Source organism: Hyperolius riggenbachi, chromosome 4, assembly GCF_040937935.1.
Source record: "Hyperolius riggenbachi isolate aHypRig1 chromosome 4, aHypRig1.pri, whole genome shotgun sequence".
NCBI classification, from domain to species: domain Eukaryota; kingdom Metazoa; phylum Chordata; class Amphibia; order Anura; family Hyperoliidae; genus Hyperolius; species Hyperolius riggenbachi.
The window spans coordinates 47636990-47781168 of NC_090649.1; the positions used below are offsets into that span (position 1 = coordinate 47636990).

The following is a 144179-nucleotide window of genomic DNA, read 5'->3' on the forward strand; positions in this document are numbered from 1 at the left end:
TGTCAACTAAAAGCTTTTGGTTTTGCTAGCAGATATGGTACAAGACATCATGAAGGAACAGGTGCTAATCATTTATTATATGCTAATAATTACTGCATATTGGTATTCTAATGTCCAAGCATCTGTTAGGGCTGGAACCCACTAGAGCGATTTTCTGAGCATTTAGGGAGCGATTCAAAACACTAGCGATTTCCCTAAAGGCTGGATAGTGTAATGGTTAACCTTTTCGGGACCGGCCGCCTACCCCCCTTTAAAGACCAGGCATTTTGCGCGGGAGGGGGGTGCGCGCGTTTGGGGGGGGGTCAGGCGGCCAGTTCCCGTCTGTGGCTGGCTGTATTTGTGTCCCCCCATGGTGGCCTGTGCCCCCCCTTCTGCCAGCAGCCTTCACTCACCTTCCAGGCTCCAGCGATGAGCCGCACGGGACCCTCTTCTCCGGTCGGCATCTCCGTTCTGTCTGACGATCAGTTCCAGGTCGCGGCTTGATGACGTCATCAAGTCGGGACCCAGGGCTGACATAAGACAGAGCGGAGATGCCGGCCAGAGCGGAGGGGGGTGCCGATCGTCGCGGGAACGGCAGGGAGGTAAGTGGATCCTCTTCTTTTCCCCCCTGCCGCCGCAGCTCTCAAACTGATCACTACGATCTGACGGCGATCGTAGTGATCATGTGATCAGCAGCCATACGCGATGGCTGCTGATCACTCGGGGGAGATGTCAGCTGTCATATGACAGCTTAATCTCCCTCTCCGGGGGCGCACAATCGCGTCGGGAGCGGAAACTGTGGGCCGGCCTAGATCCTACGCTGCATCAGGCTAGAACAGCCACAAGTGCGGTGTAGGATCTCATTCACGCGGTCCCCGAAAAGGTTAAGGGCTCTGCCTCTGACACAGGAGACCTGGGTTCAAATCTTGGCTCTGCCTGTTCAGTAAGCCAGCACCTATTCAGTAGGAGACCTTGGGCAAGTTTCCCTAACACTGCTGCTGCCTATAGAGCGCGTCCTAGTGTCTGCAGCTCTGGCGCTTTGAGTCCGCAAGGAGAAAAGCACGATGTGTATGTCTGTGTTTAAACGCTCAGCTAATGTTAATGGATGGGCCAAATTCCACTGGAGCGATTGCGATTACCAAATCGCAAAATGCAGGACGTGCAGCATTTTTGAGCATTAGCAATTAGTGTCAGTGTTAGCGTTTCTGCAATGTAAAGTATAAAAATTTGGCATAATCGCTCGACAAAACCTACACAGATCGATTTTACAAGCGTTATTACATTTACTGCACACTGTAACAAAATGAAAATTAATTGAAAGGACCAATCAGAATTAAAAACGCTAATCGTTAATTGCTACACAACCACTGGCAAATTAATTATACTTTTTAAAATCGCTCCCGAAAACGCTCATGAAATCGCTTACAAACCGCCCATACAAAACGCTAGCGATTGCGATTAGCGATAGCGTTTTGTAGTGGGTTCCAGGCCTAATTGTGTACATTCAAAAAAGGCATCCGTTATTTTAGGTGTTGGATCATGCTGATAGTCAGAATATTGGTTTATCAGTAATATATTACCATTATTCTGATATTACCGATATTTTACTATCACCTAAACTATACCTCAAATTAACTATCATCAACCTAATCCTAACCCTAAGCTCCCCTTCTTATGCCTAACGTTAGCCACACCACTTACTTCTAACACTAGTCTCCCTCTAATTATGCCTAACACTAACCACACCACACCAGTACTCCTAGCACTAACCTCTACTTAACTATGCCTAACACTAACCACACCACACCAGTACTCCCAGCACTAACCTCTACCTAACTATGCCTAACACTAGCCATACCACACCAGTACTTCTAGCACTAACCTCTACCTAACTATGCCTAACACTAGCCACACCACACCAGTACTCCTAGCACTAACCTCTACCTAACTATGCCTAACACTAACCACACCACACCAGTACTCCCAGCACTAACCTCTACCTAACTATGCCTAACACTAGACACACCACACCAGTACTCCTAGCACTAACCTCTACTTAACTATGCCTAACACTAACCACACCACACCAGTACTCCCAGCACTAACATCTACCTAACTATGCCTAACACTAGCCACACCACACCAGTACTCCTAGCACTAACCTCTACCTAACTATGCCTAACACTAGCCACACCACACCAGTACTCCTAGCACTAACCTCTACCTAACTATGCCTAACACTAACCACACCACACCAGTACTCCCAGCACTAACCTCTACCTAACTATGCCTAACACTAGACACACCACACCAGTACTCCTAGCACTAACCTCTACCTAACTATGCCTAACACTAGCCGCACCACACTAGTACTCCTAGCACTAACCTCTACCTAACTATGCCTAACACTAGCCACACCACACCAGTACTCCTAGCACTAACCTCTACCTAACTATGCCTAACACTAACCACACCACACCAGTACTCCCAGCACTAACCTCTACCTAACTATGCCTAACACTAGACACACCACACCAGTACTCCTAGCACTAACCTCTACCTAACCATGCCTAACACTAGCCGCACCACACTAGTACTCCTAGCACTAACCTCTACCTAACTATGCCTAACACTAGCCACACCACACCAGTACTCCTAGCACTAACCTCTACCTAACTATGCCTAACACTAACCACACCACACCAGTACTCCCAGCACTAACCTCTACCTAACTATGCCTAACACTAGACACACAATACACCAGTACTCCTAGCACTAACCTCTACCTAACTATGCCTAACACTAACCACACCACACCAGTACTCCCAGCACTAACCTCTACCTAACTATGCCTAACACTAGACACACCACACCAGTACTCCTAGCACTAACCTCTACCTAACTATGCCTAACACTAGCCGCACCACACTAGTACTCCTAGCACTAACCTCTACCTAACTATGCCAAACACTAGCCACACCACACCAGTACTCCTAGCACTAACCTCTACCTAACTATGCCTAACACTAGCCACACCACACCAGTACTCCTAGCACTAACCTCAACCTAACTATGCCTAACACTAGCCACACCACACCAGCACTCCTAGCACTAACCTCTACTTAACTATGCCTAACACTAACCACACCACACCAGTACTCCTAGCACTAGCCTCTACCTAACTATGCCTAACACTAACCACACCACACCAGTACTCCCAGCACTAACCTCTACCTAACTATGCCTAACACTAGACACACCACACCAGTACTCCTAGCACTAACCTCTACCTAACTATGCCTAACACTAGCCGCACCACACTAGTACTCCTAGCACTAACCTCTACTTAACTATGCCAAACACTAGCCACACCACACCAGTACTCCTAGCACTAACCTCTACCTAACTATGCCTAACACTAGCCACACCACACCAGTACTCCCAGCACTAACCTCTACCTAACTATGCCTAACACTAGCCACACCACTTACTCCTAGCACTAACCTCCCCCTACTTATGCTTAACACTAGCCGCACCACCTACTCCTAACACTAACTCCCCTCTACCTATGCCTAACACTAGCCACATAACCTACTCTTAACACTAACCTCCCCCTACCTATACCTTCTGCTCATCCCTGCGCTAGACGCTGAGCACCAGGCACTGAAATCTGCTGATTCATAAAAACAGTGTGTAGTGATTTATTATTTATCTGCTTGATTTAGTATTGCAAAATATATATTTTCTGTTTCACTGTTCTAATCAAGAAAATTGTAAATAAATGAATAATAATAATAATAATAATAATGTAAATATTGTTATTTTATCATCCTCATCAACATCATCTCTGAAGACTTGTTCCCACTGCAGCCGTTGTTGTTTTTTAAGTGTGGGTGATTTTTCAAAATCGCCCTTAAAGCAGTAGGATCAGCCATACTATGCCAGGGGAAAAAAACACATATATAAGTAGATATACATAACACATGTATTATACTGTCCACGTTTTGATTTCAGTGAATGTTATATAGTAAATGACGAGAATTCTGTTCCTGGTGGGGGCCATGGCTTTTGCCCACAGTAAAGGCTAACTCGTGACGTCATTTCTGCCCTTTACTTTTTTTCTTGTCTCCTCCAATCGCTGAGTCGCCTCAGCCTTGCTTGTAAACACAAGTGAGTAGGGGATTAGGTTTCAGATAAGCAGCTGGCAGGGAAATAAAGGGAAGAGAAGGAATAGATTATAATTAAAAAGAACCCCTAGCAGGCAATTCTTTGGCACGACTACTAAAGGGCCAGTGTTCCTTAAGTATGTGATAACTCCAAATCATAACAGCAGAAAAAGTTTTGAAAGTTTTGAATGCATGCTTAGCATCTTTATCACTTAATACACTCAGACCAGTTGCTGTTGAAATTAGATTTTTATGGTGACGATACCGCTTTAAAGCGCCTGCACAATGATTCTCTATGAGATAGTTCACATATGAGCAGCCCGTTTGCGTTCCACTTTATAAAACGGTGCTTTAGCCATTTTTGAGGCGATTCCGCCTCGATAGAAGGTATAGAAAAAACTCAAAACGCTCACAAAACCGCTTGGTTTTTAAGAATCAATACATTGTATTTATTCTTTTCCGGATCCGGATATATAAGTAGATATATATAAGCACAACAGAGAATGTACCATCTGCGGCAGCTGAAAAAGTTTGGCCTACCTCAAAAGCTAATGGTGCAGTTCTACACTGCAATCATCGAATCCACCATAACATCATCCATGACTGTATGGTTCAGCTCCTGCTCAGCATTAGAAAAGGGGAGGCTGCAGCGCATCATCCGATCAGCGGAAAGGATAATTGGCTGTAGCTTACCTTCCCTGCAGGATCTTTACACTAGCAGGTGCAGAAAGAGAGCGACCAAAATTGCCTCTGACTCCTCTCACCCAGCTCACTCCATCTTCCAGCGCATGCCTTCAGGAGTAAGATTCCGGTCAATCGCTACCAAAACCTCCAGACACAGGAACAGTTTTTTTCCTCAAGCGGTAGCCATACTTAATGCTGAACCACGTTAGAGCTGCTAGGACTGAAAGTAATAAGCACAGAACTAAACATGAACAATTCTCACATTGCTTACTGCCACTATACTTATAATGTCCTTAACTTGTAATATTCACACTGTCTGTCCTTGTATTGTTTTTTGTTTGTGTTTGTTAAGCAACTGCCAAGACAAATTCCTTGTAGGTGCAAACTTACTTGGCGAAAATAAATTGATTCTGATTCTGATTCTGATCAAAGAGTCCACTTCCTGACATGCGTCAGAGAGTGAATTCCCAAAACACTCAGGAAAAATGCGTCGGAAACCGCTAACCACAAAAACAAATCGTCCACCCAAGCACCGGGAATTGGAAATAAAAATGCCTCAAAAAAAGCCCACCGCGGACAGACACGCGAGCCGAATGCAAGGTGAACAAGGTCTAAGTAAACAAAGATCCAGCTTTACTGATGCACAGTAAAAAAAACAAAAAACAAAAAAAAACAGTAATTCCATCAGCTAAGTACAAAGTCTCAAAATTTGGTTACCTAATGTTAGAGAGTTTTTAACTACAACAGGAAGGCAAAGAAAATGATGTCTACTTGCATACTGTGACACTCAGACCAGTAGGTGGCACTGTAGACAGCTATAAAATATTTCTTTCTGATTTTTTTTTTTTGTTCCTAGTTACAAAAAATGAAATGAAAAGACTGCTTTTTTGTTAGTAAAAAAAAAATAGAATAATAAAAAATAAAGCAAGCAAAGTATAGATTTTATTTAAAGTAGGATTTAAGGTGGTAATTAAAATATAACTTTTTTTTAACACCAGGAAAAGGTTTATTGTGCAATAACGACAACTAAATATCTCTTTAAACAGTTAAATGAATACCACTATTCCCTTTCAGACATTAAAATACAAAGTTAAATAAATTAAAAAAAAAAAACACTTTTGCCAGCTGATTCCCGAGCAGACAAATTCAATTGCTGGTGAAGGCAGCACTCACACAGAGGGTGGCAAGACTGACTTCCTGAAATTTCAGGAATCTACAACCAAGAGGCATGTGACAAAAATTGCAAACAGAATGAATTTTGATAAGGAACAGGGCTGAGTGGGCGGAGCAGAAATCTGTTTCTTAAAGCTTCAGCATTCATCTCTGCCAGAGAAGGTGCATGAAAAATGGGCACATTGCCAGGACATTTTAATATTATTTTATGAAAAGACTTGAGGCTGGTACCCACTTTCAGTTTTGTTTGGCCAATGATTGGACCATTTTACCACTCCCATGTGATATCAGGGTCAACAGATTTTGAATATTATGGACATGGAGGTAGAAAAAATTGGTCAGTGGTTGCCAATAAAAATTGAAGGTGTGTGGCAAGCTTAACTTTTTTTTTTTGGGGGGGGGGGGGGGAATTACCTCTTCATCAAGTCCTACTCAACTGGTTCCTAAAACTCTACTGTAGATTTAAACCTAAGTTATTAGAAAAATCAATACATTTTTTTAACCTAATCCATATTTTTAGTTAATTAAAAATAAATTAAAAACATAGAATAAAAATAGCCCTCATTAATATTCCTGATGAGATATTCTACATACATGTATAGTACATACGTTCACTTGCACCTCGAGGATCTTAGATCCAGTTAACTTAACAACTGTTTAAGTCAAACACCGCAGATAATGCACATGATACATGTGTACACATGGCCATTCTGGAGGGCATTATTAAGGAGAAAACCAGGATGTGTTATATAACAATATTATATAAAAATATTATATTCATTTTTGCAGTTAAATAGCATTTCTCTGTAACCTATAACCTGCTTTCAGAAATTCCTAAAAACAGCATTCATTGTTATTCAAAAAGTTTTCTAACTTTAGCACAAACATCAGATTTTTTATTGAATCCCAACAAAGCATACAGACTTTATCAGCTCGCTCGTTGTGCTGGGATTCATCTATGTTTGTTTGTAAATATATTGGACAACAATGAGTTAAAATTGACTTTCTAACTGTGCTTTGCTCAACCCCCTACTGTGTTAGGTAGGATAGGAAACATCTTTCAAGCAGAACTCAGCCATTCCACTGCCTCATGATATAACCTTGTCATCACTGAGAGATCTCAAGGTCACTCCAACCTGAATTATCGCATATTCTTTCTGTTTTAGGAAAGCAAACTTTTGTTTTTCTTAACATCTTAGTAAGGGGGATTTTAGGACCATTGTAGTCCCTTACACACTCCAATGAGTTCTGGGTCACCATGAGCTTGCTGGTTAGTCTGTACCTCTCGGATTTACAAGCCCTACTCCATAGAGCCAAATTAATCCATGTCATGCACTGATGAGGATCAAACAATCAGAAACATGTATGCATGTTGGATTATTATGGCTCTGTACAAATTAACAAACTGACACATCATTGCATTCCAGCGGTTCTGGAGGTGTGTTTAGCTTCTAAGGGTAACATCTCAGAGCTCACTCCAACCTGAATTATCGCAAATTCTTTCTGTTTTAGGAAAGCAAACTTTTGTGTTTTTTTTAAACAGTTAATAAAAGAAAAATATACAAATAGTTTATTTATCTCCTGGTTTATTCTAATGGAGAGAGTGGGTAGTTGGTTAAAGAATATGATTGAAACTTCTGAAGCTCAGCTGATCTTTTTCAAAGAAAAAAAAATTGTGTATAAATGACCAAAATTACATTTTTATTCTATTTTTAACCTAAGTACAGTGCCACTTTTTATTATTATTATTGATTTATAATGCGCCAACATATTCCGTGGCGCTGTACAAAGTAAGAAACAAACATGGGGTACATAATACAGACAATGGTGTACACTAATATACAAGATACATAATTAGTGACAAAATACAAAAAAGGATACAGAATACAGAATTGGTAATGATGACAGTGATAAAAGTAACATGATAAACAAAATGTATAATAATCTTCAAGACACAAAAGGGGGAGAGAGCCCTGCCCTTGCGAGCTTACAATCTAAAGGGAATGGGGGGGGGGGGACAAGAGGAGGGGTAGTATGATACAAATATATAGGGGCAGTGTGTTTTATGCTGAATACACACCATGCGTTTCCGCGTCGAATGCGTCCGTCGATACACGTCGATTCGATTATTTCCGAGCATTTCCGAACGCATTTCGATGAATTTTAGGTTGATTGCCATGTAAAGTTTGGCAAATCGACCTAACGATCCATCAAAACGTGAATCGGACATGTCGGAAATAATCGAATCGATGCGTATCGATGGACGCAACGAACGCGGAAACGCATGGTGTGTATCCAGCATTAGGATACCTAGTACTTTGAAGAGTTCCCTTTAATGAATTTGCCCCTGAGGGTAAATTTATGGTATCTGTCAACCAGCATAGCTGGAGGCGTGTATTGTGGATTTACAATAGCAGAGAGACTAGCTCTTTGCTCTGCAGCTAGCTGCACAATAATAATAATAAGTCTATGGCCACAGGACTTGTTTCTGCCTAAATTTCTCTTGCAAAGTCATCGCTGAAGAAGGTTTTGCTGCAGGAGCCTCGAAGTTACAGACAAAAAAATAAATAAATCTGTTAATGTGTAGGGATCAATGTGATTTCACCCCAATCAGACAGACTGAACACAAGCACGATTTGTTACACATTGATTTTATATGCATGTAACAGAACATTATTTTAATTGAGTTGTATATAAAAAGTGTTGTATAAACATTGTAGATTTTACGAAACATGTGAAAACTGTGTTCAGACTCAGCTTTTATATGCATTTTGCAGAACATTACTTTAAATGAGTTATAGGTTTAGAAACATATTGTAAAAACATTATAGATTTTGCAGGAAAAAATAAAATATTTCCTTGCTACACCAGTTCTTTGCTTGTCATCTTTTCCTCAGAAAATGACAGCTGCCTGCTCTCTCCCCAGTCCATAAGAAACCCTCCCCTTCAATCACATTTAGGGACAGGAGGGTAGAGTGATTGCTTTGTCTGCTAAACCCACGCCTAGGTACAGACCAGTAGTAGCCTATCATGGATGTCAGTCTCTAATAGGGAGGTGGGGCTTCAGGGCTCTTTCACACTAGAGGCTGCGGTAGAAAAGGCTGAAAGTCAGCCTTTTGCTTAACGCCAATACATAGCGTTTTCAAAGCGTTTTCAAAGCCTTTTGAAAGAGTTTTACAGCCCATATGAAAACGTCCTTTTTTTCTTCTTCTATAAAAATAAGTGAACAAGATAGCTGTAAAACGCTTTGAAAAGGCTTTGAAAACGCTGAAGTTGGCGTTTTCCATTGACTATCATTGAAACGCCAACAGCCAACTTCGGCTGTTAACAGCCCTGAAAAAGCTCCTGGGAGCGTTGAAACGCAACGCTCCAAAACGCAGAGTTAGATGTGAAAGGTAAAATGAAAGTCTATGGACTTTCTTTTACCTAGCAAAACGCCAACTTCGGCCGTGGCGTTAAAAACGCCGAAAAAATCCCTCTGGTGTGAAAGGGCCCTCAGAGAGAGAAAGAAGGGTGATGAGTAGGCAGCAGGATGTTGCTAAGGATCTGTGCATTCATTTATTTATGTTTTTGTGAAAATTTTAAGTTTTATTTTTAAACAAATCTCTTAATGCACAATTTAAGGAAATTTTGTTGTTGATTGCGTGTACAAAAAATGCAAAAAAGTGCTTGAAATAAGACTGATCTGTCCAGAGTGAAAGAATGAATGTATGAAGAGGACAAGACATACTGGCATTATTATAGAAAAAGGAGAGGATTTTGAATATATTTTTCTGAGGCTGGGGGCACACTTGGCAGTGCAGGAACGTAGCATTTTTAATACATTTTCCATGTGTTTTCTGTGTGTTTTCGCTTTGCGTTTTTTCCCCCTGCACATGCATTTTTCTTGCGTTTTGCATGCGTTTTAATGCGTTTTTGATATGCGTTTTGTGTAAATCACTAGGAAGTCAATCGGAAGCGGAAATACATCTTCAAACATCTTCAAACTAAAAAAAAGCATATAAAAATGCATGCAAAGCGCACCAAAACGCAATACCTCTGCATAACCATTGACTTTCATTATGTGCATTTTGGATGCATTTTTGAAAAACATGCAACAAAATCAGCGTTTTTAAAAACGCACATTGCAAAACGCAAGTACATGCGTTTTTACATGCGGCCCATCGACTTGCCTCATGTGCGTTCTCACTGCGTTTTCCGCAACGCTAGCATTTCTGCTTAGTGTGTTCCCCGCCCTTCACATTGCTTTGCGCATCATGAAAAAAAAGAATCCCAATACAATGAAGGGGAAAATTTGCATTCCATGCGACGCCCTACAGTACATAAAAGTATGCTTTACTGCAGCTCATCATTGCAATGCAATCATATTGCAACAGATGCAGAGTGGAAGAATTCCAAGGCGGGATTCACACTTGTCTGTCACCTGCTCTTTGTGTTTTTTTCCGCATAGGTTTTCTGCACAACGTGTGTGTTTTTTTGTATGTGGAAAACCGTGACAGAATAAAAATCCCACAGGATGCTGCGCTGCATTCACTTTTTTTTTCTGCATGTGAAAAATACATTTTACTTTCGAATGAGCTCATTAATTAACAGGGGTTTTGAGATCAAATGAATTTTCCTAGGCAGGAAACACACACAATGTGAATGCAGCCTTAGGGCAAGTGCACACCAAAAATCGCAAGCGTAAACTCATGCGCTTAACATTTTTTGAAGCAATTTTTTAAAAGCGATTCCAGACATGTGCCTAGCAACTTTCTATTCATGCCTAGTGATTTTTGGAGCGTTTTTGTTTAGCGATTTTCTACTTCTTCTACACTTTGAGTGGAACAGATCAGCTTTTTTGAAAAAAATTAGGAAAATCACTCTGTTATAGCGTTTTTTTAGAGCGATTTTCCTCTTTTCCTATACCTAACGTTGAGGCTTAATTGCTTCAAAAATGCTGCAGGATCCGCGATTGGGAAAAAAAATCACATCGCTCTGGTGTGATCCATCCCATTGAATTACATTAGCCACTTGCGATGTGCTAACAATTTTAAAACCGCTCAGAAACGTTCTTGGTGTGAACTGGGCCCTCCTGCAAATCTTTGGATGGGGCCCCCTCCCGCCAGAACAAATCTACAAATCTTTGTCTGCAAAACTACGTATGATTCCTTATCAGTGGCTGAGCAGATGCAGTCATTAGAACAATTATGCAGAGTGAAAAAGGAAAAAAGAGCTTCTGGGCACCAAGATGCATGAAAACGTCACCTTTAATTTATCCTCCCAACACCTTCAAAACATACATGCAATGAAAATCAGCCTAACAGCCGTTTCGCAGGATAACCTGCTTCTTCAGAGGCAGCACGTATTGCTTCATGCACCTGTGCCGATTTTTTTCTCTTTGCTTGTGCACCAATTATGCAGAGTGCAGAAAGTTTTTTCTCTCCTTGCCCTTAGTTGTCAGTCTCTCGGATGGACCCCCTGTGGCTTCTGGGCCCCCCTGCGGCTGTATCCCTTGCAGGGTCTATTGTTACGTCCCTGCTTAAGTCAAAAACTGCTACCTAACACCCTAGTGAAGTTCTAAACTCTTGAAAAGGAAAACCCAACAGTACCACTCATTTACTGTAGCTTGTGAATATTCGTCAAAGACATATTCGTACATCGAAAATGCTATTTTGGATTTTAAAAATATATAAAAAATATATTTAAAAAAATACATTGTATATTCATGATACGGTCAATGAATATGAATATCAGAAAGAAGCAAACAAAATGCTAGTTTCCACGAAAACACTATTTTTGTTCTTGAATATTGCGAGCTCCTCTGAGGGACAAGCACCATAAACAGGCTCAACAGCAGTCTTGTCTTTTATGCTTAGCCTTTCACAACTTTTGTTGTGAAACAGGTTGAAACACCTAAAAAAAGTATTTTGCTATTGTTCACAGTACTGATAAGACTGATAAGAAGTCAATCCAACAGTTGCAGTGACTTCTTATGCGTCTTATCAGCTCTTTGAACAATAGCAAAATACTTTTTTTAAGTGTTTCAACTTGTTTCACAACAAAAGTTGTGCTGCATAAAAGACCGCTGTTGAGCCTGTGTATGGAACTTTAGAGACGTGACTATGCACTCTATTCAGCCCTGCGGAAGATATCGGCGCTATGTAAATCTTAAATAATAATAATAATAGCAAATTAATCTATTCTTGTACATGAAAAAACAAACATTAAACAAGTGATTATGTCCCAAAATGTTTTTGGAAAGCACTTTCTCACGAAAGTTTAATTCTTTTTCCTTAATTTTGCAAAAAATAAAATAAAAATAAAAACAAAGGTAGAAAGTATATCAAGAGGTACAGACTCATGGTGAACCAGAACTCATTGGGGTGTGTAAGGAGCTACAATGGTCCTAAAAGCCCCCTTACTAAAATACTAAGAAAGACAAAAGTTTGCTTTCTTAAAACAGAAAGAATTTGCGATAATTCAGGTTGGAGTGAGCTTGAGATGTCTCCCAGTGCAAATTACCAAGCTGACACATTATTGCATTCCAGCGGTTCTGGAGGTGTGTTTAGCTTCTAAGGGTAGAATGGTTAATTTGCATATATTCAGCAGTGATGCACTGGGAGACATCTCAAGCTCACTCCAACCTGACTTATCCCAAATTCTTTCTGTTTTAAGAAAGCAAACTTTTGTTTTTCAAAAGAATATCAACGTTTCCATTCATCACTTCTGGTTTCTAGTGATGTTTCTTCCTTTTTTGGTTGGTAAATATATTTTGGCATCCAGCCCCACCTACCCCTCCCCCCCCCCCCATACTAATTTGGGATTCCCATGATGGAGCGCAGATGTGGGCATGGTGTGGCAGTGCTGTGCAGGGATTGACAGGCATGCCAGGGCTATAGAACCAGCTAGGGGGATAGTGATCACTGGTTGCCCTCAGGAGCAGGCTGCAGAGGATGATGGGTGGGTGAGAAGGGCGCAGGGATAAAGGGAGCTAGTGTTCCATCCAAACATCCAATCACGTACGAGGAGATGGTAAACAAATCAGAACTGCTATACAAATGATTGCAGAGCGCTACCTTCATCAAATCAACCTGTCTCTGCAGAGATAAGAATGCTGGTGTTATTGGCATACTGTTTCCATCCACGCTTCCTCCACCCTCCCTGATGCTGGCCATACACCCCTACATAGGCTGCTACGTTCTAGTATCACAGCCGGATCATCCTCAAGGCAAACCTAGGCAGTTGTCTAGGGCGTGAAGAGAGTCTAGGGGCCTGGTGGAGGCTAGCCCCCACTAAATCATATTAGAAAATGCCAGGTGACCATCAGCAGTGGACAAAAAATGCCATCTTGACTGGGGCCACATCTATCTGAATCAGGGATGAGCAGAAACTACGCCAGTGCGGATTTACGCATTGTAGTTCGCATCTACGCATCATAGTTTGTAGGGGAAGTTTCAAAACTACGCTTACGAATTTACGTGTAGCGAAGTACCGCTATGCGTAGCTTATGCCCACTATTCGAGAGAGAGAGTCCCTCAAATCTTAATTTTTGTATCTGTTTCTGCCCCTCTTTTGCTTCCTCATTCTCCCAATCTATCAATCTTTCTCAATATCTCTCTCTCTTTTCTCTCTCTCTCTCTCTCTCTATCTCTCTATCTTCTATCTATCTATCTTCTATCTATCTCTCTATCTATCTATCTATCTATCTTCTATCTATCTATCTATCTATCTATCTTCTATCTATCTATCTATCTAACTCTATCTATCTATCTATCTATCTATCTTCTATCTATCTAACTCTATCTATCTATCTTCTATCTATCTATCTATCTATCTTCTATCTATCTTTCTATCTAACTAACTCTATCTATCTATCTATCTATCTGTCTATCTAACTCTCCCGCTGACTTCATGGCAAGGTAACACTTTAGTAGACATGCAGACATAAAGGTGCAGCAGTAACTGTTCTCATGGTATAACTGCTGAGGTGTATTTGTGTCTATACTATACACTATTTGTTCCATCGTTTGATTTTTCAGTAACCCATCATCAATCACCTTTCTGCTAAGTATGTGTACACAGAGAGCAGACCAGACAGAGACCTACAAATAACATATCCTGTAGTTACCTGCATCACTTAATAGATGTGTACATTTTAATATGTATCTATCTGTCCTATCAATCAATCAATCAATCAATCAATCAGCTATCTGTCTATCCAGCTATCTATTTATCCATCTGCTAATATACACACACTGGTGATAACTAATCTAATAAAGAAAATGACCATGCATTCATTATAGATACACATATAACTAAACATACATGCCTAGTGTAGTAGCAAATTTATTTATGCAGAATATTATCTATCTATCTATCTATCTATCTATCCATCCATCTGTGGTGATAACCATTCCAATATATAAAAGTGAGCATGCATTTATTACAAATAAACATACACATCCCTTATAGTGTTGGCAAATCATTTTAGGCAGACTATCTATCAGATAGATAGATAGATAGATAGATAGATAGATAGATAGATAGATAGATAGATAGATAGATAGATAGATAGATAGATAGATAGATAGATAGATAGATAGATAGATACTGTGGATGGATGGATGGATGGATGGATGGATGGATGGATGTGAGAGAGAGATACTGTAGAGAGAAAAATGATAGATGGATGGATGAATGGATAGATAAATAGAAAGATAGGTAGGTAGATAGATAGATAGATAGATAGATAGATAGATAGATAGATAGATAGATAGATAGATAGATAGATAGATAGGTGTGTCGATATATAGATGAAAGATGGAGGGAGAGACAAACTGTAGATAGAAGAATGGATGGATGGATAGACAGACAGACAGATAGATTAGATAGATAGATTAGATAGATAGATAGATAGATAGACAGACAGACAGACAGACAGACAGACAGACAGACAGACAGACAGATAGATAGATAGATAGATAGATAGATAGATAGATAGATAGATAGATAGATAGATAGATAGATAGATAGATAGATAGATGATAGATATTTTGATACGTATATGCACACAGTGTAACTGACCTACATTCAGAAGTACACTCACACTTCTCTGCAGCCCCCTTGCTAAGTTTTCAGGCAATGGCTGTAGCCTGGGACCTGTGGCACCTGCACCCCCAGCCCCTCCTCCCCCCACACACACACAGACAGGTCGGTGCCCTGTGCCCACACACGCAGTGATCCGGTCCAGCACAGCAGTGGCAGTGCAGTTGGTGTACATCAGACAGACATGAATGCATGATGTGATGGATGGGGGGTGGGGGTGGTAGGGGGGGGGTGTAGGTGTCCTGCTAGCTCTGCCTTTTGTTCACAGCCCCAGTAAGGAGGTTGCTGCTCTGGGAAGTGGGAACTGTGGTGGATTGTGTGCGTGTTCCCCCCACACTTGCCATTCGCTGTATGTGGATGATCAGTGAGAAGACACGCAGCTGCTGCTGTTCACATGAATGCTCTCATCTCCCTCTGAACAGGCTGCCATCATGCTCTGGAAACTAGTGGATAATGTCAAATATGAAGACATCTACGAGGTAACACAGCAGCAGCATTCCACCTGCATGCCCATAGCGGGCACCCCTATAGACAGCTTTTATACCCCCCTCCATACAGCACAGCACACACCTTCTATACCACTCACTCATCATAACTTCTGTACTACCCATAACTCCTACACTTCCCACACCTTCTGTACAAACCATACATTCTATAACTTACTCCATCCAACCCTCTATGCCTTCTATACACTCTCTATACAACCTATACCTTCTATACTTTCCTCCCTATAATTTATAGCTTCTGTACCCTGTACTAATACAACCTATACGTTCTATAACTTACTACAACCAACCCTCTATACCTTCTATACTCTCTATACAACCTGTACCTTCTATACTTTCCTCCCTATAATTCATAGCTTCTGTACCCTGTACTCTATATAACCTATACATACTATAACTTTCTCCCTACATCTCATGCCTCTAAATAATCTATACATTCTATATCTTACTCCCTACAATTAATACATTCTATACCCTCCTCTATACAACCTATACATTTTATACCTTCCTCCCTTCAGTTCATACCTTCTATACCACTCTCCATGTAGCCTATATATTCTATACCTTTCTCCCTACAACTCATACCTTCTGTATGTACCCTCTGCTAATCAACCTATACATTATTACTTCCTCCCTACAGTTCATACCTTCTATACTACCCTCCATGCAACCTATATATTCTATATCTTTCTCCCTACAGCTCATTTCTTCTATACTACCCTCCATGCAACCTATATATTCTATACCTTTCTCCCTACAGCTCATTTCTTCTATACTACCCTCCATGCAACCTATATATTCTATACCTTTCTCCCTACAACTCATCCCTGCTTCTATACTACCCTCCATGCAACCTATATATTATCTAACTTTTTCCCTTCAACTCATACCTTCTGTATGTACCCTCCTCTATACAACCTCTATATTCTATACCTTCTGTACCTTCTATACCCTCCTCTATATAACCTATTCCGTCTACACCTCCCTCTATACAACCTGTGCGTTGTCTAGCCTCCTCCATACTGGCAGCATCCTCACCCTTCCAACGCTGCCTCGCCGCCATTTGGGGCAACTTACAGACCTTCCTAACGAATTTATTATTATTAATTAGAGTTGATGGGGAAATAGAATATTTCTATTTTTTATTATTAACATTACACTCGATGAAGATGGTTTTTAGACTTCTGTTTTGTGCATCGAATTTCTTTCTTTCACTGGATATATATATATATATTACAAGAAATGTCTTTTTTTTCTTTGTAAGGAGGAGGAGGCGAACTTTATATGTTTAGTAATGTTATTTATTTTAAAAATTAGAAAGTACAGATTTCCTTAAAACACTAGTAATAATACTAATAGCATAAATAGTTAGGAATAGGATAAACTATATATATATATATATATATATATATATATATATATATATATATATATATATATATATATATATATATATATATATATATATATATATATATATATATATATATATATATATGTATGTATGTATATATATGTATATGTATATATATGTATGTATATGTATGTGTATGTGTATATATATATATATATATATAATATATATATATATATATATATATATATATATATATATATATATATATATATATATATAGATGTACTTTTTTCCCGGTAATAATAATAGCGGGACGATGGCTGCTGTTGCTGTCACTGATATAGTGGTTGTGTGATTTTGTTATGTACATTGCACTGTGGGGAGTAGTGGGCTGAGATTTTGGCCTGGAGGAAGTTTAGGACTGATTTCTGTTCCTGGTGGAGCTGGGATGTGTGTTTGGAGTGTGATAATAATAATGATGACTGAGTGGAGGTGGAGGTGGATGTTAGTTTGAGGGTCGCATGGACTATTTAGGGGGCTCCTGTGCAGAGGGGGTGGGTGTGAGAGAGAGTCCCTCTTGCACAGCCGGGGCTCTTGGTTAATGTTTAGAGGCCTCCCGATAAGAGGACAGCAGCTCAGGAAATGACATGGGGGGGGGGGGGGGGGGTCGGAAGTTGGAGGTGAGATTTGGGGGGCGATAATAAGCATCTCTTCAGTAATGGTCAGATTGAGACACGGGGATGATAAGTTGTGCAGGACTAAGAGGAGCTGTGCTGTGGGAATTAGCATTTGGAGGGGTCCAGGAGCCCCCCATCGCTGCAGGCGGCCAGTTCCCAGATAAAGAGGGGGCTGAGGCCGCTCTCAATAGCGCCGGTCACGCTAATTAGCAGCGGAACGCCCGGCACAATCCGGCATATGCTGCATTAGTTACGGCCAATGCAGCCTTCTTCAGCCTCAGCCTTGCGCCCAGCGGTCTCTATCTATCTATCTATCTATCTATCTATCTATCTATCTATCTATCTATCTATCTATCTATCATCTATCTATCTATTTTAGGTTTATGTATCTCCTAACTCTTACCTATCTATCATGTATCTATATTTCCCTCTTTTGGTTTCCCTCTCTCTATTCTAGTCTTGACCCGTATGTTTTTTTTTTAATACTGGTTTTACCCTAATTGGACAGTATTACTCTTCTCTGTCTAGCTATCTACTCCTGAGTCTCTCAGTCTTCTACCACATCTTGTGTACATGTATACACAGCTCTCTCTCTCTCTCTCTCTCTCCTCTCATTCGCTCTCTCTCTCCACATTTCTCTCTACTGGTTATCCCCCCCCCCCACCCCCCCACACACACACACACACACACACACACACTCTCTCCCCTCTCACTATCTCTTTCCACATTTACCTCTACTGGTTACACCCCCCCCCCCCCCCCCCCCCCACACACACACACACCCCTGTTTTCTAGTTATCCCTTCCTTACTCCTCACTACAGGCTCTTTCTCTATCATCACTTACAATGTACAGCCCGTGTTACATGCACACACAGACACAGACATCATGCACATAGAGTAGAATATTGTGGGAGTGACTACCGTCATGTATCCCACAGTGACTCAGAAGAGTTTTTGGGCTAATAAATGCTGTGTAGACAGTCACTGACAGTCTTCAGGACTGCAGAATGCTGCTCTGTGACTAAAGTGACAAACAACGGCGACGCCCGGCCAGTGCGGCCACTTCTTTGGAATCTACTGCCGTGCAAAATGCGTGTAAATTAATTGTTCCCCTGTGTGTATCTGTGAGTGTGTCAGTGTGTGTGTGAGATAGTGTGTCAGTGTGTATGATAGTGTGTCAGTGTGTATGATAGTGTGTCAGTGTGTGTGAGATAGTGTGTCAGTGTGTGTGAGATAGTGTGTCAGTGTGTATGATAGTGTGTCAGTGTGTATGATAGTGTGTCAGTGTGTATGATAGTGTGTCAGTGTGTATGATAGTGTCTCAGTGTGTGTGAGATAGTGTATCAGTGTGTGTGAGATAGTGTGTCAGTGTGTATGATAGTGTGTCAGTGTGTATGATAGTGTGTCAGTGTGTATGATAGTGTGTCAGTGTGTGTGATAGTGTATCGGTGAGGGTGTCAGTGTGTGTGATAGTGTGTCAGTGTGTGCGATAGTGTCAGTGTGTGTCAATGTGCTGTGTGTACTGAGAAGAAACAAGCAGATAATGACGGCCTTTCTGGTTTGGCTAGTTTGTAGAACATCAAAAGGCTCCTCACATCGCCTGTGGCTGTCCGAGAAACTAGACATTCCATCTGTAAAATATAAAAGAGAAAAGTTGTGGTATTGTGTCCCTGTGCTGTAGAGTTGCGCCCTGCGTGACAGTTGCGCCCTGACAGTTGCGCCCTGCGTGACAGTTGCGCCCCCTCTGCGGTATGAGCGCATCCTCTCTGCGGCATTGCTGCTGCCAAGCACTGCTCCTGTGAGCGAAAAGAGGGGGAAAAGAGCTTTTGTTTATTTGTTTAAAGGCGGTAATCACCGAAGGCTGTTAGCAGGGTATCATTAAGTGAAAGAGGAGGAAATATGTTTTTTTTTTAACTAGCCTCTAGGTTCAGATTAGTGATCTGTTAATCCTCTGTGCTGCTAGTGTGTGTGCCAGTATGTGTGCTTGTGTAGATGTGTATGTTCAGGTGAGTGTGTGAATAAGTGGTTACATATACTGTGTAAGTGAGTGAGTGGTTGTATATATAAATAAATATATAAATAAATAAATATAATTGTGTGTGTGTGTGTGTGTGTGTATGTGTGTGTGTGTTTGTGTAAGTGAATAAGACTGTGTGTGTGTGTGTGTGTGTGTGTGTGTGTGTGTGTGTGTGTGTGTGTGTGTGTGTGTGTGTGTACAGTGTGTGTGTGTGTGTGTGTGTGTGTGTGTGTGTGTGTGTGTGTGTGTGTGTGTGTGTGTGTGTGTGTGTGTGTGTGTGTGTGTGTGTGTGTGTGTGTGAGTGTGTGTGTGTTGTGTGTGTGTGTGTGTGTGTAAGAGAGAGAGAGAGAATGTGTACAGGTTGTGTGAATGTGTGGGGTGTCTGTCATTGTGCTTCTCTGTGTGATTAAGTTTGTGTGTGTGTGTTGTGTGTGTGGTATGTGTGTTTAAGTCCATATGTGTGTGCTGTATTGTCCACATATGTGTGTTGTGTGTGGTCTGTGTAGTGCATGTGTGTCTGTGGTGTGTGTGTGTTTGGCGCCAGTGTGTGTCTGTATGTATGTGTGTGTTGTGTAGTGTGTGTCTGTGGGGCCTGTGTGTGTGTGTTGTGTGTGTGGTAATTATGTGTGTTTGAGTCTATGTGTGTGTTGTATTGTCTACGTGTGTGTGTGTGTGTGTGTGTGTGTGTGTGTGTGTGTGTGTGTGTGTGTGTAGTGTGTGTGTGTCTGTGTGGTGTGTGTCAGTGTGTGTGTGTGTGTGTGTGTGTGTGTGTGTGTGTCAGTGTGTGTTGTGTAGTGTGTGTCTATGTGCGTGTTTTCTGTGTATCTGCCTGTGTGTGTTTGTTATGTGTGTTTAGTACACTTGACTTAAACTTAATTGACACCGTTCTGTAGCAGAAGTTTTTTTGTTGTCAAGCTGTAGACTTGTTCTGTGGCCACCCCCCCCCCCCCCCCCCCCCCCCGTCTGCTCGCATCTAGTAATTCTCCATTGAATAAACGTCACGTTACACTGGGGTAGGGGCTGCTGGCTGCCTGCACGCTCTGCCTGTGCGGAGGACTCCGGGAGTAATAATAGTCATGAATATCAATGATGCTGAGGGGGTGTAGAGCAGAGTCGGGCAGGGTCGCGCAGGCATTCTCCCTCTAGCCTTGGGTGGAGAAGGATTATAGCTGCAGCTCAGAGGATCCCCTCACACACAGGCTGCAGGGACAATACACACCGCCTCACTTTTCGGGGGGCATTATTTGATGGATGGTCTTGGAACTCTCTCAAAGCTGATTTTTTGCTCGTTTTTTTTTTTTTGTTCCTCACTTTTTTGCTCCAGTATATTTTTTTTTTAATTATTTGATTTGACTGTTGCGGGGCACTGAACGTCGTCCAGATGTTAGTTCACACCTATTCAGCGATGGTGAGTGCTGGGGATATATATATATATATTTCCATTCTGAGATTTCCCTATAACGCCCTTGGCTTAGCAATTTAGGGCAATAATTGAACACTGCAGCTGGATTCTCTATGCTGCGAGGGGAGCGGACGGTACTCAGCTGCGGAGGAGGGGGGGAAAGGGCTCCACACATTTTGCTTTTGGCAATTTAGACTGTTTCTTTTTTTTTTTTTCTTTTTTTTTCCATACATTTTTTTTCTATTTTTTCAACTTCCACTTCTGGTTAAGGCAGCCCAGCCTCCTCCAACGAGATGCAGATCTCTATTTATTCCCTTTTTTTTAAGTTTATTTTTTTTTATAATATTCTCCCTCTTTCCTCATTTTTTACATTGTTTATTTATTTATTTATTTCAGCAGTATTTTATTTATTTATTTGCATGATACTGATTTTGCCTCGTTGTTGCAGAGTGGAAGGGTTTCTTTTTGTTTTGTTTTATTTTTGCTTTTTTTTATTTTATTTTTTGGCACAGGGATATTTGTGATTTGGGGACTTTGTGAGTTGAATGGTTTTATGGCTTTTGAGCAATATCCTGTCCCCCACATAGAAGTCACTGTGTGTAGTGACTGCATCAGGAGGGGAAATTAGATTTTACACAGCCAGGAGGGGAGGGTGACTTTAAATGCGATTTGTATTTATTAGCAGTAGCCAAATAGGATTTTGTGTTTTTTTTTATGTTTCTTTGAATTTTTTTTCTTGAATGGCTAATTTACAAATGTAAGTGGTTTATGACATTGTTATAGAGGGTGGAGGATGTTGCTTTGAATTTGTTTTTAATTTATTTGAACACGGGATTTATAATGACGGCGACGTGACAGAATAGGGTGTAAAATGGAAATATAGACTTCCTGATGGTGTGAGAAATTGGGGGATAAGATTGCATGAAATTAGGAGTTGGGACTGCAGAAATGGGACATAGATTAGAAATAGGGGCTACAGAAATGGGACATAGGTCTAAAATGGGGACTGCAGAAATGGGACATAGGTCTAAAATGGGGACTGCAGAAATGGGACATAGGTCTAAAATGAGGACTGCAGAAATGGGACATAGGTTGGAGAATTTGGGATGGGTTAAGTGGAATGTGGGAAGACATTTGAGATAGGAGAAATGAGACAGAGGTTAGAATTTGGCACTGGTAAAATGGGACGAATTTTAGGATTTGGGGATTGAGTGAAGCCGCCATAGAACTAGGATTTGGGACTTCTGGAATGGGCTATGGTGCTGGAGTTCAGGAACATTGGTTTTGGTGAAATGGACCAGGAAGTAGACACCTGGGATGGGTGAGGACTTATACTTTAGGTTTTGATGGAAGGGGACAGGGGGGCTGTTAGGATGTGAAATGACAGTGGTGTTGGTTTTGTGTTTTAGGACCGCCACGATGGTGTCCCCAGTCACAGCTCCAGGCTGTCGCAGTTGGGCTCAGTGTCGCAGGGACCGTACTCCAGCGCCCCTCCGCTGTCACACACGCCCTCCTCGGACTTCCAGCCCCCCTATTTCCCACCGCCCTACCAGCCGCTGCCCTACCACCAGAGCCAGGACCCCTACTCCCACGTCAACGACCCCTACTCCCTGAACCCCCTGCACCAGCCGCAGCAGCACCCCTGGGGGCAGCGCCAGAGGCAGGATGTCAGCTCCGACACTGGATCTCTGTTACCCCCAGCCGCGAGCCTCTCTGCCCCAGCTCTCTGGACTGGACCCCCGGCGGGACTACCACTCAGTCAGGCGGCCAGATGTCCTGCTCCACTCCGCCCACCATGGCCTGGACTCCGGCATGGGGGACAGCCTCTCCCTGCATGGCATCGGCCACCCTGGCATGGATGACGTCCAGGTACGCTCCTCTTCCTGCATGATCATTCTCTGCAGACTCTTGTGTTACTATGTAATAATGCTACTCATTCGTTTTTTGTTTATATTGTGGTCTTTACTATTTCGTGCTATGAATGAATCTTATATTGTTTCAGGGCTATTAAATTGCAGAATTTACATGTCCTATTAAACTGTGCTTACAGTAAGTGTTCAAAACTCAGATTAATACTTTATAAGCGTTTTATACACTGGGTAAATGTACACTTACAAATATATCTTCTCTTTTAATGTGGGACTTCTATGTAGAATTATATATAGATGATCGATAGATAGATAGATAGATAGATAGATAGATAGATAGATAGATAGATAGATATAGATATTGATTTCCAAAATGTTGTTTTTTGATACATATCAATTCACAAAACTTAACTAAATACAAATATAACAGAATTTTTCAATTTTAGGTACGAACGAATTGATAGATATACTTTATATACAATACATTCTTGCCTGATTTGTCAAGGATGCACGCCAATATAAACCTTCTGCTACAGAAAATAAGTAAAAAAATAAAAATAAAAAAAAGAACTATGATTCTATACATGTTTTTATTTTATTAGTTATTTCTTTCCTGTCATAATTCTATCCATCTATATATTCCATACGTTTCATTGACATGATAGCGATAGCATTAAATAATGGCTAACTAATATATGTATGCTACTGTGCTTATTTGATGTGTAGTGAAGTGCTGGGCATATTGAAACAATTACATTATTATCTGTTTATAATGAACGGCTCAAGCTCTTCTGCAGATTGGCATTTGAAAAACGAAATCATAACAAACCTGTGCATTATTACTAAGACGGCGTAGTAATAATAATAATAATAATAATAATAATAATCTGAAACAATTTAAACTAACGCCAAATTTCGTAGATTAAGAATACTGGAAGAAGAAAAAAAACGACAGCAACTTAATCAAATTAATTAAATAATTCAAAATGAGTGTTTTGAGGTCCATTAATAACACGATTTTCCCCTTCTGAATAGTAAATGTGAAAAGCCTGGGTAGCAATGCGCAAACCTCTCACGCATTGCGAGCGTTTAGTTGCGCATAACAAGTTTGGCAGTTGCCACCCGATTAGATTTGTTACATTTGTTACATTTCAGACGTTCTCTGCTCTACAAGCTCAGACGCGTTTCCGGCGTGTGACCCGAGTATTAGCTACACTGAGGCAATTTTGTAACAATAATCATTGGTGGGCAGCAGCCAGAGGATGAACCCCGCCACCCCCTTGCCTGGCACAGATCGGTGGGCGACTGGCACACACACGTACACACCTCTCTCACTGTGCCAACTAAAAGGCTCCTGCGTGCTTTTTAAAGTGAAGGAAGGTAGTAATTAAAAGTCCCAGTTGTTTGTTCCTTATTCCTGCATGCAACCCTAATTAAATCTTTACGATCCTCTCAGTGACTATTAAGTGCCAACATGCTGGGTACAGATCCTGAACAAAAACCCAGCAGGCCGCCGTAATTAGATAGGAAATCAGACAGGACCCCACTCATTAACTACCACAATGTGAGATAGTGCAGGAGGAGCACGGGGCCTGTCTGCTACCTGGTGCCCACGTTACTAGGTGCCCCTGTCACCCGTCTATAGGCAGGAGAAGCCCCGACTTCAGGAGGAATGGGGGGGGGGGGGGGGGAATCAGCCCACAGGAAGGAGATCTATTAACCCTCCAACCGCCGCAGGGCAATCCCAAAGCTAATGTCACCATGGACCAATTTTATACTGACCTCACTACCAACACCCCCTCCCCCCCCCCCCCCCCCCCCCCCCCCCAATCATAATCCCTACTAAACCGGGACTAAAGACCAGCACTACCACTCAGACACACGGATAAACGCTGAAATTATTATTTAGAAATGGTTCATTAACAGTATGCCCCTCTTTTCCCCTGCAATCGATAACCCTAATAATCGAGAAAATTATATATTGATGAATGTGCTTTGATTCGAACGCAAAAGCCACAGAACGTCTGGCTAGCAAATGAATCCAGGCAAAGGAAGGGACTGGGAGAAAGATATATGGAAAGCATGTTTACAACATCAGTTCTGCTCTCGTTATGAAAGTTGTTCGTGATCTATGTCACTATACGCGGTGACTTGGCTGCCTATATTGATAGCTGATACAAAATAACCACTATTAAATATTATTATTATTAATAATAACTTCTCTTACAATAATTAATTAGGACTTGTGCTACTACTTATAGTCATATTACTTCTCCTTTTCATTTAACAAAATATAAATTACCACAAGGCAGTGCAAAATAATATAGAAAGATAGATAGATAGATAGATAGATAGATAGATAGATAGATAGATAGATAGATAGATAGACAGATAGACAGATAGATAGATAGATAGACAGATCGATAGATAGCTCATCATTAAGATTTTTTTTAAAGCACCCACATGTACAGGTATGCCCCGTGTATATATATATATACATATTCGTTACAATGGCAGTTGGCGTTGCTGCTCTTGTGATTTTCGTTGTTCTAGCAAGTCTTAATGATCGGTACTTTTGATAGTAATTACTAAGATGTAGTCACTAGACCACAGTAATCAGTAATTATATATATATATATATATATATATATATATATATATATATATATATATATATATATATATATATATAAATAATTTACCTCTCACGGTCCTCTCTTTTTCTCTCTTAATATATAAACTCACATATATCAATAGACAACAATTTGCTATTACCAGACACGAAATCGAATCAGAAAATGAATGACAGCGTTAAGTGAACGCCTTTCATTTGCTTACAGTGTCTAGGAAAGTCTTATTTAAATGTAGATTTATTTAAGACCGGCGCCCCGGCTGCGAAATTATGCAGAAGGGGGGAGAGGCTCTCGGAGCGCCGCGGCAGAAAGCCCTGGCTGGGCCCGGGACAGAATCCCGTGTATAATTCAATGTTTAACAAGATAGGAAAATGACTGCCTCAGACAGCCACTTCAACGCTCATATTTTACGATCCTCAGGAAAATATATTTCATTTTCCACTTCTGTGTCCATATGGGTTGCATAATATACACTGTCCTGCCGGTTAATATAAATGGAAATGGCTGCAGCGCATGATTTATAGATGCTGTGTTTTAATATTCTGCCTCTTCCCGCTGTTAATCTCTCTTGGTTTATATTCACAGTCAGTGGAAGATGCTAATAACGCCATGAATCTGCTGGACCAGTCAGTTATCAAGAAAGGTACGTGCCAAGGTGACAAACATCCTCCCCCTCCCCCACCCATCAAAAGTGATGCCATCTTTACTGCACACTCTTCCATAGATCTTACCAGTTATGTCTGTAGCTGAGAATACCAAAAGTTAGCACTGATAAAATAACCACACTTAGTGTAATACTTTGCTGAGTGTAAAAAAACAAACAAAACAAAAAAAAAATAAAAAAACCCAAAAACGAAATTAAATTAACAGTGTGTTTTAGAATTTCACACATCATTTAATGTCATAGGTATGATGACATTTAAGAGTGCCTATTCTTCTGTAATGCTATAATGTTTTTTGTTTTGTTTTTTTAATCTAGACTAAAGTGTTATATGTTTTTGTTTTTGTACAGATTGTGGGAGAGCTGGTATTTTTTTTTTCTATGATTGAAATATTTGGAGTGAACAAAAATTATACTTGCAGGCAATAACCTGGAAGGCTGATATTCTATCAGTATATTATTATTATTATTATTATTATTATTATTATTATTATTATTATTATTATTATTATTATTATTATTATGTTAAGCTAGTTATTATAATTATTATTATTAGTTGTGGCAGTAATACTTGAGATTTAACCACTACAATAGATTAAGAGGCATTTGTCATAGCAGTTATTTATTATTTATTGGTCATTTTATGACTTGTATTCATTATTTATTTTTTGGTCCTTGAATAGATGTCATTATTTAAAAATTGAACTAATTAAAAACGTCCTGGTGTGTGTGTGTGTGTGTAGGGGTGGTGGTGGGGTGCTTGAAAAATAAGGTACATGCAAAAAATATTTATTGCACTTTGATTAAATCAACCAATATACAATTGTATTATTTAGTGTCATTGTTTTACAATGTTTCTCTTGAAAAAAATAGAAAAATATTATTGCAAGGTTAATTATAATACAAAAAAAAATCCAGGCAGCTCATAGAGTCCAATTCAAGTAAATCTGGAAATGAAAGCAGTAGTATTGAGAAAGGTTGAGCTGTAGAGAACATGAAGGGGTTTCCCACAGCAACCAAATTTTTTTTTCTGATTGGAATAACAAAGGTAATATGACAGGTCACAAACTCCAACTAACTACCAGTGTGTGTGTGTGTGTGTGTGTGTGGGGGGGGGGGGGGGTCGAGAGTTGTTTTAGATTAACGTGTATGCTTTCAGTGCTTGTCCAATTGTCAGGTATTAATATGACAGGTGTCTAAACAACATCCAAAAATGAAAAGGCCACGCTTACTGTTAATATCTTGGGGTGGGGAGGGGGGGGGGAGACTAGATTTGAAATATGTAAATATGTTATCCTTCATCTATTAGCTATTTCAAGAATACACAGCCTTATGTGAAAAAAAAACCACAATATTAATAATCAGTTATTTACTGTACTGGCCAAAATAATAACAACACATTATTATTATTATTATTACTTTTACTTCTTCTGTTAAAACTATTTCTACCTCCACCACTAATAATGTCCTATCCAAATTAATTGCATTTCAAGAAAAAAAGCATATATATATATTTATATTCAAAAAAAAAGTTATATAACTATAGGCTGCAACAGGTAACCTGCAGTATAAAACAAGGTTAAAATGTAAAGGAAAGAAAACAACACAGCTGGTTTAATAATATAAATCTGGGTTACACAACCTTGCTATAAATGCTATTGTAAAACAGAATGGTGAAATAATTATAACTTAAATAAGCCTCTGTGGTATAACCTATTAAAAAAAGAAAAACAGCAGGTGTAATAATTATATTCCAAATTACACACCTCATGTGTAACAGCTAACACTAACAAAATAAACCGTATATTACAATCATAATTGTAATGTTGATTAAAGTGTTTTGATATAAATACTAATTAAGAATTTATTTTAAGGAATGTAAGAGTCATGTGACACTTCCACTAGCTCTGCTGGTTGGTGTAAGTAGGAAATAAATGAGTTAAATGGCTCTTTTTATTGGCTGGCTGGGTATAGAATATAACTGTAATGTTTACAGTGAAGGTTCTTTGTCAGGAATGGGACAACACTCTGCCTTCCTGGTTGGTCGCTTAATCATTAGAATTTACCATTCACTCTCAGGTTAAGCAGATATAAAGTGGAGAGAATGCTCTGCATTGACTAGAAATAGTACAAAGGGTATATAACTACTAATTACTTTCCAGTTTGCTATTGGAATTCTGATTAATTTAAGTAGGTACTACAGCACTAGGATAACTGGGCAGACACGCATAATGTGCAGAGAACTCGCTGGTTAGCTGCAGAGGAACAGAAGTTTATGTTCTGGTTTGTTTTAGATAATAGGTGTACTCCATGTTAGGTGCAGTGGTGAGCGAAAAATGCCAATATTCTTATTGCACAAATCTTCACACAAAGAATTTTGGAGCAAAAATGTTTTTGGAAAATCACTTTGCAAGTTCTGATAAAATACATTTGCAGATTCTGTGAACGGGTGTGGATTCCGCAAACGTATTTTCGCAAAAGCAGCACAATTGTAAAAAATATGTCCGCAGACAGCCACACAGACGTACTGATATTTAGCTTACTGTATGATATGCCTTTTAAAAAAAAATAAATAAATAAATTAGTTCCTGTTTATTTTCGCATTAGCAAGCACATTGGGAATATAGCCTTTATTGGGAATATAGCCTTTATTGGGAATATAGCCTTTATGAGAAAGACAATTTGCGTTTTCGCGTTACTTTTGTGCATTCGTTTTCAGTGATCATATTGTGAAAATGCAATGTATTTTCACAAATATATTTTGAAACCGAAAATAGCATCTTCGATGAGAAAAAGACCGTGCTGAAATATTCCCTCTCAGCACTGGTTAGGCACACGTAATAAGGCTAGCACTCTCTGGTCATGTGCTCAAAAATATGGAGAGTACGCCCACATACTATGGGGAGCTCTTTGTGGACAGGTGCTAATGACCTGGCTCTGGTTTGGTGTCGCTAATAAACAGATCACACTCTTTTTAGGTGAGCATAATATTATTTTGTGTGTTTTCTCTGCTTCTGTGCTTGTATTACAGGGAGCAATTTCTCTAGTTATCGTTGCTTACTGTTGAGAACCCTCTCTGGTTAGTAATGCTGGGAATACACCATGAGATTTTTGGGCAGATAGACGGCTTGATAGAGAATTTCTGACATGTCCGATCTGATTTCTCATAGAAGTGAATGGAAATCGATCGGAAAATTGATCAGACATTAAATCTGCTGAAAAATCTCATTGTGTATTCCCAGCATAAGACATGATATGGAGATTTGGAGAGGACTCATACCGTGGAGGGCACTCTTTGGTTGGATGTACATATTTTGGAGAGTACTCTCTAGTTGTACACAATCATAATTTGGTGAACACTCTCTGGTTGGACACACTCATACTTTAGAGAACACTCTCTGATTGGACACACTAATCATTTGAAGAACACTCTCTGGCTGAACACACTCATCATAATTTGGAAACACTCTCTCGGAAGACACACTCATCAGTTGGAGTAGACTATCTGGATGGACACACAATTCTCTGGTTGGGCACACTCACAATTTATAGAAAACCCTCTGGTTGGATACACTCATAATTTGGAAAGAACTCTCTGGTTGGACACACCGATAATTTAGGGAACACTTTCTGGTTGGGCTAATTTGGGGAAAACTTTCTGGTTGGGCTCACTTAGAATGTAGAGAACCCTCTCTGGCTAGACACACTCATAAGTTGGACAACACACTCTGGTTGGATACACTCATAATTTGGAGGGCACTCTCTGGTTGCACACACTCATAATTTGAACAACACACTCTGTTTGGACGCACTCATAATGTACAGAACACTCTCGAGTTGGACATACTCATAATGTAGAGAACACTCTTTGGTTGGACACACTCATAATGTAGAGAACACTCTCTGGTTGGACACAATCATAATGTAGAGAACACTCTCTGGTTGGTCACACTCATAATATAGAGAACACTCTCTAGTTGGACACACACATAATTTGGAGAACACTCTCTGGCTGGACACACTCATAATGTAGAGAACACATTATTGACTGTTTGGACAGTCACACACATAATTTAGAGAAAACTCTCTGGTCACTCATAATTTAGAACACTCTCTGGTTGGACACACATCCCTCTGGTTGGATACACTCATAATGTAGAGAACACTCTGTGGTTGGACAAACTCATAATTTGGAGAACACTCACTGGTCCACACATGTTGAAGATCAAAATATATAACACAAGCAGCAAGCTCTACTCATATCAATAAAGAACTGCAGTGCAGACCACTCTCTTGGTGATGAGGAGAACACAGTACAGCTCTAGTTTCAGGAAATGTTATGTTAGTTTTAGGAAACTATAGTTTTAGGAAATGTTATGGATGGAATGAGGTTGCAGATCGGTCACTCTCTGGTTAGGTCCACCTAATATAAAATATCTGGCTGGATTAAAGGACATATTATGGAGAAATTTCTCTGTTCTAGATAGCTGCAACGTAAAGCCGTTTCTGGTTAGCTGCATCTAGTATGGATAGCATTATCTGGTTAGGAGCAGAAAGTATGGATAGCTCTCTCTGGCTAAGTGTACATAACATGGATCGCAATCTAGTTGGGTGCGCAGAATATGGCATAGCTCACTCGTTAGGTGAAGCAATGGAGTGTTGTTTGTTGTCAGCCATCAGTAACAGCAAGATGTTCTGAATCAGGATGATTCCATTTATTTGCTTAGAGGAAAACAAAAAGTAAGCTTTCAGCTCATAAGCCTTCTTCAGACTTTGTTCCTGTATATTAACAAAATGCTAAAACACAAAGATTATATGTACTGGACATTCACGGGACAATATACTTTTACAAACATATTTATAGTATGGATAGCACAGGCGTAGTATTGGGCAGCATGGTGGAGTAGTGGGTGGCACTTGCAGTTCTGGGGCCCTGGTTCGAATCCTATCTGCATGGAGTTTGCATGTTCTCACTGTGTCTGCATGGGTTTCCCCGGGGCACTTCGGTTTCCTCTCACATCCCAAAAACATACAGCTAAGTTCATTGGCTTCCCCCTAAAATTGGCCCTAGACTACAATACATACACTACACCATGCATACATAGACATGACTATGGTAGGGATTAGAGTGTGAGTGCTCCTCTGAGGGAAATTTAAAGGGAAACCGTAACCAAGAATTGAACTTCATCCCAGTCAATAGCTGATATTCCCTTTACCATGAGAAATCTTTTCCTTTTCACAAACAGATCATCAGGGGGCGCTGTATGACTGATATTGTGGTGAAACCCCTCCCACAGTGTGATGTCAGGGCCATGATGCTGACAGTTTCCTGTCAGTGAACCTCATTGCCTTGTGGGAAATAACAGCTGTTTTACTGTTTACAGCTGTTTCCAACTGCCAAAAAAGCAAGCAGCATTTCCTTCCGTTGACATCACCTGCCAGCAGTAAAAATATCACCATGTGATAAATGTCAGAATGTAAATCAGGGAGAGGAAAGATTTTACAATAGGCAAATGCTGACTAAATCATCTATACATAATTATTGTAAAAACGAAGCACTTTTTTATTACATTATTTTCACTGGAGTTCCTCTTTAAGTGACAAAACTATATACACAGTAGAGGGCTGCGGAAGATATAATAATAATAATAATAATAATAATAATAATAATAATAACAAAAATAATGTAAGGTTCACAATATATGGATAACACTCTCTGGCCAGGTAAATGTAACTCTCTGGTTAGGTGCAGATAATATAGAAAGCACTTTCTTTGGTAAAGTAACATAATATGGATAGCACTGGTTAGGTGCACATAATATAGTTAGCACTTTCTTGTGGGGTCCGGGTCCCTAGTATTATGCCAATGGGATCAGTTTACAAAGAATGGGAGCTGTTTCACGTTCTCATTTGCTCCACAAGGGAAAGCAGAGACGTGTTGTTTTCTCCCTGGTTTAGGATGGAGGTCTCATAGCAAACACTCTTTTGTGGAGTGGCTGTGAGGATCCCTGGAATATGAATACAGCTTTCCAAAACTTTGATTTGTATTCTTTGTCTAACACAAGATGGTCTCCAATGAGTTAAATTTATAACGAGATCTGCCAGGAATATGACTGTTTTAGTCCATAACATTTATAAGCATTGCACATTTGTGAAACAAATACTGTCCAGTGTCCATTGGAACTTTTTTTGTTGATAGCTAGTAATAAGATGTATTTGCATGCAGTTTTCTCTGACCGACCATAAGATGCTCGTTACATTTGTGGCGATATGTACCAGCCCATTACATAATTACGAAATCTTATAATCATACAAACAAAAGTAGTATTTTACACTTGAAGTCGTTAAAGTTGAACTTTTAAGTGAACAGAGTGCATTACTTTATTCATTTTATACTGTTTTTTTTTGTTTTGCCCCGAGATATCTGCCCTTTAATTACCTTATATTATTTTCTAATTTTATGAAAATATATATGCTTTATAGCTGAATTATTAGCTTGTCCATTTGCTTTTGAATAAAATGTTCCGGCTTGTTATTATTACTCATAGGAATCGTTGATTAATCATCCCTGTGCAAATAAAACACTGACAATTCTCGCGTATATCGACATTGCAGCCATATTGAACAAGGTCTTTTTTTAAATTATTAATTAAGCTCCCCCCCCCCCTCCTTAATATTTTTTGTTTAATCCAAAAGATTTTATTGCCTAAAAAAATCCATGCCAAATATATCCATGAAAACTCACCTGCTCTCCATCCGGCATGGCCGCTGCCATCTTGGGCAAGGTGTGAGCATTAAAAAAAAGGTGTGAAGTGAGCGCGTGAAGGCAGCGTTGACGCATGCGCAGAACGACGCCCCCATTCCTCTACTACCCCTCCCCTCCCGAACACCCCACTGTTACTGAGGGTGAGCCTTAAAACAAATGTTTGCAGTCTCTCGTACAGCTGTAAGCAAAATAATTAACTAATTAAACTAATGATATGTAATTACAATAACTCATTTTGGGAGTATTGCCTGGCGTTCTTTCTTCCCCGCTCTGTGTTGGTGTGACACATGCAGACGACGTGTGACAGTGACAGGGAGGGTTTGCTGACTGTCACTGCAGTCCTTGTCGTCTCGGATCATCAATCTGGCCTTACAATAATGCAGAATGAGCCGAGACTCTGCCAGGCATGACTGGGGCACAGGAGGCTGGCGTGGGTGCAGGGCAGCCAGCTTACAGTCCTATCACAGGAGCAGGCAGAGATTTGGTCGGAGTCGGACCTTTCCCCGCACACGTGTTCCTGCAGTTACATGCAGAGTGGTAAAGGTCTATCGCAAGGACCGAAACGTTTGCTTGTTGGCTCATGATCGGCAGAAGCAGGATATTATTGAATGCGTTTTTGTTAAGGTTTGTCGGTGTGATAATGACTGATACCTGCACAGAGGTAACGGAGAGCCCTGATAGGACGAAGCTAGGAGTAAGCTGTGACTTGCCATTTGTATCTCTTGCAGCAGCTTTGTATAGCGTGCTGGAACAATTTGGAAATCATAGCATAGGGGGCGTAGCAGAGCAGGTTAATAGCGGCGTCTGGGGATCGCAGGTATTACTGTTATTTTTAAATAATACAATTAAATGTCTTTTTAAAATATATTTTAAAAATCTCTACTTCATCTGGTCTCCTCCTTACCCTCTTCTTTCTATCTTTCTTTCTTTCTTTCTTTCTTTCTTTCTTTCTTTCTTTCTTTCTTTCTTTCTTTCTTTCTTTCTTTCTTTCCTTCTTTCTTTCTTTCTTTCTTTCTTTCTTTCTTTCTTTCTTTCTTTCTTTCTTTCTTTCTTTCTTTCTTTCTTTCTTTCTTTCTTTCTTTCTTTCTGTCCCTTCCTTCCATTCTCTCCCCTTCTCTCCCTACTGGAACACCGACACCTGGCTACCTATACCCTAGGTACCTATACCTGGCTATTTAATGTAGGGGGGGGGGGGGCCAGGTCCAAATTCCGCATCGGGGCCCTGAGGTTTGTAGCTACGCCACTGCTCCCTACCCTCTCTCTGCTAAAACCCCCATCTCCCTATCTCTCTCTGTTTTTTTTTTTTCTGTTCCTCTCCCTTCCTCTCTATCTCTCTCTGTCTGCCCCCTCTTTTCGTTCCTCTCTATCTCCCCCCTCTCTCCCTCTGTCTGCCCCCCTCTCTCTCTCTGTCTGCCCCCTCTTTCCCTTCCTCTCTATCCCCCCGCCCACTTCCTCTCTACCCCCTCTCCATTTCTCTGTCACTATCCCCCTTCCTCCTCTACCCCCCACCCCATAGTTGATATATTATTGTGAGCTGCATTAGCAGGGCTATTTGCAGTGGCGTAGCTAAGGAGCTGTGGGCCCCGATGCAAGCTTTACAATGGGGCATCCTAAGCACTCTATACATAACAATTGATACTGCGCACCAAAACCTGACAATGGTAACTACAGTGTCAGAGGTGCAAGAAGGGGATGGGGACCAGTTTGTTAATGATTACCACTATTCAAAGCATCTATAGAAGTGATTATTATTAGCACAGGACCAATAGAAAGCTAATACCGCAGTTGAGGGAGGGCCCTTCGGGGCCCCTCTGGCCCAAGGGCCCCGATGCGGTCGCTACCTCTGCACCCCCTATTGCTACGCCCCTGGCTATTTGAGTAACTTGTGTGCCCACCTCTTGTGGCATCTAGGCCTGTACGCAGTATGCAGGAGTTGTGCTATTCATCTGTGTCCCATGCACAGTGCTGCTTACATCATTAGTTGGAGTTGTGCCATTTCTGTATACAGCACAGTTGTAGAAGATGTAGGTGTTCCAACAATATATAAATCTTAGTAGTGCAGCTGACTAACAGCAATGGCCACATATCTTCCTGCAGGCCTACAAACACACACAGAACATTTATATCGCGCTTTTCTCCTGGCAGACTCAAAGCGCCAGAGCTGCAGCCACTAGTGGTCTTATGAACAAAACCTAAAGGCAGTAGCAGTGTTAGGGAGACTTGCCCAAGGTCTCCTACTGAATAGGTGCTGGCTTACTGAACAGTAAACAGAGCTGAGATTTGAACCCAGGTCTCCTGTGTCAGAGGCAGAGCCCTTAACCATTACACTATCCAGCCAATGCTGACTAGATCCTTTAATGAGTCTTGTTCAACCCTCATCAGAGGAGAGGCCTGGTCTGCAGGATCCCCACTGACACAGTGTTACCTCTATCTGAAGTGAGGGGCTGCTAGGATTGTGCAGTAAATCATGATCTGCAAGGAATGGGGTGGTAGCAGCCTATCAGAATGACCGGTTGTGTCATGTGATTGAATGGACTAGGTAGTGATTGGGTAAGAGACCATTAGCCCCTAGCTAGTCTCTCACTGCAAGACTCAGGATTGTGGCACCCCTAGTAGGACAACTATCATGAAATATTGTAAAATGTAAAATTCATGTGTATAAATGCACTGTAAATTACCCTTTTCCTTCCCCTTGCTTCCCCTTACAGTAGGTAGAGAAAATCTGACAAATCTGTAAGGTTTTTGACTAGACCATTTACTCATGGGGTATTTTCAGTTATTTTGCTATTCACAAAAGCACCTCCTGAACTGCAGTTGTTCAGCCCAACTGCCGAAATAGTGTGCAAGCGAGTACGGAAGCTGGCTGGCATCTTTGTATCGATCCTTTGCACTGTGTGGTTTTTGTAAAGCGTAAAGGTAATACTGAGAATCGCCAATGAGGGGATGGACTATTCCAAAATCTGGGAGATCTGTCAGCTTTTGTTTCCAACTGTGAGTGACAGCAACATAGGAAACAAGTAGTCTATAGTGCATTTTACTCTGCAAAAAAAAAAAAAAAATACGTTGTATACATAAGTATTTTAAATTTTACAAATTTTTTGCGATAGTGCTCCTTTATCTCACCATTGCAGTCAAAAAAAGATATTGGCTCAACATGTGCCAAACTAACAATAGTAACAGCTAAAAACCCTAACTTACAATGCTAGGGTTATTTAGGTTTTGTTCATTATGCTGGGAATACACGGTTCGTTTTTGCCTTCGTTTAAACCTTCGTTTCGATTGTGCCTTTTGTCCTTTTCGATCCCGAAATAATCGGTCATACGGTTAATATCACCACCCACGGTTTCGGTTTTTTTTTTCGATTCTGATGGTTTCGTTTTTCCAATGATCGAAGGCTGCAAAGAAACGAAACGAAAATCCCTTTTTACAGGGACGGACTAGCATAAACGAATATATAATCGATCTGAACAGCCATCAAGCCTACCAATGGCTCGATTAGATGGATAAAGAGAGATAATATCAAACATGTTCGATCACTAGTCGTTCGTTTTTGGGGTCTATTAATCGAAACTATAATGAGATTATGACTATTTTCACATACGTTTTCAACACTCGATTCGTTTACCGAACGAATCGAAGGTTTAAACGAAGGCAAAAACGAACCGTGTATTCCCAGCATAAGACCATTAGTGAGCATATTTTACAGTCACTGTCCTGTGATCCTGGTCCTCTCTGTAGTCATCCAGCTCCGCAGGCCTTTACTAATGTATATAAGTACCTCAAAAAACGTTAAGTAAAGGGGCACTTTGGCGAAAAATTGTAAAATTTAAAATCTGTGCAAACATAGACAAACAAGAAGTACGGTACATTTTTTCCAGAGTAAAATGAACCATAAATTACTTTTCTCCTCTGTTGCTGTCACTTACAGTAGGTAGTAGAAAATCTGACAGAAGTGACAGGTTTTGGGTAGGGATGGGACGAATCCACAATTTCTTCGAATCCAAATCCAAATCCAAATCTAAAAAGGTTCTCGAATATCTCGAACCTTTCGAATCCCGAATCTAATGAATCCTGCACATAAGAATTGTGCAATCTGTGGTATAATTGCCCACAGTATTGGTACCCAGGCATAGGTACCCACAGTATAGGTGGCGAGGTAAAGGTGCCTTCAGTATTGCTAGCTAGGTATGGGTGCCTTCAATATTGGTAGCTTTCAGTATAGGTAGCAAGGTACATGTGCCTTCAGTATAGGTATCAGGGTATATGGGCCTTCAGTACAGTTAGCAAGGTATATGGGCCTTCAGTATAGGTAGCAAGGTATATGGGCCTTCAGTATAGGTAGCAGGGTATAGGGGCCTTCAGTAAAGGTAGCAAGGTATATGTGCCTTCAGTATAGGTAGCAAGGTACGTGTGCCTTCAGTATCGGTAGCAAGGTACGTGTGCCTTCAGTATAGGTAGCAGGGTATAGGGGCCTTCAGTATAGGTAGCAGGGTATATGAGCCTTCAGTATAGGTAGCAGGGTACTTGGGCCTTCAGTATAGGTAGCAGGGTATAGGGGCCTTCAATATCGGTAGCAAGATACGTGTGCCTTCAGTATCAGTAGCAAGGTACGTGTGCCTTCAGTATAGGTAGCAAGGTACGTGTGCCTTCAGTATCGGTAGCAAGGTACGTGTGCCTTCAGTGTAGGTAGCAGGGTATAGGGGCCTTCAGTATAGGTAGCAAGGTACATGTGCCTTTAGTATAGGTAGGTAGCTATGTATAGGGGCCTTCAGTATAGGTAGCAAGGTATATGTGCCTTCAGTATAGGTAGCAAGGTATACGGGCCTTCAGTATAGGTAGTAAGGTACATGTGCCTTCAGTATAGGTAGGTAGCTAGGTATAGGGGCCTTAAGTATAGATAACAAGGTATATGTGCCTTCAGTATAGGTAGGTAGGTATAGGGGCCTTCAATATAGGTATTAAGGTACATGTGCCTTCAGTATAGGTAGGTAGGTAGGTAGGTAAAAGGGCTTTCAGTATAGGTAGCAGGGTATAGGGCCTTAAGTATAGGTAGGTATGTAGGTAGGTATGTATATGGGGCCTTCACGTAGGTAGGTAGGTAGGTATATGGGGCCTTCACGTAGGTAGGTAGGTAGGTATATGGGGCCTTCAAGTAGGTAAGTAGGTATAGGGGCCTTTAGGTATGCACTGGGGCGCTTTACCATGCACTGTACTGTGATCGCTCCAGAATCGTGTCAAAAATGCCGTAGATAACACGTTTTGCGATTGGCGCTGATCGCAAAATGCCTGCGATTGGCGCCAATCACGGCAGTGAGAACACTGCCATAGGTAAGAATAGCACTAGCGCTTTAAAAAGTGCTTGTGCTTTGGCGATTAGCGGGAATCGTCCCCTAATCGCCCTAGTGTGGCCTTTAGAAGAATTTTTTTTGGTTTGTTTGTCACTGATGCCCATGAAGAGGGCAGAGGGGAGGAAAGTAGTATAGGCAGTAGATGCTGCAATCACTACCTGCCTAGAGTTGATCAATAAAAACTAATTTTTATCTGAGTTTGTGCACGTTCGGTTGGTCGTTTGGTTGCAAGTTGAAACGTGTTAATTCATAATCTGCTGCAACTACATTTCACTCCATTTTCAATCTGCCTACAAACAGCAAACAAATTTGCATTGACTCAGAAATATTTGATGATTCTCTATCTATGAAAGATCTACTGACAGGGAGAATCCGATTTCTGTTACCTCCCAGAACTTTTTCAGTGGGCCTCTGCTGGTGAGGTCAGTATGTGGGTGGGGCATTGTCAGCTTAGGACCCTGTAATGTTTAGTGACAGCACCTTAGTAATGTAAATATGACAGTATTTTATTCAGAATGCCAGGTTGTATAGTGGTTATTAATTATTGCTTGTGTAGTCAGTATGCTTTGGATAAAATGGACTCTTGGAATCCCTATATGGTTCTTTTAAAAGAATACTATCTTGAAAACTTGTAAACCGCAAAATACACATGGATTAAAAATTTCTTCTAGAGTTAAATGCACTATAAATTAATTTTCTCCTATGTTGCTGTTGCTTACAGTAAACAGTAAACATCTGACAGATCTGACAGATTTTGGACTAATCCATCTCCTCACGGGGTATTCTCAGTCTTTTCATTGTTCTTTGCAAAAGCACTCCGTGGAAATAGATCTATATAAAGATGCCGGCCAGCCTGCCTCTTCACATGCTCACTAATTTGGCAGTTGGACTGAGCAAATGCTGTTCAGGACGTACTTTAAAAAAAAATGAAAAACCCTGAGAATCCACCATTAGGAGATAGATTCGTCAGATTTGTCAGATTGTTACAATTTATTGTAAGTGACAGTGACAGGAAATAATACATTTACAGTGCCCTTTAATCTTGGGCAAATTTACATTTTTCACTCATGCATTTTAAATTTTACAATTTTTCACAATAGTGGTCTTTTAAAAACATGTCCGTATACTATGTCCGTATACTATGTCCGTATACTTCTCACTCTAAAGGTGCTCATTAATAATGCAATTTAGTGAGCAATAAAGTTTCCGATTGGTCAGATCGGATAGTGTTGATGGTGCCAATCAGCCACAAACGTCGTTTAATTGATTGGATTATTGATCTGTTTTTTGGATCGATGCAATCTTAATGTATCAGATTGGTTACATTTTTTTATCCCAATTATGCCCAACGGATTGTTTATTTTCAAGTACAATTACCCGATCGGAAGGTTAAAATTCCATCATTAATAGGGACCTTTAGGCTGCATTTCCACTTGTGCTGTGCGAATCACCGCGGTAAAAATTCGCATGTGAATTCTCATGGATGATGATGCAGGCGAATTTAACCATGGCAGTGCTGGTGTGCTTTTCCATTGTATCTTTGCAAATTCACATGAAAATTCGCATACCCAAACCTCATGCAAATTTCATATTAAATACATTGTATGCGATTCGCATAGCGGTATGTGATATGCGAATTCTGATGGCTCTGCCATGCGAATTTTTTCTACACAGAAAAACACAAAGGAATCCTGACAAGTGGAAAACCGCATGCAGATTCGCAATAGTGGAAAAGGGCCCTGAGGCTGATCCAAAGATGTTCATTAACGATACAATTTTATATGAACATTTCTATATTTCAATACAGTAATGTGATCGAATTGCATATGTGTAGAAGCAATTAGTGCCCGAGATTAATTGTAAACAGTCATATTACCGATCATTCATGACACCTTTTGTCAATCAGCTTGGCAGAATTTCCTTGTCAATTATCATTACATTTTAGCTTATTCTGACCTGTTGGTAGACTGTTTCACTGACAAAAATATAATAATACAATACAATTTGTAAAACGATGTTATCCCATAGGACTCGAAGTGCATGGTTATGTCTTAGATCAGTGCGGTGTTGCAGGCTGGACTGTGTTGCAGAGGAAACATAGCCAGGTGTTCATCATAAACGCAAGACTAAACAGGTGGCTTTTCAGTTTGGACTTCAAGAAAACCTCTCTTGCCCCAGGCGCAGTTTGTTGAATTCTTAAAAAAGCGGCAAAATTTGGATGGGGAATGGCAGTTTAGGCGCCAAAACCTGACCTTTAGGTGCCAAAACCTGACATTCAGGTGCCAAAACCTGACCTTTAGGCGCCAAAACCTGACCTTTAGGCGCCAAAACCTGACCTTTCCCCAGGCGCAACTTGGTCTAGATCCATCCCTGCTCTGGGGCATACTCACCTCAGGAGGGAGAAGCCTCTGGATCCTAACGAGGCTTCCCCTCGTCCTCTGGTGTCCAGGCAATCCAGTGCTGTGACCCCCCCGAACAGCGGCAAGGTAAATACCTACCACCATCATGCACAGGTGAGCTCGATTGTATCCGCTCTACTGCACGGGTACCAGTCCTTGCACCTGCACAGTAGAGCTATTTCCATTTGGCTCGGCTATGTCCACCTTAGCCCGAATGGAGAGCCGCTAATGTGTCTGTGCAGGACCGCGGTAGGTAAATATTGCCTGCCGCTTGCCAGCTTTGTCAAGGAGGTTTCGGGGGAGCCAGCACTGGATTCCCCCAAGCTACAGAGGACGGGAAGCCTCATTGGAATCCTGAGGCTCCCCCCTTCCGAGGTATGTATCCCCCCAGAGGTTTTTTTTTGTGTTACTGTGTATCTTTAAATGCTTCTAGGGATGGAGATATCCTGATTGGGTGTAGCAGGGAGTTCCAAAGCGTAGGGACAGCATGACAAAAGGCTCTGTCTCCAAGTGCTTTGAGGTGGACTCTGGGGGTGACCGCGTTATTATATCATTTTGATCTCAGATTGTGGTGGGTGGGATTCAGTTGCAGCAGGTCCGTCATGTATTCAGGGCCCAGATTGTGCAAGGATTTGAATGTTAATAAGCCAATCTTAAACAGAATCAATTATTCCCTTTATCCTAATATAGGGATCATTTGATTTGATCATTCATATAAGTTGTGCCTTTAATGCTCATGGTCATACAGGAACTCTTGCAGCTGAACACAACAATTTCTTTCTGGTGAGAACACTCACCAGTCACTGCCCTGCAGTATATGCAGAGTATAAGTGTAAAAACGGCTGTCGGCGTCTCGCTCATTGGTTACTTACGCGCGAACTACCCGCCCCTCTTCGCACATGATGCCGCAGTCATAGAGCGGACGTTGTCGGCGCACATACTATAGGCTGCCAATTTGGGTGGCCACTTTAGTCTCCGTGCGGACGCTGTTGGCGATGAGCCGATTGGAGGTTCTGTGCAGTGCAGATTATCTGATTGGCTGGTGTACATGCTTGTGAGCCTGGGCTGTGTCCACTCTTTTACTGGTTGGCTAGACACGTCCATAGGTCACTGTGATTGGCCAGTGACATTTTGAGAACACAAGGAGCCGTTTTTACACTTATACTCTGCATATACTGCAGGGCAGTGACTGGTGAGTGCACTTCTCTTTTTTTGACGTGGCCCTAGATGTATATTGCGTTTGTATATGTGTAAATTTGCCGCGCATTCTTCCTGCACTGGCTTGGCAGTCCTTGATTGGTGGAGGCCTTTTCATACATATGCATATATGGTAATGTTGCAGTTCCCTATGTGGTCCACCTCTTTCCTATATATAGGTGTGTTTTAGCATGTGATATTTAATGTGGGTTTGTGATGGTTTGAGTAAGGACTGATACAGCCCGAAACGCCTGTGCGTCACCTTATACTTACCCACACAGCTTTTAACCTGTTTTTTATGGATTCATAAAGATGGAAACTTGACGGTGCGGATCTTGTGGAGTGTTTGCAAGCACTTGTTACTCCAAAGTCGATCCCTGCACGTCTAATCACCATTGGTGCAGAAGCATTTGCTACAAATTCCACGTGGACCTAGGCAGGCATGTGAAACACTCACGTAGCTCCCAACTGTCCCTTCTTTGGAGGGACAGTCCCTCTTTGGGAACCCTCTCCCTCGTTCTCCCTCATTTGTCCCTCTTTAGGACTGATGTTCACATCTATTAATATATGTATTTTTCTACTGAAAAATCTGTTTAATTCCCTCTAAACTTTATTCCCATCCTTCCCAAGAAAATGGCTTATTTTCAAATGTTAATATGAAGGTAAATGAACCAGGACAGCAGAGCAGGGACAAGGTCCTCCAGCACCCAAGGCTGAGACACCAAAGTGCGCCCCTCCATCCCTCCCACCCCAGCCGTCACACACTGATTGTTATTAGACTAAGAGGCGCCACAGGGCCCACAACCTCCCCAACACCTTAATATCTAGTTATCTAGCTTGCAGTCACTGCCATGTATCCCCTTTTCTTATTTCTCTCTGCTTCATACACAATTAGGAATGACCGCTGAATGAATTCTGCGCCCCCTCCTACACTGCGCCCTGAGGCTGGAGCCTCTCCAGCCTATGCCTCGGCCCGGCCCTGCAGGACAGAAAGGACCAGTGAATTATAAAACAAAATATTTATCTTATGAAATCTTTATAGTATGTGTGACTAGGTGCAGAACCGGGACAAGTTCCTCCAGCACCCAAGGCTGAGACACCAAAGTGCGCCCCTCCATCCCTCCCACCCCAGCTGTCACACACTGATTGCTATTAGACTAAGAGGCACCCCAGGGCCCCCAACACCTTAATCTCTACTTATCTGGCTTGCAGTCACTGCCATATATCCCCTTTTCTTATTTCTCTCTGCTTTAAGCACAAGAGGGGAATGATAGCTGAGTGGGTTGTGCGCCCCCTCCTACACTGCGCCCTGAGGCTGGAGCCTCTCTCGCCTCTGCCTCGGCACGGCCCTAACTAGGGGAGTGTTGGGGGCGTTATTAGGGGTATGGCAGGGGTGTGGTTTAAGTGTCCCTCTTTCTTATCTCCAAATGTTGGGAGGTATGTACTCGCAGGAGGACGTCTGGGGTCGAGTGCAGCAGAATGTTAGGCCTCTTTTTCATGAGCAGCTGAAGGTAGAGCATTCTCTGACATCTCTGGCAGACGTCTCTTTCACATGGTGTCACATCTGAGCATGGGCCCTTCCTTGCTGCCCTGTAACTGCTTGTCACTCGTGGGTCTACAAGCGCTGCCATTGTGCTGTGTTACATTGCAGCTGGGAGCGGATGCGTACCATGAACCTGGCCGGCCTCCCAGCAAATCTCACCCCCCACAAGATTGCAATCATTAGGGTCTTTCCCTGTGTGGAAGGCAAGGAGAGCAGAGCAGCAACAGCATTACCTTCATCCAGTGGAGTGACAGGTCCTCACTCTTCTCTTCACTGTAGTTGCTATGCAGTCTATCTCCCTGCGGTTCTTGATGCATGTCACGTGACATGCATAGTCGGGTACCACAGAAAGATAGTGTACAGCATTTACAGTCAAAAGAGGAGTGAGTACCTGTCACTCCACTGGATGAATGTAATGTATGCCACTGTTCGGCTCTCCTTGCCACAGGTCTAGGCCTTCTTAGCTGATCAGAATGTGGGTGTGGTCATGGGTGGAGTCAAATGTACAAATGCTGTTTAGATAGACATACTGTGTGTTCCCCCCATTCCCCATTCAAGTAGCCTGATGTGCCCCCTATAAATAGCCAGATGTGCCCCTATAAATAGACAGAGGTGCCCAGGGCCGGATTTAGACCAAGGGCGAGTAGGCCATGGCCTAGGGCACCACAGGAGCAAGGGGCAGGTAGGAAGCAGGCTAAACTGATGCAGCATTTGTAAGCAGGGAGATCGCGCAGTCGCCTGACCATGGTGGCTGATAGAAACAGAGCTTCTGCGCTGGAGAAGAGCAGAGATGTCAGTGACATTGATGGCTGCTGCGGTGTGGAGGCAAGCTGGCTACCTATACTGAAGGGAGAGGGGGTGGGGTCATCTTGCTACCTATACTGAAGGGGGCGGCTGGTGACAGTGGCCTAGGGCGGCAAAGAGTTTGCATGTGTCATCAAAAGGGAGATCTTTGTTTCTGTAGACAACATTGATGACAAATGAGGAATTAACAGATGTCATTTTTGAGTATTTTTAAGTATAAATTAAATTATTCCGCTGCTGTTACGCAACTGACTAATAGCTGAACCAGAACCAGAATGTAAAAGTGTTTGCTATGGTGTTCCTTTAAAGGGAACCCAAGGGGAGAGGGATAGGGAGGCTGCCATATTTATTTCCTTGTAAACCATGCCAGTTGCCTGACAACCCTGTTGATCTTCTGGCATAAGTAGTGTCTGAGTCAAAACCCTGGAACAAGCATATGGCTAATCCAGCAAGAGTCAGAGTACCTGATCTGCTGCATGCTTGTTCAGGGTCTTTGGCTAAAAGTATTAGACACAGCATCAGGTCTACCGGGCATCTGGTAAAATGGAAACAAATATAGCAGTCTCCATATCCCTCTATGCTTCCGTTTAAAGAGGAACTCCAGTGAAAATAATGTAATAAAAAAAAAAGTGCTTCATTTTTACAATAATTATGTATAAATGATTTAGTCAGTGTTTGCCCATTGTAAAATATTTTAAATCCCTGATTCACATTCTGACATTTATCACATGGTGACATTTTTTACTGTTGGCAGGTGATGTAGCTGCTGCTTGCTGTTTTGGCAGTTGGAAACAGCTATAAACAGCTATTTCCCACAATGCAACATGGTTCACAGACAGGAAACTGCCAGAAGTACCACGGTACTCAGAGCTTCTTGTGGGAGGGGTTTCACCACTATCCGTCATACAGCGCCCCCTGATGGTCTGTTTGTGAAAAGGAATAGATTTCTCATGTAAAAGTGGGTATCAGCTACTGATTGGGATAAAGTTCAATTCTTGGTCAAAGTTTCTCTTTAAGTGCACATTGCCTTTCTGCCCTGATGATCCTCTGCCTCTAAAGGTGCATACACACATGCGACTATAGTCGTTCCCCGATCATTTTAAACAAAAATCGTTTAAAAAAAAAATCCAACGATCATGAAGTCAAACGATAGACGAGCTAGATCGTTAAAAACAAAAGATCTGCCTTGGCGGATTTTTTTAAACGACGATCATTTGCAAAAGTAGTACATCATTAGAAAACGGTCGTTCGTACTCAGCTTGACATGCGCATTTCGTTACATCTCCATAGAACCTTTCATTTTTATGCGCAAGCGCAACAGTTGCTTTTCGTGATGTAACGTTTGTTCTATGAATGTGTCCTGTGACACGTTAATTGCTACATGATTACAGTATACCATAATTGTCATTTTAACAGGACAGAGTGTATTTTTGTATGTTTTGTCCACGATATATTATGTAAATGCTCTACCTACATACCTACAGTACAGTATGAAATCTCGTACTGTAATGTAATATATGTAACGTTAGTTTTACAGTGTAACGTACTTTTTGAACCGTTTGTTACGTGCGGGCGGAACTTGCTATGATGTCCCTTCCGGGTGATGTTATGTTAACAGTATGTGACGTTGTTCCGGATTGTTCGTTAACAAATGGTCAGATCGTTACGCACCTTTAAAAGCTAACTTTACTTAGGTCGTTCTTTCGTCAATTAAAAGATCGTTTGTCGTTCACAACGAACGATCGTTGTCGTATGTGTGTACGTAGCTTAACACTTTTAGCCATAGCTCCTGAACAAGCATGCAGGCCAGATGTTTCTGGCTGGATTATCCACATAACACTACTGCAGCCAAATAGATCAGATCAGCAGGACTGCCAAGTAACTGGTACTGTTCTTTGGTTTTTACACCTAGCTAAAAACTCTCCTAGAGGTAAGATCATCTATTTAAAATTAATTTAATTAGATATGTTTGTTTTTAATGCGAACCTGAAACGAAAATAAAAATATGATATCATTAATTGTATGTGTAGTACAGCTAAAGGGGCCCATACACCTAAAGATTTTTCCACCGATATACAGCCAATTCGATCACAGTGATCGAATCGGCTGTGAAATCGCCGTGCACACCGCTGACAGAACGATCAATTTCCGTCCGCAATCAAACGTTCCCGTCGATTCCCGTCGATCCGTCCGTGCGGAAGGTTTTTCTCGATCACTGGCGGATCGGGTGTGCGTCGATAGCGGCGTTTGAATGCCCGACGACCGACGCAATACAGCGGGTATACATTACCTGTTCCGGCCGGCGCGAGTCCTCTGGTCCCCGCTGTCTTCTTTCCGCGCTGGGTTCCGGACCGCTGCAGCTACACAGAACTTCCTATCCCGGCAGGAAGTTTAAACAGTAGAGCGCCCTCTACTGTTTAAACTTCCCCTGGACAGGAAGTTTTGTAGCTGCAGGAACGGTCTGGAGCCTGGAGCGGAGAAGAAGACAGCGGGGACCAGGGGAGTCGCGCCGGCGGAACAGGTAATGTATGCAGGTGGGGGGGTTGGGCGGCAGCAGCGGCAGCCCCACATTTGTGATCGGTTTCAGGCTGAAATCGATTCACAATCTGTTTGCAGTAAAGGTGGCCATACGATCTATCTGTTGGTCGAATCTGATGGCAAATCGACCAGTGTATGACCACCTTTAGAAATAGAACATTAAGAAAAGAGTCCCATATTGTTGGCCAGTACAGGAAGAGTTACAAAAAATCAGTTGTTATCTATGCAAAAGAGCTTCTCTGAGTTATTCCACTCACAGTCGAATACAGTCCTGTTGTCTGAAGCACTTAGGCCTGGAACCCACTAGAGGGGTTGAGCGTTTAGGGAGAGCTTTAAATTGGTAGCGATTTCCCTAAACTCTCCGCCAATGTAAATAAATGAAACAAATTCCACAGTAGCGATTACGATTAGCAAAATCTCAAATGCAGGACATGCAACATTCTGGGAGCGTTTGCGCTTCAATGTAAAGTATTGAAGCGCTGGCCAATCGCTCATGAATAGCCAAACATAGCGATTTGTGTGCAATTTTAAATTACAGCACACTGTAAAAAATTTTTTTTTAAATAAATTGAAAGGACCAATCAGAATTAAAATCGCTAATCGCAAATCGGTATCACAATCGCTGACAAAAAGCTTCACTTTTTAAAATCGCCACCAAAATCGCTGGAAAACGCTCATGAAATCACTTACAAAACTCTAATTAAAAATGTGCTAACAATTTGCGATTTGTAGTGTGTTCCAGGCCTTAAAGAAAACCTGAACTGAAAATTAAAAGTCAAAATAAGCATACGCAAGTCATACTTACCTTCCATGTAGTCTACTCCTCAGTGTCTTTCTCCTGTCCCGCGTCCTGTTTGTTCACTGTGATCAAGGGAATTTTCCGTCCTCCATTTTGAAAATAGCCATTACCCATAACAGCTTCCTGGTCAGCACACAGTTAAACTGTAACATCGCCCACTTGAGCCATAGGGAAACATGGACATTACCTGGTACATCAGTTTTCCTCTCAGCTATAACTGACAGCAACTGATATTTTACTGACAGCAACTGATATATTTCAGATCTGACAAAATGTTGTCAGAACTGGAAGGGATAATTTCCAGAAGAAAATGGTGAGCTTCTGAGAGGAACTGATGGCAAGGTAACTATGTAATGTTCATTTGAAGTTACCTCATGTGTTTATTTTAAATATTTTTACTCAGTACAGGTTCTCTTTAAACAGTCCAGAAACAGTGAGGGACAGCTTGAGATAAGGTTCTACTGCAGGGAGGTTCAAAGGATCATTATTTTTTTGCTCTGTTTTGCAGCTTAAAATACAGAGTGTGGTTTCTAAACTGCAAATATGACAGAATGATGCAACATTATAAAAACAGCCATATAACTGAAAATAATATTTTCTTTGCTATTACCATTCTATTCATTATCCATACTACACATACAATTCATTTTATCATAAGGTTTTTGTTTTTTTTTCCGCTTTAGGTATGGTTTTAGTTTTTCATAAGGAAAATACTTGACGCATCAGTTTTGAGTTCCTCGTCTCTTCCTCGGTGACTTACATTTGCCTGCTCACACACCCCTTTAAAGAGACACTGAAGCGAAAATAAAGTGATGATATAATGACTTGTATGTGTAGTACAGCTAAGAAATAAAACATTAGGAGCAGAGATATAAGTCTAATATTGTTCCAGTACAGGAAGAGTTGGGAAACTCCAGTTGATCAGATTACTGCACAATACAAGCTTCCATATTGGTTTGGTCGCGCTTACCATCTACCCCCCTACAATACAATGACTCCATAGTTTTAACCACCCCTTTAAACGCCCTTATCTCCATAATACCAGATATAAATATGAATATCTGGCATACTAAAGGAATATATAATCTCAATGACATACTGAACCAGGGGAAACCCCATACTTTTCAAACATTACAGAAAAATGACAATCTCCTCCCAAACCAATTATTCTCTTACTATATAATTTGCCATGTAATTAAACATTGAAATATCTCCCTACCTCAACTGTCTCGATTAATAGTTAGACACCTAAATTCTCCCTCCCCCCAATCTGGAGGTATCCGCATCTGGTACAAAACCCTAACCCACCAGCTCAGTAAACAACTGAATAGATATTGCCTAACTTGGTCAAATGACATCCGCAAATACTTCAAATGCATGGCCCACTGGGAAAACTATCAAAATTTTTTGCTAAAACGGTAATATACTCCCAGAAAGTTGGCTCTCTTTTCACCCACAAACTCGGAACTCTGTTGGAGAAACTGTACACACAAAGGTACCCTAGCCCAATTATTTTGGGAATGTCCTAAAATCCAACCTTTCTGGGAATACATCACTAAGGGCGGGTTTCCATTGCAAAGTGATGCGAATGCGGCTACGTAGCCGCATCGCATCACTTCCGCCGCCGGCCGCATCACTTCCGCATCTCCCGATGCGGAAGTCCATGGGGGAGATAGGACGCGACTGCAGGCAGATGCGGGTGTGCGAAAATCTGCAGCATGCTACAGATTCTCGCATCGCTCCGCACCGCACAACATGCACGCAATGGAAACACTTCCATTGGCGTGCACACACCTGCGGTGCGATGCGGCCATGTAGTGGAAACAAGCCCTAAAACAATTCAGCTAACATCCAAAACCTCTATTAAAGCTTCGTGCAGAGATTTCGTTCACATTTTTAAGAATAAATACATTGTTATTCTTTTCCGGATCAAAGAGTTTACTTCTTGACTGACGTCAGGAAGTGAAAAAACGGAATCGCTCTGCAAAAGCGCCTACAAAAATGACTATATTTTCTTTGCTACTAATGTTCTAATAATTATCCGTACTACAAAACCAATTCATTATATCATATTTTTTTTAATGCTTCATTGTCCCTTTAAGCCACATGTGTGGTGTAGCAGTGGGTGGTGTAGCAGGGATTTTGCAAAAGCTACAATGTTTCTTTGTTTCTTACAGTTCTTCTAAATGTGTAATGATCTTATTATGAATTTACTGACTGCCCATGTGCCCATACCTTCGTATGCATTGGGAAGGATCACATTATCCTAATGCTCTTTGTACTTTGTGTTTCTGGATAATGTGCCATAAATAGCATGTTACATAGCAATTATATAATAATAACCTGCATGTTATGGCATGCGGCATGTGCGTTGTGAATTGCTGGCATTGTGGTGCCGGTGTTACCCAACATACATAGAGGCCCTGTAGTGTGACATATAGTATAATGCAGTAAATGATCCATTGTACCCACTTTTATGGTAACTTTCCTGGTTTCACCATCAGAAACGCTTCCTGCATTTATGTACTGCTGTATATTAGCTTTTAGCCCTTCCAGCGATGCTTAGCTTAGGCTGATTAGCTATGCTGAATTCCCCCTCCCCTGCAGAGAATTCTGGGAGACCAGATATATTTTCTACAGGCCTTAGAGCTCTCAGTAAACAAACATTCTGCAGAGGTCATCTGACAGAACTAAAGATAAAGATACATTTCAGAATGTAAATCAGAGTGAGGAAAGGTTTTACAATGGGCAAACACTGACTAAATAATTTCTAAGTGATTATTGTAGAATGTAAGCAATTCTATTCATTGCATTATTTTCTTTACAGTTCCTCCGTAGGCTAGGTTTCCACTTGTGCGTTTTGTGTAAGATTTTTCTCTCAGAAAATTTGCATTGATTTGGCAACTAATGGCAGTGAATGGGGCTGTTTCCATTCGTACACGTGAAAAAAATCTGAGGTCCTGCATCATTTTTTCGGACAACACTTATGATTCGCGTACAATGCTTTGCAAATTTTTTCTTTATTTGCGCGAAAATTCGCATTAAATCAATGGCTACAGGAAGTTGTCAGAAGTCGTGATTAAGCTGTTACTAGGCAGATTATGTTATATTTGACTAATGCGCATAAAATGCGTACAAATTTACAAGCGCATTTTCACCAATCAGAAAAATCTTAGGGCCTGCACACACTGCTGCGCTTGTGCTGTGCTTTTAAAGTTGCATGCAATTTTAAAACGCAAAACCTTCATGAAAATAGAATAATCGCATCGCAGTGAAGTTTACAGGTCTTCACGATTTTCATAATTTTTTGTAAGGCCTTGCGATTAAAAAACGCATGCGATTTTAAAGTGAACCAGAGACGAAGCACCCTCATGTATTTTACCATATATATCAGTGGGGGCATTAGAGAAAACACCTACCCTGCTCTCTGTTTCATTCTACACTGCACAGCTTTTTTCTTATCAGACCTGATAAAATCTTAGACTGAGCATTCAGTCTGGCTTTGCTATAATGACTCAGCTATAATGATTCCTGAGCAGAGCCACACGGGGGCAGGCTTGGACTTGTAAAGACACCAGAGAACACAGACTGAGCTATAAATATTCCTGAGCAAATCTAGACTGAATGCTCAGTCGGGGATTTTATCAGGGCTGATTAGAAGCAAGCTGTGCAGTGCAGACTGAAACAGAGAGCAGTGTAGGAGTTTTCTCTAATGTTCCCACTGATATATATGGTAAAATACATGAGGGTGCTTCGTCTCTGGTTCGCTTTAAAAGCGCAGCAATGTGTACAGGCCCTTATAAGATTTGTTGGACGTGAAAATTTCACACTATAGTGGAAACATTCCCAGTGTACATGTATGGTGTGGATAAAGTATGCTGGTTTTCCTACATAGAAATGGGGTGGGGGCAGTTAGAAGTTGATAAGGATTTATGAATTGCCCCAAGCTGTAATATATATATATATATATATATATATATATATATATATATATATATATATATATATATATATATATATATATATATATATATATATAATGCACACTAAAGTATATATATATATATATATATATATATATATATATATATATATATATATATACATATATATATATACATACTTACATATATATATATATATATATATATATACATATATATACATATATATATATATATATATATATATATATATATATATATATATATATATATATACCTTACTGTGCATTTTGTAAATAAATGTAAAATAATGTTTAGTTAAATGAGAGTTACAAAGTGTGCCAAAAACTACGCAATAGCAGTGAAGTCCCATAGAAGGTAGTTTTGCATATACAGTAAGTCAGTAACTCTAGTAAAAATCATTGAGGTCTCACATTTACAGGGAGGGGAAAAAGGCCCTCTGATTTATTCAACTCTTCTCCTGAGATTTCTGGCAGGAGATGTTTTTGTGGTTTTTATATAAAATTGTTTTGAAACCCGAACAAGAGGAAATGTATTTAAAATAAGTTGCCCTAAAGTAACTTGAGTTTAATACGACTTTTCTTACCTACTTATTGGCAGTTGACGCTTGTCAGGAGAGGTATTCGATATAGAAGATGAGAAAACATCTCCTAGAGAAAAGTATTTTAAATTAGGGCTAGTGTAATTCAGATATGGGCCCATCTCCTCTTTAACCTAATTTTTTTAGCACTCAGCAATTAAAAAAGTGGCAAAACATATGTAAAACAAGTACTATTAAAACTATGTTTTTGTTTGTTTGGGATTTTTTGACGGTGGTGTAAAGGGTATTTTTATTGACAAGGTATGCAAATATTACCTAGGAGAAAACTGAGGGAAAAGAGTGAATTCCATATGGACCCAGGGCCCTAATTCAATTCATGTTTTCTCCTGAGGCTTGTCCTACGAGATCATTTTTCATCTTCTTTTTAAACAAACTTTTCAGAATTTTGCAATTAAAAAAACTATCAAAATGTAGGGGAAGAAGTGCCATAAAATGTATCTTGTATGTTTCCTTCATTGCTGGGGGTTTAAAAGGCAATTTATTGACATGTTGTAAAAATATCACCTTGGAGAAAACTCAGGAGAAAAAGGTAATTGCATATGGGCCTTAGAAACCTTATCAATGGGGGTGGCCTTTTAAGCCATCACCAAGCTGAAGCTACAAAATTGCCAGACAGAATAATGTGGGCACTACTTTTTCACCTACTTTTTGGTACTTTTCCTATTGCAAAGTCTTGAAAAGTTTTTTTTAAAACAGAAGATAAAAAAAAAAAATCTCCTTTGCTAAGTATATACAGACAGTTCCCTACTTAAAGAGGATCTGTATCAATAAAAAATGCCCCTGGGGGGCACTCACCTCAGGAGGGGGAAGCTCCTGGGGGCACTCACCTCAGGAGGGGGAAGACCCTGGGGGGCACTCACCTCAGGAGGGGAAAGCCCCTGGGGGGCACTCACCTCAGGAGGGGGAAGCCCCTGGGGGGCACTCACCTCAGGAGGGGGAAGCCCCTGGGGGGGCACTCACCTCAGGAGGGGGAAGCCCCTGGGGGGCACTCACCTCAGGAGGGGGAAGCCCTTGGGGGGCACTCACCTCAGGAGGGGGAAGCCCCTGGGGGGCACTCACCTCAAGAGGTAGAAGCCCCTGGGGGGCACTCACCTCAGGAGGGGGAAGCCCCTGGGGGGCACTCACCTCAGGAGGGGGAAGCCCCTGGGGGGCACTCACCTCAGGGGGGGGAAGCCCCTGGGGGGCACTCACCTCAGAAGGGGGAAGCCCCTGGGGGGCACTCACCTTAGGAGGTAGAAGCCCCTGGGGGGCACTCACCTCAGGAGGGGGAAGCCCCTGGGGGGCACTCACCTCAGGAGGGGGAAGCCCCTGGGGGCACTCACCTCAGGAGGGGGAAGCCCCTGGGGGGCACTCACCTCAGGAGGGGGAAGCCCCTGGGGGGCACTCACCTTAGGAGGGGGAAGCCTCCGGATCCTATCGAGACTTCCCCCGTCCTCCTCTATCCCACGGTGGCAGCAATAGAGCTCCCTGAACAGCAGGGATGTAAATATTTACCTTCCCGGCTCCAGCACAGGTGCAGTAGTGGTTCTTGGCTCGGAAATAGGTGGAAACAGCCGATCCCAGTCAGGTCCTCTGCAGTCGAGTGAACTCGACTGAGATCGGCTATTTCCGCCTATTTCAGAGTGGAGAGCCACAACAGTGCCCCCGCTGGAAAAGGGAAAGGTAAATATTGCACAGCCTGGCAAATTGCCGGCTGTGCATTCCGTGGGCTGCAGCGAAACCACTGTGGGGCGGAGGAGGACGGGGGAAGCCTCGATAGGATCCAGAGGCTTCCCCCTACCGAAGTAAATACCCCGAACTGGGACTTTCTTTTCTTTTTTTTTGTACAGAGTCTCTTTGACAGCAAAAAAAAAAATAAAAAAAAAATTCCCTACTTACAAGTTACAAATGACTCGAGTTACTACATTTCAGAGATACAAACAATGTTGTCTCCATGTACAAAATACACAGTGTTGTTTTTGATATTACATATTTGTGTCGTTCAGTGTTACAGTATTGTATGAACTGTTGTAAGTAGATTAACACAAATGAAAAGCACAGTAAATCATTTATCCACATGTCACCATGCATCACACAACTTGACTTACAATCTCCCGAAACTAAAGCTGTTTGTGAGTAGGAGGAGCCCGCATTCTTGTCACTAACTGTCATTTAAATGATATAAACATTTGTGTACCACTGACACATCATAACATTTATTTTTACATACATGTGGTTGAACAGTGAGGAGAACGCCAGCGCATACCACTAAGGCTGCATCTGAAATGACCACCAGCTCAGTGTGAAGCACCTAAATAGATTTTCTGCACACTTTGCATTCAATTCAGATGCAAATCATATGCAAATCTGCTACTACTTATCATGCAAACAGAAAACTCAGGAGGAGGGGCTGGGAGCAGCTAACCTGACAGTTACATAGTTACAAAGTTAAGGAAAGGTGGGGGGAAAGGCTGCGCATCCCTAAACACATGTTGCAATTGAATGGTTAATCGCACAGGCATACACCGCCTCTGTCAGACTGAAAAATGCATGCCCTGCATCCAAGACAAATGCTAACATTTATTAAACTAGGAGGAACTTTAGCTTCCAATATGGTTTGCATGCAAAGTATATTATACTAGACACTTGCGCCACGGTGAAGCAAACCTCCGGGCAAGTGACCTAACCTAAATTTAAAACCTTGGGAGCAGCTAAGCAAAAAAACGTGTAACGTACATTTACATACATGGAATGTTTTATGTTATGTTATTACCTTCCTCTGGCAGCAAAAATAACTGCTGCTTGGGAGTATTTTGTTTGAGTGGAATTTAGAGTTGGGCACAATGACATAAAGCTGCAGTTTCATAATACCCCCATTCACTGAGAACTGACCCCAGTATTGTCAGGGCTTACCATGGTCCATTCCAGCTAAGTCCTGCTGCTCTGTAAATTGATGTCCAGGTGAAGGTAAAAAGCTCCTTGCTTGTTAATTATCACGCTTAAAGAGGAGCTGTCAGCCATACTATCTCAGAAAAAAACACATATATAAGTAGATAAATACTTGCTCTACTTACATAACATATGTATTGCACTGTCCACATTTTGATTTTAGTGATTTTTCTACAGTAAAAAAAAAGAGAAAATCCTCCTTAGCATTTCCCATTTTAAGTGTGGCTTTTTTGAAGCCAATCCTGATGTCATTTCTTCCCTTAGTCTCCTCTGCCTGATTTTCCCACCGTTCACTATATAAATTGCATTGTGTCAGCATGAGAAATATTGGCCAATCAGAGAGGAACAGAGGTGTGGGAGGGGAAAACAAGGGGGAAAGCAGCTTCAGCCAATCAGGCTGCATTAGTTAAGTCTGAGAGGAAGTACAGAAGCAAAAAAGGACAAACCAGCATGCCCTGCAACTACCAAATTTTGTGTGTAAGAGTCAGGTAAACTAGGGAATGATCATGTGATATAGATTTTAACTTTTGGATTGCCTGGTTAGCCTCCTTATTACTGGTTTACCAGATAAAAATAAAGGATTGATTTTTTATTTTATGTCCGACAGTTACTCTTTAAAGAACCACTATCACCAAAAATTGTAAGATTTAAAGAGAACCCGAGGTGGGTTTGAAGAATATTATCTGCATACAGAAGCTGGATCTGCCTATACAGCCCAGCCTCTGTTGCTATCCCAAACCCCCCTAAGGTCCCCCTGCACTCTGCAATCCCTCATAAATCACAGCCAGCTTGTCAGAGCTGGCTGTGTTTATCTCTATAGTGTCAGTCTGCTGCTCTCCCCGCCTCCTGCAGAGCTCCAGTCCCCGCCTGCATCCCTTCCCTCCCTGTTGATTGGAGGGAAGGGACGGGGGCAGGGACCGGAGCTATGCAGGAGGCAGGGGAGCAGCTGAGACTGACACTACAGATGTAAACACAGCCTCACAGCATGGCTGTGATTTATGAGGGATTGCAGATTGCAGGGGGGCCTTAGTGGGGTTTGGGATAGCAACAGAGGCTGGGCTGTATAGGCAGATCCAGCCTCTGTATGCAGATAACATTCTTTAAAGGGGAACTGAAGAGAGAGGTATATGGAGGCTGTCATGTTTATTTCCTTTTAATCAATACCAGTTGCCTGGCAGCCCTGCTGGTCTATTTCTCTGCAGTAGTATCTGATTAAAACCAGAAACAAGCATGCAGCTAGTCTTGTCAGATCAGACTTATAAGTCTGAACCACTGAAACACCTGATTTGCTGCATGCTTGTTCAGGGGCTATGGCTAATAGTATTAGAGGCAGAGGATCAGCAGGGCTGCCAGGCAACTGGTATTGTCTAAAAGTAAATAAACATGACAGCCTCCATATACCTCTCTCTTCAGTTCCCCTTTAAACACACCTCGGGTTCTCTTTAAAATACATGAAAACACATAAATACAAAGTACATTTCTTCCACAGTAAAATGAGCTGTACATTACTTTTTCTCCCATGTTGCTGTCACTTACAGTAGGTAGTAGAAATCTGATAGAACCAACAAGTTTTGGACCAGTCCATTTCTTCATGGGGGAGTGTCAGGGCTTTCTCTATTTTCAAAAGCACTTAGTGAAAGTCCATTTGCCAGACTATTTTGCAAACAGGTAGGGGAACAAACTACACTTTTATATAGATCCTTTCCAGGGAGTGTTTTGTAAAGACTAAGGCCCCGTTTCCACTATTGCTGTGCGGATTCCACCGCTGACGAAATCGCATGCGGATGCGATTCCGCATGCGTTTTTTGCCGCGAATTCGCATGCGAATTCGCATAGGTGAGTGTATATGCGAATTTAATCATGTCAGTGCCTGTGTAAATTTACATTGGTACCTATGCGAATTCGCATGCGAATTCGCGGCAAAAAACGCATGGGAAAAACGCATGCGATTTCCCTATTAAATACATTGTGTGCGATTCGCCTGCATTCCACACGCAGGCGAATTCAGAGGGCTCTGCCGTGCAGAAAAATCCTGCACAGAAAAACGCACAGCAAAACTGACAAGTGGAAACAAGCACATCCACTTGTATTGGCTGTGCGAATCTGCATGCAGGAAACGCATGCAGATTCGCGATAGTGGAAACGGGCCCTAAATTAAATACTGAGAATCCCCCATGAAGAGATATACTAGTCAAAACCCTGTCAGTTCCATCAGATTTCTACTAGCTACAGTAAGTGACAGCAACATAGGAGAAAAGTCATTTATAGCGCATCTTACTCTGGGACAAACATACTTCGTATTTACGTGTTTGCATGTATTTTCAATTTTTCACAATAGTGATCCTTAAATGAACGCTTACCATTAACCCCATCGATCCGCTGCTTGAAATATTAGGAAGGGATGAGCATATGAGCTTGGAGAAAGCACAGGCTTATCAGAGAGGTGTTGAATCTAGATTATGTGGTAAAGCGAAGGATAACCATGTCAGGATGTGAGTTCAGGGGGCTTACTGAGTACAGATGGCCAATGACATGCTAATTATTGCAACTCGCCTGCAAATTCGATGCAAGTTGTAGGCAGATCGAAACGAGTCCAATCAGACGCACGTCTTGGTGATTTTGTTTTGGGTTAATTCCCAGCATACAATTTGCATTGGATTTGCATGCAAGCTAAAATGATCAGCATCCCGCTGACCGTCTCTATCACTAAGTATGACTAACAACACGTTAAATATAAAGGGATGCTATCTGAGACCCATATAATGCAGATTATCTTCTACAGCATCTGGCTGTCCGTACAGGGGACGATTTTTGGGAAGATTCGATGAAGATTTGGTGAATATTCAACAAATATTCGATGAACGTGAACGACATCGCAACATTCTAGGTACAAATGCTGTTGCTCACGACACATTTGGGCAAGATTAAAGGACAACTACTCCAAAAAATAAGTAAAACATTCAAATAAATTAAAAATACGTACATATAAATATATATTTCTCCTAGAGCTACCTGCACTATAAATTACTTTTTATCCCTATGTTGCTGTCACTTATACTTGGCCGTATAAAGCTAACAGATCTGACAGTCCATGTCCTCATGGGGGATTCTCAGGGTTTCTTTTATTCTTTACAAAGGCTCTCCCTGGAAGCGATCTACATAGAGATGCTGGCCAGATTTTGCTACTGGTTTGTACAGTATTTTGGCAGTTGGACTGAGCCTTTTGTGAATAAACCAAGAATCCCCCATGAGGATATGGACTAGTCCAAAACCTGTCAGAGCTGTCGGATTTGCACTACCTACTGTCAGTGACAGTGACATAGTAAAAAAGTAATTCATAGTGCATTCTACTCTGGGATAAATCTACAATTTTTATGTATGCATTTTACATTTTAGAATTTTTTGTGATAGTTGTTGTTTAACTGACCTGGTTTAAATTTATTTATTTATTTTTTAATTTGGTGAAAAAGCATCCTTGGCACACGGTTGTTTTTCAAGGTTTTTAAAAGGTAGCCACACGCTAAGCAATGTTGTCCCTGCAATTTGACGAAACGGTTGGTACTTTCAGTGATGATGTCCTGGCTAGCGTTATAGATCCGTTGCCCAATTTTGTTCAGATTTGGTTGTAAATCTGTTGAAATCAGCTGGTGTTCAGCATTTTGTTGCATAAAGTTGGCCATAGACAATTCTATAAAATGTTTTTTGTCAGATTGCATTGTTTTGATTAAATGTAAATCTTCCTGTATTCCGATTGGCTGATAACTTTATTGAATGAATTTTCAGGGTGTGACTAATAAATAGACAGACAGACAGACTGTAAAATGTCAGCTGGATTTGTTGTGCTGCAGTTAACAGTTATATAAGGATTTGTAGACTAGATAATCATATTCAATCGATTTCAATTGGATTGGTGTGCAAATGTTAAGGTGCCCATAAACAGTACACTTTTTCCTTCAGATTCGATCTTTCAATGCAATGTTTATGATTAAATTGTATAGAAAACTGCCGTGTGGCACAAATCAAAGTGAAATGATTCTTTGGGCGATTGGAAAAGGAAAAACTATAAGTTGGATTTTATGATTGAATCGGAATATAAAACCTTCTTAAATTGTTCTGTTAATGGGAACAGTTGACAATTGCCTTCCAATTAGTTTTGATTGTTCAAATTGCGGCAGAAAATCGAATCCGTTGGAAAATTGTACCGTTAATGGCACCATTATAGCGATTGTACTGCCTTTTGTGGCATGATCTGACTTTGAAATGACCATTTTAAACAATAATTTCTATCAACTGTTTAGATTGATTGTGAAATTTGACTGTCTATGGCCACCTTTAGATTGTCGAAATTCTCAATCTATATCAATACCATCCAGATCTTTCCATCCTGTCTCTTTTGACCCAATCCAACTGAAAAGTTTGTATTACTTTGCTGAAAATATTCAGTATTGATTTTATCAGAAACTCACACTTAACTCAAAGTTGCCAATCGAGGGACAACATCAATATTTGCACAATTCGACCAAGTAAAATGATTGATCCGTGTGTGGCCGGGGACAAATAAAGATTACCCCAAATTATTTGTCTCTGATAAAACAAGTTGTAATTTACATGTTATGGTCGTTCACTTTGCTTGCCATTGCTGAGATAACAAAATAGCTATGAAATATCCATTGAATGAATCTTCCTAAAATCCTTCCCAAAACCTGCCAATGCATTTGCACAGACTTGATTGCAAGCTCTTGTTTGTTTTCTGTTATTTCTTTTTGTTATCGGCATATTTAGCTGAACTGGAAACTGCTTATATAAAAGGCAAAATATTTCACTTTTATTGAATTGTGAAGAGTGTGGGTTGTTCTTTGTTCTTTTATTTATTTTAGTATACACTTAAAGAGGAACTCCAGTGAAAATAATGTAATAAAAAAGTGCTTTATTTTTACAATAATTATGTATAAATGATTTAGTCAGTGTTTGCTCATTGTAAAATCTTTCCTCTCCCAGATTTACATTCTGACATGTATTACATGGTGACATTTTTACTGTGGGCAGGTTATATAGCTGCTGCTAGCTGTTTTGGCTGTTAGAGACAGCTGTAAACAGCTAATTCCTGTCTGTGAACCTTGTTACATTGTAACAAACTGCCAAAAGTACCGCGGTCCCAGAGCTTCTTGTGGGAGGGGTTTCAGCACAAAATCAGTCATACAGCGCCTCCTGATGGTCTGTTTGTGAAAAGCAATATATTTCTCATGTAAAAGGGGGTATCAGCTACTGATTGGGATAAAGTTCAATTCTTAGTTGGAGTTTCTCTTTAAGAATATATATTTATATATATACTAAAATTATAGTTGTTTATTTATTTATTTCTTTGGAATAGTAATCACAAAAATAAAGAATAGATTTTTTTCACATTCCAGACTAGAGTTTATTTTTTTCATTTTTTTTTGTACTTCTGACAAGTTCTGAGCAGGCCAAATATCAGTCTGTTAATTGACCCAGTATCTCTGTCAGCCCGTTATTTAGGGCCCTTTTCAACTAGAGCGTTTGCGATTGCTGAATCGCAAAATCGCCAACCGCTAATGATTTTAAAATTGCTACGGTTTGCTAAACAACATAGGAATCGCGGTAGGTAATTTCCACTACCGCGATTCATTTTTTACTAAATCGCGATCGCGGCGCGGAACGATTTTTGCTGCGATTTTGCTATGCAGTGCATAGCATAGCAAAATCGCGATCGCAAACGTCGGGAAATCGCAATCGCTAGCGTTTAGTGCGAACGCTAGCGATTGCTAGTGGAAAAGGGCCCTTTATAGCAGAGAACGACGTTTCGGTCTCCCAGCTAAACACTCCTCTTTGCTGGAAACATTGTTGCAGTTTTATTACAAGTCTAGGACTGCTAGTTGAAAATGATACACAAGGGTGAAACTTGTTCTGGGGGTCAGCAGCCTGGGGGTCAGCAGCCTGGGGGTCAGCAGCTTGCATCTGCACCGGGGAAATAGCAAGAACTGGCTTGAAGATGAGCTTGTGTATAGTTAAAAAGGGGACTTTGTTGTGAGCGGGACACTCAGTAATCAGCGTTTCGGCCCCTGAGTGCTTCTATTGTGAAGCTCGCATAATAATTCTGTCAGACTTCTTTAAGAGCTGCAGGAATGCTGCTTAGTCGTTATTTCAAAAAGTTCTATTCGGGCCAGAATTTCTTACCAGTCTTTAATTTTAATTGTCCTTATCTGAGTTTATTACACCCTTCCCTGCGTAGAGACAACACGGAAGTGTGTAAACGGATCGTGATGTTATTAGTATGAGGACAGGGACAAAAAAAAAGCTGTTGGTTTATCATATTTTCAGTTACTTCCTTGAAAAACACTGAGCGCATTTATTCATATATTACTGGACCTCTCGGTGACACAGCACAGTTTCAGCTTGTTCTCTAGGATGCTGCCTGCAACCTGTTATAATATATATGGTGTTTTATTCATCATTATTCATCATCATCATATTTAAAGAGGAACTGTCGCAAAAATCCTAAAATTTAAAACACATATAATTAAGAAGTACATTTCTCCCAGAGCAAAATGAGCCATAAATTACTTTTCTCCTATGTTGCTGTCACTCACAGTAGGTATTACAAATCTGACATTACCGACAGGTTTTGGGCTAGTCTATCTCTTCATGGGGGATTCAAAGCATGGCCTTTATTCTTTATAAAAACATTCTCTAAAAATGATTAATAGCTGGCCAGTTTCCCTGCTCTCTGCACACTATTTTGGCAGTTGGACAAAGCAACTGCCATTTACTTAGTGCTTTTAAAAACCCTGAGAACCCCCCTATGAGAAGATGGGCTAGTCCAAAATCTGTCACTTCTGTCAGATTTCTACTACCTACTGTAAGTGACAGCAACATGGGAGAAAAGTCATTTATGGCTCATTTTACTCTGGAAGAAAGATACTTCTTATTTGTATGTGTTTTAAATTTTAGGATTGTCGTGACAGTTCCTCTTTAAATATGATGATGATGAATAAGCTTTGAGCTGGGCAGTGCATTGATGTGACACAGCCGAGGCACGTTGCAGTGTGTTTGATGGACAGTGTTTGATGGACAGTGTGATGATGGACAGTGTGAACACAATGACAGATAATAGCTGCAGATAGGCACGCTAGGCAAACAAGGGGGGGGGGGGGGGGGCTTAAAGGGACAGTGGGAAATGAACAATAGGCATGAGGTCTGTATTTAGCATAGCAAGGCTTGAAAGGCTGTAATGATTTTTTGACTGTTACCAAGCTGCAAAAGCGACACTATCGAGCTGCTAAGATATGGCCTACATATATACACAGGACAGCGGAATCCAGGTCACACACCCAGCTCCCCCTCCCTCCCTCTCCGTACTACAGATGGGGGGATAGACTATATCCTGCAGGGTCAATGAAATTACACATAACCAGTGCTGCGGAGGGGGCAGAAAGTGGAAACTAGCCCAAATAATAATAACAATAATAATAATTACAGTGGTTGTTGTTGTTGTTATTATTTTCATTTTAAATCTTCATTATACTCTGCTATGCATTCCCTTTTTTGTTGTTGGCTAGAAGGTTGTAGTAAAGAGAACCCAAGGTGGGTCAGTAAATTAACAAAAGATTAATGCTGCCTGATGCAGGTTGCTGGGCAGATCAGGTAGCCGCCATCTCTGCCCCTCTCCGCTGCTCCGGTGGCCTGCAGCCCCTCAGTTTCGGTTTCGTGAACCCTGGGGTCACGACACTGGAAGAGCTGTGCTCACAGAGGAGCGTGTAGGGAGGAAGGGGAGCGGCTGGGGGCGTGGCCAGGGGAAGAGAGCTGACCAATGGCAGCTTTGGAAAGCCTGCAGGAATGCCCCTAGTGGGCGTTTTGAGCAGAAAATCCCTCTCCTCCCTTACCCTCCATAATATCGGTCTATAACGCGATGTTGTAGGGGCAGCAGAGAGTGGTGTTGGGAGGGGGGACGGGGCACAGAGGCATATCATGCAGCAGAGAAGATGCCATGTGTCCCCCCGCATCCCTCGGTTCGTGTATGATCTGATGAAGTGTGAAGTGTAAACAGCATGAAGTAAAACTGGTTGATTTCAGCTCCCACACTGAGATATAATGAGCTCTTCGAACTTTTCAGCACTGCCATATTATCAGGAGTGTTTGTTCAGACAGATAAAAGTGTTTTGGCTTTTATTCACTTTTCAGTAGAGCTGTGGCTGCATTCTGCTGCTAGTTTGGCTGACCCATTCGCATACCTAAAACACCTGTCTATTTATGTTTGTAGTGAATAAATAGAAAGGGACATGTACCCATGATGACCTCTTCATCGCACATGTCATTTCAGGTACACTCTAGGGAGAGCAGATACAAAGCATAGAAAGTTATTTAGACAAGGGACAACACCAGCAAGTAAATCCTGCAGTACCTTCCTCTGACCTGATATTTTCTGTAGGAGTAAATGCAGCAAGTGGCGTAAGACAGATGGAGGGAGGACCCCCATACCGCATCTTAAAGTGAACCTCCAGACTAAAAATCTACTCAGCAGCACTGAAAAGGGTTGGTGTTTCTTTAACAGTTTCACAGCATCAGAACTTTGTTTTTCTTACCCAAGCCTCATTTTTAGCTGCACAGAAGCTACGCTCCGCCCCATCAAAGAAATCTGCCCGGGCATTTTTCCCCTGATGCTGTGCAAAGCATGATGGGATTTCTGATGATGTTGTTCTTATTGCCTAGCGTGCGCAGCTGGGAGGGGTGATCAGGACACAGGACAGTTGGAACTGTGTGTCATGCTCCCTGCCACCTCCTTTCAACCAAAACCATGGCTGCCCCTATGAAATTGCAAACATTTCCCTGTTCTTTTAACCACTTGAGGACCATGGGCTTAACCACCCTGGCGTTCTATTAAGATCGCCAGGGTGGATGCGCAGCAGTATTTTTTTTTTTTATCCCCATCATGTAGCTAGCCTAGCGCTAGCTACACGATGCCCCCCTCCCTGTGCTATCCCTCCCACCCCTCCGATCGCCGCCGGCGTTCTCGCCCATAAGGAATTCCCATTCTGAACGGGATTTCCTTGAGGCCTTCCCCCGTCGCCATGGCGACGATTGCAATGACGTCATCAATTGACACTGATTGGCCAGGCTGCGCACGGGGTCTGGCGGGGGGGGGGCCTCTATCGCGGCGCGTAGCGGCGCATCGGCGGCGGGCAGCGGCGATCAGAGTAGACACGCAGCAAGCAAAGTGCTTGCTGCGTGTTTGAAAAAAATTTACGAAAATCGGCCCAGCGGGGCCTGAGTGGCGCCCTCCGGCAGTAATGGACGAGCTGAGCTCGTCCATACCGCTAAGGAGGTTAAACCCCCCTAAAGACCAGGCCATTTTTTACAAAATGGGCCACTGCAGCTTTAAGGCCTCACTGCAGGGCCGCACAACTCAGCACACAAGTGATTCCTCCCCCTTTTCTCCCCACCAACAGAGCTCTCTGTTGGTGGGGTCTGAATGTTTATTTTTTATACAAATATTTATTTATTTTTAAATACATTTTCCAGTTTTTTTTCTTTTTCTTTTTTTTTATTCCCCCCCACCAGCCAATCAGCATGATCGGCTGTCATAAGCTTCAGCCTATGACAGCTGATCACTGTCATGTCTCCCAGGGGGGCAGCCATGTCACACGGCTGTCCCCAGTACAGTGCTGCCATAGTTCACAGCGCTGTATGGCTATAAAAGACAGCGGTTTCGCTGCTGGGAGGCTGATGGCAGAGCGGAGCTCCATCATTCATGCGGAGATGGGCGCACATCGGCACGCGCGATCTCCTGCAAATCTCCGCCCCAGGACTTGACGCCAATTGGCATTACGCGGTCCTGGGGCTGCCGCCTTGGTAATGCCCATTGGCGTTAGGCGCTCCCCAGAAGGTTAAAACAGGGTGAGTAAGAGATTATATTACCTATCTATTTTAAGAAAAACAAAAGTTTGCTTTCTTAAAACAGAAAGAATTTGCGATAATTCAGGTTGGAGTGAGCTTGAGATGTCTCCCAGGGCATCACTGCTGAATATATGCAAATTAACCATTGTATGTTTGTTTAGGCTGGAGTTCCTCTTTAACAAGCAAAATATCAGGGCAAACTTTTATAATAATATACTTTTTGTAATTCAGCCTGGCTGCCTGGGAACCCACTACTGCCGTGCTTCTCTGACTAGGGATTTGTTTGAAAGAAGAAATAGGGGATGAGTTAGAGAGGTCATTGAATAGGAATAAAATGTGTAATTTTTAACACTTTTTATATAATTTTTCATCCTTTGAATGTAAAGCCTTTTATGCATGTACACGGGCTACTGCCCACAGGGATTGGGACGCAACCCCTAAGGTGACAGTTTATACCCCTAAGGTAACATTTATATCATGTTTTTCTCCTGGCGGACTCAAAGCGATAGAGCTGCGGCTACTAGGGTGCACTCTATAGACAGTAGTAGTGTTAGGGAGTCTTGCCCAAGGTCTCTTCACTGAATAGGTGCTGGCTTACTGAAAAAGAAGAGCCGAGATTCAAACCCAGGTCTCCTGCATCAAAGGCAGAGCCCTTCACCATTACATCAGATTGGACAAGCCAGAAATGATCGATTCCACTCACTGATAATGGGAAATTGTGTTTTGTTTATTAGGCACTTGAATGCAGTTATACATTGCGGGAGGATAAAGTCTCAACATATAGACAAGATAAGGTAAAAAGACAGTGGGAGCCTAACATTATGGGGGGTGGAGAGGGGGGTGGGGACAGTGTAAAGATTAAGGAGGTTGGTAAAAGTTCAAGTAGCCCATTTCAGATAAACAAAATTGGTAAATGTGGTGGTAAAAATATAAAGTGCATGATAACCAATGCTCGGAGCCTTGCAAATAAAATAGATGAACTAGAGTTCATTCTGAATGACAAAGGCTATGACATTGTGGGAATAACCGAGACATGGATGGATGAAAGTCATGACTGGATAGCCAATTTAAAAGGATACAATGTGTTCAGGAGGGATAGAACAGGGAAAAAAGGTGGAGGGGTTTGTCTCTTTGTTAAGAATTCTTTTACAGCTGTCCTCAACGATGAGATGGAGGAAGATTGCGAAGATGTGGAGTCCGTTTGGGTAAATATTCATGGTGGAAATAAAAGTTGCCAATTGCTTATTGGGGTATGCTACAGACCACCTCATATTAATGAAGCTGCAGAACTGCAATTACTACAGCAAATTGAAAAAGCGGCAAGTAAAAATGAGGTCATAGTTATGGGCGACTTCAACTTTCCAGACATTGACTGGGGTATTGAGGCTACCCATTCTGGTAAAAGCAGCAGATTTCTGGCAGCACTACAGGACAATTACTTGACTCAAATGGTAACGGAACCAACTAGGGGGAATGCGTTACTGGATCTGATCATTTCGAATAGACCAGATAATGTATCAAATGTGCAGGTTCAAGAACATTTGGGAAATAGTGATCACAACATGATAACGTTTGATCTGGTGACTGATAGGCCACGGGGCAGCGGGACCACTAAAACTATGAATTTTAGAAAAGCAAAGTTCAATCAAATCAGGCAGGCACTAAGTTTGGTGAACTGGGATAATATACTACAAGGGGAGGACACTGAAGGGAAATGGCAAGCTTTTAAACGTATTCTCAATCAATATTGTAGTATGTATATCCCATATGGAAACAAAATGTCTAGGAATAAAAAAAGGCCTCTATGGATGAATAGAAAGGTTAAAGATAAAATGAAGAGGAAAAAGAATGCCTATAAGGTCCTAAAACAGGAGGGGACCGAGGCTGCACTAAGCAATTATAAGGAGTGCAATAAAAATTGTAAAAAAGAAATTAGGCTGGCAAAGATCGAAGCTGAAAATCAAATCGCTAGGGATATCAAATCTAACCCAAAAAAGTTTTACAAGTACATCAACTCTAAAAAAAGAAAGGTTGACTGTATAGGACTCCTAAAGGATGAGGGTGGGAACTCAATGGTGGATGACCAAGGTAAGGCAGAGTTATTAAATGCGTTCTTTGCTTCTGTCTTTGCAAAGGAAACAGCACTGTTGCAAATTACAGAGGCGGAAGAGTCTCAATCTTCTAACTGTAATATTAAATACTTAACGCAGGAAGAAGTAAAGGCAAGACTAAATAAATTAAAAATAGACAAGGCACCTGGCCCGGATGGCATGCATCCTCGGGTCCTAAGGGAATTAAGTTCAGTTATAGATAAACCCCTTTATCTAATCTTTTGTGACTCTCTTGCAACTGGCAGAGTCCCAGTGGATTGGCGTACAGCCCACGTTTTCCCATTATTTAAGAAGGGCAAAAAATCTGATCCAGGAAATTATAGACCTGTAAGCTTAACATCAGTTGTATGCAAACTATTTGAGGGGTTACTAAGAGATACTATACATGACTTCATAGTAGAAAATAATCTTATTTCTCAGCATCAACATGGGTTTACTAAAGACAGGTCCTGTTTGACTAACATGCTCAGCTTTTATGAGGTAGTGAATGCTAATATGGATATTGGGAATGCTGTAGATGTGATATACTTAGACTTTGCTAAGGCATTCGACACTGTTCCCCACAAAAGTCTGGTGCAAAAGATGAGGATGCAAGGACTGGGGAAGAGTCTGTGTGCTTGGATAGGGAACTGGCTAATGGACAGAAAACAAAGAGTTGTGGTCAATGGATCATACTCAAAATGGGAGACTGTTAGCAGTGGGGTCCCACAGGGGTCTGTACTGGGTCCAGTGCTCTTCAATTTATTTATTAATGACCTAGTGGATACAGTAGTGAGCAATGTTGCTATTTTTGCAGATGATACAAAATTGTGCAGAATCATCAACTCTAAGGAAGATAGTGTTATATTGCAACAGGATCTGGATAGGATGGCTATATGGGCACATACATGGCAGATGAAATTCAATGTTGACAAATGTAAAGTCATGCATTTTGGTCGTACCAATGGTCTAACACCATACAAAATAAATGGGATACAGTTGGGGACATCAAACTTGGAGAAGGACTTAGGAGTACTCATCGACAACAAGTTAAATAATCGTACTCAATGCCAAGCCGCTGCAGCTAAAGCTAACAAAATTTTGGGATGCATTAAAAGGGAAATAAAAACTCGAGATGCTAGCATAATATTGCCCCTGTTTAACTCTCTAGTAAGGCCACATCTGGAATATGGAATTCAGTTCTGGGCACCACATTACAAAAAAGATATTGCAGTTTTAGAGCAGGTGCAGAGACGAGCAACAAAATTGATACGTGGGATGGAAGGTCTCACTTACCAAGAAAGGTTAGATAAACTGGGTTTATTTAGTCTAGAGAAAAGACGCCTTAGAGGAGATCTAATTAACATGTATAAATACATCAGAGGACAATATAATAGCTTGGCGGATGAGCTTTTTGTCCCTAGGCCTTCTCAAAGGACTAGAGGACATGATCTGCGCATGGAGGAAAAACGTTTTAGCCATTTATTTAGGAAAGGGTTCTTTACAGTAAGAGTGATTAAGATGTGGAATGCATTGCCACAGGAAGTCGTTATGGCAAACTCTATACCTGCATTTAAAGGGGGCTTAGATGCTTTCCTTGCGTTGAATGACATCCATGGCTACAATTACTAGGTAATGCCAATGATGTTAATCCAGGGATTTTATGATCAACAGGGATATGTGAGGGAGCAGGCTGGAGTTGTACTTTGTACTGGTTGAACTCGATGGACGTATGTCTTTTTTCAACCAAAGTAACTATGTAACTATGTAATTGTGTATTTAGCATTAGCTGACCTGTATGGGAAAAGTTATTTACAAACATTGGCTCTTAGAAAACAAACAAAAGTAGAACAAGTTTTAACAAAATTCAGCAAGTATCTACATTTGTGTGCAAATTGTAGGAATATCAAAACTATGATGGTCATCATTAGATCTCACAACAGCATATTTATTATTATTATTTAGTATTTGTATAGCGTCAACATCTTACGCAGCACTGTACAGTATATATATTGTCTTGTCACTAACTGTCCCTCGAAGGAGCTCACAATCTAATCCCTATTATTATCATATGTTTATGTATGTATTATGTAGGGGATCGGTTGAAAAGGGCGCCCGAGGTGCCTGTATGAAAAGGGCGCCGCCATAGACATCAATGTTATTTCTGGAAATATGGGCTACAAGGTGTAGAAAAGGGCGCCCGAGTTTTGATATAGGCTACAAGCGGGCTCCCCTTTGTAGCCCATATTTTTTCGGCTACAAGGTTTTCGGCTACAAGCGGGCTCCCCTTTGTAGCCCATATTTTTTCGGCTACAAGGTTTTCGGCTACAAGCGGGCTCCCCTTTGTAGCCCATATTTTTTCGGCTACAAGGTTTTCGGCTACAAGCGGGCTCCCCTTTGTAGCCCGTATTTTTTTTTGGCTACAGTAAGGTGCCCCTCTGTAGCCCATATTATTGCCTTTTTTTTGTAGCCGAAGTTTGTATATGGGCTACAAGCGCTGGAAGCCGAATTATTTCATTACCCCACTATCCATGGCGGCCTGGAGGGGGAATAGTAATTAACACGGCCCGGAGTTTTTGTCTAGCCGAAGTTTTTATATGGGCTACACCAGGCGCCTTTTTTTTTTGTAGCCAAAGTTTTTATATGGGCTACACCAAGCGTCTTTTTTGTAGCCGAAGTTTATATGGGCTACACCAGGCGCCTTTTTTGTAGCCGAAGTTGATATATATATGGGCTCCACCAGGCGCCCTTTTTTACCGGCGCCCTTTTCATGTAGACCCTTATGTAGTGTAAGTACTGTAGTCTAGGGCCAATTTAGGGGTGAGCCAATTAACGTATCTGTATGTTTTTGGGATGTGGGAGGAAACCAGAGTACCCGGAGGAAACCCACACAGACATGGGGAGAACATACAAACTCCTTGCAGATGGTGCCCTGGCTGGGATTCGAACCAGGGACCCAGCACTGCAAGGTGAGAGCGCTAACCCCTGCACCACCGTACACCACTACGCATGTGACCTCAGCCAAAAAGTGCTAACGAAATATACAGTTCCTTCTGCAAATATTGACACAATTCAGCTCCTAATAGTCAAAGCATATGTGAAGTGAGAAGAATATGGAGGCTGCCTGGCAGCCCTGCTGATCCTCTGCCTGTAATACTTTTAGCCATGAACCCTGAACAAGCATGCGGCAGATCAGGAGTTTCTGACATTATTGTCATATCTGACTGGATTAGCTGCATGCTTTTTCTGGTGATACTCAGACACTGCTGCAACCAAATAGACCAGCAGGGCTGCCAGGCAACCGGTATTGTTTAAAAGGAAATAAACATGGCAACCTCCATATCACTCACCTCGAGTTCACAGTGCAGGTTGCCTGGCTGTCCTGCTGATCTTTGCAGCGTCTGAATCAAGCATGTAGCTTATCTTGTCAGATTTTTGTCAGAAAATGTTTGCTTGTTCTGATTCTATAGTTAAAAGTAAAAAGGTTGGAACATCCGATCTGCTCCTAAATGGGAATGGGATCAATTGATTTAGTTAATGGTTTTATTCTATTTTTTTGCTCCAGCTCATTCCACTCTTGAGTGATAAGTAGACGCTGTGACATCACGTTACCTGCACATATACAAGTCAGTGAGGGGGGGACTGGGCTGGGTGTGATGGAGGAGGGGCTCAGTGTGACCCCCCCCCCCCCCCCCCATCGCCCCAGTTATGGTTTGTTAGGCCAGCTAAGCTGAGGACTCATTTAGTTAGGAGGAAATGAGTGGCTCCCAGTGGAGGAAGGCCGTGATGAATGTGTCTCTCATCTGCCCATCTCCAGAGCTCATTTACGGCTAATTTTCTGTATGAGCCCCCTTTGTGCTATTAATGCAGTCGTCAGAGACCCGTGCCCCTCTGCCTGGCTGGACCATTAGAGCCCCCATTACCGGCGGCAGATAATGAAAGGGGCACTTAACATCTGCTAATATGTGTTGGCGGAGGGGGGTTAATACGATTTGGAGGGGCTGGTCAATGAGCAATCAATAAAGCAATAATGAGAAGGATCCGCTACATTAGCACCTGCGAATTCCAGGGAGACTCGCACATCGTTGGCGAATCCTTCGCTGCCATGGCATAGATTATTAACATAATATTTACCGCGGATGCTGTGTCTAGATTACCCACTGCATTATTCCAAAGCCCACATAAACAAATGGGAGAGAGCCTCATCGGCAGGCATGTCAGAGGGCTGACTGATCAACGCCTGGGCAAAGGGGGACCGGAGCAAGACACGCCCACAATGCTCAGGAGAGTGATTCTGATTGGCTGCTCTGATCACAGGAATGATTCTGATTGGATGCTCTGAACTTCACCTGTGTATCGGTCTCAGAGAGAGAGAGAGAGAGAAAGAGAGAGAGAGAGAGAGAGAGAGCCCTGGCTCTGACACGGGAGACCAAGGTTTGAATCTCGGCTCTTCCTGTTCAGTAAGCCAGCACCTTTTCAGTAAGGAGACCTTGGGCAATACTCCCTAACACTGCTACTGCCTACTGAGCGCACCCTAGTGGCTCTAGCACATTGAGTCTGTCTGGAGGAAAGCGTGTTATAAATGTTCTGTGTCTTGACTAGATATTGCTAGCTAATGGATAAACAATGGATGGATAGACAGATAAATTGATACAATTACCAATTTCCGAGAAGTCTTTTTTGTTTTGGTAATTTGGCCAAATACTTCTGAGTTGACTCTGCATTCTCTGATTGGCCAAATACTTCTGAGTTGACTCTGCATTCTCTGATTGGCCAAATACTTCTGAGTTGACTCTGCATTCTCTGATTGGCCAAATACTTCTGAGCTGACTCTGCATTCTCTGATTGGCCAAATACTTCTGAGTTGACTCTGCATTCTCTGATTGGCCAAATACTTCTGAGTTGACTCTGCATTCTCTGATTGGTCCAACACTTTCGAGTTCTGTGATTGGGCTAAAATTACCTAGTTGAGGTAATGCAGTATTTCCCCAGGAATTAGATTTCTGAGTTCTGATCGGAAATGCGGAAATTTCAATTACGCTGAATCCGAATGAGCATTCCTTATAGTTTTATGAATAGATAGATATATACAGTAGATAGGGCAGACATATATTTTTTTAGCTGATGACCCGGAGTTGCCCAGGTATGTATTTGGTTGGTGTTGGCTCCGCCCACTTTCCCCAACCCTAATGCTGGGAATACACAATGCACTTCTACTGCTCGATTCTCCCCTCGATCATTTTTGCCGCTTAATTCTCCACTCCAGTGGCGTACGTAGGGCATTTGGCACCCGGTGCTGGGTATTAAAAGACACCCCCCCCCAAAAAAAAAAATGGGCGTGGCCACAACCTGCGGCGTGCGTGGCGATAAATGGCCGTAATCATGACCAGATGAGGGCGGAGCTAACTGTAAGTTAAAGTATTAGCTAGTATAGTTGCCCCAGTATAGTTGCCCCAGTATAGCTAGTATAGTTACCCCCAGTATAGCTAGTATAGTTGCCCCCAGTATAGCTAGCTAGTGTAGTTGCCCCCAGTATAGCTAGGTAGTATAGTTGCCCCCAGTATAGCTAGCTAGTATAGTTGCCCCTAGTTTAGTTGCCCCCAGTATATCTAGTTTAGTTGCCCCCAGTATAGCTAGTATAGTTGCCCCATGTATAGCTAGCTAGTATAGTTGCCCCCAGTATAGCTAGCTAGTATAGTTGCCCCCAGTATAGCTAGCTAGTATAGTTGCCCCTAGTTTAGTTGCCCCCAGTATAGCTAGTTTAGTTGCCCCCAGTATAGCTAGTTTAGTTGCCCCCAGTATAGCTAGTTTAGTTGCCCCCAGTATAGTTGCCCCGTATGGGGGAAGCTTGAAAGGAGGGGTGGCGGGGAGGGGGGCCAGACCCCCCACCTCCCTCACCTGGGTCCCCTCCTTTTTGCGCTTCCCCCCTCCTAATTAGCAGCAGCTTTAGATAAGCAGGCAGGAGCGGGCGGAGAGGACTTACCTGCTTCCTGACGATGGCGCACACGTCATCCTCACGTGATGCTGGTCTCCGACTTCTCTGTCACTCACTGCGCTTCCGCTAATCAGGAAGCACAGTGGGCGGTGGAGAAGGCGGAGAGCAGCGTCACGTGACGATGACGCTGTGCGCCATCACCTGGAACGCAGGAAGCAGGTGAGTAAGTCCTCTCCGCCCACTCCTGCCCGCATATCTAAAGCTGCTACTAATTAGGAGGAGGGAAGCGCAAGAAGGAGGGGACCCAGGTGAGGGAGGTGGGGGGTCCGTCCCCCCTCCCCGCCGCTTTCCCCACCACCCCTCCATTCTGTGTTGCTTCCCCCTCCTGCACAGGCCTCTGTGGGAGGCCTTGATGACACCCCCTGGGGCGCCTGACACCCGGAGTGGGGCGCCCCCTGCCACCCTATTATCGGAACGCCACTGCTCCACTCGATTCTCATATCGTTTTTCTTATCTTTTTGCATTCACTTCTATCGGTACATGGCAAGGAAATGAGCATCGCTACTTAAAACCAGACTAGTGTCTACCTGCAAAAGAGTGCAAGCCCCACTTGTGGGGTAGAATACACACCGAGCATACACATAACCTGTCTACCACTGGAGGATGTTGGTTTCCTCTCCTGTAACAGCTTGCATGCAACCTATTAAGTACTCGTCCCTCCCACTGTGGAGAAGTCATCCCCCTATGGGAGGGGACCTAACACTAACTAAATCCTAACCTATGCATATGCATAGCCTGGGTGCGCCACCAAGTAAAATTGAAAATTGCGCAAAAGGTGGATCAGTGCATCACCAGGCTACTTCATAGCGACCCGGAAGTAGTACAGCCACATAGAGATTCGATACACATATAATTCATTATGTCGTACGTTTTTTGCTCTTCAGGTTTGCTTTAAGCCTGCCATACACTAATCAACTGCGTCGCTGTCCAGCCGCCAATCAACATTACGACCAATATCACACAAAAAAAAAATCAATGTTCCCATTCATGTAATGTCACCTGCGAGTGATTTTTCAGCCAATCACAGTAAGGTGGGGATACACAATTTTTGCCTAATGAGCCTCATGGTGCACACGCGATACAATAAAATAATCAGATTTTACAGCAATTCAATGAAAATTATCATTCTACAGAAAAATCAAAAGCTTTTTTTTTTTTTTTTTTTATTTGAGTAAAAATTCCAATTGGCCGGTTCTCTCATGAAGCAAGGGGAAACATTTGCATCAGGCGCAGAGATGTCAGGGGCAGCATGTTTGTACTGTAACTTCCTGAGGAGGAATGAGAGTGGCTGAGGGTGAGCAGTATGTTTGTCACAGACTCACAGCCAGCCAGTGTGCTATTGTGTTCAGCTGCAGCATGTCATGTGAGAACATTAAATGCAGCAGAGTAAATTGTGGGATGCTGTGCGATCATTCCAAATGGGGGGGGGGGGCACATCCTCACAAGTTTTCCTCAGGCAGCAAAAAGCCCAGAACTGGCCCTGGGCGGCGGCATGGTGCGGCTGGGAGGGGGGGGGGGATTGGCAGTGGGGAGGAGTGGTTAAGGCTAGGCATGGGGTTGGTTGGTTAGGGGTAGGCTCTGATCTTTCAGCATTTAGAAGTAAGGCCACGTGCACAGTGGTGTGCTGCAGAGCAGTGTAGGGGGGGGAAGGGGGCGGTGGTATGGAACGACTGGGCGGGGGGGGGGGGCGCGGATTGGCAATGGGGAGGTGTGGTTAGGGTTAGGCACAGGGTTGGTCGGTTAGGGGTAGGCTCTGATCTTTCAGCATTAAGAAGTAAGGCCACGTTCACAGTAGTGGGCTGAAGAGCGGTATGATGCAGCTGGGGGGGAGGGATTGGGGGGAGGCATGGATTGGCAGTGGGGAGGAGTGGTTAAGGTTAGGCATGGGGGGTTGGTTAGGGGTAGGCTCTGATCTTTCATCCTCGCATCCTCACAAGTTTGCCTCAGGCAGCAAAAAGTCTAGAACCAGCCACTAGGAGCTATAGGAAGGCTAGAAGATGGCAGTGGAGGCTCAATAAGTATTTTATGTGCTGCATGCCCCGCCCAAAATAAACCCCAAAGCACTGTCCCTGTTAAACCCTCAGGCATGCCGGTTAGTTGAGACTGAGTTCCGGATAACGGGATTATTTCTCTACATGAATGCAGATTGTCTTACTGAGGAATATGTTATCATTCTCAGGTAATCCGAAACAGTGATTCCCATGATCCTTTGCAGATTGGACAAGGCTACTCAACCTTATTCAGTAAATAAGTAAAAAATTACAGCTTTTCTAAAAAAAAAGATAATATTCATTGGAGTTTAGATTCCCCCTATTTTGAAAATCATCTCACTCCTCTCTATTTGTGTGTCTCTTCTGCGGTTGCCCACCTTACCGTCGCCGGTTAGTGGTGGTGCATCAGTGTGGGGAGGAAGGGGTTACTGCAGACATGGCAGGAAGGAGTGCTGTCTGCCCCACTGTTTGCGACGCTCCATTTCCTTTCTATGTCCCGCTGTCCCGGAGAACGCTGTGCCCATAATTACTAACAACCCGAGCAAGCTGCCCGCTGCCCCCGCCCTCTGCTGCTAGTCCCAGGCTGGCAAACTCTGCCAGTCCCACGGGACACTTTCTTATTATCCGTATCTTTTATGTGTAAAGCACCAACATAATATTCAGTGCTGTGGAATAAATGTTAGAGGGGGAAAATGATCATAGATAAAAACAAAGGGTTATGGGATCCAGGAACATCGATCTTTAAAGGACAACTGAAGTGAGAGGGATATGGAGGCTTCCATATTTATTTCCTTTTAGGCAATACCAGTTGCCTGGCTGTCCTGCTGATCCTCTGTGTCATATACATTTAGCCATAGACCCTGAACAAGCATGCAGCAGATCAGACGTTTCTGACATTATTGTCAGATTTGTCAGATATGACAAGATTAGCTGCATGCTGGTTTCTGGTGTTATTGAGGGCTGCTGTACACCAAGAGCGCTTCTGAGCGCTTTTAAAAATGCTAGCGCCTTGAAAAGTGCTTGGCTACTGTTTTTGAATGGGATGGAGCACACCAGAGAGATGTGATTTTTTTCCCAAACGCAAACACAGGTTCTGCAGCCTTTCTGCTGATTTCTGGGGTGATTCAGCCTCAATGCTCTGAAAAGCGTTAGATCAGAGCTATTTTCCAAGCGTTTTTGTCACAAAAGCTGTTCAGTAACAGCTCTACTGTAACAAAATATAAAAAACGCTACACCAAAACGCTCCAAAAATTTCTAGGTAATTATAAAATCGCTAGGCACATGCCTAGAATCGCCTAGAAAAATCACTTCAAGAAGCGCTGAGCATATGCGATTACGCTAGCACTATTTGGTGTGCACTGGCCCTCAGACACTACTGCAACCACATAGATCAGCAGGACTGCCAGGCAACTGGTATCGTTTAAAAGGAAATAAATATGGCAGCCTCCGTATACCTCTCGCTACAGTTGTCCTTCGAAATATTCCCCTTAGTAACGTGGTAAAATGAATTGGTTTATCTGGAATACTAATCATTATTAAACATTTCATCGTATCATGTATTTTTAATTTGGTTGTAGTGATTACAAAAATGTAGATTTGAAGATCAGACTCCCGTACTTTCTTCGACTTTTACTATTTATGTTTGTTAAGTTCAGCATAAACAGAAGTGATGACCTACTGAACTTTCCTCTTCACTCCATGCTCCCTTCCTGCTGTCACAAGTGCTTCTCTCAGTCCCACAGAAGCTTTATGACCTCCAATTAGTTATCAGGTAGAGAAAGAGCAATGAATGGCTGGGATTTACAGAACTTTTTTTTTTCCGATTCGAGATTCAAAATAATGTATCTAATTGATTGTATCTTTTAAAAAATCTGAACAATGTACCGCACATATCTTCAATATTTCCCCAATTATAAAAAAAAGGTTAAAAAAGACGATAATAATCACATATCTGAGTTTTTTTTATGAAGACGTTATACAGATTTTGGATGCTTTCATTGTTTGCATTTAACCTTAAAGCGGAACTGAAATAAAAACAAAAAGAAAGTATTTCACTTACCTGGGGCTTCTGCTAGCCCCTTGCAGCCTTCCTGTCCTGCGCCGGTCCTCCACGATCCTCCGTTCTCCCACCGCCAGCTACTTTCAGTATCACCGACACCGCAATTACGCCTGTGCGCCCCGGGCAACGTGTAGTTTTTTTTTCATTTCCACCAGCAATAGCTTCCTGCGCAATAGCGTCCTGCCCGGGGCGCGCAGATGCAGTTGCCATCAACTTACAAGTCAACGGTGTGGTGATACTGAAAGTAGCTGGCGGCTGGAGAATGGAGGATCGTGGAGGACCGGCGCGGGACATGAAGGATGCAAGGGGCTGGCAGAAGCCCCAGGTAAGTGAAACACTTTCTTTTTGTTTTTATTTCAGTTACGCTTTAAGGGGAGTTATTCCTTTGTATTCCTATTGGTATTTGTATTGTATTTGGTATTTGAGCAGAATAAAGGTGATTTAGATCTTCCTTATGAATAAAATTGTTTCTTTTTCAGGCAGTTTGGAGTAAATATAACATATTATTATTATTAGCGTTTTACAGTGTTATATATTTAGGTATTGCTTACGCTCAATGTTACTGGCAATGCACTCCAACCTGACATCTTGTTTTCACATGTACAGTACAAGTACCAGTTTAACTTAATGGTTGTCTATGGGGTTACACTGGAACAAATAAATGTGCAATTCCAGCCTAGCAGTAAAAAAGTACAACCATAGATAAAGAAATAAAGCAGTCCAATAAAGAATAAAAAACCCTTAGTAAAACAAGGTCAAAAAATTGCATTATAAAAACTGTTAAAAACACAACTTAGTGTTTTAACAATTGGTGCTGCACAAAGTTTTTTTTTGCAAGTTTATATTAATAAAAATGGTATTTGCAGTTCAGTTTGCAGTTAGTTATATCCCAGGTGCACTTCCCCAGCAGCAGAGTTACTGGGAGGAGCTAATATTGCCTCTTGCACCAACTGTCTGCTGAACACATGACTACATTTCCCATGATGCTTCGCAGTGAGGATTAACTGCTAATACTCAGCTGTTAAAACTCAGTCTCGACACCTTATGCACATTGTTTATATTGTTCACTTTTTGGATGATAACGTTGATCAGGATGTGAACTGGCTGTAGCTGATGAAAATAATAATATTAAAACTAGACAGAGCAAAATAATGCAGCTAAGAGCAACACTGCCTTTTGCATAATCTGCCATTTAGGCATATTGGTCCAGCTACTAGTCTTCCTCAAATGCTCCCTAAAAAAAGGAGGCTGCAAATGGGAAGCAACCTATAGAAGAGAGCAGCAGCTGCTCAAGGGAGTTGTACATGTGAGAGTCTGAGAGGGGCTGCTGTACATGGATGATACTCTGTACTGTGCTGCAGAAGATGTCACTGCTATATAAAGCCATAATAATATGGCAGGACATTAGACTATGACTATGGTAGGATTAGATTGTGAGCTGCTCTGAGGACAGTCAGTGACATGACTATGTACTCTGTAAAGTGCTGCAGAAGATGCCAGTGCTATATAAATACATAATGATAATATGGCAGGACATTAGACTATGACTATGGTAGGATTAGATTGTGAGCTCCTCTGAGGACAGTCAGTGACATGACTTTGTACTCTGTAAAGTGCTGCAGAAGATGTCAATGCTATATAACTACATAATAATAATATGGCAGGACATTAGACTATGACTATGGTAGGATTAGATTGTGAGCTGCTCTGAGGACAGTCAGTGACATGACTATGTACTCTGTAAAGTGCTGCAGAAGATGCCAGTGCTATATAAATACATAATGATAATATGGCAGGACATTAGACTATGACTATGGTAGGATTAGATTGTGAGCTCCTCTGAGGACAGTAGGTGACATGGCAATGTACTCTGTAATGTGCTGCAGAAGATGTCAGTGCTATATAAATACATAATAATAATATGGCAGGACATTGGACTATGACTATGGTAGGATTAGATTGTGAGCTGCTCTGAGGACAGTCAGTGACATGACTATGTACGTTGTAAAATGCTGCAGGAGACGTCAGTGCTTCATAAATACATACTACTACTACTACTAATAATAATAATAGCATGGTAGGACATTAGACTATGACTATGGTAGGATTAGATTGTGAGCTCCTCTGAGGATAGTCAGTGACATGACTATGTTATTATTTTTTTTTATACAGCGCCAACATCGCCTGTAGCACTGTACGTAGTACAAACAAATAATGGGGAACAAATATACATATGAACTAGAAGACACTGTACAGTCATGACATTGAATAGTAGCAATACAAATACATACATAGTTGATGTGTAGTTGGTACATGTGCATATGTTAAAATTACAGCAGTATGACAGGACTAGGAGGAGGTCCCTGCCCTTGCAAGCTTACAATCTAGAGTAGTGGGAAGGAAACACCGGGGTTAGTGGGTGAGGCAGTGTGCCTTCAGTGCTGCTTATAGCAAATTATAGGCTTGTCTGAACAGGTGTGTTTTCAGAGTACGTTTGAAGGTTTCCAGACTCGTGGCATGAAGATCTGGCTGAGGGAGAGAGTTCCAAAGGAGAGGGACAGCCCGTGAGAAGTCTTGGATGTGAGAGTGAGAGGAGGTGACTAGGCTAGAGGACAAAAGGGTCTCCTGTGAGTAACGGAGGGTCCGGGCGGGAAGGTACCCGGAGATTACAGAGGAAATGTATGGAGGCGATAGCTTGTGTAGAGCTTTGTATGCAAGCGTGAGAAGTTTAAACTGGATCCTTTGGGCATGTACTCTGTAAAGTGCTGCAGAAGATGTCAGTGCTATATAAATAAATAATAGTAATATGGTTGGACAGGATTAGATTGTGAGCTCCTCCGAGGGACAGGTAGTGACAAGACTATATACAATATACTCTGTAAAGTTCTGCAAAAGATATCAGTGCTATATAAATACTAAATAATAATAATAATCTACAAGAAAGTTGTCCTAGGGGTAGAAAAAGTAAAATCTTGCCTTAATTGATGTGCGTGCCAACTACTGCTTCTTCTCCTGATTGCATTAGAATATTATTATTAGGATATTTATTCCATGCCACTCACAGCTTCACATAACAGCCAAAAACAACACAAACCTTCACACAAACCCGATTAATCCTAAGAACACAAGCAAACATAATAAGCCTACTACCTCATCTACTGCTGCTAGCAACGCTCTTCTCCGGGGATAGACATTTTCCCGGCCTGGAAGTCAGAGGTAAAGCATGTTTTATTTGTGTCACCTGTCTGTGATGCCAAAATTGCCAACTGTGCTGTTAGATTAAAGTCTTTGGCCACAACCAACTAAGATCACGCTGGTGATAATAAGGCAAGGGAAACCTTATCACCACACATCGATCGGTATTTAAGTGTTATTTCACTAAATAAACTTGTCTAATTAACATGTAGTGATAAGCTTTCCTTAAAGGGACTCCGAGCAGTGCAGAAACTATGGAAAGATGCATATCATTTTAAATCTCTCTTTCTCCTCTTTCCAATGATATATAAACCGCCGCCCTACGCCTTTTAGTTTTCGCTATTTTCGCGATTGAAATTGCCGCGGCCCCAATTTCAATCGCGAAAATAGAGAAAACTAAAAGGCGTAGGGCGACGATTTAGGTGTCGCCAGAAAGAGGAGAAAGAGAGCTTTAAAATGATATCCAACTTTCCATAGTTACATTGTATTATACAGGGTGACTTTTTCTGCTGAATGGAGCTGAATTATTGCAAATTTCCTTCTGTTTTAAGAAGGCAATTACACCAAGCTTTGCTTTTTTAGTAGGAGGGCTTTTTGGTTCCTTTCATCCCCCTATACATTCCTAGTAGTTTGGGTCACCCTAAGCTGCTTGGTTACTCTGTTGTACTCGACCAAGCCCTATTTCATACAGCCTTATCAATCCCTGCCATGTACTGATGAGGACCAAAAGTCCGAAACAGGCTGTCTACATGTGGGTTTGGTATGGCTGTGTAAAACTTAAAGCTTTAGGCTTGCTATAAACCAGCGGTTCTGGATGCTTGCTTGGCTTAACAAGGGCGGAAAGGGATAATTTGCATATTTAGTAGGTGTGCATTGTGGGTAACCACAAATGTTCATTTATAACTGAATTATTGCAAATTTCCTTCTGTTTTAAGAAGGCAATTACACCAAGCTTTGCTTTTTTAGTAGGAGGGCTTTTTGGTTCCTTTCATCCCCCTATACATTCCTAGTAGTTTGGGTCACCCTAAGCTGCTTGGTTACTCTGGAGCTGCTGACACTGGGAAAAGTGTCGTCCTGTGTAATACAAGTAACTATGGAAAGATGGATATCATTTTAAAGCTCTCTTTCTCCTCTTTCTGGAGACACCTAAATCGTCGCCCTACGCCTTTTAGTTTTCTCTATTTTCGCGATTGAAATTGGGGCCGCGGCAATTTCAATCGCGAAAATAGCGAAAACTAAAAGGCGTAGGGCGGCGGTTTATATATCATTGGAAAGAGGAGAAAGAGAGATTTAAAATGATATGCATCTTTCCATAGTTTCTGCACTGCTCGGAGTCCCTTTAAGTTATCTCCTCTGTAGTTATTCTTACATGCAGTAGATCGGGAGGAAAGGAGAATGCGCAGGCTCCGCCCCTCATGCTGTCTCCACTGCCAGCATGATTACAGCCAGTCTGCAGCCTGTGTATGACAGCCAGGAAAGGAGAGTAAGAAAGGCTGTGTGTGTTTGTGTGTGTGTGTATGTCTGTACTGTATGTGTGTGGCTATGTGTGTATATACATAAGTTTAAAGTCTTTCTTTTCCTCCCTCCCTGTGTGCCTGCTGTGTATTTCTCTCTATGCACAGTCCCCTTCTGTATTAAATACTAAAAAATAAAGCAGACAGCTCAGAATCCTCCTCTTTACATTGCAGTCTCTGGTAACACTCCACTTAACGACCGGCCAGGTGATAACTCCTCGCACACTTTACAGTTGTCATCACTTGCATTCACATCTGGAATTAACATCCTGGCCCATATGCAATTCACTTTTTCTCCTAGGTGATATTTTTAAAATTTGTCATAAAATACCTTTTAAAACACCAGTAAGCTAGAAAATACTCAAAATGTTTATGATAGTAATTTTTCACCAATTTTGGGGTACTTTTTTCAATTACAAAATACTTAAAAGTTATTTTAAAGAGAATATGAAAGTTATCTCCTAGGAGATAACTCAGGAGAAAAAGTAAATTGCATATCCATATTGGCCCCTGTGTTTAAGTTTAGGATTAAGTCATTAATTAAGAATACAGTTGTTAACTTTAGTAATCACTCCTTAATTTAAGGAGAGAATCTGTATTTTAAGGTTTGCCTGAGGTAAATTGCTTAGTGAATACTACATGACATATCACTACATATCACCATGGAGATAACCATCAAAACAGGAGCAGTTGAAAAAGTCACGGCCAAAAATGGCGCAATTGTTATTTACTGTTATGCTATTTAGCGGGCGGCTGCAATTCAATTGAAATGTATTGTACTATTGTTAGCGGGGATCATGGGCTCTTAGGGTTAGGCACCACTGGGAGGGGCGTCTTAGAGTTAGCAGGGCCGGTTCAAGTAACAATTGGGCCCTAGGGCAAGATTAGCCTGGGGGCCCCCCAACATTAGAGGCCCTTTGTTGCAGCCAAACTTCCCCCCTGGGCCCCGGAGCTGGCTGCTGACCCTCCCCCAATCACCTCCTAACTTAACAGACTCTTCAGAGTCCCTGGGGAGCAACAGTTAAAATGGGGGAGGGACACCTTGTGGGCCCGTACAGGCTCTGGGGCCCTGGTGCAATTGCCCATTTCTTCCTATGGTAGCTCTGGCCCTGAGAGTTAGGCACCACCAGGGGGGTCTTAGGGTTATGCACCACCAGGGGAGGGTTCTCTGTGAGAGTAGGGAGAGGTTAGGTTATAGTTAGGTTTAGCATTATCGGTAAATTTACAGGTAATGTAATACTGCAATTAAATTGTTATTTACCGTTTTTGTTATTTAACGTTGCGCTTAAATTGTTATTTACTGTTTACTTCAAATAAGCCCATGTCAAAATTAGCAGGAAGGTTATTCGATATTCGTAAGCTCAGTTTATTCAGGTAATTATATACATGGCCACTTGGCAGATAAAAAACATACACAACAGGTAACACAGTCACAAGTGAACTTAGAGTTTGTGGCTCTGACTTGCTCCACCGAGGGAACATCCACTCAGGAATCAGGTGGTAACAGGACCTTCTGTGGCTACAGAGATATTGTTGTGGATCCTGTGTTAGATCCTCAGACGATACAGCATGAAATAATTGTTTTAAGCAAATGTTATCTAGCATGTGTACAAGGCTTTGGTATCTGGAAACCTCCATAACCGATCCTGAACACGATTGTGCTGGAATGTTTCTGGCAGAGCTGGTCTATGACCACAGATGCCCGTGTAAACATCATGGGACACAGCAGATGCCAGAATAATAGCTGTCACCCTGTATAATGGCCGTCACCCTGTGTAATGACCCCCGCCCTGTATCACGGTTGTCACCCAGAATAATGGCTGTCAGTGTGTGGCAGAAGTGACTCAAGAACCATTTGTGATTTCTCACAGACTTCTGAAAAATGACTCTGCGTTCTCCGATGCGCCTCGGTCCTCTGCGATCTCACATATAAGTATCGTTAACTGTCGGGCAGCGATTACTGTACATGTATCCGTACAACAGCCACACAGATACTAGAAATGCTCATTCGGATTCCGCGGTATTGAAATTTCCTCATTTCCGATCGGAATTTGGAAAACGGAATTCGGAATTCGATTTACAGCAACTCTGTCATTTTAGCCCAATGAGAGAACTCGGATGCATTGGACCAATCAGAGAATGCTGAATTTTGCCGCAAAAATCGGACTACCGCAGTAATTTTAGACCAATCGCAAGATTCCGTCTTTCATTCTCTGATGCAAAAAATGACAAACAAAATACCCCTCAGAAAACAAAAAAAACAGGAAATCGAAAAAAAAAATGGAAATTGGAATAAAAAAGGGCCTTTTTCCACTAGCTTGCGATTTGCAATTTGATTCTGATCACAAAGCGCAAGGTACATTAAACTAATGGAAACTGCATCATTGTTGTTACTACTATCCTACTGCTGTTACTGCTACTGTTATTAGTAAGGTAATAATGAGTGGAGTAGGGATCAGTATAGCAGCCATAGCATCTAGTATGGGGCCCATAGCCAAGGGGGGCCCAGTGGGAAAGGTCAATGGCGATAATGGGATCCCCTGAGGTGCAGAGTAATGCGAGTGGAACAAAGGAGATAAGTTATCTTATCTATACTGGGCTATCTAATATTAGGGGCCCCCTTAGGCTAACGATACTGTATTGCTATCTAGGAGCACCCAATCAAAACTATGCTATGGGGCCTCGTGCTCTCTAGGTACAATTTACTCTGCTTCATTTAACCTCCCTGGCAGTTAATTTTTTTTGCTTTTTTTTTTTTTTTGTTTCATGTAAAGCTACCAGAGTGGTAGCTACATGAAACACCACTAGAGGGCGCATGTGTCCCTCTAGTGCGATCATCGCCGGCATCAATAGCAAACAGGGGAACGCGTATATAACGCGCTCCCCTGTTTGGCTTCTCCTGTCGCCATGGCGACGACCGGGATGACGTCATGGACGTCAGCCGACGTCCTGACGTCAGGCACACCCGATCCAGCCCATAGCGCTGCCCGGAACTCATTGGTCCGGGCAGCGCAGGGCTCTGGCTGGGGGCCCTCTTCTGCCGCTGCGTGCGGGCGATCGCCGCAGAGCGGCGGCGATCAAGCTGTGCGCGCGGCTAGCAAAGTGCTAGCTGCGCGCACAGCACTTTAAATGGCACAAATCGCCCCACCAGGGGCTGAGATATCTTCCTGCGCGGCATAGCTCGGGCTTACCGCCAGGAAGGTTAATGTCCTCACATGACATGCTGCAGCTCAACACAATAGCACACTGGCTGGCTGTGAGTCTGTGACAAACATACTGCTCACCCTCAGCCACTCCCATTCCTCCTCAGGAAGGTACACATAGTACAAACATGCTGCCCCTGTAATCTCTGTCTGATGCAAATGCTTCACCTTGCTTCATGAGAGAACCGGCCCTGACTACCACTCTTATTATGATTACTACTTTTATTACTAATAATAATAATAACCATCATCCTCATCATATAACAATGACAACTTTTTCTGCAATTTTTACTTAAAAGACAACAGAGGTGTCATGTGACATGATGAGATAAATATGGGTATGTACAGTGCCAAGCACACAAATACCGGTAACTAGGCAGTGTTCCTTCTTTTCTTTCTCTGCCTGAAAGAGTTGCAAATCAGGTATGCAAGTGACAGTTTCTGCCCGGGTCGGACTGGGTCAGACTATAGCATAACCCTCACTGATAAGTAATTACAGCCATAAAATACTTTCCTGTCAGTAAATGGCTTCTGGGAGCAGGAAAGAGATAAAAAGGGTGAATAAGTCATAGATTTGACCTCTAGCCTATTTCAATAAAGGTGTCATTGAGCAGAGATAATGAAATAGTAAAAACTTAAAAACTAGATTTAAATATAAAATAATACTGTGGGATATCTAAAAAAAAGTCATTTTTAGGAGAAGGAGGATAGATACAGTTGTTTTTCTCATGAGTTTATTTTCACCTCAGATGTCCTTTCACCATCTTTTTTTGCATTATTGATAAAAAAAATGAATATTAAAATAATAATAATAATAATAATAATAATAATAATAATAATAATAATAATAATAATAATAATAATACTTAATAGTATTATTATTATTTATAATTTATTAAATACTATTTATTTAATTGATTAAATAATATTTATACGGTACCATCCATACTGGCAACTTGCATAACTGAGAAATGGTTGTGTGTTTTGTGCTGTGCATTGAGAGAAGAAGGGTGCATAGCTAATTACGCTGTGACATCACTGGGGAGGGCGGAGTTACATTATACAGATATAGGAAGTGTTTCCGATGCTGAAACCAGAAAAATTTACATAAAAGTCGGTATCCTGAATAATTTTCTGCCTTCTACTATATGTTATTACATTTGTTCTTTGAATACATGTTTGTATATTCAGTCTTCTTTCTCTGTTAAACTATACTTGCTACAGGCTTATGTCCCATTCTCTGTCTGTATGTAATGTTCTAGTTATTATGCACATAGAAACCCACCCTGTATCTGAGTATTCTCACAATGCTCCTCCCCCTTCTGTCTCCACAGTCCCCGTACCCCCTAAGTCAGTCACCTCCCTGATGATGAACAAGGACGGCTTCCTGGGAGGAGTGACGGTGAACGCCGGAGAAGTCTTCTGCTCGGTGCCAGGCCGCCTGTCCCTGCTCAGCTCCACCTCCAAATACAAAGTGACAGTAGGGGAAGTGCAGAGACGCCTGTCCCCACCCGAGTGTCTGAACGCCTCTCTTCTGGGAGGAGTCTTGAGGAGGTGAGTGCGGAGAGGAAGGGCCTCATGCTGCATGTTTGACTGTATTATTCTACTGCATAGTCCTCGTTCCTAGTGTAAAAAACTGAGGTAAATGTCGCACAAAAGAAATTCTGAGGAACCAAGGTGAATTGTCTGGCATTCTCCTTTAGACTTACTAGAGGAATGTTACTTCAGTCTGCAGGTGGCAGCTCTTTAAGCCAGTCTACCATATGCAAACAAGTCCATAAGTTGCAATGAGGACAGAGGTTGGGGTGGCCATGAATGGTAATCAAAAGGCTTCTAGAGAAGCTGGTGTATATTACAGATAGCAGCTTACTACATAGGTTACATAAGACCGACCGTTGTAGGCGATCTGGTGAGATAAACAGTGGCTGTATAAAGAACTACCCCAACCAAGTCAATGGATGCAACAGGGGGCTACAAACTTTAATTCCCTCCCCCTTTCTAACAATCCTCCTTTTCCCCATAGTGACTTCCATAGGGCAGTTGATGCCACCATGACCCATGTTATAGTGTGACCACCATGACCCACAATAACAGTGTGGCACCATTATGCACATGTGCATCCGCTATGACTCCACTCTACCCTTCGTGGAAAACAGTACGACCACTATCAGATCCATTGCCATTCCCCCACATGTGAGACCACCGTGGGACTCCTCACTCACGGAGTGGTGCAGGGGAAGTATATTGAAATGTATAATACCTCCTCCAGCATTGCATTCTCCTTTTTAGTACAGTCACATGGTGTCAGTGACCTCCACCCTGGTCTTGAGCCTTCTCACGTCATGTTACATTGCGGGACATGGAAAATGCCTTGAGCCCAGTTCAGCTGTGAGTAACAGTAGATGCCTACACTGAAAAGGAGGACCCAGTGCTGGAGGATGTAATATACACCATGGGAGGAGCATCGGGAAGCATTGGGGGAGTACCAGAGGAGGGTAAGAAGCTATCTCTACCTCTCTCTGGGCCCCATCAAAACTATGAGGGATGTTTCATCCAATAGTTCCGGGACTGCTAAGCCGCACTCCATAGAGCAGGGGTCTCAAACTCGCGGCCCGAGGGCCATTTGCGGCCCTCGATACAATATTTTGTGGCCCTCGCCGGCAAAAGCTTCCTTATAGTTCGCTTCAGTGCTCCCAAGTAATCCGCCACATCCCCGCCGCTAAACAAGGGCTGCAGAGCCCCCAAATCGCCCGGGGGGCAATCCGCCGGCATTTCCTGGAAGGGGCAGAGCTTCCAGCTGTAGCTCTGACCCTCCTGACGTCAATCGCCGCACAGATCGCCGCCTCTCCCCACCCCTCTCTGTGAAGGAAGAGTGAGAGGGGCGGGCAGAGGCGGCGCCGCGATTGTAAAATTCCTTATGCGGCCCAGCCTCTTCCTGACTTTGCCACCTGCGGCCCCCAGGTAAATTGAGTTTGAGACCCCTGCCATAGAGGCATAGGCATTTGTACCTTGCACTAATGAGTGCCACATAGCTCCAAACAACTGTATTGAGTAACTTTTAAGAGGGGTCAAAATGTGCATTCCACACACCCCCAGGCTCTTAAGAGAAGGAATGAATGCTGCAGTTAACACCAACCCCCCCCCCCCCCCCCTTCCTCTAATTCTGTCCATTTGGATTGGAGTGTGGCTACAACAAGGAGCAGCAATCACCTTTCCCATTTATATTGGCATCCCCAAACCTAATTCCCCTTTATAAAAAGTTAGCCTGTTCTAGCAGCTACCTCCCCTAATGAAGAAGTCCAGTGCCAAAATTTTGCTCCAAAGGTCCTCAAAGTCCACAATTGTCTAATACTGAAACAAGCAGAGCTGAAAATATATGATTGCCATGTAACTTTGGCACCTTAAACCCAAAACAAACTTAAGGCTCAAGTTGTTTTGACGCGGTGGTGTGGAGCACCCCCACAAAAATGAATTGAGCTATTGTACATCTCTGAACTTCAACAGTCTTGACTTCTGACTCAGAGCTCTGAGTTATGACTCAAGGCCTGTGTAGGTCTAGACTTCATGTATATGGTGCCTTCAAATGTATCCACTTCCTGATGTTTTGTTGTCTTTATTGTTATAAAACATTGAGTCACAGTGGATTTAAATTGTTTGTTGGACCCTGATCAACAGAAATAGACTTTTTTTTTCAAAATGTTTTTATTGAATTCCATCAGGCATTAATAGAGAAAATAACATCCTCATAAAGGAGAGAAAATAGACTTGTTTTGTTGTCAAGTAACAAAAGGTTTCTGCAACGTGAATTTAAATTACATTTCAAGAGAAAAGAACATTGCAAAATGGCTGATTGCATAAGTACCTATCCTCTTCAGGTCATTTTTTAGTAGATGAACCTTTGGTAGTAGTATAAGGAGTCACTTTTCTCCATTTGTCTTTTCAATACTGCAAAACTGCTCAAACTCTTTCAGATTATTTTTTTGGGGAAAATTGTTGAACTGCCTATTAAGTGTGGGTCAATTTTGGAATTAGATCAGGAGTCCAGCACACCAGCATATTTCCATTCTTGTTTTAAAGAGAATCTGTATTGTTAAAATCGCACAAAAGTAAACATACCAGTGCGTTAAGGGACATCTCCTATTACCCTCTGTCACAATTTCGCCGCTCCCCGCCGCATTAAAAGTGGTTAAAAACAGTTTTAAAAAGTTTGTTTATAAACAAACAAAATGGCCACCAAAACAGGAAGTAGGTTGATGTACAGTATGTCCACACATAGAAAATACATCCATACACAAGCAGGCTGTATACAGCATTCCTTTTGAATCTCAAGAGATCATTTGTGTGTTTCTTTCCCCCCTGAGGGGAGAGTGCATAGCAGAACCACAACACTGAAGAACTTGGCAGCCTTCCAGACACAGGCTGACAAGTCTGACAAGGGAAAGATACATTGATTTATTACATAGACTGTGATAGTACAAAGTGCTGCAGTAAGCCAGAACACATTAGAATAGCTTTTGGAACTTGTAGGATGATAAAAAACAGGATGCAATTTTTGTTACGGAGTCTCTTTAAACCATTCTTCAGTAGTTTTGGCTTTTGACTTGGAGTTTTTGTCTTTCTGGAAGACAAATCCTCTTCCAAGGCTCAGTACACGCCATTAAATGTATCTTCAGGACTTTCTTCTAAATGACTACATTCATAGTTACATACTTTGTTTGGTTGAAAAAGTCATCCGTCCATCAAGTTCGGCCATCCAATAAGTTAATTCTACTGTGATCTCTCACATCACAAGCCTTCCAGGGCCTGCTGCAGAGAGACATGTTTCACGGTGGGAATAGTGTGTTTATAATGATATGCAGTGTTTGGCTTATGTAAAATATAGTGTGTAGTCTGATGGGCTAAAATCTTCATTTTGGTCTCATCAGACCATGGAACCTTCTACCAGTTGACTTGAGAGTTCACCACTTAGGGGCAACTGTGGGCAAGATGTTAATGAGTTTTTGTTGACAGTGGCAATATTGCTACTCTGCTGAAGCACCTGAGAAGCAGCCCGTTGCTATATGCATAGCCTCTCCCTTCTCACGTAATGAGCTTGTTACTCCTTTAGAGTTGTCCTCTCTTTCTTGGTGGTCATCATCACTAGTCTTCTAGCAGGGCCACTTATGTTTGATGGTTGGTAGACAACTGTACAACTTCACCAAATTTTTAAATTCTCAATTGATTGATTTAATTGTACTCCAAGAACTATTCAATGACTTGGAGATTTTCTTGTGTCCTTCGCGACTTGTATTTTTCAATCACTTTTTTTTATGGAGTTGCTTGGAGTGTTCTTTTGTCTTCATGGTGTAGGTTATGCCTCGCTGCAGACTCACCAGAAGATGGGCCTTCCAGAAACTCGTGTATTTACACTGAAATCGCTTCCAGCGACCTGACTACACACAGGTGATCTCCATTTAATTACGTGACAGGGGGTAATAGTTGGCTCCACCAATGATGATAGGCCATGTTAAAAGGGGGTGGATACCTATGCAATCAGTTGTTTTTTGTTTTTTGCTTCGTCATTAAAGCCTCAGTTCAGGTTTTTGGCTATTTTAATGCATTTTGTTTGGAATATGCTATAGTTTTCAAACACATAGTTATGACCATTGCACGTAAACCATTTTTGTATTATTATATTTTTGTGACGATTATTAATATATTAAAACCTGGATCGTGTGACTGACTTTTTTCAAAGGGAATGTTTCTGGAACAGTTGCACCAAATGTGAAAGTTGTGTGAATAATGGCTTAGTCCACTATTTACCTTTGCTAATAATGAAAAATATGGGCGGGTGAACTACATATTTAAATTAAGACACTATGCAGTGATCTACTTTCATTTTGAGATATAAGTCAGTTTCTGTTGATCAAAGTAATATAAAGAGAATGAAACCGATTGAAAGTTCTATGACACAAGGCGTGAGAGTAAAAATATTCAATAGGCTAGTTAAAAAGGAGCCCTGAGCATGCAGAGGAGGGCTTGGAGCAGGTCCAGCCTTTGATCCTTCTGGGGAAGAGATCCAGGAATAAAGTTTAAGATAGGTCACCAGCCCCTTTCCTAAATATTGACATGACTTCCTTCTGTGGCCTCCGTAAGACGCAAAACATTCCCTCTGCAAAGCTTCCACCTACTCAGCCCAGCTGAGAGGAACACTTTATACTTCAAGTGGCCACCACAGGACCTAAATGAACATATTGGAACCTTACCAACCCTATGGGATGTTCAGCAGATCCTCTGCCTTCTAGTTCTAGCATAATTTCCCATGGAGGAAATGATGGCCCAACTAAGGAAGAATGGAACATAGGTGACATTAAAATAGACATTACATTAAGTTAGGCACTAGGAAGAGGTTTACAATTTTTAGCATTTTTTGTTGGTTGGGGCTAGGTAACGGTTAGGCATTATTCTTTTGGGATAAGCTTGGTGTTAGGACAAGCTTTATTTTGAGGGGTAGGTTAGAATTAGATGCTAACAAGATCGCATGATATGCAGTGACTTCACGTGATAATGATACTTTGCGCGCGAATTCATGCCGTTCGCGCAAAGTCATACTTTTACGCGCGCAAACCTTTGCGCAAATTATATCACATGCAAAGCGTTTTTTCACTGTCGTGCTAAGTGTTAGCACGCTTTAATGAATCAAGCCCACTGTGTTTATCAACTGAATGGCCAGTTAAGTAAATAATTCAAAAAGAAAAAATATAATTATGTCCTGCAAAACTAAGGACGCGACTAGGTGAGTATGGGAGATGGGGAAGTTGGTGAGAACTGGGAAGGGTGCACATTTTCAGGTTAAGTAGAAAGTAAACATTTAATTGGGCATGACCGAAGTTGAATTTTCCAGTAACAGGAAAGATTTTTGCCGCGTGTAGTTTGGTTTGTATGTGTGTATTCTTACATATACTCTCTGTCACATGTTCCTGCCACTGGTAACCCTAATCATTGCCTGTGTTCCCTTGCAGAGCAAAATCTAAAAATGGAGGAAGGTCCTTGAGGGAAAGATTGGAAAAGATTGGCCTGAATTTACCAGCAGGAAGACGCAAAGCTGCCAATGTCACTTTATTGACCTCCCTGGTGGAAGGTGAGATTGCAATACACTTCCGGTCTTCATTCATACGAACATTACCTTTTTGTTGAGAATATGTTTTTAGATGTTTTTACCTTGCCATTTTTGCAGAGATGCATGCAATCATTACAAAATCCCTGAAGGATGTGCTGATTGCTGATTACTGCTTATGTTTTAGAAAGAGCTGCAGTGTCTTCTGCTTTGTGCAGCTAATGACTCATGCAGGAAGAGCAGCCCATATAGAGAGTGTATGACAACCGTAATGATTTCTTGATTGTATGAAAAGAAAAGAATAACATAGGTGATTTTTCATAATATTAAATAAGAAATTTTGAATTTTCAGCCCAGAAAACAATGAAGATGAAATGAGGCCCAAGGCAAAATGTATTAGCCTTTGCATCCTCCTATAGTCTAGTGATAGTGGCAGCGGGATAGTAGTGGCAGCTGGACCCCTTAATACCTACTAGCCCCAGGCAGTTGCCTAGGTGGCCTTGTGGATGACCCTGCTCTGTTTTGGGCCCCTTGTACTGAACAAAGCATTTGACGGACAGTAGTATCCAATACTGATTTGCTCTGTGTTTGTGTGTAGGATTGGTTAAAAATTTTATCCAGTTTTCATCTCTGTCTGTGGCTGTTTGGTGATGCCCCCACCATATGGGCGTGGAGATTTTGTAGACTGGTTCTGTTGGGTATTGGTTGAAGTTGATGGAATTTTAGCAAAGTACGATAACTGATACTGATATTCTGCTATCGGCTTTGTGACAGTGTTTTTGTCACAGTTTTTGAAGCTTCTCCCCCTTGATTGGCTGTTCCTTTGTGATCCCTTTCTGCGTCTTCATGCAAATATATGTTCACATTTGGCCACATGGACATAGGTGATAAGAAAAATGAATGTGAAGGTGACAAGTTTAGGTGACAGAAATGGGTTAACAAGAAGGGAGGCTATGGTTAGGTGTCAGGAAAGGTTTAACATCACAGTGGGAGGATAAGGTTTGGTGACAAGAAGGGGTTTGCATCTTCACATTAAGGGTAAAGATAGAAATAGGCCAGGGAAAAATAAGTGAGGAGGATATGGTTAGGTGTCAGGGAGGGGTTAACATTAAAGTGAACCTCCAGACTAAAAATCTACTCCGCTGCACTGAAAAGGCTTGGTGTTTCTTTAACAGTTTCACAGCATCAGAACTTTGTTTTTCATACTCAAGCCTCATTTTTAGCTGCACAGAAGCTAAGCTCCGCCCCATCAAAAAATCTGCTCTGGCATTATTCCCCTGATGCTGTGCAAAGCATGATGGAATTTTTGATGTTGTTGTTCTTGTTCTGCTGTTCACCTCCTTTCAACCAAAAAGATGGGGTTAACATTAAGGGGGAGAATAGGGGTGGGTGTCTGAAAGGGGTTAATGTAACAGGAAGATAGAGTTAGGTGACAGAAAGGGGTTCAAGTTTAGAGGGAAGTTAAAGTTAGGTGTGAGAAGGGAGTGAACATTAAGGGTTGAAATTACAGTTAGGTGTCACAAAGAGGTTAACATTATAGGGAAGGTTAAGGTGAGGCGTGGGGTCGGGGGCGGGGTTTAACCACAGGGCACGGTTACACGTAGCAGAATGATTGTGAGAGAAGACAAAAGTACTTCTGAAGCATATTACCTATTTGATGCATGAAACTAAAGCAAAAACAAACAGTGTCCAAAACTCAGTCCGAGCAGCGTGTGCACAGGTGGCGAGGCTAGCAGGGCAGTGCTGAACTAGTCCGTACTAGTCCTGCTGAGCTGTTTATGCTAATGTTTAGATGGGTTTCAGTAGATCCACGTCCAGTTTTTGGATCATTTCACTGCAGTCTTCTCCAGCCCACAAGAACCTCAGTACATCAGGCTCAGCATTTAGGGGCATAACTACAAATCATGCCCCCTCCCCCCCAGCAAAACTTTAATGGAGCCCCCAATGGTCACTCCCCCTGGTGACCCTCACAGCCTGGGGGCCCATCTTGCAAGGGTCATAAACTAGTGTGGACATCATAATCTTCACACCCATAACAAGTGTAGCCACAAAAACACCTGATCTTAAGAATGGTCACCTTTATCGGAGGGAGTGTAGTAGTAGTTGGGGCCCCCTTAGGCTCTAGGCCCTCTTGCAGTCATAGAGGCTGCTTCCTTGTAGTTACACCAAGAGGCATAACTAGAAATCACTGGGGCCCCCTGTTAAACTTTTGATTGGGCTCCTTTCCCTCTGCGAGTAGAGAGCACTGAAGGAGGGGTCTGAGGTGAGGGAGGGGGGAGTAACGCCCACCACCCCACCGCTGTGCGCACACTGCCCACCTCCTGCCGCTAAAAATAGCCCTGGGTGGGCTTCCAACCAGGTTTTACTCCCCACAGGCCCCCCTGCGACTGTATCCCTTGCAGAGGCTATTGTTACGCCCCTTGGTTACACCCCTGCCAGCGTCATAATCCTCCATCTAGCTTCCTCCATAGCTTTCCATCCATCTCGGAGCAGCTCGATAGCACGTGTAACCAGATACTCCCTTCAGGAATAATTACGAGCATCTGAACAGGGGAAAGCATAGAGCCGTCATTAGAGTACAGGGACGATTTACACTAATCATGATCCACTTTACAGTATGTTAAATGATAATACAGCCGGCTGACATGTCGTAATGCGAGGGAAACAAGTGTAATTACCAGTCATCTATCTGTCTCTGGTGACTGGTGAGGGATTATCACGATTATTACTATTATTGTTTCACGTTTTCACATGTAGATTGCTTAATAAAGATATTTACAGGCTCAGTGGGGACTGACGGGCTTGTGGCCATCCTACAGGAAATATAACACAGCTCATGAAACAGTTTGACTGTTATACAGTGTTGTATGTTCAAGAGGAAATAGCTTTGGTTTTAAGAGGTAGTAGACAGTCCGGCCAGGCAACGGGGCTAGAAAAATAACCCACATGTCCCCCTTGCTTACTGCTAAACATTGGATTGTTCTGTAGCAGTGCATTGATGAGTTATTGTTGGGATTCAGGGCTGACATTCCATAGGGCTAAATGGGGCAAATATATGAGGGCCCCCAAGCCAGCTGCCGGGGCTCACCTAGATCTCATTTCAACTTTATTGTGGTCCCCGACAGTCCTGGCAAGATTTCTGCAGCATAGCGACTTACCTGTCCTGGTTGGCATGCTCTTCCATTAGTCCGTCGGTCAATACATTCTCATCTTCATGATTGCTGGCCACAATAACATTCATCTGAGATGCAACCCTGTGAGGATTTAGATGGGAACACCTGGGGCCATGGACTAACACCCTTTTTCTTCAAGTGGAGAAGACCTAGAATTGTGGTGGATCTCATCAGAGTTGAGTTGCTTTCTACAATTACTCTGAGGGCATCTAAAGAACACTGAAAGAACTAAAGGACTCTCTAACATCAGCTATGGTTAGAGTTCACGACCTAGTGATAATAATGGCTCTGGGCAAAACTGGAGCTCCGTGGACGTATACAATAAGACAAAAACCACTCCAATACTTACCCAGATTTTCAAAGGACAATTCTGTGATTTTGAGGCCTTGTGGCATAAACTCTATGAGGGAACAAGTGAGCATTGGATCTGTCTGGATATTACATGTCCCATTACTACTAAAGTGATTTAGCAGCAAGGATGTCATACCAACTTTGAAACATGGTGCTATCAGTGTGAGGATGCCTTGTTGTGTCTGGACCTGAAACAGTTGCTTTTATTAAAGGAACCATGGGCTCTACACCTTATCCAAAACTTCTTAATGCTGTACCAAACTTGTATTATTTACAGTGGGAATTCAGATACCTACTGGGGTCATTGACATCTCAACACTCCCATCCTGCTACTCGTAGCCCTCACTATGTGATTGTTTCTCACAATCTGCATTGAAGCTGGGGGTAGAACGAAAGCTTAGGAAGGGCCAGGCAAGTGTTTGCTTGCTTTGTGATGACATAATTGCACAAATGCACACTCAAAAACTATTCTGTTACAAGGACATCCCCTAAGGTATTTGGAAGGACTGAGACCCACGTACCATGGACAGTAGGGATGCTGACTATGCAATCTTACAGTGTAAACCATTTTGAGAATGTGGTTGAAAACTGAAGTATGTCATCCATCCAAAAGGTGAAAAGCTGAAGTTTACTGGAGTTATGCAATATGATAAGGATAAGGAAAACCCAAAAACAAATGGATGAAAAAAAGAAAAAAGCAAGTCTATGACTTTGGACTGGCCCTGTCAAAGAGCCAAACAGATGCTGTGGTGACACGGTGAATCAAGTCATGTATTTGAAATTTGAACTGAAGAAGTTCTGAAAAGAGCGATCTAAAATTTCTCAGGAGGAACATGAACGTGTAGCTGAACATGGGCGGTACATGTTTGAGGTTTCTGAAGTTCTGTTTGATGTTGTGTATTTTGTTTGGAGATAAGAAAGTAGTGTGAAATCAATACAATAACAGTGAAAAGCAGGAGGGTGGTCACATACTGTCCACTGACTGAGTGATTATCCTCAGTGCCACGAATGATGAATTCTCTAACTGGAACAGGCATGCAGATCAGCTCCTCTGAATTGATGCCTTTGAGTTGTGGTGCTGGAGAAGAGTTCAGAGAGTCCCTTTAACTGCAAGAAGATTCAATCAGTCAATCCTTAAAGAGAACCCGAGGTGTGTTTAAAGAATGTTATCTGCATACAGAGGCTGGATCTGCCTATACAGCCCAGCCTCTGTTGCTATCCCAAACCCCACTAAGGTCCCCCTGCACTCTGCAATCCCTCATAAATCACAGCCATGCTGTGAGGCTGTGTTTACATCTGTAGTGTCAGTCTCAGCTGCTCCCCCGCCTCCTGCATAGCTCCGGTCCCTGCCCCCATCCCTTCCCTCCAATCAGCAGGGAGGGAAGGGATGCAGGCGGGGACTGGAGTTCTGCAGGAGGCGGGGAGAGCAGCAGACTGACACTATAGAGATAAACACAGCCAGCTCTGACAAGCTGTTTGTCAGCAGCGTGGCTGTGATTTATGAGGGATTGCAGAGTGCAGGGGGACCTTAGGGGGGCTTGGGATAGCAACAGAGGCTGGGCTGTATAGGCAGATCCAGCCTCTGTATGCAGATAATATTCTTCAAACCCACCTCGGGTTCTCTTTAAAGAAAGTGAAGTGTGGTCCGGTGTTAGTAGAGGAGCAGAAATCAAACATCAAACCAAACCCGTTGATTCCGATGATACCTTTAATGACTAACTGTACATTTATTTATTATTTATTTATTTGTTGTATTTATAAAGCGCCAACATATTACGCAGCGCTGGACATTAATTTAGGTTACAGACAATATTTAGGGGTGACAAACAGCAATATGACAATACAGGAATACAAGAAAACCAGATCACACAGCACAGTATGAGTACAAGGTAATGCTTAGTCAGTCACTGGATGGGAGCATGGAGTTAGGCAAGTTAGGTTCACTCAAATGCATAGCATGGGTGCACAGTAATAGAGGTGCATGATCAGGTAGGACACAAAAGGAGTGAGGACCCTGCCCAAAGGCTTACAATCTAGAGGGAGAGGTAGGGACACGAGAGGTAGGGGACCAGAGTTCGGCTGTGGGTTTAGAGCAATTGTGAGGGGTGGTGGGCAAGAGTGAAAAGGTGAGTTTTGAGGGCCTTCTTGAAGGTGTTGAAGGAGGGGGCTGCCCTAATGGGTGGAGGTAGGGAGTTCCATAGTGTCGGAGCGGCTCTTGAGAAATCTTGGAGGCGTGCATGGGACTGGGTGATGCGGGGGACGGTCAGGCGAAGTTCATTGGAGGAGCGGAGTGAGCGGCTTGGTGTGTATCTCTGAGTAAGATCAGAAATGTAGGTTGGACAGGTTTTGTGGATGGATTTGTAGGTCAGACACAATATCTTGAATCTGATTCTGGACTGGATAGGAAGCCAGTGGAGGGATTCACGGAGGGGAGCCGCCCTGGTGGAGCGATGGGAGGGGTGGATAATTCTGGCAGCCGCATTCATGATGGACTGCAGTGGGGCTATTCGGGTCTTAGGGAGTCCAGACAGAAGGGCATTGCAGTAGTCGAGGCGGGAAATTATGAGGGCATGGATGAGGAGTTTGGTGGTGGCAGGGGTCAGGAAAGGGCGAATCTTACAGATGTTACGAAGGTGGAAGTTGCAGGACTTTGTGAGGTTTTGGATGTGGGGAGTGAAGGAGAGTGCGGAGTCCAGGGTGACACCCAGACAGCGGGCTTGAGAGGTAGGGTGAATAGTAGTGTGGTTAACAGTGACCTGCACATCTGGGAGGTCCAGGGATGACCGGGGTGGGAAGATCATAAATTCCGTTTTGTCTAGATTTAGTTTTAGGAACCTAGCGGACATCCAGGAGGAGATGGCAGATAGGCAGGAGGAGACCTTGTCCATGGTAGTGGTGGATATGTCAGGGGTGTGGAGATAGATTTGGGTGTCATCTGCATACAGATGATAGTTAAAACCCATGGAGGAGATAACCTTGCCAATGGAGGATGTGTATAGGGAGAACAGTAGGGGGCCAAGGACCGAGCCTTGGGGGACTCCCACTGAGAGGTGGTTGGGGGTGGACGAGGACTCATTGAAGGAGGTCGTGAAGGAGCGGTTGGAGAGGTAGGATGAAAGCCAGGTCAGGGCGAGATCGTGAATGCCCATGGATTGGAGGGACTGGAGGAGTAGGGGATGATCTACTGTATCAAAAGCTGCTGAAAGGTCAAGGAGGAGGAGAATGGTGTATTTACCTTCAGCTTTAGCTAAGGCATGGCTGTACATGGTTTACTGCAAGCTTTCAAAATGTTAAAGAGAACCCGAGGCGGTTCATTGGGGCAGATGGGACACAGAGGCTTGTTCTCTGCCTCATGATATGCCTCTATGTCCCCCACACCGCCGCTCTCTGCCCCCCCCCCCCCCCCCTCCGTCGCGATATAGCCCCCAAACTTAGCAACAATATTTGTTGCTATATCGGAGTGAAAATAGAGGAGAGGAATTCTCTGCTCAAAATGCCTGCTAGGGGCATTCCTGCAGGCTTTCCAGAGCTGCCATTGGGCATCTCTCTCTCTCCTCAGCCGTGACACCTACCGCTCCCCGCCTCCTTGCACGCTGCGAGAGAGAATCAATCTCTCCTTCCAGCGTTGTGACCCAGAGGTCTCAAAAGTGAAAGTGGGCCAGTTCGGTCCACAGGAGTCGGGGAGAGCGGCGTGGATATCAGCTACCTGATCCGCACAGCCCCTCGAATCAGGTAGCACCATTTTATTTTTTATGGGCCCACCTCGGGCTCTCTTTAAAGAGAACCCAAAGCGGGGTTCTCACAACGAAATCCCCATACAGAGGCTGGGTCTGCCTATAGAGCCCAGCCTCTGTTGCTATTTAGATCGCCCCTTAATCCCCCCTGCGCTCAGGGAGACCCCATAAATCACAGCCGCGCTGCGCGGGCTGTGTTTACCTTTGTAACGTCAGTCTCAGCTCTCCCCCGCCTCCTGCATCGCTCCGGTCTCCGCCCACGTCCCTTCCCTTCAATCAGCGGGGAGGGAAAGGATGTGGGCGGGGACCGGAGCGATGCAGGAGGCGGGGGAGAGCAGAGACTGACGTTACAAAGGAAAACACAGCCCGCTCCGACAAGCTGCGTGTCAGCAGCACGGCTGTGTTTTATGGGGGAATTGCAGAGCACAGAGAGGGCTAAGGGGTGATCTAAATAGCAACAGAGACTGGGCTCTATAGACAGACCCAGCCTCTGTATGGGGATTTTATTCTCAGAACCCCGCCTCGGGTTCTCTTTAAGTTTCTTCTTCAGGCACAGTTCTGTATAATGCCTGAAGAAGAAACTTAACGTTTCAAAAGCTTGCAATAAACTATATACAGTCATTAAAGTTATCACCGGAATCAACATTTGTAGGTTTGATGCCTGCATCCTTAAAGAAATTAACCCTGACTGTTCACTGGAAGGAGCAATGCTAAAGCTGAAGGCATCAGGACAAAAAGTGATGTGAATTTCAACATTTTTCAGGTGTAATAAGAAATAGAGTTGCCACGACAGCTTTAGGACCCAGAGGCTTCCCCCTCCCCGGAGTTGAGTACCCCCGAGGGGAGGTTTTTGTCCTAACAGGTTTCCTTTAAGTTAAAAAACAAAACAAAAAAAAATGCACACAAGCCTAGCCTAGGAATCTAAGGGTTACGTCTAACAGAATTATGGGGTCCTACACGAGTTCAAAGAAATGATGAACTTGGTGTTGCTGGATTTTCAGCCTACTGGTTACAGTGGAAGACATTCGCCCGATCAGCAGTGAGTTTTTTTTTTTCTTCAGGTATATTTCTTCCTTGCTGTCTCTGCATCAGCTTCTTCTCCTCAGTAATAACACGCTGATCCTGATCACTAAAATGGAAGAGCGTGGCAGCCTGCCTGTGAATCTGAAATCCATCCAATCCCCTCAGGTTATCCTGAAGAAAGGATTGCCGAGATCCCCGCCCTCCCTGACTTCTGGCCACCTCTAGTGCGCTCCCAGCTTTCTTGTGTGACACACACAGCACATTCCTGCGAGTCGCAAGAAGGGCCCACAGCTGCAGGCGTGAAACATGAGAGCGCAACTAGCGCACAATATGACAGTTAGGATTATATTTAGCTTCATTATTGTTATGTTTCCCCACTCTATACTCTTTAAAGAGAGCCTGTGCTTGTTTCTTCCTGTCAGTCAATGTGACGTACAGAGATGAGAGCGGATTAAACAATGATTGTACGCCGCTGCTTCTGCTGTCACTATGGCTGTAAAGGATAATAACTGTAACAGAAATCAAATCAAAACCCCAAACAAACGATGACAACTGGTAGCAGGTGATACCGTGCATTTTGTTAAAGGATGCCTAAAGTGAGAGGGATAGGGAGGCTGCCATATGTATTTCCTTTTAAGCAATGCAGATTGCTTGGCTGTCCTGCTGATCATCTGTCTCTAATACTTTTAGCCATACACGCTGAGCAAGCATGCAGATCATGCCTGTTTCAGGTGTGTGATTCAGACACTACTGGTGCTTGAAGGATCAGGAGGACACTAAGCAACTGGTATTGTTTAACAGATTAGACATATGGCAGCCTCCATTTTCCTCTCCTTTCAGATGCCCTTTAAACACATATGAGAAAAGATCACACTTCTATTAAAAACCGCCAGGGGGCAGCGCAGCAGTTTTTTTTTTTTTAAAACATGTAGCGAGCCCAGGCTTCGCTACATGATAGCCGCTGTGCAGCGGCATCCCCCCACCCTCTTCGATCGCCTCCGGCGACCTCCGATCAGGAAATCCCATTCAAAGAACGGGATCTCCTGGAGGGCTTCCCCCGCCGCCATGGATTGGGAGTCCTGATCCACCCCTCAGCGCTGCCTGGCACTGATTGGCCAGGCAGTGCACGGGGTCTGGGGGGGCGGCACGGCACGGTGAGCGGCGACTAATCGGTGGGTAGCGGCTGCAATCGGAATGCACACGTAGCTACCAAAGTGCTAGCTGCGTGTTGCAAAAAAAAGATTATTGGCCCAGCAGGGCCTGAGAAAACCTCCTGTGCGGCTTACCCCGGGTTACCGCCAGGAAGGTTAAAGGGAATCTGACGTGAAAATAAACCTTGGAGACAATTGAATTGTATGTGTAGTACAGCTAAGAAATAGAACGTTAGCAGCAAAGAAACAAGCCTCATATTGTTTCCAATACAGGAAGAGTTAATAAACTTCAGTTGTTATCTATACAAAAGAGCTTCTCTGAGCTCTTTTACCCAACTTGTCAGTCCTATTTCTGAAGCAGTTATACATCAAAGAAACAGTCAGAGACAGATTTAGATAAGGTTTTACTGCAGGGGAGTTCAAAGGGTCATTAGTGCTGCTCTGTTTCATAGTTTAAATTAAAATACAGAGTGCGGTCCGTAATTGGAATTATGACAGAATAATGCAATGTTATAAAAAAAAAAAGCTACAGTGGAGGAAATAATTATTTGACCCCTCACTGATTTTGTAAGTTTGTCCAATGACAAAGAAATGAAAAGTCTCAGAACAGTATCATTTCAATGGTAGGTTTATTTTAACAGTGGCAGATAGCACATCAAAAGGAAAATCGAAAAAATAACCTTAAATAAAAGATAGCAACTGATTTGCATTTCATTGAGTGAAATAAGTTTTTGAACCCTCTAACAATAAAAGACTTAATACTTAGTGGAAAAACCCTTGTTTGCAAGCACAGAGGTCAAACGTTTCTTGTAATTGATGACCAAGTTTGCACACATTTTAGGAGGAATGTTGGTCCACTCCTCTTTGCAGATCATCTCTAAATCCCTAAGGTTTCGAGGCTGTCTCTGTGCAACTCTGAGCTTGAGCTCCCTCCATAGGTTTTCTATTGGATTAAGGTCCGGAGACTGACTAGGCCACTCCATGACCTTAATGTGCTTCTTCTTGAGCCACTCCTTTGTTGCCTTTGCTGTATGTTTTGGGTCATTGTCGTGCCCATCCACGACCCATTTTCAGTTTCCTGGCAGAGGGAAGGAGGTTGTCGTTCAGGATTTCACTGTTAAAATAAACCTACCATTGAAATGATACTGTTCTGAGACTTTTCATTTCTTTGTCATTGGACAAACTTACAAAATCAGTGAGGGGTCAAATAATTATTTCCTCCACTGTATATAACTGAAAATAAAACTATGAGTCTTTCAGTTGCTGCTAATGTTCTATTCATTATCTGTACTACACATACAATTCATTGTATCAGTTTTTTTTTCACTTTAGTGCCACTCTAATAAACACAGAGGTGTGAACTATGAATGCATATTTGTGAAATTACCAGACAGCAATTAAAGACAGCTTTTCAGTTTTAAAACAACTTAAAGGACGGCCTGTCAGATTTTTTTGTTTTGTTTTGATTTATTTAAATTCTCCATCTTCTCTTGATTTTCTGACATATGGCATCTTGGCAGAAAATGGGGAATCATTTCCCCAATTTTACGGTTGCCTGAAGAGGTTCGAGACAACTCTGTGAGGCCACCTGTCAAAGTTAGGATCTCCTGTCTCCTTTGATAGCTTTCCACCCATTTCCTGTCATGTGCCTGAGACAGGAAGTACTAAGGGGATACCTCATGAATAGATGAAGAACATCACTTCCAAGCACAAGAATGAGGGTGGTTTTAATTCCAAATACACAACATCATAAACAAATCCAGCATTTAAAGCTGTTCAAGAGCCCTTTGTCAAGTCATTATAATAGGCAAACAGATTGTTTGAGTATGTATGTTTGATTAAGAGTCAAGTCAAATGCTGTCTGACTATCAAAAGGGCTTTTATTCTGAAGTGCTGACTGTTTGTGCTCCTTCCCTGCAGGTGAAGCTGTCCATCTCGCCCGGGATTTTGGTTACATCTGTGAAACGGAATTTCCAGCCAAGGCGGTGTCTGAATACTTGAACAGACAGCACACAGACCCGACCGATCTGCACTCCAGAAAGAACATGCTGCTGGCCACTAAGTGAGTAGAAAACCACATGTGCAGCATGCCAATCGCTTTTTTTTTTGGGGGGGGGGGGGGGGGGAGGGGTTTGTCTGGGATTCTCATCCTGACTGGCCAGAACTATTGACCGATCAGTTTTGACATTTTCTGATGACATCTCTGGTGCAAAGTCCAATGATGATCATTGGAGGTCCTTCCCTTTTAAGTCCAGAGGTGGAGCAGTGGTACTTTATAGCATACTCTGCATGGTTATTGAACACTTAAAGATCTCATGGTGCTCTCACTGTGGCAAGAACTTTCTGGTACAACATTCTGAAGAACCTTCTAATTGACTTTACGTGGATGGCAATGCAAGAGAGCCCCTGTTCTAGAATATGCAGAAATGGGGCCTTATTTAATTCACTTTTAAGAGTTTTCTAAAGGCCAGGAATGTCCAACTCCAGTCTTCAAGGGCCATATTCATTCCAATGTTTAGGATGGACAGCAATATGGAGAAATGTGTTCAACGTAATTTGGCTGTGCCAAACATGTGTGAGGACCTTGGCCCTCAAGGACTGGAGTTGGACATCCCTGTCGCAGGTGATATTTTCACACCGTATCAATAAAGGAAGCAAGACAATAGTCACAATAATGTTGACAGTACTTTTTCACCAGCTTTTTGGTGCTTTTTCAATTACAGAGTGCCAAAGTTATTGAAAACAGAAGATGAAAAATTATTTCCTGGGAGAAACATTTTGAGAAAATGTGAATTGAATAAGGCTAATAGATACAGTTGGCTGGTCAGATTCTATGCTAGAGTGTGTATTTATATAGAGAGAGGAATACAGGATGTGTGTGGACTTCCTTTAGGGTGCAATCTGAATATGGTGTGTTGATGTAATGTACACAGACAGGAGTATATTGACTGTTGTGATGGTGGAACATACGTACTGTAGAAACAGATAGACCTGTCTGGTGCTACTCTATAACACAGATGTGTATTTGGTTACTGGAACTCTAGCCCAGAGAGTGGAATATTGGATTGGGACACAGGCCTAAAATAAACTTAAAGCACTGCAGTTAATTTTTGATGGTTCAGTCTCCCCCATGAACATGTGTGAACACTGTACAGTCAGTGGAATTCTAGAGTACTGTACCTAGATACATGAATATCAGGCTGTTGTAAGTTTAGAATACATATAGAAATTAATAATGGCTGGTGTGATTCTAAAGAACAAAGAAAAATGAGTATCAGGCTGCTGTGATTCTAGAGTTTTAAAAGAGTTTAATATCAGACTATGTTGATTCTAGTAGAGAACATAGAGAAATTAATATCAGGCTGGTGTGATTCTAGAGTACATAGAGATATAAATATAATGGTGGGATTCTAGAGTTTGTAGAAAAATTACTATTAAGCTGGTGTGATTCTAGAATTTAGAGATAAATTCATATCAGTCTGATGTAATTCTAGAGTACATACAGAAATAAATATCAGGCTGGTGTGATTCTAAAGCACATAGAAAAAATAAATAAAGGCTGGTGTGATATTAGAGTTTGTAGAGAAATTAATATCATGCTGGGGAGATTCTAGAGAACATCGATAATTCAAAATTAGGTTGGTGTAATTCTAGGGTATACAGAGAAAGGAATGTAAGGCTTGTGTGATTCTAGAGTATAAAGATAAATGAATAATAGGCTGGTCTGGTTCTAGAGTACAGAGAGAAATACACATCAGGCTGGTGCGATTCTAGAGAACAAAGTGAAATGAGTATCAGGCTGTCATGATTCTAGAGTTTTTAGAGTGATCAGGCTAATATAATTCTAGAGAACATAGAGAAATATATATCAATCTGCTGTGATTCTAGAGTACAGAGAGAAATGAATAATAGGCTGGCGTGATTCTAGAGTACAGAGAAATGAATAAAAGACTGGTGTGATTCTAAAGTACATACAGAAATAAATAATGGACTGGTGTAATTCTAGAGAACATAGATAAATTAATAATGGGCTGGTGAAAGTCTACATCACATATACATGAAAAGGCTGGTGTGATTCTAGAGCAATAGAGAAATAAATATCAGGATGTAGTGATTCTAGAGCACATACAGAAATGAATATCAGGCCAGTGTGATTCTAGAGCACATAGCAAAATGAAAATCTGGCTGGAGGGATTTTACAGTACATAACAAAATGAATATCAAGCTAGTGGGATTCTAGAGTACATAGATAATTAAATATTAGGCTGGTATGGTTCTAGAGTACAGACAGAAATGCATATCAGGCTGGTTTGATTTTAGAGAACACAGAGAAATTACTATCAGGCTGGTGTGATTATAGAGAGCATAGAAAAATGATTATCAGTCTGGTGTGACTCTAGAGAACAGAGTATCATGCTGGTGTGATTCTAGAGTTTTTAGAAAAAAAATAATATCAGGCTGGTTTGATTCTAGAGCACATAGAGAATGCATATCAGGCTGGTGTAATTCTAGAGCATACAGATAAATTAATATCAGGCTGGTGTGATTCTAAAGTGCAAAGACAACAGGAGTATCAGGCTGGTGTGTTTCTAGAGAAATAGAGAAATACATATCAGGCTGTTGGGATTCTAGAACACATAGACAAATGAATATCAAGCTGGTGTGATTCTAAAGTGCAAAGACAAAATAAGTATTAGGCTGGTGTGATTCTAGAGCAATAGAGAATGTATATCAGGCTGGAGTGATTCTAGAGAACATAGAGAATTAAATATCAGGCTGTTGTGATTCAAAAACACATAAAAATTAAATCAGGCTGCTTTGGTTCTAGAGTACTTAGAGAATTATATACAGTATCAGACTGGTGGGATTCTAGAGTACACAGAGAAATGTATATCAGGCTGGTGTGAATCTAGAGTAGACAGAGAAATGAACACCAGGCTGGTGTTATTCTAGAGCACATAGAGAATTACATTTTAGATATCAGGTGTGATTTTAGAGTACAGGTAGTCCCCAACTTAACAAGCGACCCGCTGATATGAGCAGAAGACCGGAAGTAAAACTTTTTTTTTTCAAAAAGACCCTGTAGATTTTAAAAGAAAAAATAAAAGAATTTTTTTTTTAAACTTGGTGAATACATTTTGCGCATTACACTATACTATATAGCCAGTTCTGATTTTAGCCCATTACAGTCATCACTAGGACAGAAGGAGGCACAAAGTGGGGCAGAAGTGGTACAGAGGGACAGATTAGAGGCAGAGGCGGCACAGAGGGGGGCACTGAGGGAATGGAGACAAGGTACTAGCATTTGCTTCCTCATAGTATTTGTAGTAAGCTGAGGTGAGAGAATGGTAGCAGCTGGACCCCTTCATGCCTTCTAGGCCCCAAGGTGTTACCTAGGTTGTTTGGTAGATAGTCCTGCTCTGTTACTCACACACATTATCTAGAACAATGGGTTGTTATTGGTTCGTCCATCTAGCTGGTCATCCCGCTGCCTTTAGGATTGCATTATTGGACAAGAACCAATATGAGAGCAGGGAGGGGTGAGGAACATGTGGGGAAGTAGGAGACAATGGGGGTATTGAAGGTATGCAGCTATTATTGTTATTATTATTTTTTATTTATATAGCGCCAACATATTCCGCAGCACTTTACAAAGCACAATAAGAGGACAAGCGGAACATAGATACAATTAAAAAAATGTACAGCAGAGTTCCAAGCAGCACAAATATTGTGACAAAAACAGTAAACATTAGGAGGATGACCCTGCCCTAATCTAAGGGGTAGTGGATGACACACTAGGTAAGGGGGAGGGGAATGGATGAGGCAGTGACATTTTGCCTCTGATTACATTGTGAACAGATAAGTAAATAAGGGCTATAGAATGTTATAAGCTTGTCTGAATAGGTGTCAGTGGTGTAACAATAGGCCCTGCAGCCCATGCTACCGCTCGGGCCCGTTTTGTGGGGGCTGGAGGGGTGGCAACATGAGGGAAAAGCCTTGGCCACAGTCGGTGGGGAGAGGGGAAGTTCCCCCCCCTCTCCCTCACCTCGGGGCTCTCCCCTCTGCGCTCCCCTCCAGCTAGATACAGTGTGGGCGACAGGCAGTGGCAGGCAGATACATACCTTCTTCCGTGCGATCCACCGCAGACTCCTCGCTGTAGCGGCTGACATCACTTCCGGAAGTGACGTCAGCCGCTAGAGTGAGGAGTGGAATGCACGGAAGAAGGTATGTATCTGCCCGCCGCTGTCCGCTGCCCACACTGTAACTAGCTGGAGGGGAGCGCAGAGGGGCGAGCCCCGAGGTGAGGGAGAGGGGGGGGGGAACTTCCCCTGTCCCCGCCGACTGTAGCCAAGGCTTTCCCCTCATGCTGCCACCACTCCAGCCCCCACAAAACGGCCACGAGGGGGCCCCAGGGAGAGGGGGGGGGGGCCCGCTCTGAAATTCTGCAGGGGGGCCCGGTGGGGCCTAGTTATGCCCCTGATAGGTGTGTTTGAAGAGTGCGTTTGAAGATGTCCAGGTTTGGAGCATGACGTACAGGCTGTGGAAGAGAGTTCCAGATAAGGGGTGATGCTCGTGTAAAGTCCTGGATGTGAGCATGAGAGGACAACTCTGTCCTCTCTATTCTTGTCAGATGTTTGTCAGAAAACATCTGACCTGCATGCTTGTTCAGGATCTATGGCTAAAAGTATTACTGGCAGAAGATCAGCAGGACAGCCAGCCAGGCAATGTGCATTGTTTAAAAAGCAATACATGTGACAGCCTCCATATCCCTCTCACCGTCCCTTTAGTGCATTACAAACAAATAAGTGTGAGCTGCACGCATCAAGCTGCCATATTCAGGGCAGTAACAGCCCTGTTCTCCGGGTTATAGTATTCCATCAGCACCAATATCACCTAACTCATTCACAGCAGACTGCTCAGCTACCAGCAGCTCTGAAACAATGAGTGGAGTGATGGATGGATGATGGATTGGATACATTATGTGACTACATAAGTTAGCACTTTACCTATTCTATGATCCGGGTCATCTAAGGCAGGGCTTCCACCACAGTCATTGTTACTTAGTACACGTTTGTAGACGTGAGGTCTGTTGTTAGTGAATTGTGTTGTTATTTCTTTTTTACATCATGGCTATTTATTATTATACCAATATTTAATATAGTTATTAACTATATATTGGCTTACCAATTAAACGTTTTATTGCTACTTCCATAAAATTTGTTTACTCTTATTATGAAAGTTGCTTTATTAAAGGATAACTGAAGGGAGAAGAATTTGGAGGCTGCCATATTTATTTCCTTTCAAAGAATAACAGTTGCCTGGCAGCCCTGCTGATCTATTTGGCTGCAGTAGTGTCTGAATCACACCAGAAACAAGCATGCAGCTAATCTTGTCATATCTGACAATAATGTTAGAAACAACTGTTCTGATGCAAGCTTGTTCAGGGGCTATGGCTAAAAGCATTAGAAGCAGAGGATGAGCAGGATAGCCAGGCAACTGGTATTGTTTAAAAGAAAATAAATATGGCAGCCTACTTATCCCTCTCATTACAGTTGCCATTTAAATAACTCTGATTGGAGCAGTGTTTCCAAATTCTACCCATAAAGAGACACTGAAGTGGAAAAAAAAATATGATATCATGAATTGGTTGTGTAGTACAGATAATTACTAGAAGATTAGAAGCAAAGAAAATATTCTTTTATTTTTATTTTCAGTTATACAGCTTTTTTTTTTTATAACATTGCATCATTCTCTAATATTTGCAGTTTACACACTACTCAGCATTCAAAAAGTTTTTGCAGAACTGGCAGTGAACTTTTGATCTGTCCTGAACTGTTCTCTGCAAAAGAAAAACACGATACAGCTGAGATAACCTAATCAGAAGTCAGAGCTCTCCTGCAGAGCTCAATGGCTATTTGCATAGATAACAACTGGAGTTTATTAACTCTTCTTGTACTGGAAACAATATTAGACTTATGTCTCTGCTCCTAATGCTTTATTTCTTAGCGCTACTACACATACAAATCATTATATCATAACTTTTTTTTCGCTTCAGTGTCTCTTTAAGTCCCACCAACAGTGCATGTTTAGGAATATCTGCACATCACTGAGATACCAATCACAATACCTTGGTTCATAAGAAAGGTTGCTCGTAAAATCTGCAGTGTTGGTGGGGCTTGAAATGTGGTTGAAAAAGCTTGGAGAGAGTAGTGAGGTGTTACGGAATAATGAACCATAATGCCTCTCACTAATTTTACTGAAAAACGCACCAATGAACAGTCAAAAGTAGGGATAAGCTTTCAAATTTGGAACTCCATTCCAATTGTGTCAGCAGGAGCCTTTGTACATGCGTGCCATGGCGAGGGGTGAACCCTCACCCTTGTTGCTGCTTATTGTCATGCTCCACGTCACATTCCATCACTCCGATACTTCCTCCTGAAGTATCAGAGCGATAGAACGTGGCATGGAGTACAATAGCCAGAAGTGGCAGTGGCAACAAGGGTGAGTTAACCTCCTTGCCGTGGCCGGCATGTACAAAGGCTCTGTTTTTGTTCCTACATATTTAGAGCAGAGATTCACATTTGGGCATTCATTTCTAGTCGTTCATCTCAATTTATAGGTGATTGCGTTTTGCAATTTTTTAAAATGTTTTATCATTTGAATCGCGATTGTTTCAAGATTGTAGAAAAGCGCTGCATGCACCGCATTTCCAATTTCCACAAATTGTGAATAGTGAGATCCATGCCATATACTATAAATTACAATAGCACTTTTCAAAGTGCTAGTGCTTGCCTGTGATTCAAAGTGCTGCGGAAATCACCCAAAAAGCTCACAAGCATGAATAGAAATTGAAGGTACAAAAAAAGAAAGAAGAAAAAAAAAATCCTTCTGCTAAACTGACTGAAAATAGCTGCTTCTCCTTCTCAAAACATAAGCTTTCCCCGAATCTTATTTTCGTCACAAATCCAAGAAACAAGACATTTAATCCTCATTAGATAAGCCTGATAAACGTACATCACAAAAGCCAATCTGTCTGCGAAGGAATTGCTGGTAATGCGGTGGGAACAGGCCCGATGTACGGGGACAGAAAGCCGAGGCGGAGGAAACGGCTTCATTTCTCACACATGTTTGGCCTAATGTGATCCGCACACCCTTGCCTGGCTACGCGGGGTCAGGAGATACCACCCGATCCTCGGACCTTTAATTTGTTGCAGATCTTTTCCTGCCCGCTTTGAAGATGAGTAATGACTGACTTCTTGCCATTTACTCCCAAAATTCAAAGTTTCCTTGTATATTTTACCCGGGTGATTGGCAGATCAGGAAACACTACAATTATCTTATAAGACCTTTGACCTTTTAGCATAATTAGATATATCATCCATTAGCAAGGGATTGAATGATGGCTGACTTAAGAAAGGCTAGCGCTGTTTTGTGTTTTCATTGTGCTTTTTTTGTTTGTTTTTTTAAGTATTGTATTGCTTTAATATGCGGTTAATCTGTATATTAAATATATCATAATATTTATGCTCTGTGTTATTAATTAGGGAATCAGATTGAATAAAATTGACTTAAGGCATTCTCCATAGCATTGCATTGCATGGCATAGTCTAGCATTTATGTAGTACAGCACTTTACAGAATACATAGTCCTGTCTGACTGTCCTCAGAGGAGCTTACAATCTATTCCCTACCACAGTCATAGTCTAATGTCCTACCATAGAATTATTTTGTATTTTTTATATAGCACTGACATATTCTGCAGCACTTTGCGAAGTACATAGTCATGTCACTCACTGTCCTCAGTGGAGTTCACAATCTAATCCCCACCATAGTCATAGTCTAATGTCCTAGCATATTATTATTATGTATTTATATAGCACTGAAATCTTCTGCAGCACTTTCTAGAGCACATTTTCATGTCACTGTCTGTCCTCAGAGGAGCTCACAATCTAATCCTACCATAGCCATAGTCTAATGTCCTACCATATTATTATTATTATTATGTATTTATATAGCATGGACATCTTCTGCAGCACTTTACAGAGTACATAGTCATGTCACTAACTGTCCTCAGAGGAGCTCACAATCTAATCCTACCATAGCCATAGTCTAATGTCCTACCATAATATTATGTATTTATATAGCATGGACATCTTCTACAACACTTTACAGAGTACACAGTCACGTCACTGACTGTCCTAAGAGGAGCTCATAATCTTATTCCTGCCATAGTTATAGCCTAATGTCCCTAACATTCTAAGGACATTTTTTAGGGGAAACACTTTCTTTACTAATGTTCTCAAGATGGACATTTTCCCAATGTGTTCAAGCTATGTAATATATATATGGTAATACTAAAAAAATATATAGCTTTACTAAAGTGTTGGCCTCAGTCAGTTCCCCTGAACTGGTGGTGACTTTCCACACAGCCTGGGGGGGGGGGGGGGGGGGGGGGGGGGGTTGTGTTTACCCAAACACCACTTACTGTCTCAGCAGGAATGGGGAAAAGTGATTGGACAGGGTTTTCTTTAATTCTTAAATTAGCTTATAATTAAAATTGTACCTATGGTTTCATGATCTTGACTGGAGCCGGGTTACAAGGTCAAGAACAATTTTAAACAGCTCACAATGTAGTGCTCCCTGGAGATGTTAGAGCAGACAGAAACCAAGGCACCATCATTTCAGACGTGTGGATCCAGCAACCCATTTCTGTTGCATGGGTATGACTGGCACAACCACTTTCAGCATCCTCCACCTGCCACATGAAACTGGTGGAAAGAGTAGAGTTCTTCTTAATTTTTTTTGTAGACTTGCAACCAGAAAGTGAATTATCTATTTTCTTTATCTTAAAGCTTACAAATGTTGATATTTAAAAACAGTAGAAATAGAAATATCAAAACCTATGACCTTATTTTATTGATGTACTTAGACTGAATGATCAATATTAATCCAACCTGTTATTTTCATTTTCTGCTCCAGGCAACTTTGTAAAGAGTTCACGGACCTTCTGGCCCAAGACAGAACGCCCATAGGCAACAGTCGACCCACCCCCATCTTAGAACCTGGAATCCAGAGCTGCCTAACTCACTTTAGTCTCATCACCCACGGCTTTGGTTCTCCGGCCATTTGTGCGGCCCTCACGGCTCTTCAAAACTACCTTACTGAGGCCCTGAAGGGAATGGACAAAATGTTCTTGAACAACAGCAACAGCAACAGGCACACACCTGGGGACGGACCGGGTAGTAAAAACAGTGACAAGGAAGAAAAGCACCGAAAATGAAAGCTGGACCTTCTATAACGTCTTTCATTTTAGCTTTAAAGGAAAACAAAAAAAAAAGTGAAAAATATTCAACTGGCTTTGGAGAATTACAAAAATATATATCAAACTGCGCCCACGAGGCAACCCATGAACATACAGCACTCAATCAGGCGCTAAGAAGACCTCTGCCAACAATTTCCTTTGTATCCACTTCATTTTTAAGAAGACTTTATAGTAGCCCACCCCCTGGAAATATAAGAATTGAACAGTTTATCAGAAAATTACAGAAGGAATTTTTTTCTTTTAACTCAATGTCTGATGTGCACGGCTATAGGCTTTCATTTAAAGAACATAGAGACGTTAAGGTGAAGACTGGAGACCTGCGACAGTAACATGCTGGACAGACACAGTCTTTGGTGCACGTGGCGATGCCATACGGCTTTGCCTCTGCTCAATTCCCGGGACATCCATTCCTTGTGATATATGTGATTTCACAGCTCAAAGTCGGTTCTATTGCCAATCCCTTGTCCTTTTTTTTCCTATAGGAGTAACAATTCATTATTTGCAACCTTGTGTAATTCATGATTTCACTGTGAGTGCTGAGCTAAAAAATTGTTCAAAAATATTTTTTTTATTTGTTTTCGATTTTTAAATTTGTCATGGTCTAAAACTTTTTTTTTCAAGTTTGCATTTGTAGGCCACTATCAATAACAGGTCAAACCTCAATTCCAGGACCCAGGTTTAGTGCGCACCTAAACTAAGAAACCATATTCACAAACTGTATACATGGTGAAAAAGTAGTCATGTTGAAAGATGCGTAAAAAAGCACTCGGTCCTGTTCTTTAGGTTTAATGATTTGCAAATGCGCAAAGTGTAAATCTCCAGTCTGATTTCAGTTTACTGCAGACAGAGCAGTAAGAAATGAATTCTGATTGGACGTATTGGTCACTGCACTTTGCACATAGCTGCACTTTGTCCTGCCTTATTAATTAAGGTGAGAATTTAGTTCTGTTTAAAACATAACAAAGCACAGCCACTTCACCTAGTATATAGTTGTGTTTCTGTAAAATAGTCCCTTTTTAATGTCCTTTGCTGCCAAATATGTGCATGGATTTCACAAGAGTACATTTGCACATGTGAACGATACAATCATAATAACCAAATTATATCACACACTGCACCACTGCTGTGGCTTTTGCAGGATATAAGAAATCATTGTATAACTTATTCATGATGTGAACATTACAATCTGCAAACAGCCACTTTTAATTTGGTCAGAAATGTTATAGCGTTTAGTCATATCTCATAGGATCTCTCAATAACCTTTGAATACGCAAAGTTTAAATTCATATTTATTTAAACCCTAATGTGGCTATAAGACATTAATGCACAACAATAAAAAAAAAATAGCCTACACATCAGATTACTTTTCATGTTTAAAATTGAAAATGTAATTTTGGCAAACCCCCTAAAATTAGTTATTATTAGCAGTGTTTTTGCATCAATTGCAACAACAAATAAGCATTACTGTTTAATTGAAAGTGTGATCTGTTTATGGTCTGTATTTAATTTAAATAGAACATAATACCATAACCTACAGCACTGAAAATTCGAGTTCATTTTATGAATTTCATTCCATTGCAGGGATTTACGCTTTGTGATATTTACTGACCCAATACCGATTTTGTGTACAATATTTTTTATTTGATTTTCTAATCTGTGATGTTGTAAAAGTTTTATAATTTGTATTTTTGAAAATTGTTTTAATTCCAAAGGCTGTGCCATGTGTATTGTGTCAATGCCATAAAATTATAAGACTGAGAGAACTTGCTCTTTATTTTAGTTGATTTTTAACATTGCCGTGCATTTGGTTGATATGTAGCTTAACAAAGTCAGAAACTGAATAATGAATTAATGAAAACAAAAAAAAATTGCATCTAAAATGTGCCAACCATTTAAAGAGAAAAAGCCACTCTAGTCTTTGAGAGTATTTAAAAATAATTATAATAATAATTGACTTGCATTCCACATGTCTTTGCCAGCTTCATTTGAGAGAGTAAAAAATAAAATTAAAAAAAAAAAAAAAAACACAAACACCTGTGGACAAAAACAGACATAGGATTTGTTAAGAATAATTTGCAAATGGGAGGGAAATAATGTTAAGTTTGTATATATTTATTTATGCTTAATTTAACAGGAATTTGTATATATGGTGAGGAAGTACTTATTTATATGTGAGTCTGTTACTCTGTGGATGGGTGGTAACGCTTGAAATTAGGTAGTCTCTGAATTTTATTTTTTTTTTCCTCTTTCTTTTTTTTTTAAATTTTGGTTCCTTAAAAGGAAAAAAAAAAAGAAATATAGCAACAAATAGAAAATCGATTCTTGTCCAGTGCTGATCTGATTTACATTAATAAAACATTGTTGTGTTTTTGTTGTATTTTTAGCTTCTTGTGTATTATTATTTAACTGTGGCATTCTATTTTTTAAAAGCGATAATTATTATCAAAATAAAAAAGGAAAGGTTTTATGAAAACTAAAAATGAAAGCAAAGGGTGCGTACACACTTCCGATTTTAATTGTCTATTGACTGGCCGATTTTACCACTTCTATGTAGCTTGAGGACAAACAGATTTTTAAAGCGGATCAGAGATGAAAAATTAACTATAACAAGTGACTTGTCGATATATCTTATCTAACGTTTAGATAGTTTACACAGCAAACCTAGCTCCAAACAGCTTCAACAGTTTAGGATTATTTATTCCTGTGATACAATGAGGGCAGCCATGTTTTGCTTGTGATCATTATACACAGGCAAGCTGCTCTGTATCTCCACCTCTCATTCTGTGAAAACTTCACTCCCCCGTCTTCCTCCCTCCTCCCCTGTGCCGCTAAAATCTCTGGCTAGTAACCTCCTCCAACTCCTCCTGCCCAGACTGAGCTTCCATAAGCCCTTGCTACATGGGTCTCCGAGTGCCTTGGCACTGGAGGAGCTGTGGGCGAGGCTTGTTTAGTTTATAGGGAATTAGGGTATTTGGTATTTGGCTTGTGGAATGCCCTATAAACAATAGGAAAGGAACACAATTATGCAATGAGTAAAAGTTTATCTCTGATCCACTTTAACACTATGAACGGATTGTGTAGGAGAGTGTTCATGGAAGTGGTCGAATAAAATACTACGTAGAAATACTAAATTTGGCCATTCATTTCCTCTTCATTGAAGGACATGTGCAGCACCACCACTTCTCTAAAGACAGGCCAACATGTACAAGGAGCATCGCCTGGCAGGGATTGGGAGCCAAGGCTGTACAGATGCATCACTACACTGCAGGCTAGCAATGCATTCTGTTGCTATGGAAGGAGGAGGTGGGCCAATGGGGCGGTGCAAGATGGAGCAGGCGGGCCAAAGAGATAACTAGCTCTCAACCGAGGTGCATCAACCATCAACTCAACAAGGTGTTCAGGGATGACCGTACACATGCTAGATTCTTGCCACCTTGGCCAAGAACCATCTCCCATGTCTATGAAACTAAAATCTAAATTCACTATGCTGTAGCATCTTTTGCCTTTCACATTTTTATAAGACGAACAGGGTAGAAAGCAGAGTTGTATGATGAGTAAAGCCCGCCCATTATATACTTAAAGGACCACTATCTAAAATCATAAAATTTAAAATGCATGTAAACAAATTCAAATAGGAAGTACATATGTTCCAGAGAAAAATAAGCCATAAATTACTTTTCTCTTACGTTGCTGTCAGTTACAGTAGGTAGTAGAGGTCAGGACAGAATCAACAGGTTTTAGACTAGCCCATCTCTTCATGGGGGATTCTCAACATGGCCTTTATTGGTTATAAAGACTCTACCTGAAAAGGATTTATACAAAGATGCTGGTCAGCCTCCCTGCTCATGTCACACATTTTTGTCAGTTGGACGAAGCAACTGACTTTCAATAAGTGCTTTTGAAAATACAGAAACCCATGAGAATCCCTCATGAGGAGATGGTCTACTCAAATACCTGTCGGTTCTGTCAGATTTCTACTACCCAGTGAAAGTGACAGCACCACAGGAGAAAAGTAATTTGGGCTCAATGCACTCTGGAAGAAATGTACTTATTTGTATGTGTTTACATGCATTTTAAATTTTACAATTTTCGTGATAGTGGATTTTAAACATTCTGAAGCTGGAGAATTCTGGAGGAAGGTGACAATGCAGAACTGGCATGGATGTTTTAAAAGTAATCTGCTGTTACATTGTGTATTTTTGCAACCCTCACCTAGATCATATCAGACCACAGGCAGGACATGAGGGGCTATATGTGAGAATTTACAGAAGTACAGGAAATTACTTTATTGTATAGATATACAAACACAACAGGAGTGAAGAGGCAGCCACGATAAAATTAAATTGCGTTAAAGACATTAATGAAATAGAAAAAGTTTGAGGTGGCTTACCAGTGAAATGACACAATATAAAACAGGATAGGTTTTATTAGCACATGCAATGCGTTTTGTAGGTACACGCCCGCTTCCTCAGGCCAATGCAAGTGCCAACGGATGAATAGTCTAAAGCTTGGAGCCCCTCTCAACAACAAACAGTAAAACTTATATGGTAGAAAATACTGTTATTATTGTATATTTATATAGTGCTGTTTACAATGCATTTATGTGTCAATGACTGTCCTTAAAGGACCTTACAATCTAATCAAATGTAACCTTTTATTTATCTTATAGTAGACCCAGGCTCGTTCAAAACGTGCTCTAGGTCTGTTTTTTTCTTAACTAAGCATGCACGTGCAACTGTGTGTGTGCACCCGCCGCTCGTGCGCGTGCACCCGTACGCCCGCGCACACGCCCGCCCGGCTCACTGGCCCCGTCCTCTAGTCCCAACTGCTGTCTGTGTCCGTACTGCGTACATGTGCAGTAGCAAACAGCACGGACACAGTAACACAGAGACAGCGCTACGCAGGGACACAGGGATTTTATTATAGAGAATGTACCTTACATACTCGCGTATAAGCCTAATTTTTCAGCACAAAACGTGCTCAACAGTTACTCCTCTCGGCTTATATGCGAATCAGTGGAGCAGAATGGATGGTGGAGAAAGTTATGTTATAGGCAGAAGAGCATTAGGGTAGTGCACTATTGATCCTGCTCTTGCCAGCTGGCTCCCTGCTGTGTCCATGCCCCCATCCTCTGCAACATGGTGTGCAGAGTGTGCTGCTCAAGGCTATCTGTGTCCCCTGGCTTGTGGAGCAGAGCATGCAAGCAACGTGTCAGCGGTGCAATGCTCATGGATTCTTCCTGTGTGGCAATCGCTGTGTCTCATATATATGACGTCATCCAGGGGCATCTTGAGACACAGCTGTATGAACCTGGGGCACATCTGGCTATGGGGAGGGGGATTACTGTGGAGAGAGCTTATTCGCTAGTCAATCACTTTTTCCTGGTTTCTGAGGGGAAAGTGGGTATTTAGGCTTATATGCGGGTCGGCTTATATGCGAGTATATACGGTACTTATTAAACCTTATACAATATTTACTGATACAGGGTCAAAATGCCAGATAGGATCAAACATTTCATGGCCCTAATTCAATTAACTTTTTCCTGAGTTTTCTCACAAGAGATGTATTGTATTTACACCTCAATAAAAATAACTTTTCAGGAAAAGTACTCAAAATACATCGTTCCAAATTTCCTTAAAGGGGAACTATAGTGTAATGAATAAAATTGCATTTTTATTTATAATATACATTTATAAATGATTTAGCCAGTGATTACCCATTGTAAAGTCTTTCCTCTCCCTGATTTACATTCTGAAATGTATCACAGGTGGTCACATCTCTAATCCTGTCAGGTGATCTCAGTGGAATGTTTTTTTTTTTTTACTGAGTGTTCTCAAGCTAGTGTAAAATACACCTGTTCTCTCAGAGTGCTCTGGGGAGGAGAGGGAAGGATTTCCACATAGCTAGTTAGCCTAGGCTTAACATCACTGGAAGAATGGGGTTACATTTCAATATATAGCAAAATATACATATAGGAAGTGTTTCTGATACCAAAAGCAGGAAAATCGCACAATAAAAGTGGGCATCCTGATTGATTTACAGTGTTCTACTAAATGTCACTACAGTGCCTGTTTAAAGGGGAACTGAAGAGAGAGAGGTATATGGAGGCTGTCATGTTTATTTCCTTTTAATCAATACCAGTTGCCTGGCAGCCCTGCTGGTCTATTTCTCTGCAGTAGTATCTGATTAAAACCAGAAACAAGCATGCAGCTAGTCTTGTCAGATCTGACTTATAAGTCTGAACCACTGAAACACCTGATCTGCTGCATGCTTGTTCAGGAGCTATGGCTAATAGTATTAGAGGCAGAGGATCAGCAGGGCTGCCAGGCAACTGGTATGGTCTAAAAGGAAATAAACATGACAGCCTCCATATACCTCTCTCTTCAGTTCCCCTTTAAGTTAGATATTACTTTTTTTAATTAATCTGTATTATACTTTTTCCACTTGCTAAGTGCTGATTTTTTTTTTTTATAGAAAAGATAAGAAATCATCACTTGTGAAAAAAAGAGGAAATGCCATTTGACTCAAGGCACTAGTCTGAGATCCTTAGTACCTATTATAGCAAAATAGAGAGAAGGAGAAACACCTTTATATACATAAATAAATATAAGTAATAATCTAATATTACTCCTGTAATCAACAGGAACTCAGCCTAAAGACAAGTCTACTGCAGGGCTCTTATAGGATGTACAACAGGGGTAGGGAACCGATGGCTCGGGAGCCAGATGTGGCTCTGTTGATGGCTACATGTGGCTCACATACAAATCAGTAGGGGTTAATTCACTAAGCTACACTGCTCAAGCAGCACAGCTTGGTGTGGCAGCGCAAGTAACATTTTCAAAGTAGGCACACTACTGCTGTAGCATTCACCACTAACTCACTCGTGCTTCCCCCAAAACTAACGGCCTCTCCAATTGTCCCACCCCGGACCCTGTCAGGTCCAGTGACATTGTTGGAAGAGTTCCCTGCACTTTGATTGGCCCAATAGGCTGCCTGTCACTTGACTGGGAGCCTATTGGGCCAAAGTGCGGGGATCTCATCCTGCAAAGTGAATCAAACTCCAAGTCAACTAGCTAATTGTACAAACTGTTAGTCTGTATTTCTTCTGTCTGGCTCTTGGGGAAATCAACTGTATACACATCACCATGGCAACAGGGACGCAAGCCCTCTGCTGCGCATGCACACTTTCCCAGTTTAGAACATATTGTATGGCTCTCACAGAATTACATTTTAAAATATGTGGCGTTTACGGCTCTCTCAGCCAAAACAGTTCCTGACCCCTGATGTACAAGATACAGTGCAATAAATATAAAGAAATTATCCTAATATCCTAACATCTGTATAGCACTTTTCTCCTGTTGGACTCAAAGCGCTCAAGAGCTGCAGCCACTACAGGCAAACTCAAGGGGCAAACTCAAGGGGCAACCCTGCAGTGTTAGGAAGTCTTGCCCAAGGACATCGTCCTGAAGCCAGGGCTGGATCTAGACTTTTTGCTGCCTGAGGCAAACTTTTGTGGATGTTGACCCCCCCCCCCCCCCCCGATTTGGAATGATCGCACAGAACCCGACAGCTTGCTCTGCTTCATTTAATGTTCTCACATGACGTGCTGCAGCACAATATGATAGCACACTGGCTTGCTGTGACAAACAAACAGCTCACCCTCAGCCACTCCCAGTGGGAAGGAGGAGGTGGCCTCCCTTCTGCTGTGCAAGTCAAATTAAACACTGCTGCTCTCCTGCTTCCCACCTCCACACTCACTCACTGTCAGATTCCTCACACAGCACAACAAGCTGCTTTTCCCCAATGATAACCTCTTCACCTTGCTTGCTCTCCTCTCGCTTCTCCTCCTACCCTGTTAGTGTAACACACAGTACAAACATGCTGCCCCTGTGATCTCTGCACCTGATGCAAATATTTCACCTTGCTTCATGAGAGAACTGGCCCTGACAGGATTCAAACCCTGGTCTCCCATATCAAAGGCAGAGCCCTTAACCAGTACACTATCCAGCCACCAAGCTTAGTCTGTTGTTTTTCCTGAGATGGAGACCACGCTCATGGGGTGTCCTGCAGGGACTTTCAGCACATGACATGGATGCGCGAATGCTCGGTAACAGGAGATACTGTAGCCCAAATTACTGTTACAGATCATTAGTAGGAATGTCCCAGAATAGGGCGGAGAGAAGAGGGAGTACATACATTTAATAGTTAGGATTATTTTAATATAAGTTTGAATGGGCTCTTGCTCCACATTACCCACACCAGTTCTAGTATGGAAAGGACCTCCAGACTGTCATCATAGTTAAGGTAGCCATACACGATTTTACTAAATTGATCGCTTTCCTCATTTTTTTTTTTATAAAAATGATGGATTGTATAGAAAAAGAAAATGAAATAAATGTTTACAGGATAGAAAAAAATGAGTTTTTCACTAAATATCTGATAATAATAATAATAATAATAATAATAATAATAATAATAATAATAATAATTATTATTATTATTATTATTATTATTATTATTATTATTATTATTATTATTATTATTATTATTATTATTATTATTATTATTATTATGTGAGAGGTGTTGGGAAAAACTAGATGGAAACATTTGAAATTTAAGATTTTATTTTATTTTTTGTTAAACTTTCAGAAAATAAATCAGTAACCTGTTTTTGGTAAATTGGCTCTTTTTTTTTTTTTTTTTCAAATTATTCGATGAAGAATACAAATCGATTGGATTTCTCTGTACAAAAAATCTAAATAGTGTATGGCCACCTTAATGGTATTATTATCATTATTTAGCATTTATATAGCGCCAACATCTTCCGCTGTGCTGTACAATACAGAGTATATTGTCTTGTTACTAACTGTCCCTCAGAGGGGCTCACAATCTAATCACTACCATAGTCATATGTCTATGTATATATTGTGTAGTGTATGTATCTTAGTCTAGGGCCAATTTAGGGGGAAGCCAATTAACTTATCCGAATGTTTGTAGGGATGTGGGAGGAAACTGGGGTGCCTGGAGGAAACCCATACAGACACAGGGATAACATAAAAACTCCATGCAGATAGTCCTCTGGCTGGGATTAGAACTGGTAACAGGGCTGACCACTACGCCACCGTGCAAAAATATATTTACAATAAATTACAACTTTACGATTTTGCAATGCAAACTCAGAATTTTTGAATTTAAGAATTCATTGGAAATTCCATGCAGAATTTGGAAATTTTTGTCATCTATGGGAATTTTTCTGACTATCTTTATCACCACTCTTTGGAACTGATGCACAAAGCAGCGGTAAAATTTCAGGTAGCGCAATCTAAGTTGTACTAACTGCAGGGGAGCAGCGCACTATACCCTAGTATAACAGCTAGGGTAATGCGCTGTATGCCGTGTGTTACCATAGCAACATATGCACTAATTGGTAATGTGCGTTGTGCTAATAGGGCAATGCAAACGCTCTCTTTCTGTTAGTACCGGTACAATTGCTGCGTGCTGCTTGTGCATGGCAATTAAACTACTTCAGCGTGAATCATGCCGTTTGCTACAAGTAATGCCTGGAAATGCAGTCTGGTTTCTAGTGTTTTACCTACGTTGCATGTCAAAATGTTTACTAACGTCTGACTTGTCCAAAAGCTGAACTCCCAGAAAGTCTGTAGTCAACCTGTACTACAATTCAGGCACCTTTTTCTTAAATCGCTATTAAAATTTGCCTTGTCCTATTTAAAGTGCTATAAAACTGTTCTAAAAGGTTATTTGCAGCATAAAATCTACTACCACAAAAAAAATTGTAGCAGAACATCATTCAAACAGTTAAACACAGCACTGTCTTCTTCAGTGGAAAGCTCTTTGCTTCAGTGGAAAGCTTCTGGCCGCATCCGAAGAGGTGATAACATGATCTTTTGTTTACATTCCTTTGTCAGAGACATTTAGTAAACATTAGCAAATTGCCTAAACTGAGCTGTACAGAGCTGAGAAGCAGAAACAGCTGAGAAGTGATCACTAGATTTAAATATATATACTTACAGCAGCTATGCAATAAAACGCAATGGCAGTTTTCAGAGCAGATAAACTGTACTTTGGGAATTTGTAATTTGTAAACAGACAATATTACTTGTGCACAAAAGCAAATATGATAACTGTATGAGCGATAGAAATTAGGAAAAAACATTTTTGTTAAATGTTATGCCAGAGTTTTATCCCACCTTAAGATTACTTGGGTTTTTACATGCCAACATGCCAAATAAACATATTTTAAGTAAAAAAAATATATTAGCGTAGTCAGCTAAGGATGGAAAAATATATATTTTTCACTCATAACCAGGTACTGTACTCCTGCCATGTCATTTTCATCCACAACCTTTTTAGAAAATGCCCACTAGCAAAGGTGGACAAACTCATTTCAGGCCCTGAATAAAGCCATATATTGAAATTTGTATTCATTTATTTTGTTTTTTCCTAAATAACAAAGGATTAATTATTTGAAAGTAATTTGATAAAAGTGTAAATGATTGTGTAATAATTTAATAATTATAGCTTTCAAAACTGTAAACATGCCTAATAAATTAATTAACCTCCTTGCCGGTTATCCCGAGCTCAGCTCGGGGTAACCTGCGCAGGAGGATTTCTCAGGCCCCGCTGGGCCGATTTGCATAATTTTTTTTTGTTACAAGCAGCTAGCACTTTGCTAGCTGCTTGTAACTTCCGATCGCCGCCGCTCGCCGCCGATCCGCCGCAATCCGCCGCGCCGCCTCCCCCCCCCAGACCCCTGCGCAGCCTGGCCAATCGGGGCCAGGCAGCGCTGAGGGGTGGATCGGGATTCCCTATGACGTCCCGACGTCGATGACGTCGGTGACGTCATCCCGCCCCGTCGCCATGGCGACTGGGGAAGCACAGCAGGAAATCCCGTTCTGAACGGGATTTCCTGCTTACTCTGATCGCCGAAGGCGATCAGAGTGGATAGGGGGATGCCGCTTGTCAGCGGCTATCATGTAGCGAGCCCTGGGCTCGCTACATGATTTTAAAAAAAATAAAATTTAAAAAAAGTGCTGCGCTTCCCCCTTGCCGCAGGAATTGTAACGGCAAGGGGGTTAAATCAGCCATTGGCCATGTTTAAGAAAATACCCATTTAATCAAAGCATGACTAAGGAACACTTTTGAGCTGTGAGAGCCCAAATTTAATAATGGCTACCGATATTTGTATGGGCTGCAGCTATAGTCGCAGCGGGCTTGTATGGTCACAATTTTTATGCTGTGGGGGATCATTACAGTTAAATTTAGGCATCCATGAAGGGGAGGTTAGGCGTGGAGGGGGGAATTTTTAAGGTTATGCATGGGGGAAGGTGGGGAGAGGGTGTTATTAAGGTTAGGTGTAGGGGGTGCGAATAAGGTTAGGCATATGGTAGGGGGGTTTAGGGTTAGACATCGGCAAGGGGGTGGTTAGGTTTTGGCATCTGTAGAGGGTGAGTTCAGTGTGAAAATAAGGTTAGGCTTAGTTGTAGCAAAATATCTGTATCATTTACCGATATTTTACTATGGTAATTTACCGACATTCTTCTACCCTTCATTTCCGGCCCCTAGCACTCTGCGGCTATAATCACGCCTAAATTTAATGGCGGCTTTTTTACCTGTGTGTGTTAAATCTTAAAACATTTCGGATGGCCTAAGTTACAAATGTATTACTTCATGCCTACTTCTCCTTGGCAGTTACTTAGACAACTACACAGGGAGGAAGTTTGGCAAAATATTAAAAACTTTCACGAGAAATAACTGAAAGAACAAACAATCTTTGGTAATAAACTGCCAATTTTGATTCTTATCCAATGCTGAATCCAGTAAAATGCCACAGAGTTCCCCTTTATTTTTCTTGGCTTGTGCAAAACATCGATGTCCAGGAGTTGACCTCCTCCATTCAAAACATTTCTTTCCAGGAAAATGATGAAGTTATTTTTACTTTTTCTGGCTGAAAAAAAAAAATTGGATTTATATTACACAAGCTCATGTAATGAGGCGAGCGGGTAATTAAACAGAAGGTGATTGCCAATGTTGTTACAGAAAATGTAATTACTTTTTCAGGCCAGTTAAAACGATATTCTAGTTAAGCGTTCTTGGATGGGCTTTAGATAAATGCTTAATCTCTAGCAGCATAATTTGTGTTGCATTTTCCCCATCATAAAATCGCTTAATGTTTTAGGGAGGAAAGTCAACAATAAAAATAAATATAATAAAACAGGAAAGTGATCTCATTTACAAACACAAGTTCAAACCTCACAGGTAAGTAAACTAAATTTGAAAAAAAAAAATTGGTGATTGGTCAGTTTTATTTCTTTTTAATGTAACAGTTTTCCCCCCAAAAATCCAAAATTAGTGTTTCTAAACAGTTTATATAATGACCAACAGGGGCGTCGCTAGCCCTGTTTTAGGGGGGCACGTGCCCCCAATCTTTCCTGGGGTGCCACGGATCTCCGCCCGGCCGCCCCCTCTGTCAAGACTCAGCGGCTCCCTCCAGCCGCCGCGTCACTGACAGTCTCAGACCTCAGGATCAGGCGGCGAGCCGGCGACCAATCGTGCGGGCGCTAGGACCCAGCGCCCGCACTGATATGCGGAAGTGACATCACTTCCGCATATCGAGCGGGTGCGTCCAGCGCCCGCTCGTACATCTGGTCGGGTCGCCGCTGATCCTGAGGTCTGCTGAGAGGTAGGGGGGGAGCGGCGGCGGCTAGAGGGGGGGCCTCCCTGTCACTCACTCACTCACTCACCAAAGGGGCTCCCTGGCACGCACTCACTCCCTAAAGGGGCTCCCTGTCACTCACTCACTGCCTAAAGGGGCTCCCTGGCACGCACTCACTCCCTAAAGGGGCTCCCTGTCACTCACTCACTCCCTAAAGGGGCTCCCTGTCACTCACTCCCTAAAGGGGCTCCCTGTCACTCACTCACTCCCTAAAGGGGCTCCCTGTCACTCACTCCCTAAAGGGGCTCCCTGTCACTCACTCACTCCCTAAAGGGGCTCCCTGTCACTCACTCACTGCCTAAAGGGGCTTCCTGGCACGCACTCACTCCCTAAAGGGGCTCCCTGGCACGCACTCACTCCCTAAAGGGGCTCCCTGTCACTCACTCACTGCCTAAAGGGGCTCCCTGTCACTCACTCACTCCCTAAAGGGGCTCCCTGTCACTCACTCACTCCCTAAAGCGGCTCCCTGTCACTCACTCACTCCCTAAAGGGGCTACCTGTCACTCACTCACTCCCTAAAGGGGCTCCCTGTCACTCACTCACTCCCTAAAGGGGCTCCCTGTCACTCACTCACTCCCTAAAGGGGCTCCCTGGCACGCACTCACTCCCTAAAGGGGCTCCCTGTCACTCACTCACTCCCTAAAGGGGCTCCCTGTCACTCACTCACTCCCTAAAGGGGCTCCCTGTCACTCACTCACTCCCTAAAGGGGCTCCCTGGCACGCACCCACTCCCTAAAGGGGCTCCCTGGCACGCACTCACTCCCTAAAGGGGCTCCCTGTCACTCACTCACTCCCTAAAGGGGCTCCCTGGCACGCACTCACTCCCTAAAGGGGCTCCCTGGCACGCACCCACTCCCTAAAGGGGCTCCCTGGCACGCACCCACTCCCTAAAGGGGCTCCCTGGCACGCACCCACTCCCTAAAGGGGCTCCCTGGCACGCACCCACTCCCTAAAGGGGCTCCCTGGCACGCACTCACTCCCTAAAGGGGCTCCCTGGCACGCACTCACTCCCTAAAGGGGCTCCCTGTCACTCACTCACTCCCTCAAGGGGCTCCCTGTCACTCACTCCCTAAAGGGGCTCCCTGTCACTCACTCACTCCCTAAAGGGGCTCCCTGTCACTCACTCCCTAAAGGGGCTCCCTGTCACTCACTCCCTAAAGGGGCTCCCTGTCACTCACTCACTCCCTAAAGGGGCTCCCTGGCACGCACTCACTTCCTAAAGTGGCTCCCTGGCACTCACTCACTTCCTAAAGGGGCTCCCTGGCACTCACTCACTCCCTAAAGGGCCTCCCTGTCACTCACTCACTCCCTAAAGGGCCTCCCTGTCACTCACTCACTCACTCACTCCCTAAAGGGGCTCCCTGTCACTCACTCACTGCCTAAAGGGGCTCCCTGTCACTCACTCACTGCCTAAAGGGGCTTCCTGTCACTCACTCACTGCCTAAAGGGGCTCCCTGGCACTCACTCACTGCCTAAAGGGGCTTCCTGTCACTCACTCACTGCCTAAAGGGGCTCCCTGGCACTCACTCACTACCTAAAGGTGCTCCCTGTCACTCACTATCGGGGTCCCTGTCACTCACTACCTAACTGGAGGCGCCTGTCACTCACTAGCTAACCTGGGGGTCCCTGTCACTCACTACCTAACTTGGGGGGCTACCATATTAAGGGGGCATTCTGCCTATTTATGTGAAATGCTGTCTATTTATGTGCCTCATGACTGCTGAATGTGTCTTGTTGGGAGCCTTATGATTTGTTGGGGGCCTCATGATTGCTGAATTTGTCTTGTTGGGGGCCTCATGATTTGTTGGGGGCCTCATGATTGCTGAATTTTGTCTTGTTGGGGGCCTCATGATTGCTGAATTTGTCTTGTTGGGGGCCTCATGATTTGTTGGAGGCCTCATGATTGCTGAATTTGTCTTGTTGGGGTCCTCCTGATTTGTTGGGGGCCTCATGATTGCTGAATATGTCTTGTTGGGGGTCACATGATTGCTGACTGCGAGACTATGGGAAAAGCTGAATCCTTATCATATGAGACAATAGCATTAAACCTACTTTTTTAGCGTTTTAAAACAGAAAATAAAACTGGGAGGTTCTAAAAAATTGAATACATTTTTCAGGAGTAGGATGGATGAAATTGTTTATCTTCACAGTTTATTTTCAACTTGGATTTTCCATAATGTTCATGTATGAGTTAAAACGTTTGTACAGTATTTAGTTTAAATTGCTGTTGCCACTTTGCGATAGATACCGGTAAGTGACTTTTGGGTTGCAGTTTGGGCACTCGGCCTCCAAAAGGTTCGCCACCACTGTCCTAATCTGATGTCCCACCATTGCTAGGTTCATGTAAATTTGTCTCCACCCGTTACCACACCTATATTCTGGTCCATGGCCCACCCATTTTTTGGTGCGGCGCGATAAGCACGCCGCACAACGTGATCGTCATATTTTTGGCACGCTAGCTGCAGTGTGCTGAATTCTGCTGCCTACAGTATGTACAGTATACGCTGTTCTCTAGTGCTTGCACTGTGTGCTGATTTACCTCCAGTGTGTACAGTGTAAGGTGCTACTCTGTGCCTTTATTGATTGTAAACCAGCTGTATTGTATGCTGATCCCTGCCACTTTCAGTATGTACAGTATTAGCTGTAAAGCCTGGTACACACATACAATTTTGATTAGCCAATTTTAGCTCTGTTCATAAAATTCATTGTCTGTTGGCCCACTTACTGCACGGGGGTGGGAAATTGGGGGTCAGTGATTGACCAATCAAAATTGTATGTGCGTATACATCTTTGATCTATGCCTATACTGATTGTAAATGATCGAAATAAAGGACAGGGGGCTCCGTCCAATATTTCGATGGGCAGGCCCGTTATCCGTAGCTTACACCGCTGCTAAGTTCATGTACATTTGGCCCCACCCATGGCCACGCCCACTCACCGCATGGCCACGCCCATTTTTTATGTACCTCCCCGCCTGGTGCCCGTAGGTGCCACTGATCTCCAAGGACCCTAGAAACGCCCCTGATGACCAACAGAGGTGCATGCCGATTGGACATTGGTTGGCCTTGATTCACTAACCGGCACTAAGCCGGTTAGTGTGCCTTATACCTTAGTGGGCACAAACTACAGCGCTAACCTTATCTGAGGTTAGTGGGCTTGATTCACTAACCAGCGCTAAGTGTTAGCGCCGGAGTAAAAAATAGTTTTCCGGCGCTAAGTCGGTTAGTGTGCCTTAAGGGCCCTTTTCCACTAGCAATCGCTAGCGTTCACGCTGAACGCTAGCGATTGCTGAATCGAAAAAGCAAAAAATGTATCGGCGATTTCCCGACGTTTGCGGACGCGATTTTGCTATGTTATGCACTGCATAGCAAAATCGCGGCAAAAGTCGCTCCGCGGCACGATCGCGATCAAGTAAAAAACGAATCGCGGTAGTGGAAATTACCTACCGCGATTCCTATGTTAAAAAGCAAACTGTAGCGATTTTAAAATCACTAGCGGTTTGCGGTTTTGCGATTAAGCAGTCGCAAACGCCCTAGTGGAAAAGGGCCCTAACTGAGGTTAGTGTGCCTTATCTGAACTTAGTGCCTCTTAAGTAGCTTTGTGCACACTAAAAGATGCACAAAGCTACATCGCACACTGCAGATAAGGCACACTAACCTCAGATAAGGCACACTAACTCAGATAAGGCACACTAACCTCAGATAACATTAGTGCTGTAGTTTGTGCCCACTAAGTGATAAGGCACACTAACCGGCTTAGTGCCGGTTAGTGAATCAAGCCCATTGTGCCTTATCTGAGGTTAGTGTGCCTTATCTTAATTAGTGTGCCTTATCTGAGGTTAGTGTGCCTTATCTGAAGTTAGTGTGCCTTATCTAAACTTATTGCCCCTTAAGTAGCTTTGTGCACATTAAAAGATGCACAAAGCTACATCGCGCACTGCCCCGCGCACAGCGTAATGCGTCGATCTTTGCACACGGTGCGATGATAATGACGCACCCCGTATACTGTATATGATGCGACCATAAGGTCGCATAGGATGCGACGATAACTGTGCACTGATGCGCCGTTTAGGTCGCGGGTCGCATCATGTACAGTATAGCGGGTGCGATGTTATCGTGCAGTGCATGATGTAGCTTTGTGCATCTTTTAGTGTGCACAAAGCTACTTAAGGGGCACTAAGTTCAGATAAGGCACACTAACTCAGATAAGGCACACTAACTCAGATAAGGCACACTAACCTCAGATAAGGCACACTAACCTCAGATAAGGTATCATGGTATCATGATCAGTCAGATTCTTTTAATTTATGCCCCTTTTCCAGTGGTGATTATTTAACATTACTACTTTTATATATCTCTTGTTGTTCTTATTGTACAAAACATATACACATTTTGCACCATCTTGTCTATCTTTGAATAACGATTTATATGTCTTCCATTGTGTGTAGCGTTTCTTTAAGGAAGAGTTTTTCTCCTCCCACTTGTATATAGCCGTCCCCTTAAGAGGTTCAATTTTAACTATGACTAAGGGCAGATGGTAAGCCCGATACGCGTCAGTTGATCCTGTGATTTTATTGCACGTTGTTTTGTGGATTTTTCAATAAAGAATGGACATTTTTCTACTTCAGCCAAATCTGGTTTGCGGATCCTTCTTTTGTCTGCATCTCTTTGGCTTGGCCCACCAAGATCCTGCACCGATTGGTATGACTTTTTAGGGGGTAGAGTGTACATGAACTTTCTGTTTGCAACCTCAGATAAGGCACACTAACTCAGATAAGGCACACTAACCTCAGATAAGGCACACTAACCATCTTAGCGCCGGTTAGTGAATCAAGCCCGTGATGTGCTCTGCTGCCACTATACTCTACAGAGGCCACAGGAGTTACTATTAGCTTGAGGGTGAATCAGACAGCTTAGCGGGAGACCTGGGACTGGCCCCTGCTACTTTGCTGGGGCCCTGAGAAGCACTGATAGCTTAAGAGGAGGAGACAGCTTGAGAGGGGGTGCTCTAGAAGATGCCCCTGAACTATTAAGATGCACCAGGTTTAGATTTTTTTTTTACTCCACTAAAGGTAAATACTTACTACAAAGACTGCGGAAGAGGCGTCAAGGGATCTGCAGCGCCGAACGATGCACCAAACAATTGTTGGCCGATCCATCTTCCGCAATCACGTACAGTAGGAATGAACGATGGGCGTGAATGCGACATTGAAAGATCACGATAATTAGCGCGGGGGTCAGTAGCGATTGGAATGATAGTCGTTCAAAGTGAACGATTATCACGTGAAATCAGCCGTTGTTGAACATCATTTAACAAACTTTCGTTAAACGATGTTGCGTGATATCTCCAAAAATAAATTTGCCGCCCAAAATCGTGTGGAAAAATCGCTTACTGGATATGGGCCTTTAACCTAGGTGTGTCTTATGGTCAGATGCATCTTTTGGAGTGAAAAATACAGTAAGCAATTTTTTGAAAATAACGTTTATAACTAGCAGTTTAACCTATAGCAGTTTATACATTTATACCTAGCAGTTTAACCAATTAAATTGGCTACTTACTGATAAGAGATATATCTGCTGTCACATGACAGCTGAGTCTGTGGCAGTGGCGAGAATCTATGCCACATGAGAGTTAGAGAGTAGAGACGGCCTGAACAGAAATAATATTGTTATTTAATTTATTTTTAAGAAATTCTTTCCAGGGTTATCCTGATGTATTTTTAATATATCAACGTTATCTCTGTGCAGTATTTCTTTGCTGTTGGGCTTATATGTGTTGATACATCTCTGACTTATGAAGTATTGCACTTTTACTTACATACGTGCATTAGATCAACCTCTTCTCACCACAGGAAAAAGTGGCCAGGAAAAGTTTGTTTTTGAAAACAATCTTTTTTTATTTGGTAGAAGCAATTGGTTTGAGGTGGTCTTGGGATTGAGACCACATTGATTAGAGAATCTGCTGGTATAGAAGCTTGTATCCTCCTAGCTTGAGGGCCTATGAACCTTTTAGGACTGGCCACAATGCTTAGTGACATCTTTTACAGCTGCTGAAGTGTCACGGTCATAATTATTTTTTATACCTTAATAAAAAAGTATAAAAATGTTAAAGCGGTATTAAACTCTGACATAATCTATATATATAAAATCGGATGTGTGTGTGTATGTGTGTGTGTGTGTGTGTGTGTGTGTGTGTGTGTGTGTGTGTGTGTGTGTGTGTGTGTGTGTGTGTGTGTGTGTGTGTGTGTGTGTGTGTGTGTGTGTGTGTGTGTGTGTGTGTGTGTGTGTGTGTGTGTGTGTGTGTGTGTGTGTGTGTGTGTGTGTGTATGTGAGTGTGTGTGTGTATGTGTGTATGTGCCGCGATCACGCGAAAACGGCTTGACCGATTTGAACGAAACTTGGTACACAGATCCCTTACTACCTGGGATGATATGTTCTGGGGGTCTCGCGGCCCCCCTGCACACCTGGGCGGAGCTACAAACAGCAAATCAGATTCCACCCATTCAAGTCAATGGAAAAAATGTAAAAGGCTGCCATTCTCACAGTAATCAACCCAGAGTCCCCACACATGGCACAGTTGGTCACTTGGTGACTGAGGTTACAAATCCAGGAAAAGTGGGTGGAGCATAAAACAGCCAATCAAATTTCAGCCGTTCATTTTAAATGGGAAAATGTAAACTGCAGCCATTCTTAGACTGTTAATCACAGAGTTCTCAAACTTGCCACACTTGGTCACTGGGTGAATGCGATTAAGATTCAAGAAAATGGGTGGCGCCTACAACAGCCAATCAAAATTCACCTATTGATTTTCAATGGGAACATTTAAACTGCTGCTATTCTTACACTTTTAATGGCAGAGGCTTCAAACTTGCTACAGTCGGTCATTGGGTGACTGGGGTCCAAATTCACTAAAGGGGCGGGGCCACATACAGCCAATCAGATTTCCTTGGTGGATAAACTGCTTCCATTCACACATTTTTGATGCCAGGAACCTGACAGCTCACAAACTTGGTCATTGAGTGACTGTGTGTTGAGGTTACAAAAAGTGGGCGGAGCCAAAACAACTTTTACTGGGAAAATATAAACTGCAGCCATTCTTACACCGTTAAAGGCAGGGTTCTCAAACTTTGCTCAGTTGGTCATTGGGTGACAGATTAAGATTTTGGAAGGTGGGTGGAGCCTACAACAGCCAATAAAAATTCCCCATTTGATTTTCAAAGGGAATATTTCATCTGCTACCATTCTCTTATACTGTTAATAGCAGATGCCTCAAATCTGGTACAATTGGTCACTGGGTGACTGGGGCCCAAATTCAGGAAGGGGGCAGAGCCACAAACAGCCAGATTTGTTTATTTTTCAATGGGAATATACAAAGTATTGATACCAAGGAACCCAAAGCTGATAAACTTAAAAATTGAGTGACTGTATGTCAAGGTTAGAAAAAGTGGGCGGTGCCAACAACTTCATTTTTTACATTGTAGGGTTCTCATACTTTACACAATTGGCCACTGGGTGACTGGGATGAATATTCAGAAATGTGGGTGGAGCCTACAACAGCCAATCAAAATGTACCTATTGATTTTCAAGGGGAATATTCACATTGCTACCATTCTTACACTGTTAGTGGCAGAGGCCTCAAACCTGATACAGTCAGTCATTGGGTGACTGGGGTCCAAATTCACTAAAGGGGTGGAGCCACAAACAGCCAATCAGATTTGTTAGATTGATTTCAGCCATTCTGTTATTGGCAGGGTTCTCAAACGTGACACAGTTGGCCACTGGGTGACTGGGACTAATGTTCAGAAAAGTGGGTGGAGCCTACAGCAGCCAATCAAAATTCACCTTTTGATTTTCAAGGGGAATATTTACATTGCTGCCATTCATACACTCCTAATGGCAGAGGCCTAACATCTGCTACAGTCAGTCACTGGGAGACTGGGGTTTAAATTCTGAAGGGAGCGGGCCAAAACCAGCCAATCAGATTTGTTTAATTTCAAAGGTAAAATGCAACTTATTGATACCAAAGACCCCAAAGCTCATAAACTTGGTCATTAAGTGACTGTATGTCAAGATTAGAAATAGTGGGCGGAGCCAAAAACAACTAACTTTTTACATGGGGAAATGTAAACTGCAGCTTTTCTTACACTGTTAATGGCCGGGTCCTCAAACTTCACACAGTTGGTCACTGGGTGACTAGGATTAATATTCGGAAAAGTAGGTGGAGCCTACAAGAGCCAATCAAAATTCACCTATTGATTTTCAAGGGGAATATTGAAACTGCAGCCATTCTCACACTGTTAATAGCAGAGGCCTCAAACATGCTACAGTCGGTTGTTAAGCGTTTGGGGTTCAAATTCAGTAAAGGGGCGGAGCCAAAAATAACCAGATTTCTTTGCTGGATAAACTGCTTCCATTAGCACAATTTTGATGCCAGGAACCCAAAAGCTCACAAACTTGGTCATTGAGTAGTGACTGTGTCAAGGTTACAAAAAGTGGGTGGAGTTAAAAACAGATTTTTCTGGGAAATTGTAAACTTCAGCCCTTCTTCACTGTTAATGGCAGGGTTCTCAAACTTAGCATAGCTGGTTACTGGGTGACTGGGATTAATATTCAGAAAAGTGGGTGGAGCCTAAAAATGCCAATCAAAAATCACATGTCACTTTTCAAGGAGGATATTAAAATTGCTGCAATTCTTGCACTGTTAATGGCACAAGCCTCAAACCTGGTACAGTTGGTCATTGGGTCACTTCAAATTCAGAAAAGGGGACAGAGCCACAAACAGTGAATCAGATTTGTTTCATTTCATGGGAAAGTACAAATTATCGATGCCAAGGACCCCAAAGCTCACAAAATTGGTCATTGAGTGACTGTGTGTCTAGGTTACAAATAGTGGGCGGAACCAAAACCAAATTTCACTGGGAAAATATAAACTGCAGCCATTCTTACACTGTTAATGGCAGGGTTCTCAAACTTTGCCCAGATGGTCACTGGGTGACTGAGATTAATATTCAGGGAAGTGGGTGGAACCTATAATAGTCAATCAAAATTCACCTGTTGATTTTCAAGTGGAATATTTAAATTGCTGCCATTTTTACACTGTTAATAGCAGATGCCTCAAACCTGCTACAGTTGGTCATTGGGTGACTGGGGTTTGAATGCTGGAGAGGGGCGGAGCCACAAACAGCCTATCTGATTTGTTTCATTTCTCTGAGAATATGCAAATTATTGATGACAAGGACCCTAAAGCTCACAAACTTGGTCATTGAGTGTTTGTGCGTTAGGGTTAGAAAGTGGCCGGAGCCAACACCAGTCAAATACATACCCGGCAACGCCGGGTCATCAGTGGGTGGAGACAAATACACATTTCACTGGGAAAATGTAAACTGCAGCCATTCTTACACTGTTAATGCCAGGATTTTTAAACTTTGCACAGTTGGTTACTGGGATTAATATTCAGAAAAGTGGGTGGAGCCTACAAAAGTGAATCAAACTTCACCTGTTGCTTTTCAAGGGGAAAATTTAATTGCTACCATTCTTGAACTGTTAATGGCACAGGCCTCAAACCTGGTACAGTTGGTTATTGTGTGACTGGGGTTCAAATTCAGAAAAGGGGTGGAGCCACACACAGCCAATCAGATTTGTTTCATTTCAATGCAGATTATTGATACCAAAGACCGCAAAGCTCACAAACTTGGTCAGTGAGTAATTATGTGTTAGGGTTAGAAAAAGTAGGCGGAGCCAACACCAGCCAAATACATACCCGGGCAACGCCGGGCAATCAGCTAGTATTCAATAAAAATATGTTTTCCTACTTTTGTATAACCTATGCAATTGTCATATTTGCTTTTGTGCAGAAGTAATATTATTCATTTAGAAATTACAAGTTCCCAAAGTATGGAGGGGGGGGGTTTGCTCTGAAAGCTGCCATTGCATTTCATTCTTAGCTACAATATTTATACATTGTAATATACCCAGTGATTATTTTTGAGCTGTCAGTTGATCTGGACACTTTAGAAGGAGTTTCTGCACTGCCAGGGAATGTTTACATTCCTCTCTTGCTCCCAGGGCCGGATTTCTGGCAAGGCCACATAGGCCATGGCCTAGGGCACCAGAAGTTTAGGGGCGGCTCAGTGAGGGGCAGGAAAGCTGTTCTATGCAGTCATCCCTATCTACAAGGACAGCTTTAACCTTTGAACTCTCTGTCCTGTACTTGTGCCGTCCCTGCAAGATTTGTAAGCTCTATCCTGCAGGTAAACATCAGTCTAACTCTCATGGTGACACAATGGGTCCATCATTAAAGAGATGGCAAGCATAACATAAAAGTTCAAAACATAACCTATAATCTTTACACGTATTACTAAAATAGTTATTGTCTGTGACACCAATTAAGGAAAGTAAGGTGAATCCTCATTGGGGCACACAGAGATAAAAACCATACAGATGGTATAGTTGGCCTTGGGCGGTAAAAAGTACAAATCCGGCCCTGCTTGCTCCAATTAAGTAAACACAAGATCATGTTACCACCTGTTGGGATGCATATCTCACTGCAGGGAGCTTTCTATTGAAAAAGTGCTGTGTTTAACTATTTGAATGCTGCTCTGGTCAAAAAAATAATTGTGGTAGCATATTATATGCTGTAAATAATTGTTTAGAGCAAAGAAGAAATACTGGGTTTCATACTGCTTTAAACACACTAAAATGAATGCATATATCCATCTCAAAACTTGGATCCGATCTGAGCTTGGCCAGGCAAGTTCTCTCATTACTTTGCATGTTCCTCTCTGTGTAAATAATTCTACCTCTAAGTTATTATACCCTTCATCCTAAGATCATTCAGTTTAACGCCCAGAGCCTTTTCTACAAACAAGGGTCTCCGTAAATCTAACGGAGAGGTGAATTATGACAGTGACAATAAATTCAAAGGTCAAGTTTTCAATAAAATGGAACAATGCGGAGCTGAATAAAGAGGTCTACAAATGAAAATGGATCATGAGTACGTCTCGAACAATGTCACACGGATAATGTCATCTAATTTGCTGAGCATTTAATGGTGTGAGTGTGTGTCTGTGTGTGTGTGGAAGGGGGGTCGTTACAAGGAAAAATTAGCGCAAAAGAAGTTTTTTTTCTTTCTTTTACAATATATTGTAAAAAAAAACAAAAACCCACAATTTAAATAAATCACATTATGGGGTTTCTTCTTAACGCAAACCTGAATCGAAAAAAATGTATGATATAATGAATTGTAGTTGAAGTGTAGTAGGGATAATGAATAGAACATTATTAGCTAAGAAAAGAGTCTCCTATTTTTATTTTCACTTATATAGCTTTTTTTTTCTTTTTTTTTTTCTAATAACATCGCATCATTTTGTTAAAGTTGCAGTTTTAAAAGCACACTCTGTTTTTTAAACTATAGCACAAAGCAGAAATAAGGGTTCTTTGAACTTTCCTGCAGTAAAACATTATCTCAAGTAATCTCTCACTGTTTATTGGCTGTTTAAGTGCTCCAGAATACAGGACTGAAGACGCTCTTTCGCATAGATAACAACTGAAGTGTTTTAACTCTTCCCGTACTGGAAAACAATATGATATTCTTTTCTTTGCTACTACTGCTTCAGGTTTGCCTTAAATGGTTATGGTTGGTGTTGAACACACTGATTTATATGAAAAAGGATTTACACAAATTAGGGCTTTTAGGTACGTAGTCGTTGGGGAAACTAAATAATTTGTCCGCCAAGTGCCAGGAGGCACCTATAGATACTGAGTGGTACCCCTTGGAAGATTTGATGCTCAACTACATGCAGTTGGGAAACACAGAATTAAGCACTCTACAGTATATGCAGAGATTCGCAGTGTTGCTACTCATTCCTGGTCACACATATCAGCAGTCTCCATACTGATAGGAAAGTATTGTCAAATGTCATGGCTTAATGAGGGCAGGGGAGATAAAAGCAAACCTGTAACTTTAGGGGAGGCTAAAGTTAGATACTTAAAGTGAACCTCCGGACTAAAAATCTACTCAGCAGAACTGAAAAGGCTTGGTGTTTCTTTAACAGTTTCACAGCATCAGAACTTTGTTTTTCTTACCAAAGCATCATTTTTAGCTGCATTTTTAGCTAAGCTCCACCCATCAAAGAAAAAAAGCCTGGGCTTTTTTCCCTGATGCTGTGCAGAGCATGATGGGATTTCCTATGTTGTTATTCACGTTGCCTAGCAACTGCGAGAGGCGCTCAGGACACAGGATAGTTGGAACTGTGTCTCATGCTCCCTGTCACCTCCTTTCAACCAAAAAGATGGCTGTCATCATGAAATCAAACATTTACCTGTTCTTTTAAAACAGGGTGGGTAAGAGATTATATTACCTATCTATTTTAATTAACATAACTAATGTAACTTAATTACAGTATGTTTGTTTAGGCTGGAGTTCCTCTTTAACCCGGTAGAGGGCAGACTCGGGACCTTACAGAATTCCCACTTCCTCCTGCAGACCACCACTGGATGCTGGGTCCCCTGGAAGCTCACAGTCTTGCTCCCCCCCACAGTAGCAAGGAGCTGGCACTCAAGCTTGGCAGAAAAAGTCGAGCCTGTTTGCCCCATATTGACAAACTTTGGGGGGCCCCAGTACTAGAGCACTGAGGTGGAGGGGAACGGGAAAGCGTTTGGGTTATCCTCCAGCCCTGGCAGCCACTATGTCCCTCGCCTGCAAACACCAACAAAACCCCTCAAAACACAGTCCCAGTTACCCCCTTTGGCAGGCCGGTTAGTTGAGACTTCTAGTTGCCTGAGTTCTAGATAACGGGGACTTTGCTGTATGTGCTTTAGAGCTACAAAGGTAACAGAGATGATCATATAGTTGATTAACCAGTAGCCACTCATTTTATCTAGTTCCTAACTACTTAAGCACCAGGGTGATTGAAATCTACGCCCTGTTTTGGTGGTTACCTGGCTGGCAGGGCGTAGATTTCCCGGCCGTGTCCCATCACAGCTCACTTGCTCTGCCTGTCTCTATGATGGCAGAGCCCTGTGAGCCGGTCAGGAACAATTTCATTGGCTCCTGGCCATGTCTATCAATGTAAGCAACTCCCATAAGCTTACATTGATAGACACGGTCATGAGCCAATGAAAGCAGCTCCTGACCGGCTCACATGACTCTGCCGTCATAGAGACGACAGAGTGGATGTCTTGAGGATCCCGACATGCAGCGGTGATGGCGGTTGCGGCAGGTATATGCAGCGATTCATCAAGATTCCGTCGTTATTGTACCAGAAGTCTCTGGTCCTTAAGGGGGCAGAGACCACTGGTACTTAAGTGGTTAAAGAGACTCAGAGATGAGTCATAAGGCCATATTTTTATTTACACGGGGCTTCCTCCAGCCCCATAAGCACAGATGTGTCCCTCGCCATCCTCCTGTTGTCTCCCGTTAAGCCGTGGTGAGCCCCGGTAACAGACTCAGTCGAAGCCAGTCTGGGCCTTCTGCGCATGCGCAGACCTACTGCAAATGCACAGTAGACCCTGACTGACTTCACTGAGCCTGTTACAGGGGCTCACCACGGCTGAACGGGACACAACAGGAGGACGGCGAGTGTCGCATCCGGAGAATCACCCACGTTCCCAGCCTGTCGGCGGCTGTCGCCGAACCCGGAAGTAGCCGCCGGCGGGGACAGGACGATCGGAGCGAGGCTGCGAGGGCACCATACAGCTTCAGGGGGCTGAGGGATGCCCCGGGTGAGTAAAGATCATTTTTTTTTCACTTAAGTATTCCTTTAAGCTGAATTTGAAGCTTGTCTCCACTGTCTCCACTGACAATGTTTTGCCCAACTCAGGCTTCATCAGAGCCTGCCAATAGGTCAGAGGGGAAGACGCATCATCACCTCTGACCTTATAATGCACCAATATTTTGATTGGTCAAATAGAAACATCATCACCTTCTCATATTATAATACACCAAGATTTTGATTGATCGGATAGAAATATCACCCACTCAGATATTATAATAACACACAGATTACCATTGGCCCTTTTTTATACGTCTATTAAATATTTCAAACCTTTCAGACAGATTTGTATTTGTAACTTATGTTTTTTTTTTTTTCAAATTCTACTCTTGGCACCAGGAATCTTTCTATAAGCATTTTATGCACGTTAGGCATTCCTCTGTCAATATCACGAGCGAGTAAACAAAGACACGGGAAGCGAGGGGAGAAAAATGCAGCGATGTGATTACAATATAATCATATTCAGGCCTGCCTAAAATAGACTTGGTGAAAGGACATGGCAAGGGCAAGAAAGGGGAAGAAAGCGCCTTTCTATGCAAGTATATAAAAGTACTTTAAATTAAGAGAGATAAAGTGATTTGCCCAAGGCCAGGGGAGTCATCCACTTCACAGTTCAGTGTTTTAACTACAAGGTCACTCCTCCATGGTGCTTAAAATGCGATTCTATTTTTATGCCTTCGACTCCACCATTCTGCTTGGGAATACTACAGTGCAGAGAAAAATACAACACATGTACACATATATAGGAATATATAGATTAACAAGATTTTGTCAGTTAATTATGCATTTAGTATGGCTATTGTTAATTAATGCATTTAGTAATCATCTATGTAGACATCGGACATCACAACAGTATGAGATGAGTGAGCGTTTCATTTTAAAGCCAAAGGCGTTAATATGGAGATTAACATGCAGCTAGTGTTGCCCCCAATCTGCTCCTATAACAATCTTTGGGGGGGGGACTTTCCATACATGGCTGCAAGGATTTTTTTTTACCATTGACCTAGAAGAGCTTCAATGGGGTCAAGCATTCATGGTGAAGGATGGAGCATAGCTGATGGTATTTTTCATCCCAAAAGTGTTTGGTAGAGTCCAGGTCTAGGGCATTGTCTGGGTCCTTCCCTATCAAACTTAAAACATAAATATTTTTAAAGACCTAACTTTTTGCACAGGACTTGAACAAAGTAAGGGCTCTCCCCAAACTATTGACATAAATTTTGAAGCACACAGATCTGTAAATTGTCATTATAAGATGAACAACCTAATTCAAGCACTAAAAACAGTCCCAGGACACTTTTCCTTCACCACCAAGCTTTACAGTTGGCAGACTGTGTTCAGGTAAAAATGGTGTTCTGCTGGTATTTGTTAAATCCATATTCATCTGCAGACTGTAAAATAGTGAAGTATGATTTACCATTGTTTCCAATGCTTTATAGTCCAAAAATAAAGGCATGTTTTACACCTCTAATGTCTATATGTCTTGGTCAAATAAGGCCTCTTTTCAGTAGTACTGGACATTTTCAATACAGATTTGTCCAAAAAATCTAGTAAAAATGTACTGCAAATCAACACCTTCTTGGTCCATATTTGATTGGTATATTGATTGACCATTAATTGGGAAAGGTTGTTTTTTGTTTTTCAGACTGGTAAAGGGTGGGAGAGGGAGGCCGCAGGGAAGAGCGATTTGTGATTTTTTTCCTTACCTTTGTAGTGCACTGAGTGGTACAAAGCTAACAGCAGTAGCTGCAAGATCAATACAACATGGTGGCGTAGCACTCTTGCCTTGCAGCACTTGGTCCCTGGTTCGAATCCCAGCCAGGGCCTTATCTGCATAGAGTTTGTATGTGTCTGGGTGGGTTTTCTCCAGGCACTCCAGTTTCCTCCCACATCCCAAAAACATACAGATAAGTTAATTGCCTCCCCGCTAACTTGCCTCTAGACTATGATACATACACTACACGACACATACATAGACATATGGCTATGGTAGGGACTAGACGGTGAGCCCCTCTGAGGAACAGTTAGGTGATAAGACAATATACTCTGTACAGCGTCATGGAAGATGTATAGACTGTGTAACTGCTAAAAATCGGTGTGATGCGTAAATGTGTGCATGGGGGTATAATTGTCAGTCAGATATTTATTGCTCACCTGATCTAACAGTGTATGATTTCCAGGCCCCGCCCCAAGCAAAGTTGTCATGGGGCCTCTGGAACCCCCTGGCTTCCCTCCCCACATGGCCAATCACACACAAACTCCTCCCCTTCCCTCGGACCCTCCCCATCTTGCAGAGTAAGCACAGTGGAGTAATATAATACTTACCTGCTCCAGTGCTGCATCAGGTCCCCTCCTCTTCCTTAGAAGCTGCACGCTCTATTGGCTTCAAGTCAGAGGTCATGCTCTGCATTTTGGGATTTTAGTTTGTCGCTGGACAAACAAACCATGTACTTGGTGGCTGCCCTGGATGGTGTAATGGTTAAGACCAGGGTTCGAATCTCGGCTCCCTCTATTCAGTAAGTCAGCACCTATTCAGTGGGAGACCTTAGGCAAGTCTCCCTAACTGCTGCAGTAGGAGACCTTAGGCAAGTCTCCCTAACACTGCTACTGCCTATAGAACGCGTCCTTTTGGCTGCAGCTCTGTCGCTTTGAGTCCGCCAGGAGAAAAACGCAATATAAATGTTATTTGTCTTGTCTTGTCTACTTCCACAAAGAGATCTTCCTTCAGAAACAGGCCACTAAATCAATCAATGGGGTAGAAGGTCTCACGTAACTAGAAAGTTTGGGGAAAACTCAGCTTATATAGCTTGGAATAGAGATGACTTAGAGGTAGTGATGATAGTAATTATGATTTCTCAAAATTTTACGTAATTTCCTAATTACGATAACAATCATAATAGAAAACTGTAATCACAAAAACTATGCTGAAATTTTGCACCATTACAATTATATGTGTCATTTTCATAATTACAAATATTCTTATGATGGGAACATTTGTAATTTCACATAATTAGGAAAATTTCAAAATTACAAGCAACACAAAATTACAATTTAGAACAAAATTGTGACACAATATTATAAATAACTAAAACATTAATTATGCATTTTCCGAAAATTATGACTTACGATTTTGCATCATAAGGGCGATATTACCCAAATGCGGAATTTCAGCTTATCACTAGTGCTTAATGTATAAATACACCCAGGGGCAATGAAAAAAGCTTGGCCAGTTTAGTTTTTATCCATAGGTCTGTATGATGGACTAGAAGAGATGAACTACGTAGGGGGGAAAAGAGATTTTTGGAGCTACTTAGTAAATCTTTCTTCACTGTAAGGGGATAAGATGTGGATTCCGCAGGAAGTAGTTATGGCAAATTCTACACTTATATGTAAAAAGGGCTTGGATGCTTTTGTTACCCAGGTAGCTTTTCTTTCCTCTGGATTGAGGTGAGGTGAGGCTAAAGAGTCTAAACTTGATGGACGCGTCTCTTTTTTCAACAAAGATAACTAGGTAAAAATAGAAACAGCTGATGGGTGATTCACTTCAGCGGCATCCACCCCTAAATTAAAATATCAGTTCTAGGTGGTTTCTGAGAGGCAGTTAGTTTTAGTCAGCCGGATATCCAGATGTAATCGTGTCCTCTGAATGCGTAATGGTTTCATGTGGCTTCCTACAGCACTCGGGCTGCCGTTTGAACCTTCAGATGCGCTCCATATGCTAACAATTTGTTCTCGGGCTGGACGATGTGTGAGAAATGGAATACGGATCCCACTGACTAACCTACATCCATTCACTAAGGTGTCTAGACACTTCTGCCAGCTGATTGCAAGCTACAGAGGCTTCGCTTATAGTACAGGGCTGCTCACATCACTGGTGCATGTAGTAGCTAAGCATGGAAGTCAGGAGGTGCAGGGGTGTAGCCATTGGGTTCAATGGACATAGTGTGACATAATTGTCTCCAGACTCTTGCGTCCTGGAAAGGAGAAGGATAAAGCGTGAAAGTATTAAAGGACCACTATCGCAAAAATAATGTAATACTTAAAATGCATACATATAAACGTGCATTTCTCCCAGAATTCGATGCACTATACATGACTTTTGGACTAGCCCATCTCATCATGGGGGGTTCTCAAATATATCTTTATTTTCAAAAATACTTACTGGAGTGCAGTTGCTCAGTTGCCAAAAGAGTGCGCAAACAAGTAGTTAGACTGCCTTACATATTGTTACAGATCCTTTCCTAGCAGTGCTTTTGTGAAGAATAAAGGCAACACTGAGAATCCCCCATGAGGAGATGAACTAATCCAAAATCTGACAGATTTGTCACCTTCTTACTTCATACTAGGGATGAGCGTCAGAACTCCACAGAATACTGAGTACCAGGACTCATCATTTTTAGGCCAATCACAAGACTTGGACAAATTGGGTCAATTAGAGAATCAGTATTGTACGTGTAAATCAGAATTCTGCGGAATACCAAGACCCAAAATTTTAAAGCGGGATTGTCAGCCATAAAATCAAATTCCAGTTACCCCCTGCTTGGTGTATTATGTAGTCTACATCTTGACCCTGCATTGCAAGCATTCCAATGTAATCATAAATGTTTCTGCTGTAATGAATCGTCTCTCAGTCTGCCTGGCTCCTTTCTGGTACATTGCCAGGGAGAGGGAAGCTTGTTATCACTCCTCCCTCCCAAGAAAAGAGTAAGGTAGGAAATTACATCAGGGTTGGCTTTAGTCAGAGGCAGTAAAGATGGAAAATGAAATCAA

The 144179-nt window shown here is 42.2% G+C and overlaps 1 protein-coding gene across 1 annotated transcript; it reads left to right on the forward strand.

The window, feature by feature from the left end:
* Positions 1 to 15362: 15362 nt before the first annotated feature.
* TFAP2B (transcription factor AP-2 beta) lies at positions 15363 to 115246 on the forward strand. The gene is given in 8 exon segments (XM_068280028.1): positions 15363 to 15568; positions 22459 to 22743; positions 22745 to 22918; positions 26136 to 26193; positions 86393 to 86612; positions 92060 to 92178; positions 103507 to 103648; positions 112566 to 115246. Coding segments are annotated over 8 exon segments (1380 nt in total). The 5' UTR covers positions 15363 to 15487; the 3' UTR covers positions 112867 to 115246.
* The last annotated feature ends 28933 nt before the right edge of the window (positions 115247 to 144179 follow it).